Source organism: Phalacrocorax aristotelis, chromosome 3 (genome assembly GCF_949628215.1).
Source record: "Phalacrocorax aristotelis chromosome 3, bGulAri2.1, whole genome shotgun sequence".
NCBI lineage: Eukaryota > Metazoa > Chordata > Aves > Suliformes > Phalacrocoracidae > Phalacrocorax > Phalacrocorax aristotelis.
In genome coordinates this window covers 101,156,622-101,300,800 of record NC_134278.1, presented here as the reverse complement: position 1 = coordinate 101,300,800, position 144,179 = coordinate 101,156,622, and the positions used below count along the sequence as shown (strand labels likewise).

The 144,179-nt window shown below is 39.5% G+C and overlaps 5 protein-coding genes across 7 annotated transcripts; 3 read left to right on the top strand and 2 right to left on the bottom strand.

Moving 5' to 3' along the window:
- The first annotated feature begins 5,545 nt into the window (after window positions 1–5,545).
- On the top strand, window positions 5,546–19,506 carry FBXO28 (F-box protein 28). Of its 2 annotated transcripts, XM_075088778.1 has the most exons (6): window positions 5,546–5,782; window positions 11,630–11,739; window positions 12,701–12,839; window positions 15,378–15,573; window positions 16,753–16,860; window positions 17,357–18,109. In XM_075088778.1, exons 1-6 carry the CDS (start codon window positions 5,570–5,572, stop codon window positions 17,749–17,751), a joined length of 1,161 nt encoding a protein of 386 aa, XP_074944879.1. In that variant the 5' UTR covers window positions 5,546–5,569; the 3' UTR covers window positions 17,752–18,109. The 2 variants fall into 2 exon arrangements, with proteins under 2 accessions (XP_074944879.1, XP_074944880.1); XM_075088779.1 differs by lacking the exon at window positions 16,753–16,860 and having other exon boundaries at window positions 17,357–19,506.
- A 4,273-nt stretch (window positions 19,507–23,779) lies between these two features.
- On the top strand, window positions 23,780–29,850 carry DEGS1 (delta 4-desaturase, sphingolipid 1). Its single transcript, XM_075088780.1, has 3 exons — window positions 23,780–24,150; window positions 25,045–25,787; window positions 28,004–29,850. The coding sequence occupies exons 1-3, from the start codon at window positions 24,069–24,071 to the stop codon at window positions 28,148–28,150; spliced, it is 972 nt and encodes a 323-aa protein (XP_074944881.1). The 5' UTR covers window positions 23,780–24,068; the 3' UTR covers window positions 28,151–29,850.
- A 5,001-nt stretch (window positions 29,851–34,851) lies between these two features.
- On the bottom strand, window positions 34,852–77,558 carry NVL (nuclear VCP like). Of its 2 annotated transcripts, none has more exons than XM_075088775.1 (23): window positions 77,419–77,558; window positions 75,335–75,408; window positions 73,720–73,772; window positions 73,535–73,631; window positions 72,591–72,645; window positions 71,793–72,059; window positions 70,121–70,247; window positions 69,757–69,833; window positions 69,333–69,467; window positions 67,615–67,716; window positions 65,594–65,711; window positions 64,956–65,100; window positions 61,921–62,176; window positions 59,397–59,615; window positions 58,657–58,761; window positions 57,801–57,863; window positions 56,297–56,416; window positions 54,542–54,641; window positions 46,509–46,615; window positions 42,194–42,270; window positions 40,619–40,707; window positions 36,749–36,819; window positions 34,852–35,105 (listed from the first exon to the last, which is right to left on the bottom strand). In XM_075088775.1, exons 1-23 carry the CDS (start codon window positions 77,473–77,475, stop codon window positions 35,061–35,063), a joined length of 2,559 nt encoding a protein of 852 aa, XP_074944876.1. In that variant the 5' UTR covers window positions 77,476–77,558; the 3' UTR covers window positions 34,852–35,060. The 2 variants fall into 2 exon arrangements, with proteins under 2 accessions (XP_074944876.1, XP_074944877.1); XM_075088776.1 differs by having other exon boundaries at window positions 59,397–59,612.
- Window positions 77,559–77,928: 370 nt separating this feature from the next.
- On the top strand, window positions 77,929–86,103 carry CNIH4 (cornichon family member 4). Its single transcript, XM_075088781.1, has 5 exons — window positions 77,929–78,022; window positions 79,388–79,456; window positions 80,509–80,621; window positions 85,172–85,312; window positions 85,902–86,103. The coding sequence occupies exons 1-5, from the start codon at window positions 77,954–77,956 to the stop codon at window positions 85,927–85,929; spliced, it is 420 nt and encodes a 139-aa protein (XP_074944882.1). The 5' UTR covers window positions 77,929–77,953; the 3' UTR covers window positions 85,930–86,103.
- An 8,507-nt stretch (window positions 86,104–94,610) lies between these two features.
- On the bottom strand, window positions 94,611–123,737 carry WDR26 (WD repeat domain 26). Its single transcript, XM_075088774.1, has 14 exons — window positions 122,844–123,737; window positions 121,170–121,269; window positions 120,997–121,053; window positions 114,282–114,418; window positions 113,602–113,699; window positions 112,630–112,786; window positions 107,905–108,043; window positions 103,880–104,020; window positions 102,412–102,531; window positions 101,517–101,662; window positions 100,909–100,987; window positions 100,194–100,323; window positions 97,261–97,446; window positions 94,611–95,731 (listed from the first exon to the last, which is right to left on the bottom strand). The coding sequence occupies exons 1-14, from the start codon at window positions 123,209–123,211 to the stop codon at window positions 95,706–95,708; spliced, it is 1,884 nt and encodes a 627-aa protein (XP_074944875.1). The 5' UTR covers window positions 123,212–123,737; the 3' UTR covers window positions 94,611–95,705.
- Window positions 123,738–144,179: the final 20,442 nt, after the last annotated feature.

Genomic DNA, 144,179 nt, shown 5'->3' with positions numbered 1-144,179 from the left:
CTCTCTAACGTAATCTCCTGGTCAATTTATGTACCTTCTTTGCACATTCTCACACAGAGCTGTAGTCCCATGTGTCACCAAATCAAACTCTGCTTTAGATAACCTTGGCAGACACAGGTACATGGTCTATAAGCAACAACGCACACTTTGGAAGCTGTCTTTTACGTACATCAATGTTTCTGGTGCAGTTTGTTGTGTCAGAAACTGATGAGACACAGAGAGGCATTACTGATGTCTTCACTTAATTATCTTTATCATAGTGCAAGTATGCAGTAAGACACTAAAATCAAAGGAATTCCTTGGTTCTTACACCAAAACTGAGCCCCTCCTAATGGTGGAAAGTGATTCTCTGTCCTAGGGCTTGTGAACATCCTCCAAGAAAATAATACAGAGAAGTAGCAAGAGTCATGTAATCTAATTAAAACCTCCTTTCTGTTTATGTAAGATATTCACTGAGTTTACTTTTGAGTCCAGCTGTGTGAGGACATGCAACCTGACCACGACAACATGCTATCCAGTACCTGATTCTGCAGTCCTCTTTCAGGGAAAGTATTTTGACTACAAGAAAATAGAAAGGTTATTTGTCTGAACACTTTTCCTTTTTATCTCCCAAGTATATCAGTTTACTTAATTAATATATTACACGACTACAAACCCCGACTTTCTTGTGGATTTGAAAATACTTTTACTTTTATCTTTTTCTTGAAATTTAAAACAGAAAAACATACTTAATGAAAGCTTGACTGTGCAACATGCCTAGCCTACAAATACCACTCAAGATTAGTCTGGTCCCCATACTTTTAGCTGGGAAAATTCTACAGAGGTTTTATTTTCTTTCATCCTGTTTTGCACCTGTTTTCCGTTTACTTCTACCTCTCATTTCCTAGGGAGCATCACATTCTTCTGTCTCTTAACTTCAGCTTATGATTACTGTCAGGTACCTAATGCACAGTATTACAAATAAATTACGAGGTAGATGTAGATTTTAGAGGAGGTTTCTCAACCAGCTTTTTATGCAACATGTAGCACAACTGAGCCCAAAACTGGTTAAACTACAAATGATCCATTTAAATATTTATATTGATGTAATTAAACTGGGATTACATTCATATCTGAAGCTATAACTCCATGGGACAATAAATATTGTTATCTATTATTGGATCAAAAGTGTCAGTTGCAAAACATGAATCTGTGTGAATTTACACTCCTGTCTACATTTGTTAAGATCATTTTAAAAGGAAATTATAATACGGCCTTTCCCCACCCCACCCCCCCCAGTTCTTTTGTAATGCCTTTCTAAACAAAACCTTTAAGCAAGCTGGAGGCGATTCACAGGGAGAAGAGTGCAGACTCTCCATGGAACTCTCCGAGCTTGCTCACAGGTCTCTCCTCCTTTTTTGGCTCAAAAGTCATGGTCCCTGGATATACCCAGATGTAACTGTTCTCCTGTATAAGCAAAACCAGGCCATGTGTTTTGCCTGGATCTGGCCTTGCACCAAACTTCTGCACTAGATTTGGCCTTAGACTTTACTCCTCAGTGTCCAGCAGCCTGAATGAAAAGATGGCTGTGTGAATCTACCAGACTTCTTTCAAATTTAGCACCTCTTAAAAAAAACCTTAATATCCATAAAATGAGCAGCAAACTGCCGCCACCCCAGAGAAGAAAACGTGCCATGTGGAAAGGCATTTTCTATTTTTCTATTGATTACACTAACTTAATAAAACAAATCTGTTTTCCTCCCACCCAACTTCTGCTCTTATCCTCATTTCTTCAGCACATTACTCCTCTTTGCTCCTATATTCCTCATTAACATGGCAGTTCTTGACCTAGTTACACACCTTCCAGAGGTTGTGTAATTGTGTAACAAGATTTCTTCCCCCATCCCTATCTTCCCAGAGGTCTGCTTGTCAACTCCTGCTTCTCACTCTCTTTTTCCCCTTCCCTGAATTTCTCCTCCTTTCACACATTTGATATTTCCAACTTTTCTTGTATTTGACCCAGGCTCCTTCCTCTTCACCATGCCCCTTGGCATTGCTCGTCGCCATGCAAACCCCAGATGAAATGTTCTACTTACTTTCAGTAAAATTTCACAGTCCCTGCTGTTCTCAACAGACAACACTTGAACCAGCTGGGAACGCAATATATATATGAACTTATAAGCACATAGTAAGCTGTGAAGAGGCTGAATCTGCTCAGTATGGATACTGACAAATTTTAAGACAAGTAATGAGATTTTACAAAGACTTACAACATCAAAAAAAATTGCAGATTACCACAAAGAAAGCAAAACAGATATCCTGGCCCAAGTGGCCTCCTTTTTAAACCTCATCTTCCTAGTCCAAAGTACAGAGGCATCAAAATTTCACATACACCCCCCAAGAAAATGAAGACTATGAGAAGTTTTGCTTAAAGGGGGCAAAAAAAATACATTTCCCCTAAGATCTTCCTTGTAAGTCATTTAGATGTTCCCAAAAAAATCAGTCCAACTGTACATATCATTCTAACATGGTATAACTACCTAAGGCTGTTTCAAGATTTGTTTTAAATCTTACAAGCGTTGCAGAAATCTAAATGAGTAGTAATCCAAACAAGGCAAATGAGATATGTATCCTGCATAAGCTGTAAAATATTGACAACATAGTTTGCATGTTACTTGACATGCAATAGACTCTACATAACTTTATTTCACCCCTTTCAGGAAGTATTATCAAGTTCTCTAGCTTCACTCTATCCCACAGAAACTGAAAAGTTAAGCCACTAGAGTCTGTGATGGGGATTTTGTGAAAGTGTGTGCGGTCTGTGTTTTTGCAGATTAATGCAGTAATGCATGCTCAGAAATGTGACACAAGATACGTTGGGGAAGGATGTGAACCAGAACCTGGAAGGCAGCAGAATTAGCCTACTTACTGAAGCAGACTTATTAACTGTAAAGCTATTTATATAGTTGTAGTTAATAATATAAAATACATATTGTGCATATTATTAATATATTCTACTTAGCAATATAATAAACATACAGAACTTACAGCTTATATTTATTAAACATAAAGCTGTATCTTAAAACCTCAAATTGTTAAAATTATATGACTTAAAAAAAGCATTTTTGAAACTGTCTTAAATTATATATGCTTAGGTAGGATGAAAAAAAACCCTCTTGCTTTTAAAGCATTAATGGACTGCCAGCCCAAACTTCATGGGCCAAGTCACAAGTTTATAAAGAATTCTCCTGAGTGTGTTTTAAACTGCTGAGTGTGCATGTGAAAGGAGATCAGGTCTTAAAATCATGCTCAAGAATAAAACCCTTGTTCCAAGATAGCCAGATCATTTTATAGTGGCATTGATGAGCTGAGGGGCAAGGGGGAGGAAAACACTTCCAAATTGGTACAAGGCACAGAGTGTTCTGCTCCTGAAAAGGAAATATTAATTTCAGTGCACATTTTTGGAGTGCCATTAGGGTGACATACATAAGGGCTTACCCTTGCATTTTCCCTGCTCCCAAGTTAATTCTTTTCCAGTTGCAACTTTTTTTCTTTTAAGAGAGAGGTTGCAAGTGGGTTTCCAAGGAAAGGGGGAAGTTGCACATGAAAGAAATGGGTTAAGACAAACCTTCATAGAGAAGAAGCATGGCTGAAATATATGTACAGAGATGCTGCAAGCAGCTAATGCTTTACTCCTGTAATATTTTAAGCTGTACTACCTTGGTGCGGGTACTGAAAGAAGTGGTCCCATTCTCCCCAAACATTTTATGGCTTTTTCCCATACGCTTTGCTACCGTCACTTCTGGCATTCACCTAGTGATTTTCTGTGGCAAATCAGTCTTCAGCAGCACCAGTTTCCCAATCAAGCACACAGGCTCAACGCTACTGACATGAAAAAAGCAGCAGCAGCAGCAGATGAAGGCAGAGAGGAGACTGGCACCATACTTTTCAATGGCTGTGCCAAGTCCCATTAGGCTAAAATGGTTTTGAAACTATGGTGTAAGTGCCTGTGACCGTGCGCAGAAACACCAGGAAATGTTCTAGAAACAGTCCTTGGTCCCATCCCTTTGCTGCCCCAGCTATTATATCCAAGAAACCTCCCTAATATACAGGATTAAAGACAAATAAAGGAGCAGAGTTTGTTCTATTCTGGGTGTTTTGCTGCCTCAATAATGCCTGATTCCAGGCAGCTGTAGCTTTTGCCAGCTGACTCTGTTGGCTCAAAGGCCAACAGCAGACCTGCACACCTACTGCTCACTCTGCCTGCTGGGGGTTCCCCTGCACGTCCTGACCAAGGGGGATAGGCCCACAGGTTGGACACAAAAGGGGGGTGCTCACCCACCTGTACATAGGATAGAAAGGCCTGGATGACGTTTGCGGGAAGAATGTAGTTGCTCCTCACTTGCAAGTTACAGGGGTATTTTTCCATTCTCTAGCTGCCCCATTGTAATTCAGCTGTATTTTCCTGGGGGGCCACTGTGCCTGTGCAGGCAGCGCTCTTCCTGCAGTGCAGAGGGAGCACTGCCATACTCCTGAGCAACCGCGATGAAGTTTTTGGAGGTCATTCTCACACAGTTACCTCAGCAGGGGGCATGGAGAGGGATGTTCTGATATCTCCTCTCTGATGTTTGGCCACAGGATGTGAGGGGACGTGTAAAGCTGCATCAGGAGAAGTTCAAGCTGGGTGTTAGGGAAAAGCTCCTCACAGAGGGTCGTCTGGCACGGGAATGGGCTTCCCAAGGATGGGGTCATGGCCCCAAGCCAGCTGGCATTCAAGAAGCATTTGGAGGTATCTATCTATGTGGTTTAACTTTTAGGTTGCCCTGTGTGGAGTGAGGAGCTGGCTTGGATGATTCTCACAGGTCCCTTCAAGCTCAAGGTAGCCTACATCTCAGCTTCTGTAGCCTACTCAACCATCTTACTCCTGCATCTCTACTTCCACAAGAGTGAGAAGAAAAAAGCCCTGTAGCTTTGCAACGACCCACATGAGACCAATGTGCAAAAACCCAGTTGCACGGGGCCAGGCTGCTGGTGTAGGGAGCTCAGGGTGCCATTTCCAACCGCAGCCAGTAGCGGTTGCTTACATACCACGAGGCACGCGGTGGTATTTCCCCATGTACCCCGACACCCTTATCAAAGCTTGCTTGTGTTTTTACCCTCCACCCCGTTTGTCAACTGCGAGTCTCATTGCTTTCATTACACCCACTAGGAAAGATTTCTTTCCAGTCGCTTGTTTTAAACCTGCCCCTGGTGGGTGGGATGCCCAGCACTTGGTGGGAATTTTGATGAGCCTCCACCACACCTCGGGGCCTTCCCTCAGTCGGCAGAAGGGCCTCCCAGGGCGCAGACCCGTGCGGCCGGCCCTGCAGACGCCTGGGTGCCTGAGGGCGCAGCGCGGAGGGTCCCTGCCACGGGCAACTCAGGGCGCTGGGCCGCCGTGGCACAAGCCCCAGCCGCCTCCTCCCCCGCGCTCTGCCGCTCTCAAGCGGCCGGGCGGAGCGGGGCGCCCCTTCCCCTACGAACGGGGGCGGAAGTGTCGTCATAGGAAGGCTCACTCCCCTCCCTCACTGGAGGAAGGACGGGCTGCAAGATGGCGGCGCCGGAGGAGCGGCTCCTGTCGGACGGGGAAGGCGGCGCCCTGGGCTCGGCGCGGCTCTCCCCGCCCCCGGTCTCGGAGCCTCCCGAGGCTCTGGCGCCCTTGGAGCCGCCGCCTCAGAGCAACACGCTCATGGGGCTGCCCATCGTGGCAATCGAGAGCATCCTCAGTTTCCTGTCCTACGACGAGACGAGTCAGCTCCGCCTGGTAGGGGCCGGGGAGGGGGGGGAGGTGGCGGGGCGGGCCAGAGGGGAGCTCTGCTGCGGCCGGGACCCGGGCCCGCCGCCGGCAGAAGCCCGCCTCACTGGCCGGGCGCCGCCGGCCCTGGGGCGGGAGCGGCGCCGGGAGGAGGTGGGGGGATTCGGCGGCCCCCGCCGGGCTGCCGCTGCTGCTCTCGGCGGGGAAGGGGCGGGATGGGGTGTGGTGGGGCTTCCTCCATTCTCCCCAGCCGTCCCCGAGCCTGGGGTACCGGCATGTAGGTGTGCGCCTCCATACGCGCGTTCCTAAAGGTCTCTTATCGTCCCTTACTTCTTTCTTTCCGTTTGTCCTCTGTGAGAAATTGCTGGGCTGCTGGAGGCTTATTTCTTCTAGTGACTGCCTTTCTTGGGGCACTAGTCTATTGTGTCTCACGAGTGTGTTAATTTTTACTTATAGAGCTTAAGCCCACAAATGTAGGAGATGGCGAGCCTGCTGCTCCAAGGACCCTACCCTATCTAGAAATAAACGGGGGATGAAAAAGAAGATGTAGAAAAGCCCTTGTCTGCCTGAAAGGCTGCCTGCTCCTTCCAGTCATAGTAGTAGATCTAATAAAAGATATTACCTCTACCTCTGAACCTTACAATGCCAAAAAAGAAGCACACCTGTCAGTGAGGAGATCAGTGTATATCAATCTTTAACTGTCTGCATAAGGAGCCTGATGTAAACTATGACATAATATGATAAACTGCTATCTTACTGAATTTCTTATGAGGTTGTAAATGGAATAATAGTGAAGGAATTAATGCATAGCTTACGTAACCACCAGTGAACTTGCATGTACTGTTTCTATTTTAAGAACTCTATTAGCCTAAACTGGATAATATTGCAATCATATTTCAGCAGAAGACTAGACTGCATATGTCCTGGATCAGCAACCTGAAGTGTTGCATCCTGACTGTAACTTTAAATTGAAAGCTCTTCAGACAGAAAATCTTTTCTAATTTATACTGTACCAAGTACCCCAGTACCTAAATGTTTCTAGCATGCTGTCAGTCTACTAAAGACTTTTGCTGCTTCTGTGAGAGTAGGTAGTGGATCTGTGAAAAAGATGTAGTACTGCCCTACTGGATTGCAGCCTCTGCTTTTGTATGCTTATAGTTCAAATGAAGGGAAGAGAAGTACATATAGTGTTTGGGTACATTTAGTGTTGTATGGTCTGTATTGCAATGCTGGATGCAGCCCTTTGCTGCAGCTTCCCCACCTGCGGGAGCTATCAGTAGTCAATAGAAGGTTTTTTCTTTCTGTAGGGCTAAGTTAACGTTTGTAAACAATGCTTTGCCTGCAACGAAGTTGAGAATAGGAAAGATGGTGGTGTAAGGACTAAACCAGCTGTTTAACTCTCAGTGCTACTTAAGAAATAAAATGTAACACTTCTGTGTTCTCTTATGTAGCACGTGTAAATTAATTTCTCCAGAAGACTGCCCCTTTCAGAAGTTTCGGAAATATGCAAAAACAGACTGGATAAATGTCAACTTTGACACACATGGAACAAATCTAGACGTAAAATGAAAGAAACTATTAAGCTGGTCTTTCCATGTTTTTAATTTCCAAGTCAGCGACAGCCAAGAAACTTCATCTCCATTAAATTCCTTACTCTTCCCTTAAGCATATGAGAAGGCATTATGAGAATTCTTCTGAGAAGAAAGTACACTTGTCTCTATTAACCAGCAGTAATGTAAAGAACCAAAGCCCTTCTGGCTTGACCTAGTCAGAAGTGTAGCTCATAAGCATGATCAGCTAGGTCTTTTGGGTGGCCATTTAGAACTAAAGGTGTTCTTCTGGCAGTTCACAGAGAGGAAGAGGCTGGATATTTTACATAACTCTAGATGCTGTTGACAGAGAATTAAGTTAGCCTTTAAAAATAACAATGCTTAGGCATAAATTCATAATGAAATTTCATCACTTTGAGATTTTTAAAGGCTACAAATAGCCTTGGGAGACATTTGTACGTTCCTCCTCAAAGATCTGTCTTGCACAAACAGTACATTTTTCTTCTGTATGATAACTGACTTGAGCTGCTTATCAAGATGAATGGGTGTATCTTATAATGAGGAGTATTCTGCTAAAGATATGTTGCAGGAGCACATTAATTGAATGACAGGGATTAAATTGCTTAGGTCTCATGCATAGTAAAAATGTGCCCAAAAGCAGCCTCATTAACATCTTTAGAACATGGCATTCCATGGGATAAAGCACCTTGAGGAAGGTAGGAAGATATGATCCAGGACATCAATGAACCTAAACAAAGTCTGGTCATACATGTGTAGGCCTAAAATACAGATTCCCTAAACTGATCGCTTTGATGCATTCTTGGGATCCCAACATTGAAAGAAATGGATGTCTTAATCTCTTTCTTTCTGGATCATCTTAGCAAACTGATCAAAAAAAAATTCTTTGAGTGCTGGATCTAGAGTGTGCACGAGACAACAGACTAACAAGTTGGCTGGGTGGGAAGACATAGAACATTAGCAAATTTTCAGATTCAAATAGAGATAGGAACCTGTATTGTTTATGCAGAGCACAATGAGGAGCATAATCTAAGGTTTAAGAGCCATAAGTCTCTTTCTGTCACCAAAGGATGAGGTAAAGAACGTTTCCTGCTTATGATGATTGCCATCAGGCAAGGCAAGACCATGGGCCCCTCATTGTGCAAAGGAGCACTTGGTTTCCTGAGCATAATGCTTTCTGCTATTCCTGGTGTTACTGCATTTAAAAGTATAAATGAAGCACCTACTGGTTAGGCAGTGAAGTAGATCTAAAGTAACAGAGACTAAACAATAGGTATTCGGAATGCAATTGTGTCTGAAATTATGCCTCAGTGCAAATCTCAAACTCCTGTTACGATAAAGCAAATGAGAGGAAAAGCTGCAGCATTTTGCTTTCAGCACTTTTGAGTATTTACTTCATCTGCTTCCTCTGATATGTCATCATAAGAGAAAACCCGAAAGATCATTGTGTCTGAAGCTGTAATGTTCTGGACCAGCTGTAGCCTGGTATGCATGCTGATATGGAGGCTGGCGTATCTTCTGGCTTTTGAAGGCTTCTCTTACTGTGATTTTTTTTTTTTAATGACTTACAGCAGCTCTGGAATTTTTACCTGAATGGGATAATAATGAAATTCTTTTCACTCACATGTCTGACCTTGGAAATAGACTTCCATTCAGGCTATTACTACAGCAAGCATGATTAAAAACAATCAATCTGTAACCTCCTTCCCTGAACAGTCTGAGGAGAAGGTTATCTTGGATTCGGACACACGTCAGAAGTGTCTTAGATTCTGCAGCGAACTTGTGCTTGTTTTCACCACAGCACAAATAAGGACTGATAGCCTTTGGGCAGCATGTCTTCAATCTTCCCACAGTTTCAGTAAATCTATATTTTCAAGAATTTCTGTTTTAAAGCTTCTTGAAGTCATCAATGTTTTGTCACTTAAACTTCACCCTAGAAAGGCATTATGAAACATGTAGTCTCTGTAGCCTCTGAGAAAAATAGCATGTATTGAATCTAAATACTTTGGGGTATTTTTATCTCTGATATTGGTGATCTGTTAGTGAAGCTTGGAAGAAACAAGACGTGCTTGAGGAAAGGGGAGCTGGTAGTAGTCCTCTAGCAGATTGTGTCAGTTTAGTTTGTTTGCAAATGAAGTGGAAAAGTAGTTCTTTCACAGAAGCTGTTATTGCATATAAGTTGGCATGCTAAGAAGCAACCACCTTTTCATTCTGCTTTTCACATGGACTCTGAATAACTTTCTAACACTGAAATTTGAACACAGTGTCTGGTTGGACTTGACATTTGAGGAAACTTGGGCTCTTTCAGCTTTATGGATGGAACAAGGAGATATTCACAAAAATTTGCAAATACAAATATGAGCAAATTTAACATTTTACTTATGGTCCCTTGAATAGCTAGTATTGAACTGTCTTGGACTAATAAGACCACTTAAAAGTGTAATAATGCTAGTTTGCATATGACGGCTGACTACGCAGTCTAAAAGAGGTATGTTGTTCGTATAAGTTCAGGTACCTTATGGTTTAAGTGGTGACACCAGGAGCCCGCTGAGAATTAAGAGGCGATCGGTAAAATAAGCTGCAAAAACTTTTGTTCTCTCGTGGTACCTTTTATCTGTTCAGTGTTTGGGTTCTAGACGCATTATTGGCACAATTATGGGTAATGTCCAGAAACTGGAGCAAGTAATTCTTCATGCTGTGCAGCATAAGCAAATGAGTAAGATTAAAAAAAATAATTCAGTGTTTAAGAAATCTAGCGTTACCCATTGCGATCCACTCTTGGATGTGGGAGGGCTCGAGCACACTGAAAGATCCTTGCTGCCACCAGAGGTCAGTGTGCACATGGTTAAAATCCCTCTTTCTGTGCTTCTGAATTTCTAGCTAATGTATCTAGGATTGTTTTTCTCTTTTGCTGAATAATCGCATAGCTAACAAAGCCCTTGTGCAGGTACTAGTTCCTGGTTCAGGGGTTTGGCAGCATTAGAACTACAAGTAAGCTATTAAGTCTTATACTAAAAAATGGTATCAGATCCAGGTGTCCCTTATGCAGCTAGTATCGTAGAAGAAATGTGACAATTTCCTCCTTCCTGTAGTTGAAGGGCCCACATTATGGTTTTTTATATACTAGAAATGTAGTTGGTTCTACTTCTTTGACTGTTAATGAGGAAGATCTAATACAAAGTAGCACAGACAGATCAACAGCAATTACTTAATGGTGTGTTAATACAGATTTGTTTGAAAATGGTCAGTTCTTACTCACAGGACTTAAATTAGCTGTGACTAGAGGAAGACTCCCAGAAAGTAGAACTTCTTTAAGTAGTACCTTTCATATAAACAGAAAATAATTGCAGGCTTTTCTGGGAGAAGTGAGAGTTGTCTCCCTCAAGGTATAAATTTACATGGACTTCAGAGTTATGAAATGAGTAGTGTATGGAGGGAAGGAGTGTTTATTTTTTTAAAAAAAAGAGCAAAGCTAATCCATTGGAAAGTGGGTTCACAGTGGGAGTTGTGCAGTTTAGTAAAAAAACCAGTTTCAAAGGACAGTTGATTCGTTAAGCTCTTGCATTTTCAGAATGAATTGCAACTGCTTTGAACTTTTGTATGAGTTGGCTTTGTCTTGTAACTGGTTACTTTGTGAAGGCTTAAATTTAGCAGTTTATTATGTCTTCTGCAGCTATTAATGTCCTTTCTCCCTAAATCTGTGGAAAAAATTGAGGCTGTCGGTATCCAACATTACAAATAAAGGAATCTGTTAAACAGAAGAAAATACTTTTTTTAATAAGAAAAGGAATCTTGCTTCATGTGCACTGTATTGCATAAGTTCTTAAAATTAATTTTGGCTGTCTTCAGAAACACAAGGCGTAAGTGCTGAAGGAAAACCATAATGATTTCTTGTTTTTTGAAGGTTCTTTTGAGACTACAAAATATTAACTTGACCTACCAGAATCACTCTGGAGGCCAAGTTAAAAGCCAGGCACAGGCATTTGCAACTTCCATTAAAATCAGAGGGAATTGTATCTGCTTATACATAGGTGGAATTCAGCCTACTGTCTCTTGTTAGGCAGTATCAGGAGATTGATATGTGAACTGCGTGGAACATAGCTGCTCCTTTTCGGAGTATAATGATCATTGTTAGGGATGGTGATGCCTCAAGCTCAATTGCAGTTTCTGCTTCTTGAAACGGAGCAAAAACTGATAAGAGAATCTTATCCATACTTGCTGGGTAGTGGAAGATAAGTGACTTGTGACCTTAATTGAGCCTTAAGTTTTTCTTTTTACTTAAATACAGGTTTGTAAGCGAATGGACTTGGTTTGCCAGCGAATGTTAAATCAGGGATTTCTGAAAGTGGAAAGATACCACAACTTGTGTCAAAAGCAAGTTAAAGCTCAGCTTCCAAGGTATGTACCAGTTAAAACTGTAGCTAAACTTCTTTTAAGCAGAATATTGAAAAGGATTTTCTTGCTAGCTAATTCGACTTGTATATCTTAAAACAAATGTGATTAAAATTTTCAGTTTCACTTTTTTTTCCCCAAAAGCACCTCGAACCTAAGATCTAATTACAAAATAATGGTGTGGATGAATGTAAGTTGTATACTAGGAACTGGAATATTGGAAAGTGTCTCTGGTATTTGAAACAGAGAAGAGTGGGTCCTGTATTACTCAAGTCTTCTGGCAAATCAAGCAAGGACTCTTAGGAATGAGTAAATGCCATTCCTTTTCAAGACTGACTGCCTTCACTGATACTTTTTTTTTTACAACAGTCATAAATAAATTAAGACTTTTTCCAATGTCCAGGATTAAACAGGAAAGGGAGGGTGTTTGACATGTGAGCATTACTGGGAGCTAGTTTCTCACTAAAGCAATGTCTTTTCTCCTGTTTCAGTAAGTGCAGCTTTCCCAGTCAGAGTGAAGAAACTAAATGCTACTTACTGTAGAGATCCTATGTCAAAAGAGCGTATGTCTCTAAACTTTGTAGCAAGCACTAAAAATATATTAAATTTATGTCAGTTGCATTGAAGTACTAACTGTAGGAATATGGGGGAATAAAAATAGTCACACTGACTCAGTGTTTATTGCTAGTTAGTACTGAAAGCTTGATTTTAAATAGTCCTAAATTACATGTAGAATGTGTGGATCAGATAAGATGTAGTAATTATTTGGAGAACAAATTTTGTCTGAGAGTGTGGTATGCTATTACTAGCTGGTTCTCAGGCTGACTTTTTCCATGAAGACAGAACTAATGCTGGCGGTTACATTTTCAAACCTCAGAGGGTTTTAAGGGTGAACTTAACTTGAATGATTGTTACAGTTTCATTTTGTTGACTCATTGTTGTTGTCACTTAATGGTCTGTCTTCTAGAAGAGAGTCAGAAAGGAGAAACCATTCATTAGCTCGTCATGCAGACATCCTTGCTGCTGTAGAAACGAGACTCTCTCTGTTAAATATGACTTTCATGAAGTATGTGGATTCCAATCTCTGTTGCTTCATACCTGGAAAGGTAAAACGTCGACTATATTATGTGAATGTATATCTGTGTTTAAAAAATAGGATTGTGTAACTTAAGCTGGGAAAAATTTATAGAATGTGTGTGTATATGTATACACGCACTGAAACTGTTTCAGATGCTTGCAAACAAACGTACAAACCAATACTCTGATATGACAGGCAGTCTGAAATGAATGAACCAGACTGTATCTAAATACTAATTATTTTAAACTTGATTTTCATTTTCCCTTGAGAATCTCTCTTGATTCTGACACTTGACTTGTGGCATAATCATCCTACATAACCTTTTAGAAGAAACACATATGTAGGGTTTAATTCTCAATTTTAATTGTACAAAACAGCTGGAGGCCAGGTCATCAGAAGATGTAGTAATTTAGACTACGATAACACTAAGCACTCAGTCAATCGGGAGGATTTTAGGCACCTTTCTTAAGGGTTTGAGTACTTCAGATTAATTGAATTAAGATATTTAGTATGTGGAAACACTGTTCAGCATTACGGTGGATGGGGAATTTTTGTACAGTGGGTGGCATTAATTTTAAATGTAGATGAAGCATGTTAAATAGTAATACTACTGAACAATTCTGGTGTTTCAGAATACTGCCCCAACATAAAAAAAATTACGCAAGCGTGATCTACATTGGAGATACCACTGTTTTATAAGCAGTGAAGCAGAAGTGCCTGTACAGGGGAATTGACAAAATCATGATCTGAGGAAGACTGATACAGCTCAGGATTGAAACAAGATCTGTGAACATTAGGCTAATTCATTGATCTTTCCATGTGAGGTTTGGATATGTTGGTATTAATTTTTCATGGACATTAACTGAATTAAACTGGGATGAATGAAAAAGCTGTTGAATTCAGGTGCAGCGTGGCAGGCATTTTTACATTCAGTACAGTAGGATAGGCTGTTGGCATGAAATGTATTTTTGCCTTGAAGAGGTAACTTGATTTCTGTATGCTCTTGTTTACTTGATATTTAATTAATTTTAAATTAAGCATAAAAATATTGAACTATAATGATTTATTTGACTTTATATTATATTTTATATATACCATGTATTTTAAAAAATGTAATATAAAGTCAAATAAACTTAAGTCCTTGATACTCACATAGTAAATGGAATACTTAAGAATTGCTGTAGTTTTTTGAAGAGTAGACACAAAGGCAATACTCAGTCTAGACCTGGGGTGTGCAGGAGCTGGGCAAATGAGCTTGCCAGCCATTTCCCTTGTGGTCACTGAGTCATAAGGACCATGTTTGTATTCTGATATTAGAGCTAAAAAGTTTTTTTCTGAATTATTTACTTAGTGTATGAGCTTGCTAGTGCCACTCCTCTCTCAGCACAGTTGCCAGTTCACCAGAAAATCCTATTTTGGTCAGGCAGATTCAAGGCTTAAGTGCTCACTTACAGTCTGTGGTTTCCCCCCCACGTGCCCTGATCCTCTCAGGAAATTTAATTTAAATGTAGCTGGCACAGGACTGTCAGGAAGTGAATTTGTGTTAGAATATGCGAATCCTGATTTGATGTTCAGCATACTGTGTGAGGGTTCCTGGTCATAGCAGAGCACTGCTGCAAGATTTTATATTGAGGATGGCAGGCAAATGCTTTGCTAACAGGATATAATGTGGGTAAAATTAGACAAGTCTTTTGTAAGCTTGTTGCATGATGAGACCCTTTAGTCTTATCTACCTTTTGCAACTTTTTAGCTAAGCTTCCTTTATTAAAACACAAGACGCAACTGTATTGTCTTACCTATGATTTTAAGTCCTTAAGATTTGTGTTCTTCAGGAGACTGTTCAACCATTCTTAATTCTGTGCAAAATACCTGTGTCAGTAGTTTCGGTAATAAGAGACCAGCACTCCTATCTTGACCTGCCTCAGACTGTAATTCGTAGATTAGTGAGACAGCCTTTCATCTCTCTCTCTGTCTCTCCTAACCAAAAGGCTTGTTTGTCAGACCTGTTAAGAGGGTGCTTGTGTTCTGTCAGTAGCGGATTGATGTTTTATAAATTAATATAGTTTGGACTTAATCTGAATTTGTAATATCTTGTGTGTATGCAGGTGGACTCAGGTAAATATTTACAGCTCTTGAGACTGACATAACAATAATTCCTGCTGTTCTGTTCATGTGTTTCATATGCCTTGTAACTGGCTGGGGGAGTGACTGCTCTGCAGTGTAGCTTAAGAGTATTATGCTTCAGGTTCTCCAAAAAGAAATTATTATGCTCCACTATTGATTATATAACTTAGAAGCCAAGTATGGATGTAGTAAAACAAATTTCACGCAGTGAGCATTATTTCATGAGCTTGAAGTGAGTAGTTGTGATAGATCAAGTGAATAGGTTCTCTGATGTATATCACAAGCAGCACTTTATCTTGGAAAGGTGATCTAGAACTAAAGCAGCACACAGAGGTATGCAACAGTTATGTAGTAAAAGCCCCTGAATTTGCCAGCATTTCTAGAATGATCTGAAATAATCTTGCCTTTATCAGAAAATCCTAATTCTTCTTAAATGTTTTAGGTAATAGATGAAATTTATCGTGTGCTAAGGTATGTAAACTCTACAAGAGCTCCTCAGAGAGCTCATGAAGTTCTTCAAGAACTAAGGGACATTTCCTCCATGGCTATGGAATATTTTGATGAGAAGATTGTTCCAATACTGAAAAGAAAGATGCCTGGGTCAGATGTATCGGGACGTCTGATAGGAACTGCCCCAGGTATTAATTCCAACGTATAGTTAAGTTTTATTTAGTTTTTCTGTAAAAATTCACAGCACTGTGTCTTTTTAAAGCTCCCTTCCTTAAATGTGAGCTTTATTACATAAATATTGATGATACTTGTTTCTTAAGAATGCTAACTGAAATTCATTTGCTTTGAAATTTAAGGAGCCTTTGTACTACCAAAAGAACAGTCACTTGAATGTATGGTAGAATTATGCATAGTGTGTATTCATTAAACAAACACTTTTGTGCCACCAATGAATGAGATTCTATCACTGCACTTGGTTGACATTTGGCACATGAGATGACAGCTTGATGCCTTTTAATTTTAGGATGATCGGCAAATGAATTGGCCTAAGCTGTTATAGTACAGAGTTAGAACATACTTGTATGTGGGGTTTTTTTTTCCGATTTCCTGGGGCACTAATGTGTACACTAACAAGCAAAATACTTATGGGTAATAGTGACAAGGTGATTAAAATAACAGTCTATAAATAAACAATTACACTGGTCCATTGTATACTCTGTGAACCAAAGTTTAAGGTACTTACCTCATATAATGGCCAAAAGCAAAAGGTTAATAGAACTGTAGTGTTTTCCCTGTGCTGAACATCTTCACACTTCTTAGGAACTGTGAAATTAACTCTGGAAGGATAACTTAATAAAAATTTTTTTTTAAATTACATCTTAAGCAAAAATGATAGGCCTAACTGTAGGAGCTGCATGGTGTTTCTGGCATGTCCTGTCCATCCTTTAGCCGTAAGTGTGTATGCCACCTCTTAATTATATCCTGTTAATGAAAGTGTCTCAGTTGAGGAAGTATTGCCCAAAACCATAGTTGATGTCAAATGGCTTTTCAAGGCCAAGGCTTTATGTGGCATAAAAACGCGTATCTTGTGTTGAGGGAGGAGCATAACCTATCTAATGGCAACCCTTCAGTGTCACATAACTGTAGCTATGCTGGTGTCTTAAGGGGGGGAGAAAAAACCAGGAGGAGGAGGATGATGACTGTTCTAGGCTGTTCCAGACTGTTCTGTCATTGTAACATTTAAAAGCTGCGCCTTATTTGTACAGCATTGCTAGAAGAGTAAAATGATAGGAAAAGTGATAGATATCTTTTATGATAGAAAAAGTGAAAGAAATTATACAGTAGCTGTTAGTCTCCTTGATTTGCAGGAACTTTATTAAAATCAACATTCCCAAGCTCAAATTCCAGTATGGTTTTAGTACTTAGGAAGAGTGATTCTAAAGAAGCATGGAAAATAAATTCCTTTCTTCTAAAAAGTAAGTTAAACTGAAATATCTTGTTAAGTCCCAAACCACAAAAATTTAGAACTTTAGCTGTCTACAACTAAGACAGCAGGATTGTACTGCTCTATTGAAATATATTTAATACAATTAGTTTCTAATAAGTAATTTATAGACCTGTTGTGGGTTTTTGACTTAACGTCTGTGACACTAAGTCTAGATGACAACATAATATCTACGTAATTTTTGATACAGCAAAAGGAGGGGGGCTTATATACAGAAAATTAACAAGGAGCTGTTTTCTAGACAACTGAAAATCTAAGTATTTTAAATTAAACTAGTTGTGCTCTGAGATACCATATGCTCTTACTAGACACTTAATGACTGTAAATCTGCTTACATGTTCACATAACTTGCAACCAGTATTCAGATTCATGTTTGGGGAGTAGGGATAAGCAAAATATGAAAACTGGGACACAATTTCTACCTTTGTCTTAAAGTTGTAGAGGACTAATCATAGTTTCCTCTGAAGTTCCAGGGCCTTCTGCAGCACTGACAACAATGCAGCTGTTCTCCAAGCAGAACCCTTCAAGACAGGAAGTCACCAAACTCCAGCAACAAGTAAAAGCAAATGGCACGGGCTTGACAGCGCTAAAGCGGGAAATCTCAGAGCTTCGCATCAAAGTGCAAGAGCAACAGAAACAACTCCAAGATCAAGATCAGAAACTGCTAGAGCAAACCCAAATCATAGGTGAACAGAACGCCCGATTGGCTGAGCTTGAACGCAAGCTGCGAGAGGTGATGGAGAGCACCGTAGGAAATTCTTCAGGTTCTGGCTCAAATGAACAATCTCCTAGAAAACGGAGGAAGACGGTTGAATCCACAGACTGTCCTAGGAAATCTAAACGCCTTCGAAACAGAAAATAACTTGGGAGTAAATGACACCTTCAGGAGGATACACTGCTTTAGTAGCCCAAGCAGGTCTGCTTGTTTGGATACTGTGACTAGCTTCATGGTGTCACTTAGGCTGCTGGCTCTTCAAAACACCACTTAGACTTGAACAGTGATTTTTTTTCATTGAGACTTTTCCCCTGCTTTCTGTATGGGTGGGCCTAATGCACAGATCTTTAAGATTTGCAATAGATACCTACTAACCAGACCTGCTCTGTTATGTTTTGAAGGGTTAATCTTTTTTTCTGTGCAGATGTGTTTAAAGTAAACTTATTTGTGTTTATGCATATGTTCACATAAAATCTTAAATAAATTCAGTCTTAACTGAAAAAAAGTTAAGCGTAAAAAGAGATGTCCTGTTCACTTGAAGGAAAGATCAACTTTTAAAATCTTGTTTTGGAGACCTTGACCTTTTTTGTTACAAGTGACCTTGTCTGGAATGTCTGAAAAGTAGTTAATACTTTTTGGGGTTCTCTGTAATGAGTAGAACTGACTTCTTAAGCTACAGTATTGGCTATATATTTTTGTAAACTTACAAGGAAGGGCCTTCTATCCAGTCTTCACATGCACACACCCTGGTTCTAGGTCTTGGGAGCCATATTCTCCATTTGCATGGATAGATGCATGTACAGCTTAGTCAGCCTGCTCAAAGCACTTGCCTGAAATTGTTCTTAATACTCTCTGAGAGAGAGTACAGAGACCTATAAAGCAATTTCTTTGTTCCTCAGCCATAACTTAGCATCTGCTTTCAGCACAACTGCTTTCTTACAAAGCTAGTTGCAGGAGCATTTGAACCTAGGCTATCTGCAACTTTCGCTGCCTGTAAATTGCAGGTATTGTTAGCCAAAGCTGGAGAACCGAGAAGCTGCCTGTGCATCGCTTGATTCACAGGCCAACGTCTAATAAGTATCAGACAAACTGTCCCTACAACAAGCAAGCTCAGGGGACACTGAATGAAATGCTGTATTATGGAAAAAATTCAATTGTTTTGTGTGTATGTGTTGGGGGTGGGGTGGGTGGGTTGGAGATTTCTCTGTAACATTGATGACAATATTCTAAGCTTTCCTTATCCGAAAAGGCAAATCACTTCAGACAAAGCTTTAATTTCTTTTGCACTTCTGTTTTGAGCTTGTAACTGGAAAAGCATGTCTTGCACTGTTCAGTCTCTCTGGTCACTTTAACAACCTCAGAGTTGTGTACAGTGAATTTTTTTTTCCCCACCCTATCTGTATATTTTTGGAACCTTATACAAATTCCATCGTCCCTGGTTTTCTGTTAATGTACTAAACTATGTAGCTTTATCATTTGACTTACATTTTCTTTTTTTAATCAGCTGCTGCTCTGGGTTTAGGTGGTACGGAATTCAACTTGGTATGGCACTGAAAATGCAAATGCTGTGTTTGGAGCGGTTCAAAATCTTGATGTTATTACCATGGATTGAAGTGCAAGTTACTCTTAATGTTTTTGTATGGCTGTCAGCATAACATAGTGGTTGTATTTAAATCACCAAACAAATCAGAAATTGTCTGGTCAAATGTCATGTAATTGTGGGAAAACTGTCAGTAGTAGCTGACACTTCAGCTACAATTTTTACTTCTAAAACGTATTCGCTCGTATGAGAAGTAGTGTTGCAAATGCCTAATTTTTGGCAGACATTTAATTTTCAAATAAACTTGTTGGCTAGTTTGAGTCTTTTTAAAAAAAATAAAAGTTATCAGGGGTAAAGGTTAAGCTTAAAGGAGCATTTGCTATTACTGGTCTTCCATGGCTCAGAATTTTTTTACTGTTAATCTCTTTAAGACAGATAGCTGCTGCTCAGTTTAAAAATAATGGCATATACTTCACCTTTTTAAAAAATAATAATTTTGGATCAAAGGTCAGCACGATAGCCAGAATTACTGTGTATCATTTGATACAAATTCGTGTAATGGTTATTCATGATGATGAATTCATGTAATGGTCTAATTACTAGGTATTTGTGGTTAAATACTTATAAACAAGTATAAACCTCAACTAAATTTACTGAAAAGGTTTATTCATACATCTCTTAATATCTTTCACTTCAGTTTCTTTATTAATTTCTAGAAGATGCAAGCAATTTCCCCCCCTTCACAATATACAAATTGTTTCAGGTTATTCAAGAGTACCATTTATTCATATGCTGGTGAATCTTGAGCTGTGCAAAAACTGAGCTGGAAAGAACAACAATAGCCTATTGTTACATGAAACATTCTCTGTGAATGATGCCAACTTGGAACCTTCAACTCGAGGAAGTATCATGTGCTGCAAGTTTGCAGGTGCATCCTGAACCTCTCTCTGTGTGCTACCAAGTGTAGCCAGATTGAACAAGGCCCACCATGCTTAAGGGGCAGCGGGGACCGTTACAAGCGAGGTCTGAGAAATGCCACCACAAAGGTAGACTACTATTTCATTTTCACTTCCCGGGGAGGGAGGAAGATAGATACCAGGCTGGAATATACACTGGTGGTGTAAACAGATGTAGAAAACAGAAATAATAGTTTAGAGAAAATAGCTGGAACATAAAGTTCTGACACCGTATTGTTCTTCACTAAATAAAAAAAGGCTGCCTTTTGCAATATATCAATGAGCTGATAAATAGCCAGAAGTAAAACTAAATCACTTTTGACTAAAAAATTCTATGCAAGTTTACAGGAGTTAGTGTATCAACCTCAAAGTACAGTGTTAGTAACAATCGGTGATTATGTAATCTTTTCAAGGGAGAACCTCGAGCTAATGAGTCTAAGATGTCATTTACAAAGTTATATGAAAAGTTATTTTATTTGCAGCTAACTATCAGATTGTAGTGTTCAGCTTTGGTGCTTGTAGCAAGGGCTGAAACTGGACAGCTCAGGGTTGAAAGAAAGTGATAGTACCTGTCTTACAGTTTCTTAAAAATGGCTTAGAACTACTGAGGCTGGCTTTCCTTCATTTTGACCTTTACTTTTTTTCTGAGAATAGCAGCTTGCTTTGTAAACTGCTTTTTATTTCATAGTAAGGTTGAGAATTTTTTACAAATTACTATATCTAGTGAACATGGCATCAGAAAGTACCACAATGGTACTTTTTTGAGGGAAAAGCTGTCTGAAGCCAGGTCTTGCCCCCCCAAACTGAACAACTTGTATGTAAATGCAGTATGCAAGCACCTTCTAAACGAGGCCTAATGGATATAATAGGTGGAAGCCCTGAAGGGAGAAAGACTACCTGCTTAACAAGACAAATTTATCAGATTAAAGGACAGACAGAAACAAATGTTAACTTCCTCAGCCCGACACTCTCTCAGTATAGCACATTAAATTAATCACAGTAGTTCATTAATATTATGAGGATGCCTTCACATAATTTCTTAATGTAAAAGGTAAGACCATATTGAGCAGAAACTTAGTTGCTTTTACTGAGATCTTCTAACAGTTAATTGTGGGAAGCGCTAAGATTGCCTAAGGAATTTTCAACATCAAGGGCCTCTTGAAAAGAGGATGACATAGAATGTAGTTAAATGTGTCTCCAGACAGGAAAGGACTACCTGATTTATTGGTGTTCTGGATGGTTTTGAGAAGGTAACTAGCAAATTACAGTGCCGGATTATTATTTCATTCACCAGTAAACTTAGTTTGGAGTATTTCATAGTAATGTGTCTATTAGTTGTAAACTATTCTGATACTTTCCAATTTCATCCCTGTACGACTTTGCACCATACCTGGACCAGCTCACTTGTCTGTGTGCTCTCTGCTCTTGCGGGTTGTGCTTACTGGATCTCACCTTCCTGGTTGAATGGGGATGTGCTGCCAGCTCTGGTTTATATGTAACACCACAGGATTTGTGTTCGCGCCAGCTGAAGATGCGGCTAGGCGCTGAATCTCTTTGTCTTCTGAAGGGAAGGTGTCAGATACAAAAACTGTTAGCTTGCTGAAGACATGAAATGCCTGGATTTGTTATATGGGCTGCTTAAACCAGTAAGACTCAGTGATTAAACAGGAAAAACACTGCACCCCAGGACACTCGGGCAGTTACACTTTTCAAAACCTTCCTATTTAAGATTTTTCTTAGTTGTTTAAGCCTTGTCTGGCTGCTCTGGAATGTTTAGTTTATAAATCTGAGATCTTCTATTTAATTACCCTGCTGCAACTTTTGACCATTTACAAACCTATACACATTTGCAGCGCTGTAAACCTGCCTGTGTGTACTGTCCCCTCCAATGTTCCTGTCAAAAGCTGCAACCTTTCTTTTCAGCAGATGTGTTTGTTCTTTTGGCAGGATCCTTCCCATGGATGAGAAGGTCTTTAGCACAATGATGGATAGCAGTGCTCATATTTGAACTACAAGAAGAAGGGAACATTTTCAGAAACATTATGTACGGCATTTAGAGTGCAGTTGAGTGTAACACTTGTGATCCTGGCAGTTTTGCAGTCAGCTTCTGTGCTGGTAACTCAAAAGCACTTCCTGATTTATTGTGAAACGGTCACTGAGCAAAAAGTAAAACTGAACATCCCTTGCAGGGACAAAATGCCTTGATGAAATCTAAACATCTGTTTTACACTGCTCCAGTCCTCACAAAGTCTGCAAAATTCAGATTGTGTGACTAAGGAGGGAAAAGCTGTGAATAAACTTTTACATCTCTCTACTTGTTCACTTTTTTGCTTCTCATTCACATCCTAATATGCACAGATTAAAAATGCTTGTAAAGAAAAATATTTGCAAAGCTGTTATGTTTTATAGATCCTGTGCTTTGTCTATTTCTTTAGATTGTAAACATTTTCAGGTAGGGATTGTATTTTCCCTACAGTTGCACATGGGGCTTTTAGCAGCTAGTATGTATTAGCCTTTTTATTCATTATTACTAATAACTTCTAAATGATGCATCATAAACCTTGAGATATTCATCTTACATTAACAGATAAGGTATAATTTACTTTGTGCCAGTTTCCTCTGTTGTTTTTACCACTATTATTGATTTATTTTCATTTGAGTGGATTTATGGACAACTAAGCTCCAAGCAAGTAGTCATTCAGATTCTACATAATCTCTGTAACTGAACTGCCTGCAGTCAATATTTTATGAGAAACAGATGTAAGGACAGATGAAATGGCGTTTAGTTCTTACAGAGGAATTTGTCAAGTTCTTAAAATACCTTACCACAAAAAGTGAAGAAAATGGAGACGCCGGCACAGGCGTTTTGAGTTGTAGTTAAATTTCTATAAGTTGCCTTAAAGGTATTTAGATTTTGGACAAATGCTAGCTAGTCCTTACAACCACACATCTCTTACCTTTGGAAAAGTGTTTTTTAAAGAGCCGCTGTAAGGCGCTGTCTCCAGCCTCAAGAAATCGAGTGGGGTGAGGCCGCCCGGCCACCTGCGGTGGCTTCTGGCCAGGTTGTCCCCGCCGCTGAGAGGGGCAGAACTCCCACCGGCAGTTACAGCCGTACAAACGCCACCGAAGGCAGCAAGACGGGGGTGGAGGGGGGCGGGGGCCGCACGCGAAGCCAGGGAGGCTTCTCCCGCCCAGCTTCTCGGAGGGCGCTGGGCCTCGCTCCCACGGACGAGGGCGGAGGAGCTGCGGGTTCCGCAGACGCGCGGCCGCGGGAGAGCTCCCGGAGCCAGGGCCCCGCCTTACAAGGCCAGAATTTTCTCTCCCTCCTTAACCATTAGTTATGCATGCGGCGTTATCAAAGGCAGCGACAACTTCGGTTTGAGTGGCTCGCTGCCCGGCCCCCCGCTCCGCTCCCCTGAGGCAGCAGCGCGGCACGACCCCTCTCGCCCCGCGGGACCCCCGCCGCGGCCCCCAGGGACGCGCAGGGCAGCTGGCACCGGCTGCGAGCCCGCCACGCCACACCACGCCATACCGCGCCGAGGCAGGCGCTGGGGTGAGTCAGTCCCGCCGCCTCCAGCGGGAAGGCGGGGGAGCCGCCGCCGCCCGCCGGGGCGGCCCCGGGGCAGAGCCTCTCCTCTGAAGAGGGACACTAACGTTCGTACCCGCAGGGCCTCCCTCCAGCGGAAGCGCGGGCTGAAGGGCGGCCCGCGACCTCCCGGCCCCGCCCGGCCGCAGCCACCACCCGACCCCTCAGGCAGCGGCTCCACCGGGCGCCTCGCCTCGCCCCGCTCCGCCCGGCCAGGGCCCCGCCCGCCTGTCAGCCCTGACAGACGCCAGGAGCCAATAGGGAGAGAGAACAGGGCGGTACTGAAGCCGCCTCCGCCGCGCTATAAACTGCTGTGCCGTGGGGGGGTGGGAGATTGCCAGCAGGGCGTTGAGGTGCGCAGCGGGCGAGGCTTGCCGCCGCGATGGGCAACACCGTCGCCAGGGAGGATTTCGAGTGGGTCTACACAGACCAGCCTCATGCTGACCGCCGCAAGGAGATCCTGGGTGAGGAGAAGGAGGAGGGGGGGAGGTGGCGGTGGTGCCGCTGGCGGAGGGGGGGACGGGGACGGACCCCACAAAATGGCCGCCAGCCGTTCGAGGCTCCCGGCGTGGGGGAGGCTGGTGGGGGGGTGGGCGGCCTGGGCCAAAGTCGGCGCGGGCCCGCGTGAGTGGAGTGGCGCTGGCCGCGTACGTGGAGGCGGCAGCCGCCGCCTTGGCGGCGCTGGCGGGGGAGGGGAAGGAGCGGGGGGGTGGCGGGGGCGGCTCGCCGCTTGCGGGGCAGAGGCTGAGCCCCGCGGGTTGGGGCCGTTGGCCCGGGCTGCCATTTTGAACCGCGAGGGAGCGGTGGTGGTGGTGGCGGCGGGGCGGTCACCCCTCCCGGCGGGGGCTGCGGGCCGCCCGCTGCCGCAGAGCCCTTCGTGCGGGTCGGAAACGGGCTGAATGATTGATAAGGTGCTTGCTGGTCCGTATAAATAGATCGTGTGCCGTGCGTAGAGGTCATCGCGGCGCCCGGTGTTGCGGTGAATAACCGCATTTTCGAGTAAAACGCCTGAAATGGTCCTTGAGCTTACTGGAGCCCTTCTGAGTGACTGGTAGGCTGTCGGTTCAAAGCCATTTCCTTCCTGGGTAAGCTGGAGGTGGTACTGGTGCTTGCCATATACGTGTCTAGTTGCCGAGCAACAGAGAAATGTTAAAATGTTTTAATTCCAAGGGATTCATTATAGCAATAAATGTCATAAGTGGGAAGGTAGTGCGTTTTCACTACTTTGCAGACAAATCCTAATTGGGAGGAAGGGAAGGAAGAAATGACTACATCTACTTTTCTAATCTAGCTGGGATAGTTGGCCATGAGGAGAGCTCCTAAATAATTCCTTTTGTGTTTCATTCTTTCCTATCTAGCTAAACATCCAGAGATAAAAGCATTGATGAAACCAGACTACAACTTGATCTGGGTGGTTGTGCTGATGGTTCTTGCGCAGTTGACTGCATTTTATCTAGTTAAAGACTTGGACTGGAAATGGGTAATCTTCTGGGCATATGTTTTTGGAAGCTGTATTAGCCACTCCATGACTCTGGCTATTCATGAGATCTCTCACAATAGTGCCTTTGGCAACAGCAAAGCAATGTGGAATCGATGGTTTGGAATATTTGCCAACCTCCCTCTTGGTCTCCCATACTCCATATCCTTCAAGAGATACCACATGGATCATCATCGTTACTTAGGAGGCGATGGAATTGATGTGGACATTCCAACCAACTTTGAAGGCTGGTTTTTCTGCACCCGTTTTAGAAAGTTCATATGGATTGTTCTTCAGCCTTTTTTCTATGCAATTAGACCTCTCTGCATCAATCCCAAACCCATTACTCGACTTGAAATAATCAATTTATTGGCTCAGCTTTCCTTTGATGTTGTGATATATTATTTATGGGGAGTCAAATCCACTTTTTACATGCTTGCTGGCTCAGTACTTGGACTTGGGTTGCACCCAATTTCGGGACACTTCATAGCTGAACATTACATGTTTTTAAAAGGACATGAGACTTACTCCTACTATGGGCCACTTAATTTGCTCACTTTTAATGTTGGCTATCACAATGAACATCATGACTTCCCCAATATTCCTGGCAAGAGCCTTCCACTGGTAAGTTTACTTCCAAGGTTATAACTTTGTCTTAAAATAGGCTTGACTTTAACATGAATATCAGGTAGAACACTGACAGAAGAATGGAAGTTTGGAGGTAAAAAAAAAAAGAGCCCCCCCTGAAAAAAAACCCCCAACAACAGGAAACCCCAAACAAAAAACAGAACAACTAACAACTTCTAAGTTGTGTGATGAAGGGGGTAATTAACTACCTTTTTAGTGGTATCCTGAACACAGTTCCAAAGTGCTGGTTCCTCAAGCCCCTTCCATAAAAGGAGAGGGGAGGAAACGCATGACTTAAGCTTTGTGAAAACTTTGGTTTTCTGTAATTACAACCAGCCGTCTATCTTCTTTGGTTATTAAGTATGCAGAAAACCAGTTAAGAAGTTGAAGATACCTTCAGAGATTTGTTGGCTCTGTCCTTGAAATATTAATAACAATATCATAATGCATGCTTATGCTTCTGTTGCTCTATCACTGACATTCTTTGGTGGGGAAAAGAGATGGTTTGTGGTACTGCTGATGTCTGTACTGTTGATAAATGTTTAATAGCTTTCTATTTTGGGGCAGCTCTGTTTCCTCTAGTGAGAACCTTTGAACTCTGTGTCAGCTGTTCATTGACAGAATTAAGGCTTCAAAGCTAAGACTTAGACCTGTCACATCTGCATAAGTAGCAGATGTGAGTTTTCAGACTGGTTTCTCCCCACTTCAATCTTGCTGGTTTCTTTTTAGCAGGAGCTTAATTCTCATTGTGTATCTGTTTCCCAGTTGGAGCATGGGAACAAAGGCTTCCAGGGTTACACCTAAAACTCACCTTCGGAGAAGCGTTTTTTTGTCAGACACTAAACTTGCAATTTGACAGCAGCTGTGGTGTTGGTCTTGTAGCTTTATTATTGCACTTGGTAATAGTAAGACCTTGTAAGCTGTGGCTTTTGAGTCTAAACTTGATTGTTATTTCTGTTGCCAGTGGTGGAAGTGCAGATGAAATAACTACTCCAGCACTTCTTTAGCAGGGCAGTTAAATTCTGTAGTTGGTTTGAGAGTTTTTGTTTGTCTGTTGGTTTTGGTGTGTGGTTTTTGTTTTCTTTTTTTCACAAAAAAGACAGCTGATGTCTCTTTTTTTCACAGATTTAAAGCAACTTTAGCTGTATTTGAAAGATTAACTCACCTTTGATACCCAGATTTGTGCTGGTGAACCAGCATTTCACTTCTTGCAGCAGTACTTGAATTCTAAGTAGGGAATAATTTTTTTCAAGTATTTAATTGCAGAGGTAAATACCTAGCTTTGCTACAGGATTCTTAATCCACAGCTCTGGTAGGAAAACAAAGCCTTCTTTTAGAACAGTGTAGTTAATTTGATGGGGCTCTGCTATGCTGTGTGCTAAAGATCACTGAAGTACTGTACACTTGATTCCAGCTGGGGTACTGGTGAGCTGAGAATAATTACTGTTGAATAAAAGTATACTGGCTAGATGCACTAGTCTGTAGGTGATGGATCAAAATGATCTTTGGCACTAAACCAGGCATGCAGGTATCTTGGGTTTGTTTGCTGCTTACTCAGATCGGTATTTTTCTTCTGTCTAAACTATGGAATTTAGTGAAAAATTTTGTTCTGTTCAGGTTTTTAAGGCTTTAGGTGGTTGGCCTTAAATATCAGTAAGGATATCTAACTAAAACTCTAGCTTTCTTAGTTCAAAACAGTAGTCTAGTCAGCGTGGACATCTGAGAATAAAGTTGTTGGAAGCAGTTTATATTTGTTCTTTAATGTCTGTCATCAGAAACAAGATGCTCTTTCCTCTGAGTGATGAGGTTTGAAACTACATGTAGAAATAGCTGTGTTGTAAATTCTAGGAAGAGGTATTTAACATCCTTTTTGGTGACAGTTGTATACCTATGAGTCAGCACTGAACTGAATCACCCACTTCCACTGACAACCAAACTGCTTGATTTTCTGAGCTGCATCATTCTGTAGGTAAGACAGTGAACAGACTTTGGAGAGTTAGCAGTTTGTTCTGGTTAGCTTCAATATAAGTTTCACATGAAGTTTACTTAACCAGGGAGTTGCTTTTTCCTTCAAGCAATTTTCATGTTGTGGCACTAGCAGCCTTTCCTGTAGAATCTAACATCTAAAATGAAACTTAGAGCGCTCTACATTAAGTTACAGGTTGAGGATTGTATGGGTACTAATGTAAATAAACCTTGTATGTCCTCTTTAGGTGAAGAAAATAGCAGCTGAATACTATGACAACCTGCCGCAATATAACTCTTGGATAAAAGTACTGTATGACTTCGTGATGGATGACACAATCAGCCCATATTCACGCATGAAAAGGCAATTAAAGGGTGAAGTGAAGCAAGATTAAACTTCTGGCAACCAAAAAACTTTGAAATCTCTGCTTGCTCTAAAGTGGCTGGTATAAGGTCTCTTGCTAAAGATGTTCACCAGTGTCCTGAATTAAGATCTACAGCAACACAGCAATGCATCTTTAAGGATTTTGTAGCAGACTCCTACCAGCTATATATAACATTCCTCGCAGTCCTCAGATTCACTGGTTTAATGTGTACATGTTTGCCTAAAGATCAGTGTTATATGCATAATGCTAAATCACTTTGTTACAGAATTTGCTTTCACAGGTGTTAAATCTATATAAAATATCTGTCTGACTCTTAAAAGTTCTCAATGTAGTACGCTGCCCACAACATGTTATTTGGATGACTGTAGTGTTAAAATACTGTACTTGCCTGTTAATTCTAAACTAACACGATTTCTTCACTTAAACCTTCTGTTGAACCCGCTTCCTAACTTACAGTTGGAAGAACTAAATTTGCACAGAAATGTTAAGTCAGCTTTTGTTTAAATATGTGTCACTTGAAGCACTGCTTTAAAGTTCTCTTCTACTGGAAGTACCTTAAAGGAGCAATTTATCAGAATGAAATTGACATGGAGGTGGCCTTTGTGTCTTCCTGCTCAAAAAGTGGGGAATTGCCAACTTTATGCATCCCTACCTACTGCCAAAGCCGGTTGTTTTAGCGCATAGCTTGAGCAGCTAGCATTTAGAATTGTATTGTGTAAGCCACTAGTAACTTAACGTAGTAACTGATGAGTTTTTTCATATTTGAAAAATCTTGCTACAGTTTGAGGTGTTTTTTTTCTGATCTGCAAAGAAAAACAGGCTTGTCCTGGTGGATTCTGCTGTTCCCATCGTTTTAAATGCTGACTTTAATATTTACACCCATTTGGAAATTTGGCTTATATGGAAAACTGAATGAATTGCAGCAGATACTGTTCTGGCAAACAAGGCTAGCTACAACCCCTGACAAATCTACCTATTAAGCATATTAGTAACTTGTGTACACAGAGGAGTATTGCTAAATTATCTTGATTCTGCCTACCCCCTCAATCTATAGTACCCTACATAGACACTTGTCTTTCGTATTGAAATGGTATGAGAGCACAGGTGATGATACCAAACTTCCTGATTAAGTTTTAAAATTGGCAACAGAATGGATAGACTTGTTGGACCTTGAAGGACAAATCTCTACATACCTCAGTACAGCATATTTGCCTTCTGTCATGTAATGCATTTGATGATGGCTTTAAGCTGTCACAGATGCTACACATCACTCTTAAATGGTGATCCTACAGCATGTTCTTCACTTATCTGAAAGATGGAGTCTGAAGTTGGAAGTCCCAGCTACTGTCCATACTGGTCTGATGTAAGTAACTTTGTTTTTACATGCCTCCAGCTCCTGCATTTTGTGGGCTTTGGGTTTTCTTTGTAATTGGAACAAGCTGAGCGTCTAAGATTGTATTGGTACATCTTAACCCTCACCTGATTGCAGCCCTGTTTCTAATATGTGTTTTGTTTTTTTAAGCGTGGGCCTTTATTTGTGGTTAAGTAATAGAAATGGTATGAAAGCATCCCAACCACTTCCAAAGTGACTTTCTTATGATGCCAATAACACACTAGCTAGCCAGCATATTGCTCAGGGTATCATTTAATGTCAGAATATACTTTATCTGGTATTTTTACATGTAATTAAAAGGTAAAGATTAAAGTAACATTGGGTGATTTTTTTTTTTTTTTACTGGTCCCCTAATGCTGAAGGACTTCAAGCTTTAGAGAAACTGGATATTTTTAAAGCAGATGCAAGATCTGCTTTGCTGAGTGGTGGTATAGATGAACTATAAAGAATCTTTGCCTTGCCTTTCTGCTGGGCATAAATCTGAATTTGGTTGAAAGGCTTGAACAGGCTTAAAAAGTTGCAAACCAGTTTCTTTTTAAACCACTTCTGGAGGACTTTCTCAATTTAAGTAGTAAACAGTGGAATTAAATATCTTTGATAGCTTGCCATAGCTGAATGAAGAACGGAAACTTACTGGAAAGTCCAGAAAGTTTTACAGCTAAAAGGTAAAAGTTGAGAAATTGCTTATCTGAAGTACTCATCTGGGATAAGTCAGAGCTCAGAGTTCAACTTTCATACTTGGGCTTTGTTACGTATTTCACAGGATCACTGATGCCCCTTACTGTCCTCCCAGTGGGGTACTGCAAGCATGAATTCCTGCTTTTAAAGAGGACAAGTTACCATCTCTTGCTTAAAATAGCAAATAATTGCTTTAAGGTGTTCTGACTATGATCTTCCCTTCCAACTCGGATTATAAAAATCCCATTTTTGCTTTAAGAGCTTTAGAATAGTGGGGAATTCTGAGGGAGATACCTATGCTTGCTGTAATCTTTCTGAAACATGCTACTGGCTACCTATTGGACAACAGTTACTGAACTAGGTTAATCCAAGCCAGTGAGACTTTTGTTTGGATCTAAAGCATGGTCTGATTCTCTTGCAAGAGTTTGTAGCTACCATTCTTAGGTATATCATTCCTGTCTAACACACAAGAGGCTTTGGTATTTAACTTCAGTAGTAGGGATTTTGCCAGAAGCAGATCATCTGAAAGTTAACTTATACTGTGGCATAGTTTCATCCCTAAAAAACTAGAACCATTTCTGAACCACTGGTAAAAGGAATTCAGACCAGTGGTACTACTTGGCTTGTTTGATATATTCTAAATGAATAGCTAGTTTTCTCCAGTCTTATAATGTGGTGTTTAGTCCACAGGCATGGCACAGAAAGAAGGAACATGACATTTTTTTAAACACACATGAACCATCTAGTTATTGATTCTAAGGAATTAAATAGCATTCATGAAAACTATTTAAATACCTCTGGCAGAAACAGGTTAGTACAGTTTTTGAAATAATTGATCTAAAAGTTGGAGAGAGCTTTGACTAACCAGTGAAGAACAAATTAAACCTAAAGAGCATTAAGAACCTTGACAGCTAACCTAATTATAATTTTTTTAAATAAATCTACTCAGATGGAATGAGTTAACTTTGTCCTTTTTATGTGCTTGTTAGGGTTTGTTCCTTTCTGTGTAACTAAAGCATTTTACTAGTTTGTCAGTTTGGCAAATATCTCCTTCATGTGAAACCAGCTGAGTTTAATTCTCAAAACATAGTTGACTTTGGGTGAGCAGTGTTAAACATGTCATCCAGGTATTTTAGCTGCAGCTAACTGGTGCAGAGCTCTGAATCCCCTTCAGGTCTTTGAGTAACTTACAGTTTTAAGAATTAACTGCCTTGCATGGCTTGTAATATAGACAGACACACCCACCCACCTCCAATTATTTGAAGCTGTTTAAGTGGAATAAGTAATGCATCCTGGAGTCTGATCATACTAGGCATGAGTTTTCCCACAGGACAGGTGTGGGTGTATTCCTCCTTCAAAACAACTCTTGCCTCTGGCATTCTTGTTTTGCTGTTGAACCTGTCTGTTCCACAAGACGGCCAATTACCATGTGTTAAATGGGTGCATCATTCTGGCTACAGAGCTCCAAACTCTTAGATCCAGGACAAGACTTCCTACCTGGAACCAGAGGCCAGTTAAAACGTAGTTAAGGCTTCTGGTTCTGCATGTCAAAATTTCTCTGGTTAAGTTGTTAAACGTAGCCAGCAAGCACATAACATAGAGCTGAAGTCTACAGATGTTGATAAATTGGTCTGTTCTAGGTAAGCCGGCACTGTTAGAAGATGAGCTCAGTGGGTTCACTGCTGCCTCCTTGGCATTTATTCCTGTATCAGGTCAAACAGCATGCCACAGTAGAACTTCAAGCTGTTCGTTCCTTATTTAATGATGAGGTTCAGCAACCAATAAAGTCAATGCTATAGATTGCAGGCTGCTGTACTAATCCTGTTTGACAAACAGGAGAGAAGTCACTTTCAGGTAGCAATCTTGCATAAGTGGTCTAAGACAGCTTCTGGAAAGCATACTCCTCTAACCTGCAAGAGTCTCAGAAGACTTAAGGCAAAGCAAGTTTTGCTATTTTAGGTTGCACCCTGCGAAGCACAGGACTTGCTTCTGCGAGGTCCCAGAGAACAATCTGACAAATAGGTGTGTCTAAATCATGTAGATGTGTCTTTAGCATAGTGACCTGCCATTCCACATACACAATTTTCTCTATCAAATCCTGTATTTTCACAATCAAGCCTGCAGTGGTATACAAGACTTTAGTGAGGACAAAAATGTTGAAAAAGTTTCCTATTTAGCCAAGAATGAAGACAGCATTTTTGCCTTCCCTGCTGACAGTGCCCTGCACTGCCTCTGCCCCCTATCCATGCTGAAGTCAGCATCTAACATGCTCTGGGACAGAATCATTATTGTGACTTAGATATGCAGCTAGCCTCAGGAAAGGGAGAGAAGAATGGCATGACGAACAATTTCTTGATCTTGTCCCAACAGAAACAAGATAACTCGAGGGGAAAACCTCCCCTAGGCATGTCTGCTAGGAGGGGCAGTAGCTGCATATGCAGAAGAAAGTAGTTGTCTCTTTAAGGAACAAGCCTTTTCATGCAATACAGGGATTCCCATTTTCTATCTACAAGTACAAGGGATCTTGCAATTTCTCTTATCAAGTTTTTTTTCAGTGGTAAGTACTATAAGGAAAATTTCCTGCAAGAAAAGGTAGCAGTGTGGGTGCAGCGCTTTCTTGTGTGAACAGTCAAACCAAAGTTCAGTTGCCTGCCCTTGTCTGCTCCTTAGCCCAGGCAAGGTAAGCAAACAGGATACAGATGCTTGACTGATCTGGCTTTTTCTGCCTTTCAACTTGAGATTTTCTTGTAAATTTAAGCCTTCCTGTGCCCTGCTTCTACTTCCACTATCACGTTAAGGATTATCAGACACTTTGTATATTAAATGTTTTGTGTTAGGACTCTTGAGAAGACTATATTGTTTATTACTACTGCTTGAACAGTATTTCTTCCTTAGTCTTGCCTTGCAAGTCCTACCTTGCTTTCTTGTGCCATATATGCACAGGAATAATACCATCATAACAGGAAAGGAGGATAAAATTCTTTGGTAAATATGCCAGGGTTTGAGAAATTTACTTGTTCATGAGCTCATCAACTGCAGCTATCCTTAAGTATAGTCACGGGATTTTTCTCTATATATCAATAAAGGAGATATCAGTTGTGGTTACTTTCAACTGTAAGGAGTGGCTTGCTTGCCACACCTTTTTCCCAAGAAAGGATGACAAGTATTTCTGAATTGTATTACTGAAGTTGTATCACAGTTCGGTAATGCTTTTTTTATTCTTAAGTTTTTCTATACAGTTTATTTGCTTTGAAACCAATACATGCCAGAGGCATGCAAAAAACAGTGATGGCCTTTAGAATAATATCTAAAGGTAAAATGGTTGACAGTTTCAAAATGGGTATTTGAGGTAGTATATACTGTTTTCAAAGGGCTCCTGCTTGATTCTTTTTTCATTGGTCAACACTCAAACACATACGTGAATTGAGTGTGTCATTGTACTGAAAGGGTTCACAGCTTATTTCGATGCAGTTGTAGCTTCCTATAAACCAAAAGCCTCTTATTTAAGAAAGGTGGTAAAAACCACAAACTATGAAGTTGTAGATGTAGAGCTAAAACAAGAAAAAGTTTATGTAACCTAGGTGGTTCTTGTATAGCTCTGTACATGGCACCTAGTTATGATTTTACATTAAAATTGGTCACTTAGCTGATATTACTGTAAGGCAATGCAATTAGTAGATGAACAGCCACAAGCGAAACTACTCTGAGATAAAAATTATGATCCTTCATCTTGGATTTCTAAAGCTCCAAGCCTGATTTACAATTACATCTTCTGCTTTATATGCAGGGACTTAATTTGTTAGTCATATGGGCCACAACTTGAGTCACTGAGTCTCAGGCTTTCCTGGAAGAGGGAAGGAATATCATACCATGTTGTGCAAAAATCACAGTGATAAGTGCAAGTGCTACGAGTGGTAGTATTTTTAAAACACAAGTCTGTGGTGATCAGTTATTTATAATAGCCTTCCACATTTACTGTTGGGAAAAATGTACCAAATCTTTTGTCAGATTGCAATTCAGAGAAGAACCTAAGTTGTAAGATGCTGTTCCTTCTCAAGGCAAGGTCAGTCTTGACGTTTGATCAGATTGTTCAAGGTCGCACCCTCCCTCTTAAGTGTTGAAGTAAGTAGGGGGTGTGCTTACAGAATAAATGTTGCTTACAAAAACTATTTTACTGTTTTATATGGAAATTTATTAACTTTAAAAATTATTTGAAGTTTGGTGTTATCAAACTTGGCAGACTTTGCAGAAAGTCTTCTAGCAGAAACTATCCATTTCCTGTTCTGACCCTCAACTGATGGTTGCAGTGCTTTTAGGAAGCATAAGACTGATCAAAGATAGGAATGTCATGTGTCGCTGTGTTTGGGAAAGGCATGATTAATGGTTTGATAATGTACAGTGCAGCACTTCTCTATACTACTTTCACAGCTCTGTCCTCCCAGTGATTCTTCTAGAGTCCTTGTTCTTGAAAACAGCTATTTTAAATTATGGCTAAAACCAGCTATTTGAGCAATGCAAGCACAGTGAAGGGTTAGCCTCTGCAGGATTTCTGATTAAGGGCACCAAATATTATATCAGATCAGTATTAGCTCTCTAGGACTAAAAAGCATTCATTTTAAAAATGAAAGTGGTGATATGCTGGGATCATGTATCTTTTATTCTGGAAACAGTTAAATTAAGGATGGTTTAGAGCAGTAGGATATGTTGACTTTTTTCAGGTACAGTTTAAAAACCTGAGAGAGAGTCAGTACGGATTTTTTTCCAACCTTTCTCTTCAAATCAGGCACAGGTATTACAAAACTCTCCACCACTGCAGAGTAAGTCTCTCTTGGGAATTGTCCAAATGTATCACCTGCACAGTGACTGACGCAGTTCTTCATACATTATTTGATCCTAGCAGTGCCAAGATAAGAGGGGAAGAAATTACTTCAGACAATGATAAAATTATGCAATGTTTAAAAGTGACTTTGCATTATTTAACAAGAAAGTGAAATGAACCAGCTCTATGAGCGACTAGCTGTATTTAAATATATTTACAAACAAAAAACTGAAGGAAAAAAACCTATCCTGACTCATAAATGAGGTTCTCCAGTAATAGCCACCAATCCTACGTAATTAACAGATGCCTTTGGCAGAGTTCTTTAACATTGCTATGCTAGGTTCAGATTGCAGCTTCACTAAGAAAATGCTGCCCTCTTTGCTAGGGGAGGTGCTGAATTAACACTTTACTCCCCCATCTACTTCTGCCAAAATAGACAAGATCCTCTTTTGCTAGTCTGACTTACTTAACTGTAACTGTTCCTTAATCCTTTTCACTAGTCACTCATAATGACAGTTTCGAGGAACAGAATACTTGGAGATGTTAACTTCCACTTAAATAACTGGCTTCAGACGGTGATGTCTCTCTGTAGCTTTAAGAACTTATTTTGGTTTGTCTTGAGTCAACCAGTTAAACCAAAAGCAACTTAACTGCACTCAGACATGTGTATGAGAGGGCAAAGAAGAGTTAGAAGCACTAAATTGGTGAGATGCAGCTTTTTGTATTTTCCAGTATTCATAGGAGGGTGTGCAGAGATTGAATTTGTCTAACACATAGGAAGTGGCATCTGGAAATGAGAGATGAGTACCTTGTACCCCAAAACATATTTCTAAACACCTAACTGAAACTTCTTCAAATGGATATAATTGAAATATAGAACTCTGAGACGTGATATTTAAGCTGTCTTTTGTCTTAATACCTACTAGTGATTGATATGTTAAAGAACATAACTAAGTTTTTGTGGCTGTTGCTTCTGAATTGTTGGCTTAGTGATTAGCAATGGAGAAGAAAACAACAACCAATGCCATCTTTAAAGGGTCTTGGAGCAAAGACAATTTTTAAATTTTAGAAAAAGAAACTCACCATACAACAATAATGAAAGAAAATAGTTAACTTCTCTGGCTGGTGTTCCGAGTATATTCATGTATTTTGGCTGCAGTGCACTCTTGGCAACACACAGACCTATACACAAAAGCTCTGCAGCCATCACAATTCCTATATATGTAAAATTCTCAATTATAGTAATTAAGGTGATTGAACAGCTTTCCATTCGGTCAATAAAAAGAACAGGTCATGAGAAAATCTCAAGCAAATAATGTTATTTCTTATCAGTCTTTGCAAAGATGAAGTGTATTTTGTGTCCTATGTCAAAATGTTGTCTTTTGGACATTAACAGAAATGGTTGAGCATCTTTGGGTGTCACATCCATCTAGGGGGGGAAAAAGGACTTTTAACTGAAAATTCCACAGATATAAGAGATTAGGTCCAGGTCAGTAACTAATCTGGGAATGTCAATGAGAACTCCAAGGTGCTGTACTAAGAGAGAACCTTGATTGATAGCATGCTAATCCCCCTCCCTGCAGTGCATCATCTGCAGCATCAGTTTGAGATACATGTGAGTGTACTGCAAACTTAACTATTCCTACCAGTCTCCAGCATAAAGAGAGTATCCTTTTCAGGGGAGTAATCAGTCTTACACACTTGAAGCTTATCTTACCTTTTTAGATACTGAAGATTTCACTTTCCTAAAAGCTTCTTCAAAGTGTTTATGGGAAATCTTGATTTCTCCTTAAAAAACAAAGCACAATAAATTACTAAATTAAATCGCATGCAAGTGACAATCAAGTGATTTTTTTTGCATGTATCTCAAGGCAGCATTCATGAAACCTAAGTAACTGCATAAGCCAGTCAGTTGGATATCTAATTCAGTAGAGTTATGAACACCTGAAATCTTATATTTTATGCAGCTTCCTGTCTATGATCTTAGGTAGGATATTCATCTCTCTATCCCTTGTACCTTAAGCCAAAGAATACTTACTTGTTTCTGAAAGATATTTTAGATCATAATGTTTCCAGCTGCAGATTGAGAATTTCATTCTCAAAGGTGCCAAATTAATGGTAGTTTACCTTAAATCCAGCTAGATGAGTCCCTTAACCCTTCCAGTTCTGGGCTTTATATTCTATACATATTTAGTATTAAGCTTTCCTACAGCATATTATTAAGTACCTAGAAAACATTGTTATCATTGCCATTCTACTACAGGATGCTCAATTCATAAATAATTGACTTCATATCATTGCCTCATCTGGTATTACCCAGAAGTGATGAAAGCTTTCACTTTTTAAACTCCGTCCTTAAGTATATGCAAATCCCCTTTCTGATCTTAATACAGCTATCCACAGTAATTATTCCTAATCATAACCTTTTGAAAAGGCTTTTTTTTAGTATGCTAAAACATAAGCATACCTTAAATATATAGCCTCAGCTATAGGGAGGGAGGGAGTAAAGGGAAAGGAGAAAACAGCATTAATCAGCTAGGAACGTCATTAGCAACATGATTATCAGAAAAAGTCAAGGTGAAAGAGTCTATATACTAATTTAAGAGCTACGGCTAGGTATAAGCATGCTTTTACCTATTACTAGGTAAAGTAGTTTACCTCTCGTTGAAAGTAAGTTAAAGTAAGGCTATTTCACGTTCATTGTGTGGTAGAAGCAGGCACAGTGCTTGATACTGTGGAGAATTTAGCTGTTGGTAATCAATACCTTGGCTGCTTGCATTAACACAGTTTGCCTTGGTTTCTTATAACAAAACCATTTAGTCTGAATAAGTAGGTATGAATGTTTTATTACTTAAAACAATTTATTTTGGTAAATTAATCATAAATTAAAATAATGAAGTATATCAACAAGTATAGTATTTTTAAAATAAGACTAAGTACTTAAAACACCAAATATGAAATTGTTTTTTTCCTGTTTACATAGATGAGTGAAGGATAGCTGGTTCCCTTTTCTCTTTAATTTGAAAGTATCAAACAAGGACCAGATCTTGCTTTTCAAATTCAACCATAAAGATACAAAACTTTGACCTTACTTGTTAAACCACATTTGCTCTTAACCGCTGTAACAAGAAGTCTCATAGACTCTCTGGTTAAGATGATCAGTGTTACAGACTATGCAGGTGATGTGGGGTCACTGGCTATCTTTAAAAAAATATATATACAAAAAGGGGCATTCAGGGATAAAGTCATACTTTAGAAAGTCAATGCATTTGTCTTGGTAGCTGTAAGTGTCAAGAGATTCTCATACCCTATCCATTCTTTGTAACTACATCAATTTGAAATAAATATACAGGAAGTATTAAACTAAAATATGTCAGTTAGGATGTTAACAGTGAGTCATCAGGACCAGATGGTGTTCACTCAGAGGTTCTGAAGGAACTTGTCTATGAAACTGAGAGCTGTGGGCCAAATCTTGTAACCTGTTATAGTCACAGAGGACTGGTAAACTCCAAAGAATTGTAGGAAAGATCCTTTGGCTGATTAAAGGATATGAAATAGCATAAGGCTTTTCAGGACAGGGAACAGGCAGTAGTAGGGTCCCACTCTGGTATCTGTGCTGAGATCGGTTTTATTGAATGTCTTCATTAGTGGTTTGGAAAAGGGAGCCAGAAATGGAAACTTCCGGAAAGTTTGCAAATGATACTGAACTCTTGTGGGCAGTCAAATGCTGGGCCAATGATGAGGAACTCCAGAGGAACCTGATAAAACTGAAAATCGGCTCCATCTTTCACCCAGATATTGCAACTCTGAGACTGCAGTGACCAACATTATCAGCTCTCCTGGGACTGTTAAAAGTTGGAAGCAAAATTTAGGGATTCTTATAAGAAATATCACAAACAGGATACTTTTTATGATATAAAAAGTCCTTTCAAGCAAACCACTACTGAGTGTTTAAAAAAAATAAAACCATACCCCTGAATTGATTCCAGAGGGAAAAAATCAGGTATAAGGAAGAAGTTGCATCAGAGTTTCTACAGAACAGCAAGGAGCAGCCCTCATCTCAGCCAGGGGATTCCCAATGTACTGAGTGATGAGGACGCACAGCATGTACCCCTAGTCACATACAGGGTGTGGGAGTGGAGTCAGTGGTGCATGTCCTGTGGTAACACGGAGGAACTTCTCCAGTCTGCGGTACACAGACTACTTTTTTGAAGGTATAAATGAACAAGGTCTCAGATCAGAAGCCACCTTAGACACCTTCATACCAGCCAGGGCTGACATCTTAGAAATCCAAACCCAAGGACATCCCAAACAAGCAGCTGCTATAAACATGCAGATCAAGCTATGCATATATTATGGACTAGCTGGCTGCCAGCACATCTATGCAGCAAGTGCTCAGGCTGCAATCCTAAATGTGAAGGCTGAATTCAGGTGATTAACGTCTTTGATCAAGCCTGATGTATTGTGGGTAATTATAAAAATGAACAGGAGAAATCCTGAAATTTCCATCTCAAATCAAGAGCTTTTTCAATCTACAGCAGGCAAAATGGGTTACCAAGTCATACAACAGTGAAGGCTTTTATAGTTTGCTTCTTCCCCCTTTCCCCCCCCAAATGAACATGCTAGTTCCCTCAAAACAAGAAATATAGACATTCTGCTCTGTTAACCTACTGTTAAAAACCAGATGAGACTGGATATGTACCAGGTCAAAAAGAATGATTCAAAGCCATTAAAATTCCAACACAGTTCTTAGAGGCATAATGAAAGCCTAATTTTCCAAGGACATAATCTGAAAAGTTGTAATTCCATTTTAGCTTTGCATTTTGACTTAAGGGTAAAATAATAGATTAAATTACTGGGAAAAAAATCTCAATATACACACATATTATATAAAAGAGTTTAAATTTCCAATTACATTTTCCTGTCTGCATAGAAAAAATAATAATTTAAAAACCAAGAAAATACAACTTAAAACAAAAGTGCAGAGAGCTACGGAAAGGGCAGACATTGTACTTAAACAGGGAGTTATAAATTGTTTCAAGTCCTCGCAAGAGCCACTGATGAGTTAAACACCTAAGATAAAAGCTGACACTCAGATTTTCCTAGCACCCTAACTACTAGATGCATGTATTCAGTTACGCAATACAATTGCGTGCCAAAGGTACGTGATCAGTATGTGTGCAGCTACGACTGTACTCAAATCTGCAAATAAGTCAGTATAATTAGCGTTTAATAGTGATGTGGAAATTTGTCAAAGATGTATTCAGCCTAGTATATAAACTGTCAGCTTATGAAACGATTTAACATAAACTTTTCTTTAAGGTACAAGGTTCAATTCTTTTAGAAAAAAAAATTATGGGGAGCCTCCAGCATAACCATTTTTTTCCTGTACTCTCCCCTACACCTACTTCAAAGATGCTTATATGTTCTTGAAACAAATCTGACAGTTTTTGTTGGGCTCAGAAGTCAGCAATCTTTTATGTACAGCATGCATGCATTTATGCTTGTCTTGAACTATCTTAAATACTTTACATTCCATATTATTATTGATCACTGTTCAGTTAAGATTTCTGTAAAGTTTTCTTACCTTTCTTGCTTTTATTATTCTGCAGGGCCATTTCCTGTCTCAAGGCGCAAACTGAAGCCTCCCGCACTAGAGCAGAAAGGTCTGCCCCTCTGCAAACAGAATAGGTTATTTTAGGATAAATTTCTCTCCTCATCTTTTGCTGATGGCATATAGAAAGGCAAGACACTACAGATGATGCTAAGGGACTAGTTGTGCTCCCCTAAAGCTTCATCTTAAGAACACTGGAAAGAGGTCCGAGGACTACCCAGTGCTGCAACCTTTGTTATGGAATGATGTCCTCCAGATTTTAGCCACACATTAAGATCAAATAAATTAGAAGCAAGGGAAGATGCAAAAACGCACCCAGCGTTCTTGAAAATGCCAAAGGATTGATTAATATTGTGTCACTTGGTGGGAACGTGACACATTTTTTTTGTGTCAGTCTTATGGAAGATTCAAATGGAATCACCCATTATTGCCTTGCTCACAGGCAGATCAACACTTAACTTGCTCTTAACATAACAGTATCCAGAAAACATGGTCATATTGGTCTTTCTAAATATTTGTTTCCAGTTCCTAGCTGTTGAACTCTTCACAAGCCTTCAAACTGGTGCAAGTCATTGAACCAAAGAAAATTTTCACAATTAACTCCCCATGCTTAATTTGGGAAAGCTAGGAATACTGCTGTATTTAAAAAACAAAACAAAAAAAACCCAAAAACCCAGAACACCCAAACATAATGAAAACAAACAAAAAAAAACCCAAAGCCACCCCCCACCCCCCCAAAAAAAAGGACAGTGAGTGAAAAAGTCACAGAAAGAAAAAGTACTCATCTTTCCCAAGTATGAAACAATGACAAACTAAAAATCATTACTGGTTAGAAATGCCTCCATTTCTAAGATTCAGAAGCAATATTGTGACAAGCAGCAGGTCATAAACTTTATCTTTTGTGAACTCCAGATAATCATTAACTATTAATAAATCATTTAACAAATTAAAGCTTTTTGAAGTTTTGTAGAACGCAATTGCAAATTATTCGGACGGATATGGCTATTGAGCTTTCCCAAAAGCACAAGTTGAAATAGGTCCTTATTACTTTGTCAAACACGTTGCTTTCAACTGTGTGACCAAACAAGCTGATTATGGCTGTTTAACCCATTTGCTTTCATCATCATTGCATATGGGTCCACAACTTAAAGAGGGCTCTTTTAGCCTCAGATTACACAAGAATTATAAAATAAAACCAAGCAAAGCCAAGAGGCCTCTACTGATCTGTATTTACAACATGAAGAGGGCTATTCCAGATGAAAGAGACTTTAGCATCCATACACTCCTACAAAGTCCTTGGAAAAAAGTGCAAGTGAAAGCAAGAAAAATAGTGTAAGGGAAAAGGCTTAGAAACCCTGAAAGTTGAGAGGGCCTCTTCATAGTAACCGTGTAACACATATTATCAGGCATCAGAGGATGTTGGCACTGAGTGCTCCTAAACACTGCAACTGCAGTTTTTGCTTTTACATTTGCAGTTTGCAAGTGCAAAGTACAATCAGAGTTGGCACTGCACATTAAATATTCAAGTCAAAACTAGAAGTTACTCACGTATAACAATCACAATGTTGACTGTAAGCAATTTCTTCAAGGCTTACATCGATATCTAGTGGAGGCCGGGTACCATCCTAAAGGAGTTGAGATAATAAAAAGAAGATAAGAAAACTTTTTTTTTCTTTTTACATATGCCACCCCCAAAGTGATTGAGTTTCATCAGTCAGGAATCATACAGGGGTATGAGAAATTCCCTGAAATACCCACAAATATTAATGTTGTTTTTATTCTCAAACTGACAAGAAGGACAATCAGCCTTCACAACATTTAATTGCGGAATAATAAGCAATGATACATTTTAACTTCCCACCAAGAGATCAGACTTTCTCTAACAAAACGATGACCAGCCTGTCACAGGGCAGTAACACTGATGCTGTTCCATACGTGGATGTGCCTTAAGTAGCTGTTTACATCAACAGCATTGTTTAGCTCACCCTCTTCTAGTTTTGCCTGTGTTGAAATCAAATAGCTAAGCTACTAGCATGTAGGTTCAGTCTTTTCTCATGACCTTAAAGACAGAATCAATCAGATATCTTTTATGTTCTAGACACACATTTTCAAACTTAGAATTTTCCATTCTGGATTTCATGAAAGTTTACATATACCATAGACATTCCTGTAGACTGTCTGACACTACTCTTCCTTACTATTCCTGCTTCCTCCACAAAGATCCCAGAAGCTGATTCTTTTGTTATTTTTGCATCTCCAACAGCAAAAAATATTGAAGAACATTAAAAATTGTATTTGAAACCAGCCAACAAAACTTTCAAACACTGCAAACATGGAGATCTCCCTATTACCCTTAGACAACAGTAAAGCAGATTCATGGTAGTGCAGAGGTTCTAGGTGCATATCATATCAAACACCACCTGCGTTTAGACATAAAAGGACACTTTTTGATCCAACTGATGTATTTCCCCCAGAAACTCATTTAACAGAAACGCAAATTCATACAATTCTTTTATGACTTCTTCAGGTGAAATAATATACCACATACCTACAATACCTTCAAGATAAAAAAAGAAAAAAAAAAAAAAAGAAGGAAATTTATAGCAACGGGCAAGTTAAAACCCTGTGATACATAACAGACAGTAGAATAATCAAGGACTAGGCAGAGTAAGGGAGCATTCTCGAATGAATACCAGTTAGGGTATTCATAACTGGCAGAATACCAGTTAGGGGAGAAAAAAAAAAAAAAAACAACCAAAAAGATAAAAGAACAGCCTGATTTTGAAACATCTTGAAAGGACAGAATTTAACATGGAAACAAGGAAGCCTCATACAATTTCACGTTGGATACTTCAGCAATTGTTATAGAAGACTGTACGCCAGAGAGACACCTCCTCTGCTAACAAGAAGTGTTTTAGCTACTGCTTTGAGTAGCAACATATGTTGGGCATTTTTAAAGTGGGATGATCTGCCTACTCTGGAGACAAGCTCAGCAGCATGTGCACCAGAGAAGCTGATACAGCTTGCAGAAACGTAAGTACACTACTAACTTCAACATGTGAAGACATGCTTCTCTTGCATAATTAATATGCAATTTGAAAATGACTGATTTGTACAAGTTAACTGAAGTAAGTCTTTCACAACAAAGCTTCAACCTACGCATAGGCTGTCTGTCTTCCTTACAACCTATTCCTCCCCCTAACTCCCTTTTCTACTCCTCATGCTGCCTTTGTAAGCATCCATTATTTTCCTCTGCAGTGACTCTCAGTTTCCACATCCTGTGCATGTATTCCTTGGGGATTTCTGGGAATACATACTGTCACCCAGAAGCCACTCACATCTGCACCAAACATTTTGTTTTATCTAGCCCTGAGCACATGTTTAAGGAAGTGTTTCTGTACAGATTTTTCAAATATCCTTACCTAGAATGCATGGATGAGGTCTGACAAAAAATGAGGTATTTCAATTAACATATTTTCCCCTCTCCAAAGTCCACATTCTTCTTGCAGATAACTTCTGCACATTCTTAAAGAAAACAACCACCTATTTCTTGTTCTTAACACTAGAAATACAAATCTTTGCCTAGCTTTGAGAGCTCTGGTGACTGCAGAAGTAGTAAAGTGAGAACAGCACCAGCCTCCTCATAGAATGAACATGGAAACATGCAAGGAAAAGACTCATTCAGAGAATGTTTGTATCTCATTTCTGCTGGTCTCTTAATTATGAACTGAGAAAAAGAATCCATTAAATACGAACACCTCATTTACTACATGGATTTGTAACCAAAATATTAAGACTAGTATGAATTAAGTATGCATAGAAGTATCTGGCATTCCAAAAATAACATGCCCTCATAACCAAAGACAGGATCCACAGGAACCAAGCTGGTAAAACCCTGTGCAATGCGTTGCTCATATCACAAGAAGGCCCATAATCAGATAAGGCCACAGCAAAGGTGGTTTGTCAGCAGAAAACAAATATGCTCTGATAACAGGATGACAACAAGGTTACCACATCACATGTGCCACTCCTTTGTGTTATCCCAACAGGAAGGCAGACTGTAGCCAGAAAGATTCCCAGGAGGGAGCAAAGATTTTTAAGCAACCTCACCCATGATTTATAGCAGCTGAGGGATGCATGATTCTGAACTGTTTGATTCTTCAAGGGAATCTAGAAAACAGTTCTCTCTAAGAACCAGTTTGTCATCGCCAGTAAAGCAGCAGCCAAGAGATGAAGCCAGGACTCAACACAGACCTCCTTGTCCTTGGTGTTGCACACAAGCGATCCTGGCCCTACCACACGGATGCAGGCATCCTGGTGCCTGTATGTGGCTGTGAGGGTCTGAACAAGCAAAATCTATGAGAGAGTGTGAGAAATCAATTTTGTTTGATACCACCTCCCACTCCCATGAAGTCTTGCACCAAGCTTTGCTTCAGTACTTCCCTACACCGCTAATTACAGTGAAAGAACTTGAGACATTTACAAATCTCCAAAGATTCTCCAGCAAAAACTACAGTGAGCAAGGCTCAACACCTGTATGGTAAAAAACAGAGCAGTCGTAAACTCTGTACCAGAATCCCTCTGCTCAGTTTAGACAGTCTAGTGACTGATCCTTACTACCCACTTCTTCCAGAAGGAAGTGGTTTGTATTAAATCAGAACAATCATATAAGGCCAATTTTTAAAGAACACTTTGAGTTATCTTTAAAAATAAATTGATAAAATACAAAATGTAATTCCTTACAGTATGTTTGAAAAACAATCCACAGGTGTTACAATCAAATTCACTCTAGGTCTTTTAAAAGGCAACCATCTTCAAGAACAGGATTGTAAAAAGCTTTAACTGAAATATTTTTATAAAACTTAGGAACAATAAACTGATCTACTGCTAATAGCAAATGGGGGCACACTTATATCTTTTTTACTCCATGAAGTAACACATAGGACAAATGAAGGAAAGACTAACATCTTGAATTTGTAATGAGAGCCTGACTTTTGAACAACTATTTTGGCATGAAAGGGCATGCTTGAATGAGTCCTCACTTTTCTCTTATGGGATTAACTACTGCCTACACCACAACTTTATGCTCACACAAGTCTGACTTACCTTTTTTACAAATTTCCTAAATAATTTTTGCCATATTTTTCATAATACAGGGCTATCTTTTCTCTATAGTGAAGACTTAGTCTCCTTTGCAGCTCAAAAAAAAAAAAATCTGATAGGACACCTGCTCTTAACAATCAATGCTGATCTACTGGAAAAAGTAAGAAATACCCGACTAATTCATAATGCTTTGTATGTTCTTACATCTTAAGGCCTTGATTACTGCTGTACCATACTTAAGAGAAATACACAAATAGAATTCTATAGTCCAAATCTCTGAAGTGGCAGAATGTGCCATTAACCACAGGAAGGACCCACAGAAGCAGGTATTTAACATTTTCACATTTACTTTGACCTACAACCTCTATCATCACAAGCTTACTTTAATCGTAAAGGCAATTAAGGGTCACAATTACTGTTGAGCAAATACAGCTGGAGCTAGTGAATCATTTTGGTGAACGTGTGGAACCCCCCAAAAAAGCTTACAAAACACTTCTAGGCCCATTACTCACACAGATAGGAATCTTTTCATTAAATCTGTTCGAACTGTGACTATAAAAGGCAGCAGTTTCTAAGTTCAACAGGTTTGCCTTACAAGATTTATCAGTCCCTTGCAGTCTCGGAGCAGATGTGGCCGATGGTTTATTTTTATGATCTTATCCATTTCATGAGACAGGATTCTCCAATTCTTTGTAAAATTTGATTTGTATTAAATAATTCCACCAAGCTTTAAGATAAGGTTTTATTTCCAAATACTCACTTTGGTGATGGTCTTTAAAATAGCAAGTCGATCTTCAGGTGGTGGCAAACCCACATAAAGTGTTTTATCCAGTCTACCAGGACGCAGGATAGCTGGGTCAATTATATCTTAGGGAGAGGAAAAAAAGAAAAAAAGACAAAATTATCTATAAAAGAGATACACCCTCAGGAAAGTGTACATATGAGAAGGAATATATGCATTCTTGTACCTAGATTCAAAGAAGCATTTGTGCCATGATGTGAAGCTCTGACCATTAAAATAGCCGACTAAAACAGCTTCATCTCTGTCAAGCAGGAGCCTAGCACATCTCTGTCAAGTAGGAACCTAGCACAGTTAGGCTGCCTCTGCTCAAAGATGGCTCATAAATACCAGTTTCATCTCTTCACAGATGAAGACGACTCTGTCTTTGGCAACACAGTACTAGAACATTTTTACTGTCATACCTAGCATGGTCAAGTGAGGAATTCCACATTCATTCATGACAAATGAAAAAAATGTTTCCAAGTTTTTTCTGTTGGAAGGAACTCTAACCGTATTAACCGCTGTGAATATGCTTGAACGCACAGTGATAAATTAAGAATAACAAGTACGCAGGGCCAATCATAAGCACCCTTATGTAAACTTAATTTTACTGGTCATTCGCATTTCTACTGCATATTAATTTTCTGAGTGGTAGACATGAAACATGACAACATGTCATGAAAACACAAAATAGAGCTGCAAAGTACAGAACTTGTTTGCCAGGAAGAACTACAGACTCCCAATTTTATTATGTGTGGAGAAATAAGAAACCAAAAATCATCACAAATGTTTCTAGAAAGCCATTCAAAATTTAAACGTAATAGAAATGTCTAGTAGCCTTTTAGCACCACAGGCTTCAGTACTGACCTTCTACAAACAGTTAGTCAGGATACAAACACTAAGGAATACTGGTATAACAACAGATACAAACAGGGCACATAACCTGGGAAAGACCTCAATTCCTCTCCATATTTCAGCATGAACTGTCTGGATGATGTTTCTAAACACTTCTCAATGCCCCATTTCCCCGTCTACCAAAAACAACGATGGTATTACTTGCTCTATTTCACTAAGGGATTCTAATAATCTGTATCCTACATACTACAGTCATGTGAAGAGCAGAGTCACAAAAGCACCCACAGAAGATATGAAGAAAACTGTACTTTTTCTGAAGTCTGTAAGTTCTACAGATGTGTTAGGTAGCTATTGCAAGAACCTTATCCAAAATTAACGGCTGAAAGTTACACCTAAGTCTTAAGCTGGAAACTATCAAGGACTCCAAAGGAAGCTGTCAACACCCTTACAATAATTACATCCTCTTGACAAAACGTAGCTAACAGACAAACTACATGCATTCATGTATATTAAAGGTGAGGAACTGGGAAAAAGTTAAGCTGTTAATCCTTACCATATAGATATTTAGAAGAAACAAAACAAAACAAAAAACCCCAACCCGAACCCCAGAACAGTAGCATGGAAGAACAGCTATCACTTTTTTGCAAATGAAAAATGTTTGCTTAACTCTGTCACGACTCCAGCTACCTGATCCTGCCGCAGTGTAGTCTCGATTCAGTTTTTAAAGATGTGCATAGTTTTGTTCAAGTTACTCTTACCTATGCTTAAAGGACAAAAAGTAGAATGAGAGGCATACATTAAAAATTGCTCCACTACCTTTTTCTTGGACAAAACCAATTTTTTTTCCAAGATACAGCAGTCATGGCCAGTGGCATCTACGTAGGTAAAAATCAGCTATTGTGAATGTGACAAGAATAGTGAGGGAAAAAAGGAAGAGCTTGATGTATTAATTTAATCCAGACCAAATGAAACAAGGGTTAAACAGGATCCCTGCCATAGCAGGCCTAGACAAAAACATCTTTCTTATATATCTGCACATAGTGCTATATGATACCTTATCTTGGTTTGCACAGTGCACTTTCCTGGTTTTTTGTCTCTGCAGATGGAAGTCTTGCCACATTATTAAGATGAGCTGACAAAGTTTGCTCAACAGATCAATTACAAGCATCAAAACAAACACTCTCAATAGCGATTGCAACACCAGGCACTTAATAACTTCCCCATTCTAAAGTTCCAAAAGCTCTTTTAAAATATTAGGCTTGATATGGAAAAAACTGTTTCTATTTTGCATGCTGAGAACATGGCACTTGCCATGCTCTTTGTCCAATGATACAAAGTTAGCGATCTGGTCTAAAGATGCATTCATCCATTTCTATATAAGTGATTACATTGCCCACATTCACAGTTACGACAACTCGTACTAACTCAATAAGCTGCAGTAATGGTGGTTTACAATGAGAAGACCATACTGAAGTTTAACGCGCAGATCTATACTCCCCATCTCCTTACGAGTCAATTCACTTCACTCTGCAGGTTCAGGCCTGGGCCTGAAGTTCCTGAAAATGTCATGCAACACAGAAATTAGTATTTACTCATTGGTCAAACTCACTCATTGGATGCACTTCACATCTGTTTAAAGAATTGAATAATGCTCCCCTTTTAGGAATTTCAGAGCATTCCATCCTGATATTATCTCCATCTCTATTATCTTGAAACTTATCTAAGCAGAAAAGAGTCAACTAATTTTAGATACATTTTAATGAAATTAAGGTAGTTATCACAGACGCCTCTTCAAAAGCCCATTATTATCTCTCAAGTTTGAAAGTGAAACATGGAAACATGATAACACACAACAAGAAGTTGTCCATACAGTTAGTCAACTGTTTTCCAAGCAATTGTCTTACAGAAAGAATATACTTCTATGAAGAGAGATGCCCAGTTAATAATTTTCTGTCTTGGTTTTCTGATGTAGTCAATGGCATTGACTATGTCTTTGGAAGACAGCAGTACCATTTTCCAAGTAATTTGGCAAAACTGCATAAGATTTAGAGTACGTCCATTCCTTGCCTTGTTTTTAAAGGTTAAAACAGGCATTTGCCTCTAGAGAATTATGTAATATTTCAGTTTGCTACACTGCTCTCCAAACTACTGCAAAATGTTATCCTCTTCATTAAATTCTACTGAAAATATCTTTACATGCATCCCTATAATGTGACACTCTATTCTCTGTAATAAAATCTTTTAGTCCCACGCTAATTTCCAGTTGATTATTCATGTATTCTCAACTGTACAAGAGTCAACAATGTTTATGAAAGTTCAGTGCATACCAGCAAAAACAACTACTGTGCTGAGTCCATCTAACCTCTCCTATACTCACTACAGCTTTTAAAATTATATTTAAAGTATAGAAGATCTAGGTCCTCACATTCGTGATGTTCTGGAATGTAGGCTCAGAAGCCCTGAAAGGCTTTCTGAGACTCCAGATGAACACTGCAGATAACAACTTTGCTCCTACACAACAAAATGAACTCCACTAAAGTTACTGTGAAAGACACATAACATCATGGGGCTAGTGAAATGCGGGAATATAATTTGTGTGAATTAGAATTATGACGAAAGATATTGTTCCGTGCCTCACGTATTAGGCGCTTTTCTTAGATCTTATCTTGCCTTTAATTCAGCAACATGTATAAACAGGTATAAACATAACAAACAAAAAACCCAAACCAAAACTGTAACTACTGTCAGGGACTGAAGGAAAGATTATTTTTTTTACTGTGTTTCAAAACATGTGGTTCAGGTGAACAGCTCTACAAAACTAAACTAAACTTGCTGATGAAAAATAGAACTAACTGAAACTGATCATGCTCTAAGATAACAGAGAAGGGGAATTTTTGAAGAATTGATTTTTAAAAGCTAGACAAAAAGATGATGAATAAAAGCAGAGACATCATCACAATTTACGTCAAGCTTAAATCACTATCAGTTCGTAGTGTTTCACTGATTTCTTGTCTATTTTCCCACATTGCATACAGTTCCTTAGATCCCATGGTAAATGCTGCTGATGCCTTGGTCAGCATTTCTCTAAAGAGGTTATAAATGTCTAAAGCTCGGAAAAGTAAGAAAAGAGCAGAAAGCAGCAGTATCCAATACTGAAACTCACATTGGTAACTAGAAAATTGTGGGAAATTACAGACCTCAGTCAGCAGTAGTGCTTAACGGTTTTGTAAGTATTTAGTCTCGAATTTGGGGAAGTGAGTTGACTGAAAAAGAATATAATTATTCTGACCCATAAAGTTTCTAACAGGACATGACATTTCTGCCTCTTTTTTTTCTCTCTCTCTTTTAATGACATTGTGTGCTTTAAAAGTTTAATCCTCTTCAGGCAAAGTTTGACATTGGTTCTGCATTTAGGTGGAAAGAGATTGAGTTGGGAATACTGCATCCCTGCTAATTTAGCAATAGTCAAGAAAGATCTACAGAGGACTTTCAAAGTCACTGAGAAAGTGCAAAAAACTTTCAAATATCCTGCCCTTATGGACAAATCAAAGGCTTATTTCAACACTGCCAGAGTAAGAATTACCACTTGCAGGTTGTATATGATAAACAAAGGAACCAATCTTTTGTGCCTGCCCTTTTGGCAAAACCGGAATTAGAGTGTTCCAGGTCCTTAAAGGCTATTATAAAAAAAAAAAAAGAGAATTTGGCACTCTTCAGACACAGGGTACAAAAACACCACCATTATACAAAAATACCTTGTCACAGCTACTAACACCTCATGGGAACAACTGTACCAGGAACATACCTTGATGCCAAAACTGGCCGAACCAGCACTACCCTACTGCTAGTTACTATTATTCTTCATAATAATAATGATAATATTTTTATGAGAGAAGACGTTTCTTTTGGCACCATGGTCTCTGGGACTACAATGCTGACAACATATACTAATAGTCATGAGCAGTAACAGCAGCCAACTATAAAAGCTAACGTGCATACAACCATTCTAAAAAAGAAGCATCCTGCAATGCCATTTTCTCTCCTATTAAGTTATACTAACATGGATTAAAAAAAAAATGAGATCTCAATTTGATAACACTGGCCCAGTGGAAGATTTCAGGAAGTTCTGGTGGGACACGTATATTATTTAGGTTTATATTACACGACCCCCTAGCACCTCTATTCAACATAACTATAACAAAAAAATCTTTCATACAGATGTCAGACTTATAAGCAAAAGAGCTTTTCAGGGACCAAAACTTTTATTGTTTGCAAGGATTGTTTAAATACATTAGGCAGTATAAGCAATAGCTCTCTTACAGGTCTCTACTTGCTTATTTTGTTCTTAGCGTGGTAAGAGTGCTTTACTAGCCTAGACTTCACTGTTCTCTACCTGCAGTGTGCTCGTATTAAGTACCCAGACCATAGTAGCAAAATCTAATCTGGTGAACACTGCCTATTCCTAAATCCAATAAATGGTGAATAAACTACACAAGAGAAAGATCAGTTTCCCCAATTTAACCTCAACTTCAGTAAAAGTTGTTCTGATAAAAACTGCATCAACTGGAGACTATATTTCTTCACACTGACAAAGGCAGACATCACAGCAAGTTTGTAGTCTAAACCTATACAAAATGTTATTCATACACACAGCTTATATCCTTCTGAAGTAAGAGATCAGTCTATCCAAACTGCATAGATAATTGCCTCCTCTAGCAAAAGTTGGATGTGCCAAGCTTTGCTGTTCAGAAAAAAATATTTTATTGTGCTGGCAAAACCACTCCTTTATCAAGAAACAATTCATTTCCATTGACAGAATTTGAAGATACATTTATACCCTTCAACTTGATATTTGTTATCACTCCTGTCCATTTTGTTGACATTCGGCATTTTTACCTCAAATTGACTTTTTTCATCAATGTCACTGGCTAGTAATACACCACTGAGTTCATGCTGTACAAATTTCCCAGCTTCCCTCAAATATTAGTTCAACCCTCATTAGTCAGGAGAGTTTTGTAACTTTCACTATTCCAGTACAGTAAAAGAGTACATCTACCACTGCAGCTGAACAAGGCAACAGGGACTTTTTAAAACTGGGGGTGGGGGGGAATCCCCAAACCATTACAGAGGTAGCTTATACCATCATAATGGTAAAACTGCATCCAGTAAAAGGCTTATAAAGGGATGGATTAACAATTACACAGATGTCTATTTCACATATGCATGAAAATGAAACCCATAAGCAAGTACTGAATCAGTGTAAACCCAGCAAAGCTGGGAAGTATTCATATCTTGAAATTAACATCTGAGCAACATTTACTCTAAATTGGCTCTTGTAAAGCTACTAACCTACTTGCACTTGGATGCCTCTACTAGAGGAGTCATTAGCTCAGAACAGTGCCACATACATACACACACTGGCCCTACAAGTATTTGCCCCGTGTATACCCGCCATACACCTGAGTGCCACTGCAGGAAGTCAAGCTGGGTGTTCCCTCAACTTCAAAAGTGTTGGAATTCACACCCCAACCTACCAGTCAGAGATAATGACGAGTTTACTGCCATCAGCAATTAGATGTGAAGCCCTTGAGAAACCCTAACAAATAAGGCTGCTTGTTACAAATACTTGCACTAGCATAAGTAATTTAGTGAGAGATCTCTTTCCTAAGGCAACTTGATGACACTATACTAACACCCTTGGTACATCAAACTGTATCTATATATAGATGTGCTACATTGTATAACCTTATTCTCTTTTACACATTGGATTAGATAGGTCAGAATCATCAAGCTCATGCCAGGAAAACTTCCCACTTTAAATCAAAGAATTGCTACAAGCAGATACAGATTTAAGCATCCTCTGCTCGTATTTCACCGTTAGAAAGCCTGATAGTCTGACATGGTGCAAAGAATTCAAGAGACAGGAAACTTTTCCTCAAAATTTTTTACTATTTTGACCATTGGAAAAAACAAAAACCACCTCACAGTTGCCTATTTTAGGTGATTTCAGACCAAATTTTCCTTAATCTATAGGACCCAAGCAATCTGTCAAGTATTTTAACTTTCTCATGTTCCAATTTATATCCAAAGTAGCTATGCTACTATTTTTCCCTGTTAAGCCATTTCTCATCAGAATTCTACATCTTGTCCTTACTTAACACATGCACGTATGAAACAACAATGTAGTTACTAGTAAGTCGCCAAATATGTGCTCTAGGCACAAAGGTCCTTTCCAAAATTCTAGGACCTACCCCAGTATGGTTTTACCAAGATAGAAAAATAACCCCATATTTAATTTCAGTTGCAATATTCAGAAAAATGTTCATAACCCAGGAAGAGCAACATCTTCCTGCGCATGTTTTTTTCTATATTGACAGCAAATTCCTTTACTTCTAACTCTCAGCGTCTAGATGGAGTTCAAAATCAGGAATAGAGAAGTTTATTGCTATGTATAAAACACAGGACTTTTCCATAATACAAAAAAAAGAGGGAGAAAGTTGGTTGTAGAACACACGATGTTTGTAAAGTAGATGTCAGTGTTTAGCTTATTAACTAAGAAGATGCTGCAGGAATTGCAAAAGCTACCAAAAATTGAAGACCCAGCAAGGGAGCACAGACAGCAGTCAATATCAAAGCTTGACAGAACACGAGGTAACAGCGGAGTAAGTTCAGGCTGAGGGAACCAGGTTTGGAACATGAAGCACAGGAAGCAAAAGATAAGGAAATGGAAAAATTATTTAACATGAGACAGATGACTCAAGGGAAAAAATTTAAAATAGCAGAAAACTATAAGGTTGCTTTGATTAGAAAATCAATGCAAGCAACAAAAAAGATACAATTTTTGTTTCAGTTCTCTTTTGTTCTATATTCCAAGGAGATAATCCAAAGTCCAATTCAGTCAAAAGTCTTTCAAAGCATTTTACAGCAATGCTATCAGATGCTAATTAAGATACATTTTAAAGATGTTGCTTCATCTCAAACTGTCACAAGAACGTGGGACAGACTAATTGATCAGAAAAGGTTTGGATTTGAGGAGACACTGTAATTTTAAGTACAGAACAAGGTTAGTTCTACAATTCAAATACATAAGAACGCATCAATTTCAGGAGAAGAGACTAATGATGCTTGATTTCTCTAGTTTGGTTTGGGGTCCTTACCTGGCCTGTTTGTGGCAGCCATAATGAAAACCTGCTGACGATTCTCCAGACCATCCATCTCTGTGAGTAACTGGTTAACTACTCGGACACTGGCTCCTGACTTTAAAAGGAGAAATTTGTCAACAAAATTGAGGAAACAGTGGGAATGTGAATATTTCAAAACAAAAGAAACCTTTTCTTTCCCATTAAAGATGAAGGACTTGCTTAAAGAAGTACATACAGATCTTTATTCTAATCATTCTCCCATCTATCTCAACAAGAAAACCCAGAACTTCTCAATATTCAGGTTTTGGGAAAAAAAATACTCCAAATATTTAAACCTCTGCAAACAATACTTTCAGCAGCTGAGCTACTCATAGTTAAATGCTATCTCCATAGTACTGACATCCAATAAACAAACTCAATAGCTTAATCTGAATTACGTTCTAGAGTTGGAGAGACAGAGGGAGAGAAAGCCCAGATGCTGGAGAACAAAAGTCCAATTATGCAGTAAAATTGTTTGATGATTTTGATGAATGTTGTTCTAAGTGTTAGTGTTTTATTTTAAATGCACAAAAATATAAATCCACCCATGGGTAATTAGAATATGTGGTCTCAAAAAGCCAGTGGAAACACCAAACACCCCTGAGTTTCAATTACGAATCCCAAGGATTGTCACCAGTATTAGAGTCTGAGTAATAAAGTCACCAGTCTCCTGCCCAGAAAGTACCTCTGCATGGTTAAAGGAGGCTGTGAAGAGCAGGAATGGGCTTCTAGGCACGAAGTTGCTGCCTGGTGCTGCTGCCACACAACTGAATTATAGTGAGGTCAAAGCACACTTGTTCCCCCCTCCTTGGCTACCGCCTATGCCTGCTGTGGTGCCAGTACTGGACACCTTCTTTTATGGCTCTGTGGGAACCACCACCTCAGGGTATTCAAGAAGTCAAGTTTGAACTTTTCAGCCTGGCTATCTTTCATAGGAAGTGAAGTATGCAAATTTAGAAGACAAGGTACAATTCAGGAACAGTTGATCAAACTTCTCTCCTATGATGGCAATATCTGAACAGTACTGTCCTCAACTTGTCTGTTGAAAAAAAGCATCTTTTCCTTCAGCCATCAACATACATGCACCAATACAGCACCATAAAACAGCTGCACTTCCTCTGCATAAAGAACAGAGCAGCTTTCCTTCCAACACACTAACACTTTGCGGTACTACCATCCTGCAAAAGCAGAAGTTAATCCTAGGTGTAGGTAGCTGCTATTCCAAAAAAAACAACAACAACAACAACAACAACAACAACAACAACAACAAAAAAAGAGAGAGAAAACCTCACAGGTGGAACAGCTCTTGAGTCTAATGCATTCCACTCAACGCTCCTGCCTCAAATATTTTCATGACCCAGTTCATGTTGTTCAAATAAATGCATACTTCATGCAAGCATTACAGCTGCACACAGGTGTCAGGATTTGGCCATAAATTAAACAAGATATTAAACAGCACTTCTTCATCTTTTCCTACAGCTCTACACAGCCCAGTTGGCAGAGATACACACATTCTCTGGATATTTTTTTCTATATATGCATACCAAAAATGTATTAAGCTTTATAAAATTTGACCAACATATTTTTTCTCAATATATGAGAAAGCCTATTAGATTGTTTTTCTTGGGAGATATGGAACATAGGACCCTTCCCGGTACTTCTGTTGCTAGCAGAGCAATTCTGTTGCAATTTAAATAATTTATTTATGGAGATATTTTAAGACAGACTCACTTCACGGTCAGACCTCCGAGGGCACAAAGCATCAACTTCATCAAAAAATATAACACAAGGGGCTGAATTCCTGGCACGCTGGAATACCTGACGTACAGCCCGTTCACTTTCACCAACATACTAAAACAAGTAACAAATCACAGTGAAACAATGTAAGACATGAAGATTTTGCTTGGGGGGAAAAAAAAAAAAATCACAGCTTTAAACACTATTTGAGGTGCTTTGCAAGGGAGAAGTGCAACCTGCCAACCAGTTTACTCCTGATAACAGTCTGTTATCTCTGTTTCCTTACTGATCAAGATTTACATGGTAACTAGTTGTCACTAGCTCATTTTTGACAGTTTGCAGTACATTCAGAGTTTAACAGAATTCCTACTTTGTGGGGAATAAATCTAACTTGCCATTATTCTGATGATGAGAATTAACAAAAACAATCTTCCTTAAGGATGCTGTTGTTCTTCAGCTGTTCATAAACAAACCCAGTGAGCAATCTGAACACAATGAACACCTGAAGTTCATACAGTAGTTGCCTGAAGACAGGGAGTTGGTGGTAGGAAACTGAAAAGTAAGCCAGAATTTCACTTTGAATGGTGAATTGCAGGGGCAGGGGTTGCCAAGTTGTAAATGCAAACGCTTCATTTTCTCCAAACAAACATGTTTTGATAGGATTTATGTTTTAACACAGCCTCTGAATCACAGCCAGGCATTTTCCCTTTACTACCCAAGGAAGCAGAGCTCCTCCTTAAGAGTTACATTTCCTGCCTGCATCAGTACTTGAAGTACACATAAAAAGATGTTTGGGAAAAGAATAATCATATCCAGCATTTTGGTTTTAGCTTCCACACCACTGACGAACAGGTAGCTGCCATGGTCTTCTGAGATGTGGGCTGCAACCGTCTTGGTCAGTTCAAAATATTCTCTTAATCTAAAATGGACCAAAGTTATACCACAACACTTCTAAGTCCAGTGCTTCAAAAACACAGACTACAGCACTTTTATTTGTTAACATTTAAAATCTTTAAAAATCACTTTGATCAACTAAAAAACCCACATTGCTTTCCAAGGTTTCAAACTTTCATTAAGAAGCTAAAGTGACTGGCAAAACACATTTCTGAACTTGAAAGTTGAAACTTTTAGTTTCCTTAGTGAAAGCTGCTAATTTGCAGTTACTGATCACCAATTTTCTCACTGAAGATTAGAGTTTTTGTTCTTTTTCCTGACCTACATAAAAGCAACGATGCATGTAGTTGATCATTTAGAAATCCTACTTCAGTCAAGATGGCTCCATCTACCAGGTAATTTAAACCAAGATACATACTTAAACTACCCAGACAGCTTTTTCCTTTTCACATGAACAACTTCACTGCTAAAAACTTTAAGCAGAGATTAAATGAGGCAACTTCAGTTGCACCAGTATCAGTTGTGTAACTATCAGGAATTTTGTTTGCCCCACTCTTTGGACAAGAATGCCATAAATAACAAAAGCACAATGATTACTGCATACCATATTTAGCAGTTCAGGACCTTTCACAGATATGAAGTTCAGTCCAGACTCATTTGCCACGGCCTATCAAAAAGGGAAAGACAGATGTATATATAAACCAGATATTTTTCATACTTTCTTTAGTTCTGTCCATAGAGCGATAAACTTAAGGGAAGGAGCATAGTTATCAACTGTTTGTGAAATACAGAAAAGAGTACAAAGTGTAATTACATGCAATTAAGAGTGGGAGGGGGGCAGGGAATTTAGCAAGGTGTTCTCTCTCTCCTTAATAAGGCAGTGATCCAGATTCACACCCCTTCCCCATATTAGCTGAAGAATTCTCAATAATAGGTGGGAGTTAAAGAGATATGCAACTACATAAGAGCATTTGAAGACAAAGATGAGCAACAATCTGGAAACTTGCATGATTATCTCCATTTACATAGGGAGGCCATAAGAACGTAAATGCTTGAGGAGAACAAAACCAGAAATATTTTCAGTAAGGTAAATATAATAAATAAAAATACATAAATATAATAGAGTGTAGGCTACTTCCCAATATATAATTTAGTTCCAGTGAAATATTCCATAGAAGTGGTTATCTAATAGAGCTTCTCCCCATCTTCGCTACTTTCTTCTTAAGCAACTTAATTCCTTCAAGTTTTGCAGTAACTCCCTCTCAACTCAAGCAAAATTTTAACTTTATGACAAGAAAATCAGAATAACTTAGCACAGAGGCCCAAATCTAATTTTCTGATAAGAAGTGGTTCAAAAGCCCAATTTCTGGCAGTATCTTCTAGACTCAGTTATTCCTACAAAAACACCTACTTCAAGAAGATTCTCCAGTATTTTTAAACATGTTTAGAAATTGTCTTACCTTAGCTAACAGTGTTTTGCCACACCCAGGAGGCCCTGCAAGCAGGACACCAGCTGGAGTGGTCAGGCCCAGAGCTTTAAACTGCTCTGGGTTTCGCACAGGTGCCTATAAAAGAAATTACCGTGGTTAACTGTGAGAAAACGCTATCATGAAATTTCCATTTCAGTTACAGTTGGGTGAAAAATCATTCATAAGCAAGTTCTTTATTCTAATTCTTTATAGGCTAAAAGAATAAACAGTTGATCAGCATCTCTTATCTTGCAATGATGAATACCCCAAAATGGGAGAAGTATAATTATTCAGAGGTAGATTTTATTTACCTAAGTTCTCATCTTAAGGTGTTAGTGTTAAGTATCCCTCTGACTGGCAGCAAGACTGCTAACCTTCCAGCTAAGTAGTCTCCAATTCTTTGTGTGGCAGTTGTGTAAGTAAGGTTATCAGTACAAAACTTCTAGAATACTTAAGATTCAGCAATAATGAACATACTGAAAACTTCAAGCACGAATACAGTAAGTGAAATCTTAAATACGTGCTCCAGACTTGGAAAAAATTTAAAATTAAGTTGTAGAAGTCTGACTATTTTAACTGAAGATCTTACAAAATTTCTAGTCTGTAGCATGTTGAAACCAATGGGCAGCACATTACACCTTAAACAAATATTAAAAAACAAACAAGCATAGTTTTATTTCCTGAATAGGGGGAAGTACAAAAAAAATCTTTGAAAGTAAGTTAAGACATACCAATATAGCCATAGTCAGCTCCTCCCGAACATCCTCCAGGGCTCCAATATCTGCCCAAGTCACATCAGGAATTGTGACAAAGCCTTCTCTCTTGGCAGAGGGTTGCACTGATGACAGTGCAACAATAAAATCATTCATCTCAATGCACAGCTTCTGCAGCTGCTCCTCAGGCAAGGGGTCTTGCTTCTTTAGCAAATCCAAGAGTCTCTGCAACTCCTCCTTAGGGTACATGGAAAGGGAGAGAAAAAGATGATGCACTGAATTAGATTTTAAGAACCATTTCTTTAAGGGCTTTTTCAAAACAATGCTTTATTCAACTGTAATATTAAATACTGTAAAACAAATTATTATGTACAAACCACATAAAATTCGTAAAATAACATTAAATATTAACATTAATGATAAAAATGTTCCAAGAAAGCACTGTGTACATTTAACACTTGTGAAAGCACTAAGCTGACAGACTACAATCTTTATTTAGATAGTATAGAAACAAAACTAGTACATGTATTTTGTCTTCAAATTCTTCCTACTGCTTCTCCCACACTGATCAGGAGAAAGTTCTTTCCACACTGAAATTTCCAAAATATGTATTAACTATATGCATTAATCCTGTTTTTAGTAAGAAATTACTCTCAAGAGAAAGTGAACAACTCTGCTGAGCAGCACAATTTCAGCAATTTGTGGAACATTCAGTCATATATAAACCTTTAAAACTATTAACACGTTTTCAGATTATACACTTTTATTTAACATAATCTGATTCCAAGTCATCAACCCATTTCCTCAGGCTGATTAGACCTGGTTTTGTAACCAGGCCCTGATAAAGTTTGGGCAAACAGGATACAGATACAGGGTAATGCTTTTCAGCACTGTCCCATCTTGCAGACTGCAGTGCCCCAGGCAGGCAGGTTCCAATTTCCCCAATCAGTTCCTTATTGGGGAAACTATCTGAGAAAATACTTGATCAAATAACTTCATACCTTCACAACATAAATCCATCCCAGTTCTAATACAGAAAGGCAGTATCAAAGCAAATTGATACTGCATCACAAGTAAAATTATACCAGGATTTTCATTACAAGATAGAGGGAGGGAAAAAAAAAAACCACAGCATGTAAAAACTCTGTTAAGTTTTCACATTTTCTCTACAGCAGTATATGGGAAAAGTATCCCTTCCTATTTGCTGCAACAAAGATAGCACTACGACTGACTGATATTCCTTTCAAGCCGTCCCTCCTCTTCTTAACACAACCATTACGAGAAACTCTGAAATAGCCGAGACCACTGGGTTTGTTTACTTGAATTGTGTGAATGATTTTTAAAGGTTTTGTATGTTTACTTTTCCATTATAAACATAATATAATGGTTTTAATGACAATACCCTGTATTAGACTATGTCAACCTCCTGCCAGCTATCAAAATATGGCTCTGTTAGGATTAGACTTCCTCATCCTCAATAACCCCTTTGATCATGGTGATGTTGATAAAAGCAACTACCCGCCCCTCCCCGCTTTCTTTTGGCTCCGTCAGACCACAGGAAACACTGGGAGGTATACAGCATGATTGTTACTCTAATACAAATGCTTACTACAGCTTTTTACACTGTTTTTTGTTAATTACAATAACGTTTTTCTTTGATAGTCCTAAAATCAGAATCTGAGTAAAATGTGGATTTAAAACCACCTTGGTTTACTTCTCCAGACAAATCTTTAGGAAGCCTATACATAATGAAGGTGCATAAACACTCCAAATTCTGAGAAGTAGGGCAAAGAATTTCTATATAAAGATGTTCTAGTTCACTGACCACAGCATGTTACTTGGGCCACAGAATAATTCTGGCACTGGAAAAGCCATTTTTCTGCAACAGAGTTCCAGCTGTACTGCACATTAACAGATACCTTCTCTGCAGCTCAAGTCACATTGCTAACCCAACTTTTCTACTGGATAGATACCTCTTCCTCAAACTTGCCATAGGTACTAGACACCACATGTGACTTACCCCAAGTAATCACATATCTGGAGGGAAAATATAGACTACAAAAATACTTCTAGACTTTGGCTAACTGTAACTATACCAGGTCAGGGATGAGCCCCAGGCTCATCATTTCTGTGTCACTGAGAACACAGAAAATGCTTGGTAAAAACTCAGTGCAAGTCTAATATTCTGACAATCGTCTTACAGTCAATGCACTTTTGAAGAGAGAAATAGCCACTATTTAACCTCTGGTCAGCTAGAAAACAAAACAACACAATACAAACAACAACAACTCCTCCAAGGAAAAAACCCACACTTTGTATAGAACATTAACATGATTTTTAGAAGGTGTGGGTTTTGGAAGCCACTTATTCAGACGCATTATAGGGGTCATTAGGAGTTAACCTTAGGAGCTGATATTTCTAAATCTAAATTTAATATCACATTGGCTGTGGACGTTTAAAGATTTATGAGCAATGATTTTCACAACTGTAAAATGGCTCAATTCTTAAGATATTAGCGGCACATGCTTCAAGGAACACATACCTTCGGAGGAAGTTCTAGTTGTTTGGTATTCTCTTCCACCGGGATGTCTGTTCCTATTCCCATGCTTTCTCCAGCTGCGTTTCCTCCAGGATGCTGCTTCTCTGATTTTATCAGGACCCTGTTCACTGTGCACATAGCTGCCTCACGACAAAGTGCCATCAGATCAGCACCTACATAACCCGGAGTCAGCCGTGCTAAATGATGAAATTCAAAGGACTCTGGGAGCTTAAGTTTTCGACACAAAGTCCGAAGAATTCTAATCAAGTAGAGAGAAAAAGAGCAACAAAATAAAGCTGTGGCTTTTTTTATTTACATATTAAAACAAACAGCATTGATTTCAGATCTCTTCCAGTCCACATGAACTGAATTAGTACAGTGGGGACAGATTTCACTCAAATAGGAAGTAACCAACACAAACCCACAAAACTATGCTATATATTTCTTTTCAGTCCTTAAATGAAAACCAACAGCATCAACCAGGCCATGTCAATCAGTAGGTAAAAGCCAATTTTGGTGAATCTACATATTACAGATTCTTTAAACCTTAGGTTATGATTCAAAATTGACAGAGGAGATCTCAGAGTGTACCACAGAGACACACACAAGTTACCCATTGAGATATTTAACCTTGTATTCCTAACAACCTTAGTCTGCTTTGCCTGTTCCATCCCACTTCTATTTATTTATTCAATAACATCCACAACAAACTATTCTGCAAGGAGCAAATAAAACCAGACTGTGGGAGGAGCTCTGTCTTTTAATTTTCAGTATCTTTCCCTACTTCCTGCATCCCCAGCAAAATGTCCGACAGGCCACACACAGCTTATGTGTACACCTCGTGTGCTACCTCATCCTCATTCAAAAACTAAAGTTACACGTACCTATGCAGTTCCATCACTAATACAATACAGCTCTATGTGGAACTGACAGTGAAGTGCTATGCTTCACACTTCTTTTTTAATGGGAGTTTTTTCACTCTGTATCAAGGACAAAGCTTTAAAAACCTCCTTCAAGGTCCACCAAGACTTCCTGCTGTTCTTCTAAGACTGAAAACTACATGAATAGTCAAAAAAAAAAAAAAAGACAAAATCCAATGTGACTGCACAAATACTGATGCTGAAGAACTCCAAGCAGAGAGATCAAATCAACTTCTTAAAAACAGCAAAACATCACTTCATTGGGAAAATATTTTTAAAAGGCAGCACAATCCAAAGAAGTGATGATTATTAACATGCTTTCTGGTTCCAGTGAAAACCAGTTTAAATTATTTCCAGATCAAGTAATGTAACTACAGAAAAGTTATTAAAAGAACACGTTATTGAACTGTTCCAAACACTGAAATTATAATATATTTCTTCTGTTTGCCTCCCCCACTAACAAGTTCCATCATCTCTCATTTAAATCTTTATTAGTGATATTAGCGTGGTTCTCAAGAATTATTCAACCTGTCTGACAACAGCTGTAGCTCATCAAGTGACTTGAAGTACAAAAAGGTAAGAACTGTAAATAGCTTATTCCAAATTTCTGTCCTACATATATTATTTTCCTTCATGTATTTCATACATGCACAAGAAAACACTGCAAGTAAAGCAAGATCTCCAGGTACACCTCCTCATCCTACTCCATCCTCCTACGGCTGTAGAACCACAGCTAAGCAGTTCAAATCATGCCTTCAGCAAGATTGATTTATTATGTGGTAAATCAGCACACTATAAGGACTTCTGTTTCCAGAAGACCCTAGTTTGTTTGGGTTTTTTGTAAAAAAGGAACAACACCGCCCCAGCAAAAGCCATCACAAACCCAAAACAAAACAGAAGAGCAGGGGTGGGGAGGGGAAGGGGATAATTTTAAAAAAGAAAATAAAATCAACAGTTCCTGTAAGCATACAACTCCAGGAACACAAACACAAACAATTGCACAAAACAATAATATGAACAAATGTGACTACACATGAGCAATCTCTACACACCGACAGCTTTCCCATTCGCACTCCTGTCCTTTGAAACAGTGCTATTTCTGAGAATATCATGTTTTTAACATGAACCTAAGAAATATCACAGAATCAGAACTCTCATCAGTCAACACTTCAGTTCTACCTCTAACCATCTGCAGTATTTTCCCACAACCAAGAGGAATATAATTACTACGGGGCTGTAGTACTACGGGGCTGTAGATTTGAGGGAAGAAAAAAAAAAAAAAAAAAAAGAAAAGTGGAAGCACGGCCAGAAAGGGAAGGGGGAAAGGGTGAAATAGTGGCCGGTAGTGCTGACAACATAAAGTGAGCAATGCTGCAAACAGAAGAGTTTGCTTTTTCAACCTAGAAATAAGATTAGTTGTGGTAGAAGGACCTTATCCTTTAATTTTTCTTTCCTTCCTGTAACAAGATATGCCACAGCTGTTTTCACACTCCCTTCCTGTGTTTTCTGCTATTGTGGAGATAAGTAGCAGTTCCTTTTTAATTAAAAAAAAAACCAACTTTTTTTTTAAATCTAGTCTGACAGTCACGGATCTCTGGAGTAAAAAGGGCCAGTTACACAAAACAGGATGAACACAGCTCAGCTTAATGCCTGGACTGGTGTTTTTCCACATGGAATGGATTGGAAGAATCTCAGCCTGTTGCTTAAGATATGTGCTTGAGAGGACTAACAAACAGGCTATAGTTAATTTATGTTCCTAATTTAATAGTACACAGGGAACAACAAAGACACAATGTTAACTTCCTGAACAACACATAAGATATATTTAATTCCATCATCTATACTGTTAAGGCACTTGAAAACCCATTAACATAATGTTAAAGGCAGATTTGCACACAAGAAAGGAAACCACCCCAAATGTAGACACAGCTACCAAGGCAAAGAGTAGATGCACACTTAATGTCTTCTGCATTTTCAGTGTGCTGATCCCTAGGTGAGTACAGGCATAAATAGGACTAAACACAATAAAGTACTTTTCCTTAATCTGTATGTTAACTTACACATTATTTTCTTATTTATTAATTAATCAAAAAGCAGCTTAAACTTTATAACACATACTTTTCTCTTGCTGCTTCATCTGGAATCCCTAAACAAATTTCTCGATCAAATCTCCCAGCTCGCCTCAGTGCAGGGTCCAGTGAGTCAGGTCTGTTAGTTGCTCCAATAACAAGGACCTGGGTAGTGGCAGCCACGTTATTCAGGTCTACAGGAAGGAAGGAAGGAAGGAAGGTAGGTAGGTAGTTAGTACTCATACTCACCATCTCAACTTTGTTCCGATATCTATGTGACTGTTTCTGCAGCACACAGAAATACTCGGAACAGCAGAGATAAACTAACCAAGCCATACTAAACTGCTGTTCATCCATATTTCTAGAAGATTCTAGTAAAATTTGTGTTTTGCACAATCAAGCAAAAATAAGCATTTCAAATGACATTTAACACATTCTCCCATTATATCTGTTTATACAACAGACAGGCTTATAGAATGCTGTACAGACTAGACTACTATGAAAATAATGTAGTAACATCCCCTCAAATTTATTAGAAACTTCCCACCATCCCCTGGGTAAACTGTGCCAAAATACAGAAAATTATTACCACTATGTCCACTAAAGTAACCATGAGTCACTACTGAAGGAAAGCAGACAGTGAGCCTGATAATTAGAAAGTTTAGTACAGATGTTCCTGAAACTGACCATCCATACAAGTTAGGAACTGAGCAACAATTCTCCGCTCCATGTCCTTCGATGCAACTTCTCTTTTTGGGGTGATTGCATCAATCTCGTCAATGAAAAGGACACATGGCGCACTGGACTAGGAAGAAGAAGTATTAATGATTTCAAAATTACACTGACATAGTGTATTATGAGAGAGAACATTTTTTCAGATTTTCTGTTCTATAATTATTACTCTAAGTCTGCTGCACAATCAACCTGTTCTTGAACAATTCTGTTGTTCTTATTGACTGTCTGGAGAGCTGCCAGACTATGGAACTGTGCTGAGCTGAGGCTATGGAAAAATTCAGGCATGAGATTCAAAATATCTCTATATATTGTTTAAATTTTAAGTGTACCTCTACGTTGCTTTATGTTTCCCATGAATATTCCATCGTGTCTGCTTACTTGCTTAAGTCCAAAAAAGAAAATCAGACAAGAAAGGTCTGATTTGGTTTTTTGTTTGTTAATGACATTAGAGCTGTGGAATTTCAGGAGCTAGTATTACTGGCACACATAATGAAACAGAAAAAACAGTAGGTGGTCATGAAAAATTATGTGCCAACTTTAAGACACTACAGTGCCTGACCATGTCCAGAGAGCAAAAATGAGCAATGAGCAACCTCTACAAGTGCTCTAAATTTCCATGGACATCATGTTCATAAAAAGCCAACACTGATTTAGAACAATAATTAGTATAACTAATAGAATAGTGTTTAACTGACATAAGATTATTCATTTTCTCAAAAAGCACTAGTAATGCAAACAAATACTTAAGGAAAACACCAGAATCATCTTCAGAAAGTCCCATATAAAAAAACCAAATGTAATATTTTAAAACCCACACATTCTGTGTTATCAGGTAGCAACTGCGCCATCTAGTGGTCATTCACGTGTCCTCTGTCCAGTAAAGGGAAAAAATGCAACTAAGCTGTATTCTCCAGTACATTCATAAGGTACAGTGGAACTATGTATTTTTTTAATCCCCTGCAGAAAAAATTTGGTGCAAAAACTAAGCGGGTGAATGCGAGTGACTATAAGAAAGGCAACAGAAATTTTAAACAGATTTTACACAATACATTTTTTTAAAAATCATTTTTATCGCAACTTCCTGTCAATCACCATGCATGCAAAAGTTATGTTATTTCTGAAAACTCTGTGCAATCGTTAATTTTATTCTAAATAACATCTTAACAGGGCTTTCTAAAAATTAAAATGTAGTATGAACCAGAAACTTAACAATCTAAGAGCTTCACAATCAACCCTTTTGCCATGTTTAACATCCTTTTACACAGGATCATACTCTAAACTCTCTAAATACAGTTGTGGGGGAGAGTACAAGAGAACAATACTGGAAAACCAGAACATTCTCAGAGGTCAGAAACATAAAACTGTCCTCATGAAATAAAACATTAACCACATACTAAAATAAGGAAAAATATGCATTTGTTTAAATTAAAATTACCTCAACCTGTCTGTTTCTCCTTCCTTTTTACTATGTCTGAAAGTTGCACCAAAGCTAGGCTTCAACTGTAACTTGACTCCTGCTCTTACAATATTTGTTCCAAATGTCTGTCTTTACACCTGAAACCCCAAAATCTTAAGTCCCTTGTATTCACTCAAATTCCATGCCATACAAAACCAGCAAAAAACCACCTTGTAACAAAAAAAGCACAGTAAACTGCTCTTGCATCTTTTTAATTTTTATAAACCAAGCCAAGGAGCTCTAAATAGGTAATTAATTTATGTTGCTCCCTTTACATTAATAAGATGAACAATCTTTTGTCAAGATTTCAAAATAGTAATCTTTGTACTCTGTGACAGCATGGCACTTAGTACAATGGAATTCTGGCCACAGAAAGGGAGACACTATGACTTGTGTGCAGCAGTATAAAGATTCACTCACTAATATTCAAGCAAATTAAACACACAGCAACAAACTATGAATCTTTACAAAGAAAAGGACAAATAATTCACAGTGTTTTTTGCAATGGGCATCTCACCACAGCCTGCTCAAACAATTCCCTCAGCTTCTGCTCAGATTCCCCAGACACTCCAGACACCATCTCCGTTGCTGCCACTTTCAGCATCGGGAGCTCAAGTTCCTGAAAGAGACAAGGAATGTTGAATGATACATGCAGAGGTTAGAAATGTTGGCAGTCCTACAGGACAAATATTTTCCAATACAACATCTTTTACACCCAAAGATTACATATTCAAGACTAAATCTTAAAGAGCTTTTAAAAAAGATGAGTAGCATCCTCCAACTTAAAACGGGGTGAGCCATTTAGCCACGTGAAAAGAAATGGCTACAAAAACCAGGTTTCTCTAATTCAGTTAGAGAACGACTGCACTGCCAAATAGCTTTGCACCTTGGTGCCCCAACCCAGTCCTTCACAACACATATATTTCAGTGCATGCTTAGGCTCCCTTCTTGAGAAAATTGTCTATTTTTGTCTGTAACAGAGCATTGCTTAGCAGTGTGGAAAGGATCCCCACCAGGTTTTGTCCCCTTATTCTTGCTCCAGAAATATCTGAGCAGGACTGTACAATAAGATACTTGTAATGCTCACACTCAAGGTTTTCTGCTATTAAAAATAAATATATAACATTGGAACTTTGATAGACCGTAGCACAGTAGTGCTACAAGTAGTTGCAGCCTATTTCAAGCTCTTTGAATTCCATTTAAAAAAAATAAAAATCCTGATTTATACAAATCACAACCACCAGAGGCACTACCTCGACTTGGAGGAGATAATTTGCCTTAAATAGCACTATTGAAGATCTCTTATTTAAGAAAAATTATTTAAGTAGTCGTCATTAAATTTATCTCATCTCTGAAAATTTTTCACTTGCCTTGTGTTTCTTTCCCCAAATTTAGTACCTTGCCAGTACACAAATACACACTGAAGTATTAAATATCACAAATTCATTCAATGGGTATCTTTTTACAGTAAGGCATTAAAAAGAAAAAACCCACATCTTTTCAATATAAACAGTTGAAAGTGTCAGAAGGGTCGAACCAACATATAAGGAACAAACATCAGTATTTTCTTTCACAGATGAAACACACACTGCAAAAGTTCATAAATTACATGTATCTAAATTTAAGGTTATAATCTGTGACATTTAAGGAACAACTGCATTAAAGAAAAAGAAATGTCCATGGTTATTACTGAATAGTCCTAAACAGCCCCTAGATTTATATCCAGAACAGGCCCATAGCAGCACAGCAGCCTCGCCACACACCAAACTATTAAGACCAATAGTGTAATATGCTCTGAAATCGTTAGTTTGACAGAGGCAAGGCAATGTGCAGTTTTGGAATTTAGAAGTAACTGTTTAATGAATGCCACCCAATAGAATCAATGTAATGCCTCCTAAAAGATGGTAAGGTTGAGTCCAGACTTAAAACACTGTGGTAAATTTAACCAGAAGTATGTCCCATTTATAGCTTTCTCAATACCCATGCCTATATTGCTATCCTGGGAATGCCTCAAAACAATTAAGTCAAACATAAGACCCTGTCACTATGTCCCCGCTTCATATGTGAGGTTCTATCAGGTCCAGACTGAGATGGAATTTAAACAAAGGAAGTGAAGATTAACTTAGACTAAGGTGGGAAGGAGAGAAGAGAGGTAAAAAGGAGGAAAAGACTAACCTTTTTCTCTGTAAATATAATTCAGAAAAAAAAGAAACACTAAATTTAAAGCTATCTCACCCCAGCAATTGCCTGTGCAAGTAATGTCTTTCCACATCCTGGTGGTCCATGTAAAAGAAAACCACGAGGTGGAACCACACCTAAGTGGTTATAGACTTCAGGATGACGGATGTGAATGAGCATCTTGCATATTTCCTGTTCAGAACAAGAGCGACCTCCATTTAAATTGCAGAAATTAATATTATAGATTGCTAACATTATAGACAGACCAAAATAAAGCAAGTTCTCTTTATTAATGTAATTTCAGTGACTGCTTTCAGAAAGATTAATCAAAGGAAAAAAAGCCCAAAACTTTGTTGTTGTTGGTATAAGCAGCAATTCTCAGTGCCATGCAGATGAATTCTGCCAGATTTCTTATTTGCCGTTTGTCATGCGACATTTTATTCAGTGCATTCTGTATCCTACATATAAAATTTTAACTAACCTTTAAAGTTTCATCATTGCCTCCAACATCCTCAAACTTCACCAAAGGATGGTAAAGCTCTGGTCCCTTACTTCTAACTGTTAAGGAGGAAAAGTCATGCAAAATTTAGACACAGCATAATAGTAGTTGCTAACACCAAACAAGAAAGTACTGAGCCTAAACAATTAGTTAAGTACATGGAGTACTATTTTTTGGTAGCAGAATAGGACTGGAATATTTTTTTAGTACAACACTAAGGCTAAATTTCTTAACAAAACGCTCAAGGTCACTTCTCTGCACCTCAGAAAACACTTCTCTGGTTACAGATTCCATGGTCAAATACCATCTCTCTGTTTGGAGCAGAACGCCAAAAATAACTTCTTACCTTTCTCTTTAAGTAAGACAGAATTAATTTCTCCATCTACATCTGGAAATTCTTCTTTTTTTCTTTTTGCTCTCTTACCCTTTGTCTTCCTTCTTTCACTCTCCAAGACAGAAAATTCTGTTGATTTCTAGGGCATAAAACCAGAATTATATATACAAAACCTTCCAAGTCAGTGAATTTCTGCAAACATTTAAAAGAACAAAATGTGTAAGTATCTATGATGCTTAACTTACACACTTTATACAGATAAAGGCAAGCAAGGCAGGAATGTAACCCCTTCTTTTTGTAGAAAATCTTTTTTTTTAAACTTAGAATTTGCCTTTTTCAAAGGTTTAATTACACCAGTCACCTTTTTGCTAGAAGTACATACTTGTAAGCAAAAAAACCCCCAAATGAACCCGGTAACAAACCCAAAACCACTAACCAAAATCAGACACCAGTTATTTGCATACTATAGAGCAATCCACTCTGGGGATGAATGCAACCGTATCAATGTACTTACTCCAGTGGAAACAGTTTTTATTACTAGCAAGTCACGACTGGCTGTAAGAAAATACTATTCAATGCTGCCACAAGTTAACTGCATGTAAGAAAAGGATTAATATAGAAGAAATTAAAAAAGCTTCAATGAAAGTTAGTTTTTTGGGTTGTTTTTCTCTTTTCTTAAGAGAGTATTGCAAACATTTTATAATTTTAAGATCTCCCTTTTATTCAATTTCTCTATGTAAGAAGATGCAGTACTACTAGGATAAAGGGATACTTGGTCAAATCTGCCTATTCAGTAAGCATTTTGTGTAATCAGAAAGGTAGATGTAAATGGGGTTCTTCCTTCACATAAAAAAAAGTAGTGTCCTGCCAAAACATCTGGTCAGCCAAATAACATAAATGTTATCTCCCATACATTAATGGAAAGCTTTTAATAGCTAAACAAAGTTGGTATTTCCTAAGTAAGAAAAAAAGACTGGGGAGGAGGATGGCATCACAAAGTGGGCAATATGTGTGGATGGGGAGTATTTTTAACTGCTTTATAAATCAATAAAAGTTTCCTTTCAACTTCCCCAACTCTTGTCCATCCAAAAAACTTCAGCTTTCCCCAGGCTCACTATGACTTAACCACTGGCTAAGGGAGACCACATGCTATGGCTACAGCAAGCCACATGCTTCCTGACTAGTTAGGCTGGTCACTGGCAAATGGAATAAATAACGGCCAAGTTCCACTTATTTTTCTCTCAGTATGGGCACTAAATTTGGGTCTCCCTAATGCTGAGCACTACATTTGCCTCAAAAAATGTGGAGGAAAATCATAATTTTGTGACTTTTTACCTCCCATACAAATATGCTTGGAAGGGGCCAGAAGGTTCAAAAAAAATCACTTCTGACACGGCAGAACAATGGGCTCAATAAGCCCTTCCCTCTTCAGAAACCAAGCTAAAAAGAAGTACTCCAATTCGTCTGGAGCTTAAGCCAATCTTTCCTTTCTGTTTAACATGTTCACTACCTTTAAATACAGCATCTATGTTTGTAATAAAAATAATATATTTTAAAAATCCAGAGAGACAGACAGAGAGTCCTTTTGGTCTTAGTATCACCCTTCAAAAGTCTGTCAAAATAAGACAGGAAATTATGTCCGTACTTGTTACTTAGATCACATTGGGTTTGTAAAACACAATACCTCAGAAAACAGTTTCTTTTCATCTCCCTCTCCATCTTCAGAAAGGTCAATGAAAAAGTCTTTTCCACATGGAGTTTTATCAATGAACCAGCCACCTCCAGAGATGCGTGTTTCAACTCTTGTTCCTGGTGAGAGGGTGCTTGTTTGAGGTGCTGTTCGCACAGGACGGGGGGTTTCCACTGCTTCATTTTTTGGGGTGGTTGGAACAGAATCAGGATTTCCTTTCTTATATAAGCTCAGCAGGGAACTGTTCATGTGATTTGCAGACTGCAGATTCATTGAAGGAAAATATACAGGTTATAACTTGGATTAGTTATACTAAAAGGCCAATGAAAACTATTTCACAAACATCATTTAGCATTATCCCTGCTGGAGAAAGTAGACATGCATCTTCCAACCCATTCCTCTACAAATCAAATGACTGCATATAAAACTACATCTGCTGATTGAAGAGGCAGCAGCCTTTGCAATTTACCCTGAAATGACCCCTGTTAAATGACAACCACTTCTTTTAGTAATAGTCAGATATGTCAGTTCCTTCAATCATTTCATTCATTTGATAGCCAAGTCATTCAGGCCCCCAGTTGCTTTCCTTAAAAGTGATTCCCCACCACAGGTTCTTCCTTTTTCTTCAGAAAATAGCCTCCTTTCAGCTGTATAGATTCTCAGTTGGAATTGCCAACTCTGGCTAAACCTCATCTTCATCTCCATTTTTAAAGTCTCCAAGCACATTGCAATTTCACAACACAGAATCATGAGTTATGCAAATACAAATAATCATAATAAAATACAACTTACTACATCTTCTGGATAATCAGCATAATCAGAGTCATCTGTGGCACTTCTGTCAGTCCTTTACATGGAAGGAAGACAAAAACTATTAATGCGTCAGAGGAGAACTGCGAGACACCCGCAAAACAAAACAAATGCAATTTCCACAATGTGGTTCCCCACAACCTCCACCTAAGACTGAAGAAAAAATCCTGACTCACATGCTCTGAATTTACTACTATAAAGAGTTAAAAAATGCATCGTTTCCAAGTCTGTGATGAGCTGGATCAACCTGGCAACCTGGCTGAAAGACAGTCCTAAAAAAACCCAAGTGATGTGGAATCAGTCTGATTCAGCTCACCAAGAGATCACACAATCACCAATGCTGGCACAAGGGAAGTAATAGCAGATCACTGCTGAACTAGACTAGTCCTTCTGATAACAATGTCCAAATTTCCCATGAGACCCTTAAAATCTATCACAGGTTAGAGAAACCAGAACGGTCTGTGAGACTATGTACAGGGTTAGGAGTCAGGAGATCTCAGTTCCAATCTAATACCCAGTGGCGATTTGCTCTGAATAGCCTGCCTTGTAGTCTCATCTCCTAGATTTTGCTAATATCTCTCACACCCAAGAAAGATTAAGAACAAAAAGGAACGGAATCACATGAGGACTGTGGCCTTACGTGGAAAACGATCAAGGAAGCCCCAAGGATATCCACTAATTCAAGGTTGTATGTTCCCCATACCAGAGAAATCATGATTGGGTCTAGTATCTGCTTGTCTTCAGTGGAAGAAAGTGCTTCCATTAACTACAGGTAACTTCTGATGAAGACAAGCCTATGGGAAATCCAGGATCTGTCTGTAAGCTTGACACTACCAAAATATAATAATATGACGACAGAAAGCTTTGAAGAAATTATAATACTAATGGTGTTATTAAAGTAACCTAATGGTAAAAATTCTTCTTACTCATTTTTCTCTTGTTGTCTTGCTCGTTTTGCCACATGTTCAGCTTCTAGAACTGCTAAATCTTCACGTTCTTTTTCATTACTGATTATTCCAAACACTGAAAGAAGAAGTTCAAACACGTTAAGAAAACAGCCAAAGCGTAATCAAAGAATTTGGCATCTTGGACGTAATCCTGACAGAACTACCTTTTTCAACTTGTATTCTAAAAGCATTTCTTTTTCTTCGTCCGTATTCTGCACTGAAAAAAAAAACCAAAACAAACAGGTTACACCAACTGCTTTTCCCCTCAACATATTGTGATTCTCAGTGGAAAAAATACATTACAAGTTGATACCCAATCTTTTACGCAAGTTCATATTAAAAACCAACTACATGAAAACATGATTGTTTTTTTCTTAAGCCTAGAATAGCTCTAACACCAGTATAAAACAAAACCACTAAACTATACTGGTCTCTAAAGGGATGTTTAGTAAAAATTATCAAGGTCCTTTTTAACTGTAGATTTAGAGAAGCAGCAATGTACAAATGAACACACTGGATTCTATTTCACAACACTACCAATTTTTAGATTTTAATTCAAACAAGAACATACTGACACAGGACTACACTCTAGAAAGGACAGTCCAGCAAGGAATAACTGTGCTAATTAATAATGGTCACTATGAGAAAATCTGATTCAATGAGCATCCTTAAATGTGAACAAAAAACATCAACCTTTTACCTTCAATCACTAAGGGTATCTTTTATTTATTTGCTTTTATACAATAGCTGACAGAAGAAAAACAAAATGAAAACCCAAGACCTGTAAGCATCCTAGGCAAGGGGTTTGGCTCCCTTTCTCTAACAAGGCACAAAGAAACAGAACATGCAAACATGAATTAATATACTACTCCAACCTCATTAACCCCCACACCCACCAATGATCTGCTGAAACACCATCTTGCTCCCCACCCAGAAAAGCCTAACAGCCTAAAAACAATTAGGCAAGACTGACTGTCCTGCTGAGCAACTGAGCAAGAGTTAGTCTCTTACTGAACCCTGTATCTCCCCCATGTGCCTGCACTGAAGTGTTGTTTTCCCTCATATTTTAAGATCACTGGGTTAAGGACCAACATGCTGTAACACATCACTTGGTTTATTCAGCCTGGAGAAGAGGAGGCTGAGGGGAGACCTCATGACAGTCTGCAGATTCCTCACAAGGGGAGGAGGAGGGACAGGGGCTGATCTCTTCTCTCTGGTGACCAATGACAGGACCCAAGGGAATGGCAGGAGGATGTGCCAGGGGAGGTTTAGGTTGGATGTTAGGAAAAGGTTCTTCAACCAGAGGGTGGTGGAGCACTGGAACAGGCTCCCCAGGGAAGCAGTCATGGTGCCAAGCCTGGCAATATTTAAGAAACCCCTGGACAATGCCCTCAGAGACATGGTGTGATTTGGGTTGTCCTGTGCAGGGACAGGAGTTGGGCTTGATGATACTTGTGGGTCCCTTCCAAGTCAGGACATTCTATGATTCTGTGATCTGCAGCTTTTTCATTAGAAAAATCAAAAAAAGCAAACCACAAACCCAAACCATAACTATATCTTGCAATGCCAATGCATTCATAAAATGAGTTACTATATATATCAGCAGAGGAAAACACTGGTGTGGAAATTATCTTATTATTTCAATCAACCTCAACAACCGGTAATGAAGTTAACATAAAGAAAATTAAAATTTTTATTAAAAATATACAAATGCAAAATAACAAGATAATATATTCCATATTTTGAATGTAGAGTATAAGAATCCAAATCTTTGCTCACCTGTAGGTTTTCTGCAAATCAGAGGCTAGAATTCCAATGTCAACGTACTGGCCGCATTTACTGCTTGCAAGATACTGAAATGAAGAATTTTAAGCAGGAAGTAAAATCTTTGTCAAACACTTCACCAGAACAGCTAGATCAAACATGCCTATTTCAAACTCTGCTCTTCTTAGAAGTCAGTAGGAAATCAGAAACAGCTTTGAACTGCCTTGGGACACACTAGACTATTTCCCAAAGAAATGGGAAACACTTATTAAGACACATTTAACTAGCTAGCTACGTTTCCTGAGGAAAAGCAGCAGACTCTATTTTGGTGCTTTGGTGACTTCTGCTGGTGCAACTCCACTGTTTTTTATTTAGTAAGACAGATGACCTTGTAACTCCCACACCATCTTGTTGTCAATCCTTCTAAAGGTCTTGGTTTCTGTCAGTTACCCTCCTTTTGTTTTAGATATCATACCTTAAAAATGAAACAAACTACATGAATTAGTATGGATAATATCATAATAAGAACTTTAATCTTTGCAAGATGTTTCAAAGAATACTACAGAAAAGTACATAAGTGAAAGTGAATTCTATCAAGCCTATTTTTTTTTCTGACAGCAGCCAATCCAACCCGTTTTCAAACCACAATCACAAAAATAGGAGAAAAATTTCAGGTACAACTGTACTCCATTTGCTTTCTTCTCCCACTCTCCAAACTAGGAGCGAGAAGGAATTTTAATACTGTAATAGTGGATTCCTTCTTAGAAAAAGGAGACAGAGAATCTCCCTAAAAGATATGGCATCACAAATATCACAGCAAGGAGAATTTCAAAATATCTTTTAAATTAATACCCCTATTTAAAACAATCAAATTGCTTAAAATTGAATACAGAATTATTTTTTAAAATGATGTTACACTTCATACCACCCATGGACAGCTACTGACCTGCAGAAAATATCAAGCCTACCATAAACCCAGCTGGCGCTTTCATTTCAGAAAAATCAAGATACAGTCACAGGGCTACAACACAAGAGGGCCACAAAAATGATACGAGGGCTGGAGCACCTCTCCTACGAGGACAGGCTGAGAGAGTTGGGGTTGTTCAGCCCGGAGAAGAGAAGGCTGCAGGGAGACCTTATTGTGGCCTTTCAGTGCTTAAAGGGGGACTATAGGAAGGATGTGGACAACCTCTTTAGCAAGGCCTGTTGTGACAGGACAAGGGGTAATGGTTTTAAACTAAAGGAGGGTAGATTTAGAGAGGATATAACGAAGCAATTTTTTACAATGAGGGTTGTGAAACAGTGCAACAGGTTTCCCAGAGAGGTTGTGGCTGCCCCACCCCTGGAAACATTCAAGGTTAGGTTGGATGGGGCTCTGAGCAACCTGATCCAGTAGAAGATGTCCCTGCTCACTGTTGGACTAGATGGCTCTGTAAGTCCCTTCCAACGCAAACCATTCTCTGATTCTGTGATTCTATAGTCACTGTGATCTTGTAAAGGAAAATAAGCAAGCTCCCTCAAGAAACAGCTCACATTTTAAGTGATTAGAAGCAGAGTAGACTTAGACACAGAAAAAATGGTGTTTAATTTGTAAAGTCACCATAAATATTCACCAAATACAACACAGCTCTACGCCACCTGAACGAATTGCTGTTCTTCTGCCTCTTCACACATGTTTTATAGAACTAATCATGTTTTTCCCTTCCTGCGCTAATTCAATATAATCGATGTACGTGTTTCCACATGTAAGCACTTCCAGTTTGTCTCTATCCACGCAGATACCACCCAGAGGGTATATTTTTTTGACTATTGATTTCATGCTTAAAATAGCAGCCAGCTTCAGGATCAGAAGTACCGAAGAGGGCGGAGGAAAGCAACACAACGGAACAAACAGAAATAAAACTTTAAGAAAATGGCCTTTTTAAAGCCTTTTTGAAGCCCTGAGGACATGGCCGAGCCGCGGCCCTGGCTGCTCCCCCCCGCCCCCCGCCCCGCGCCTGAAGGGGCCGGATGCTCGAGGCCCCTTTGAGGCAGAGGGGGAAGTCGAGCGCCGCCGCTCCGCGGGGAGGAGACCGCCCGCCGCCGCTCGCCGCCGGTACCTGCTTAACGCGCTGCTTCAGCCGCAGATCCACGAAGTGCCCCGGTCGACTCCGCATCGCCGCTCGCCGCGCGCCCCGCCTGAGGGCCCCCCCGCGGCACTACGGGCTGTCCCAGCGATTCGCCTGCGCAGGGCGGGCGGGAGAGGACTGGTGTGCAGGTAGAGGCCGGGCGGGAATTGTGCGCAGGCAGCGCTTGGCCTCCTCAGCCGCGCCTCCGCAAGGACCCCCTTCGAACTGCCCGCCTGCATCGGCAGAGCGGCCTGGCGGAGGTGTCCCGGTCCGGGCGCGACCCCTTCTCCCCCCTCTCACCCGCCGCACCGCTTATTAAGTTTCAATATCTCTCCCTCCTCCCTCCGTCAGGGCTACGTGGGATCCCCGACATCGCCCTCACGGAGGGCAGAGACGAGCCACCCGGCTGCCGCGGGAACTCCACTTCCCGGCACGCTGCGCGGCGCCGAGGGGCGTGGTGCGGCCCTGCTCGGGCGGAGGGGGCGTGGCCTACGGCGGCCGGGAGGGCGGCGGCCGCGGCGGCGGGATGGAGTCGGTGGTCTTCATCTTCTCGCTGATTGACTGTTGCGCCCTCATTTTTCTCTCCGTCTACTTCGTATCCTTCTCCTCCGGGACTGCGGTTCCCCCGCCGCCCTGGGGTGGGCCGGCCCCGCTGAGGCGCGAGGCGCCGCTGAGGCGCTGCTGAAGGGGGGGCGGCGGGGCCGGGGTCGGCGGGGCCTGAGGGGCCGGGGCCGGGTAATGGCCGCTGGAGCGGGGCGCCCGGGGCGAGGAGCGCGGGAGCTGGAGGCGGGGAGTGCCTCGCTACGGGGAGGCGGCGGGTGATTCAGCGCCCGAAGCACGTCGGCTGCTGGGAGCGCCGGGGCTCCGGTGGCGGCTGCGGGCTGCCGGGGGCCGGCGCTGCGGGAGGCACATCGCGCCGCGGCGGGAGCTGTGTGTGCTCGGTGTCATGTAGGGGAGAGGGGACTGAGAGTACCTTCACGCCCTCGGGAACGGCGCAGACCTGAAAATACATGGCCGGACGATAGTCTGTTGCTTGTAAGGGTACATTAAGATGACTCTGAGTTCCTCGGCAAACAGAATTTCCTTATTCTTTGTTACAAACTTGCCAGCAGTTTTCGCTGTCTGGTGTTGTTCGCCTGTCAAAACACTAATTTGGCTTTTTTTTTTTTTCCCCCCCTGAATAAAAGAGAATTGTCCCTCATGCTACTTCAGGATCTACCCAGTTCTCCTAACAAAAAAAAAAAAAAGCACAGAAAGAAAATAATCTGAGAAGGATAGGCTCTTTGTTGAAAAATGAAAAGATTACCTGATGTTTAGAGAGAGAAAAAAATCTCATGCTTTTTCATTTTCTTGGAGAAAAGGAGCATGGTACAGGACACAACATGATGATGAACATATGTGCATGCTAAGCCTTCTTTGAGGGGTCTTTTCTGTCTGAAATCTTCCCATTTCAGTTGCTGCTGAAAGTTTGTTTGATAATGATGTTACCTTCTTATTTCCAAGCAAAGTATGAATTAACCCAATGTTGCTGTAAATGTAAAAAGAGTAGATCCCCTTATTAAAGCTGCACTATTTAACTTTATTGTGAGGAGAGTTTAAAACGTGCCTTAACTTTTTCTTCCTTTTAAGTTCTGGTTTCAAGTGTTGTAGTAATAATTCTGATACTAAAAATATTAAGTTTGCCTCCCTAGTCTAAGTGTTAAACTGAACTTTAGCACTTGTGCAACAGTTGCCGTTGGAAAAACATAATAAAATTACTTGGCCTGATGATAAAATGTGGCCTAACTTCCTATCTAAAGTAGGAATGAGTTGTAATTGATTGAAATATGTCTTTGGCAGATCAGCTGTAGAACAAGACAGTCTACTCTGAGAGCAGAGTGCTCTCCCCAACTTATTGGATAAAAATAAAGCTTTGTGTATTCTGAGTTACCTTACCGTTTTTCCTTATCTTGGACTTCAGATAATTACACTATCAGATTTGGAATGTGACTACATTAACGCTAGATCATGCTGCTCAAAACTCAATAAAGTAAAGTATTCTGCTTTGCGTTTAACATGGTTTAAGAAAACAGTCCTTCATCTTACACATTACACCCGTTATCTGTGATGCTATCTGAAGGGCCTTGATGGGCAATATTTTGCGTGCATCCTCTATTTCAGTCTGCTTGTCTTTGTCGGATAACCATTTTTCAGCGAATTCAGTCATGAAAGGCTGTTCTTCTGACCCTCGGTGCTCCGAGATGGGCTGCTACTCTAAATTCGTGGGACTGAGACTCAACTCTTTGCAGAGCTCTTGAGTTCTGTGCTTTTGTTCATGTAGGTGTGCCACACCAAGGGTGTCCACTCATGACTGACCTCTGGGATCTTCATAGCAACTTTCTCTGATGCTTCTGCAAAATTGCTAATCTCTCTTGAACAGTAGAGTGTTTTACTGTGATAAGGAAAAGTACCTTTTTAACCAAATCTGCTTGAAACTGATTTCATTAAATCATTGTGGCCTTCCCGCATGGGTGCTGACTTTGATTTAAAGGTATTTTCTTTCTTAATGTAAGAGAGAATGCTACAGGGTACTATCAAGCCAAAAATGTGTCATTGCCAGGCGCTGACCCAATTTTACTATGCCAGTTTTCATATTGATTAACTTTTTTATCTGTTCCAAGCCTGAGGGTGTTGCATGTCCTGTGTCTGTACAGACTTTAATTATCTGCCTCTCCCATTCCTAAATCCAATGTTCTCTGCAGTGATTTCAAATGAGCACTGTATACTTTCTTAACTCCCTTAAATGCTTGTGTCATACAGTTGTGTTCAAACAGCTGCTGTGCTTCTATCTACTAATTGTTGTAATACTTGGATAAAGTACCTCTGTTATTATATCTTAGGGTCTGATTTCTGGCTTACTCGTGGAATCTGTCTGAAGGTATTAATTTCCCGATATTGGGATGAAATCACATGAATTTTCTTCTTCCCTGAATTTTCTGAGTTTGATATGATTAGAATCAGATGACAACTCCATATGGATCTTTTCCAGAAAGGAATTTATATTTGCGCATGTAACTTTTTTCTTTTCTTCCCTTTTTACAGTGGGTGGTCCCTGAGGTGATTGGCCATGCTGTTGTAACTGTATTAATGCTTATTTCATTGCACTGGTTCATCTTTCTCCTTAATTTGCCAGTAGCAACATGGAATATATATAGGTAAGTGCAAAGGGGTTTGTGTGCTCCCCTCCCCCCCGTTACTAGTTTAGCTTTAAGTGTAGTATGAAAGTAAATAATATGTCATGATGAGAAGTTTCAGTTGTGTTCTTGAGCTGCTAACAGCCTTCATGGATCTAACTAATGTAAAACTCTCCTCTCCTTGCAATTAAAATTACAAGAAACCCAACAGTGTAAAGGTTATGAAGCTTTTGACCTTTCCTTGCGTTCTCTTTAGTGCCCAGGGATCTTCATTTGTGAGTCATTCCCAAGTTCACAGGAAACAATAGCACGTTAATTGGGATTATGAAGTAGTGCTGCAAACGTAGTTGTTAAATTTTTTTTTTCCTGCTGCGCCTTCATGCCTCAGAGATATCAGCATAGAAGTACTTAGGTCAGCATGGCCAATGGCTGTAAAACCATGGGGCTGTGGTGTTATCCCACACACCCTCCTTCATTTACTGTCTTGTCTCTCCCCCTCATTTGCATTGTTTTTGGTCCCCCATCTTGCCTCTTTGTATTTGGAAAGGTTTGCAGACTTCTCACCTTATGACAGCTATCAGAGTTACTGGTCTTTGTATACTGGGCCGTCCATCGCTTTGAAATGGTTTACTCATGCAGGGGTTTCCGTGTGGTAACATTGGGACTATCGGTTCAACAATGTTCTTTTTACTTTATACCATTTGATGTGCAGAGATTTGCACCTTTACAGGTGTTACGCTAATGAAAACTGGGCGTGGGTTTGTCGCAAATTACCTCTAATCACCGTACTACAGGAAGTCCAAAAGACCAAATGTTTAAAACATAGGTATGAAAAGTTGGCTGCAGTTCTTTTTTGCCTGAAGCTGCTAGGGCTAACTGTTTGCAGGGATGGGTTGAGTTGCTGGTAAAATAAAACAAGGTTTCGTAGCTGTCATTAAAAAGAAGTTGAGGATCCCTTTACTGATAACCTCGTTGTTCTTGGGCAAAATAGCCATGCATTTATCGCCCGTTTTCTCAAAACTGCTTGCAAAGCCTTCAAATGTTTCTAAGCTGGAGTAACATGAGGCAGTATAACTTGCGTGCTTAATAAACAAATGTTGCCTAAATGGCAACATAGGGATAGTTTTGTTTGGCCATCCATATGTACAACTGTATTATACACTGTTGCACAAAATGACCGGTGTTCCTGTTGGCATCTGCTGGCAAGTACGGAGTTTGCCTTCGGCTTTCATTTAAGCTGGACTGTTTCTACAGAGACACTAGGGAGAGAATGCATTTTTTGTGAAGGTTTGAAGATTCGTTGTACTGGTTACCATTTTGCTGCTTCCTTTTGCTTACTTATGTTAATGTTTAAAGTAGCCACTTGCTTTTCCTTCTAAACCTGGTCAGAGAGAATTTTAAAAGGTACAATTATTTCTATTTCCACGCTTCAGGCAGTAAGCTTTGATTGCTGTCTTGAATTGATGGCTCTTATTTTGTATTTGTCATACGTGGGGTGGACACTCTGAATATCCTAAAATCCAGGATTGTTTCCTCAATTTTAGATGTGTGGTGTAGGCAATAAATGAATATGAAAATATGATACTTCGCCTGTCCTACCACAAGAGATGAAAATGTTAAGCCTGTGTTGCTAATCCTGCCTTCTTTCTGAGGATTGAGCAGTTTCACCCACATTAATAGCCTGGAATATCCCATCTGTAGTGGAGGAGTTAAAGGTCTGCAAAAGCAAGTGCGTTGTTTAGCAATGTAAAGGAAATCTGATGAATTGGAATAGAACCTGCATTGACCCAGTGTTCAGTGGACAAAAGATATGGTAGTCAGAAAACTGGTGGACTGTAGAGTAGTTTGAATACACTGAAGAGAGGAGAAGATGTCAATTGCTAAACTAGGATTAAGCGGGGATAGACGAAGTGTGAACCCATTATTGTGCAAGCTTCCAGCATCAGCTGAATGCATTTGAATCTTCTTCATATGTTACAGTATTCAGAGAACCAATTTCTGGAGTAAATGTTGCTGCACGTGAATTCAGGAAGGTTTAAGGTTATCATTCTACTCCAAGATGAGTACAGAAATCAAAATAGTTGTGTTGAGGTTGAAGAAGTCTGTGCTTTGTCGTATATCTGAATGATAATAGAGAGAAAGGTAGGATAATAATCCCTTCCTCTTATTCTCTTTCCTTCAAAACCTGCTTAATCTTGATAAGTAAATGGCACAGTTACAGGCAGTATTGGCTTAATTTACTAATATTCTCAGTGATTTCTGTGAACGTAGAGAGGTTTTGTGTGAAAGGGGCATCAGAAACAAATCCCAGGGAAGATAAATTGGTAGAAAACAGCATCAGCGAAGACTTTCAAAGCTGCAGCATGTTTATTGTGACATCCTACTGGCTCTTCTTGTTCAGCATACTCAGATGCTCGTTTAATTTGGTTTACCTTTTGCTGAATTTTGTAGTGTCTTATACAATCTCCAGTGAGACATAGTTTTGTCTTACATTCTTGTTTTAAAACTAGATATTGAAGCAGCTTATTTGAAATCTAATATTTCAAAATAGATATTTTTTAGCTCTTAAATGTTTCTTAGCCCTGCTACTGTATAAAAGCAGAATTATAAAGTAAATGTTGAATGTGACTAGGCAAAAAAGAAAGCAACTCTTAAAGTTGAACACTTCCCTTTCTTCTTTGTTATATAGACATGCTTGAGACAGTAGGTCAAAATAATGTGATTCATGTCATGTCTTTATGTAGATTATACTCCTCTTAAAAATGGAGGAGAAAAAAGAAAAGGTAAGAAACCCTATCTTTAAAATACAGTGAAAATTCTGGCCAGGACTTCCACAGCCCTTATAAAATTGTGTCATCTGGAGGGAAATGTCCTGTTGCTGTGGCAGCCACTTCCACTGAATGGAGATACTGGAGGCACCTACGTGTATCTTCATTAAAGCTGACAGTTTTCTGGTCTGGGTGGTTTTGCTGCAGTTTTTTGTTGTTTGGAGTATGACAACGGGCTTGAGTTTTGTTTGTGAGCATCTAGCATCGTTGTGTCCGTGCCTACAGTTTCTTAGATGTATAATATAAGCTGTACTAGCTTGTGGGTCTCTTGGAAAAACTACCTCCTGAATTCCACAAGCTTTAATTAAGTTGTTTAAGTGTTATCATTCTTCTTAAAAAGCAAAATTAATAAATACTTCCTTTATGGCACTCCTAGAGATATAAGAAAACTATGCACTCTATTTCTAGGATAAATCGGTACAGGAAACCTGTGTTCTTCCTTTTATTCCAATAAAATGCATTACATTTCCAGTAAATGGACAATAATTTGTGTTATAATACTAAAAATAGAACAATTGTGTAAAACTTCAAATTTAGAAAAGACTTTCAAACTTTATTTCACATGAACTATTTGTAATGGCACATAATTGTCTTTGTTATTAATCAAATATGCTGCAGTGCTTTTTAATGCCTCTGTGAAAGAAAGACAAATACTGTGGTCGTTTTAATTTTTTTGGTCTCCTGCTGCTGCGAGAAAACATCCTTGTTTCTTGTTCCCTTTCTTCCCTTCCTATTATTGAAATGAATGTTGCAAGAGATGGGGAATGCCTTTTGGAGTACAAGTGGTGCCATTCTTCAAGTATATAAAGAAAATCAAGAAATGTTCTGTTCTAAGGCCTTACTTTTGCTCAGATGTAAGACCAAGAGGTAGATTCCCATGTAGAAAGGGCATTATTCCGGGAAGGTAGAGCCTGTATGACATTTAAATGAAATAATAATACTGTTATAGGCTGAGCTCAGCTGGAATGAGAGCTTCATGTGCTTGCATTTGCTCTCTTGAGTAATGGTTATGACAAAAGAACATGCTGGTTGTTGAATTTTCACAGGACATAAACATTAGTTTTGTTCATTTTATTCTTCCTTTTGCTTACATTTCACTTTGTTTCTCTCAGGTTTTGTTCTTATGTGGGTTTGGACAGCAGCACTTGAACTACTTCAGTCTGCCCAGTCTCTCATCCTGTCAGCCTCAGTGTCTCTGCTGAGATAACGCAGGATGGTTACAAAGATGGGAATCATACACAGATCCTTTGTTTTGTCTTATGCTAATTCATTTTGACTACTGGAGTTTGTGACTATCTGTGTGGGGTTTTTTTTGTAAATAAATCACTAAAAATTCATAGCTGAATTAATTCTTTTCCAGTCCCTTTCATCTAATGCACCTTTCCACTGTGATTGGACATTTCCTTCGTAACACCAAGTAACTGCAAACAGCAAATAAAATGAACCAGAATCAGCTATTACCTGGAAACTCTCCTATTTATTATATGGGAAGCTGGGCTGATGCTTTTAGCACTTCTTGTTCTCTTCTTTGTTTGTGGGTTGTAGTGACAGAGATACATGCAATATCCTGAAACTGAAATAGAATTAGAAAAGAGCTCCCATATGTTGAATTGTGAAACAGCTCTTCAGATGAAAGTCTCTTCTGTGCAAGCTCTCCCCCTCCCCTTCACCTGACACTCCCTAATGTTTTGATGACTATACTTATGTTGTTTTGTTTTGGTTTTTTTTCTCTTAAACTTTCAGGTACATTATGGTGCCAAGTGGAAACATGGGGGTATTTGATCCCACAGAGATCCATAACCGAGGACAACTGAAATCACACATGAAGGAAGCCATGATTAAACTAGGCTTTCACCTGCTCTGTTTCTTCATGTACCTTTACAGGTTAGTTTCAAAAATTGCTCCCACAGAACAAAGGAATGTCTGCCAGCTATTTTTATCTCCTCTGTTCTACTAGTGTAATTGCTGGTATTTGTGTCTTATCTTTTTGCATCCTGCTAAGCCTCAATAATATATGTTGAGAGCTATCTGCGGGCTCATTATATGCCTTTATTCTTTCTGATCAAACATTGTTTGGAAAGTTGGACTACTCCTTAATCTCAAAGCCACTATAAGTACAATATTAAGAGTTACATGATTTCAGCACCTAGAATAATTAGCCTATTTAGAATGGAAATCATCTTGAGGACCAAGTTTATTTTACAAGTTCTGTTTTAGAAAATAAGGTTGATCTGGCTAAGTCAGAAATGGATGAGTTCTGTGATGGGGCAGCTTACTCCACGATGGAAGAATTACTGTTCTTCTACAGCAGTACTGCTTCTGCAGGCCTTGTCTTTGTAAGCAAAGCACATGGCATAGTTGCCTTGGCTTTCTATTTCAGGATCAAGCACAGTTCTCTTGTGAAAGAAATAGCTGTTCCTACTTGCACATGCTTCAGTAACCCACCGGTATTATGTTTTCTGTTTTGTCACAGTATGATTCTGGCTTTGATAAATGATTGAGAAGTTGAAAAAGAACCATTAGCTGCCAAATTGGGTCATCACTCCAGTGACTGGTTGTGGAGCCACAGACACCTTCCGAACATACCTATATCAGTGTCGTCATGCAGTATATTTTTCCTCTTTGAACAAGAAATATTTTTCTGTATTTTTAACATAAAATATTTTCAAAAGACATTGGATTTGTGTAGCCGTTGTTTTTGTTCCTTTACAACCCAAACTGCTGGGGCTGCTGCTTCTGTAAGGTGAAATCCTTGCTTATAGAACTGGTCTCACAGGAATTAAATGGTGAGAAGGGAAACTCATTTCAGCTTGCATGGGTTGATAATAATGGTAGTTCCAGAACAAATTTAAGTGTAGCTCTGATGTCTGCTTCTTACTGAAAGGTGTCAGGATGTGCCCCTGGCTGTCAAGCTGTCCTTTTAGAGCCTAGTTAGAAGCAGCACTTAGAACATAGGTTTTAAAGTGGGACAGTAGCACAGCTTGCGTCTTTGTGTCAGTGTTTTTTCCCAGCTAAAAAGCAGTAGAATAAAAGTTATGCTTTTCACCCCTTCCTCTGACAACCTGCATGAAGTCTTGTGTTGGGATGGATTAAGGTCCCTTTGGTGAAGTGGTGACGCTTGTGCATAGAGTGAAAAACATAAATAAGAAACATGATGAATACTTGCTTTTTCCCTTTAACTCCTATTTTGTCACTGAAATACATCATAGACCTCCATGCAAAGTAAGCATCACATTGCACCTGGGTTGGGGTTGGTTACAGAGCAAAAGACTCTCTGCAGTCACTATTCCAAGAACCTGCTCTTTCCATATCCAGTCAGTGAATCAAGAGTATGTCTAGCTCAGGCGGGTGGTCTGGTAAACCACAACCCAGTTCTGATGTGACTCTGCTTCAAAGACAACAGCAAAGTAAGTTCTTTTTCTGTGGCTTTTGCATCAGTGATACGTACATAAACCTGAGTTTGTATTCTCACTGTCTTTACATTTCGTATACGTATATGTATATAGAAACAGGTTTTTTGAAACAAACCCATCAAGTGGAACACATCAAAAATACGGTTCTGTGATCAAGTCCTAAAATGTATGAGCTTTTCCTTCTCAAGTACTTGTTCTTTGGCGTATAGCTGTAGTTAGCAGATGGTTTTCATGACCAGCAATGAAAAGACAACATTGAAGCTTGATTTCTCTAGATACCTTCCGTTCAATGTTTGTTCTAGGAAAAGGTTGGCTTTACAGTTATGATGGAGTCCAAGTTCAGCTGATGCAAAGATGAAAAACTGCTGAAAATTACACTCATTAGAAAATAAATAGGGAAATAACTACCACAGCTGCATGCCACTGATGACTTGACACTACAAAAATCAAACTACAGGAAGTACTGCCTTATAAAGCTAAAATACAGACAGGACATAGGTCTGGAAAAAGGAGAGCAAGTAAAACTTCAAAATAGGAATGTCAGTACTTTTGTAGAGCCTACATGGTAGGCAATTAAGTTATCTGAATGTGAAAAAAACGTGCTACACATATCTTGGGTTTCATCTCTTGGGAGAAAGGGCAGCGTTAGTAAGCTGCTTGAGTTAAGTCCTTGCTGTAGTGCTACCGGTAGATAAATTTCATTAATGATGTTTTACACTGAGAAACATTATCATTAATCTGTATGCCCACCACTTAGACTAGCAGTTTTATCTTATTCTAAAGACATGATTTTGAGGTAAGAGCTCTATATTTGATTAAAATGTTTGTAAGATACATGGTCTTCAATGATTTCTTACTAGCAGCACTTCAGAATTACAGTGATGGCATTAGATAGGGTAGATCTGTTCCCTAGTGGAATTGGAAAAATTTATCACTCACTATGAAAAGCTTCTGTTCTCCTTTAGTGAGGGAAGTATTTCTTCAGAGATGGGAGCAGGACAGGAAAGGATAAGGGAAAAGAACAATGTACCTGTAAAAAAGAAATAAAAATGGGGGTCTCAATTTATATCCCTGACCTAGAGGGATGTTATTGTGGATTCCTCCCGTCTTCCTTCCTCAAGAATGAATTATTAACCATGATAGACTACTAAAAAATACAGATGTTTTTAAGTGGTGGCTGTCAAATATTAAACAAGTTATATTTCTATATGAATGCAAACTTCCCACTCTACTCTCTTTATATTAAAAAAATTCTCTGTTCATTCATATCTAACAATGTGTTTTAAAAGTTGTGAAAACCTCAGTAGCAGGCTCCAGAGACTACAATTCTGCTGAGTAATTACACTGGTGATTTTGAAGCTTTCCTTACTGTACAGGGCTATTTCCTGTCTGAACCAAGATCTTCACAGAGCTCGGTGTTAGCAACAGGGAAAATGTGTTTGTAATTGCTAAAAATGTAGTTCATTAGCTGGAAATAAGGATCCTACAGTCATCTATCTCATGGGAGATCCACAGAGCACAGAAATTTTACAGTAGTAAAAATCAAAAGAAACTCCCTACTCTCTGGATCTCCATCAAGGGAGAACAGGGTTATTTAAATCCAAGCTTGCTGTACGGAGTTCAAGACAATGACAAACTTTAGACCAATTTTAAATAAAAATTCACCTAACTTCATCACTATAAATCAGTGTGAGACCAAAATAGAGGTTCCCTCTTATTCACACACCAGAATATATTTCCCTTTGGAACTGAGGTATGCAAGTATAACTTCATGAGGGGACTGTTAGCTTATCCTTCAAATGATTAGCTGTGATTTATAGAAAGCTCTTAATCCATGAAAATAAAGCTGAAGTTGGCCTACAGGGATTCAAACTTTTAACCAAGGTTACTAAGCTCTTTTCCTCACCCACAGTCTAGCACCTAGTGAGCTTGCTAAGATACTAGTCATTCAACAGTTTTCAGAGAGATTAGATAGCTGTTACAGTACTGTGCTTGCGAGGGGGAGGATTAGTTCAAATACACACAATAGCATATTTCCCCCTAATGAATCATTACAGTAACATACTATTAGTTATTTCTCTTGTTTTATTAAAGAATATACTTATATCCTCATTCTACTAAACCACTGTTTTATTCTAAAATAGTTCTGTATTATGGAACGTAGTAAATCAGGGATAAATAGTATTACCAGTAGTCCTAAACACAGTTCTACATGCAGGTTAACAATCAACCTGCAACCCTGATAAGCCCATAAAAGCAAATCTTTCTCTCTTCAGTATTGGCATAGCTTTTATTTAATCCTTTTTCTCACAAGGTGTTCTCTTGGATTTTGTACAAATGGTAAGAAAAAATCCCCAATTTTTTGCCTCTAAGGATATTATGAGAGCGGAGGTAGTGATAGAAAAATTTAGGCTATACTGACCACCGTGCGCTTATCAGCACATTAACTACCTTATCTTTGGTGGCAACCTTAGAGGCGTACAAACTTCGCTGGTTACTCTTCAGAGCATTATAGATCTTTTAAAGTGAGGAGATGACGGGGGCTGCCATCTTTCTGTAGTGAGTAGATAGCCTAAGCATGTGCAACACATGCAGCGTAGCAGAGCGATGCATCAGGCAGCTCAGAAACCGTAAGCTGGGGTATAAAGTGACAGAGTTAAACAGAAACTCCCTCTGGAGAAGTACCCCACCTCAGGCAGTTTAGATTTAATCTAATTATGAAATGCTCATCTACTCTCAGGTTCCTTATGTAATTTCTTTTAAATAATCTGAAGGGTTTAAAAAATATAAAAATTACACTTAATTTAAATCTTACATATGCTGAAATTTCAGAGTTCTGTAGAAATCATATACCTGTTCCTCTTGCAATCTTCTCACCAGTTAAAGGCAGACATAGGACAGCAGATGAAACACAGTAACAAACCCAGCCAAAAAACTAACTTCTTTTGTCTGCCATGTGGATCATTTATGGCTGAAGTGGGTCAGCAATCTAACAACCCTCCTGCAAACGCTAGTACCCAAGGGAAGCAGCACAAAGCAGCACGTGGAAATGGATAAGGCATGCCCGTTCTGTTCACACCTGCATTTAAGCCACGATTATCTAAACACCGCTCAAAGGGTAATAATAATACAGTTAATACAGAGGTGCTCCTAGAGGGAGGAAAGTCTTTATGTAATCAATGTAGAACGTAAAAGAATTTAAAAATTGAATGCATTTCAGCAAAAGGTTTGAGTTTGGAAAACCTACAGGAAGGGGAGGGCAAATTTAGGCACAGCTTTTTATTTAAGAGAACATTAGCTAGAGCTGAATAAAAATGCCTAAAATGCAGGTCAAAGATGAGGTTTGTGTTAAGGCACAGGGGAGAGGGACAAGAACGCAGGGTTAAGTTGGAGGGAACAAAGGCAACAGTTTAGAGGTACCTTCAAGAGCTCTCAGCCACAGAAGCCGCATAGGTCAACTTCATGTAGAAGTCTAGAGGTCTCTGATCTCCCATTTAAGAGAAGTCTAAGCAAGAGATAAGTACTTTAGGAGCACCTGCTTAATATGAACTACCAAAAAAAAAACCAACCACCACAAAACCAACTAATCACCTGAAGCGCCCTGTTTCTGGTATTTAAGCAAGCTCCAGCATTAAGGAATCAAGGTTCTCACTGAGCCTTGAAGAAGCAGCTGTTCAACAAGTTAGATAAGCACAGAACAGGAGACAGGCAAGTCGACTGCTAAATGTAGTAAAAACACAAGCGTGAGGTCAATTAGAGCCAAACATCAAGAACTGGAAAGCCAGCACGCAACACTGAGAGAATTCATCTTCGGCTAAACACCAATTAGATTTCCTAGCGAGGAAGTGAAATGCTACAAATATGGAAGAAATCTATAGTTAACGATCAAGAAATGAACATCCAAGTCATAGTCATGTAAGTGAAGTTAGGGAAACTAAGAACTATTCATTCCAGTTATTTATTCTGTTTATTGAATTGAAAGAAAGGGAATACAAACATTTCTGTTAAGTGCTGTGCACCAACATGGAAAAAGTGTATTTTTTTTTTTAAAAATCCTAATAAAAACAAATCAGAAGTTAATGTAGTTCCAATTGAACAATTTTTAAAGATATGTTTAAAATACTACACATTTATAAAATAAAAAAGTTAAAACGGTGTTCTGTAAATAATTAGTAAAACAAGTGAAAATAAATACGAGACCCAAAGTTCTTATGTTTTTAATGTAATATAGCAAAGAAATTTTTAACTACTTAATATAATCCGAGGAGAGTAACAAAAATCCAGAAAGTTTAAGAACGCAATCCTTTGAAACATTTAATATCAGTCCATAGCAAATAGTCATTACATACCAAAAGCTCTAAGTGTTAACTAGTTCCACCACAACTCCATATAAATCTTGACAATTTAGAAATCTTGAGATCAACAATAAAGTTCTTTTCTTGATCTCTACAGCTTGGTTTGTAAGTACATACATGCTTTGAGGATCCATTTTGTCCCATGTGTTTTCAAGGAGCCAATAACTTTTTCCATCTGTGCCTAAAAATGTTAAGATTCAAATCTAGCACATATACCCTAAGAATGAAAAATGTTTAAGAAAAAAAAAAGATGGGGCACAATGAATTTCAAATTTATAAAAATATATTAACCAAAACCTTCTGGTCAAAGGACACTTCACATACACACGACAAAGTATGCAATAAAACATGACAAGTACCTAGAACATTTGGTTCTCTGTCTGCTTATGGGACACACGCACACGCACATTCATACCAGATGGGAGGAACACTCTCACAGACGTTTTATTGAATCCAGATTATCTGGATTAATAGACAGAAAACTTGTCTACAGTTTATTTCAACAACTAGAGGCAGCTACTGCAGCAGTAGTTCAACACTGCACACTTCAATTAAGTCCACCCTGTTTAAAAAGGTATCAGAGTTAATGCATTTTTTTCTTTCTAAACATTGTTAAATGTAGCAGTTTTCAAAATTAAGTGTGGGAGCTGAAAATGGAGTCAAGCCAATGTGAAAAAGACCGGAGGTCAAAAGGAGGATTAGCCATTTATGGGATGGGTTAATAGTCATCTCAAAAAAAAAATTAGATATGAATGTATTTTGCAGCTAAAAATATGGACAAACTATTGAAAGTGCATTTTTCCTCCTCCCCCTTCAGTTACAGTAGTTCATCTATTGGTCAGTAAATCCTGCTTTTTATGTCCGTTCCTCTTTCCCTACCTCCCTCCCCATTTGGGTCTGCAACAGCTCCTCTCAAGCTACGGCTAATTGTACGAGTCCTGGTTTCCTGCTAAGGAAGCCTTCGAAACTGATTTTGGGTGGGAGTACAACTTAGCAGTGTAAAGATATACAACTAGACACAAACTCCCAAGAACATACTGAGTTTTATTAAACATTACCTGTTTGAAGCCAAGTTGAGAAGTAACTGGCAAGATCTGGATAGATTTCTAGCTTGCACCTTTGCTCTAATCATAAAAAGAAGTTAACTTTAGGAAAATTTTAGAAAAGACAGAGGGAATTTAAAAACAGAGGTGTCATTTCCCCCCACTCCCCTCCCCTCCAAAACAAGGACAGATCTAGCATTTTCCCTTTTGTGCTCCATTGTGCCTTGAACATTACTTACCTGAACAGCTAAAGAACATTCAGATAATAAAATGCTTCAGCATGGTTTGTTTTTTTTTAAATCCTCCTTGACAATAACCTGGGGCTACTGTGAATATTTTAAGCCTACAGCTGACCAGAGAAAGATACAAAAGGCGTACACGCTTACAGTACTTTCTAACACCATGGGTCTGTTAGCTAGAAATAGAGTAATTTATTGCAGGTGTGTACTCATTCCAGCCTTAGAGTCCAGCCTATGAACATTTTTAAGCACATGGAAATCAACATGTTGCAAATGAGCAAACTTATTTGTTCCACCCCGTCCAGTCTCATTTTACAGTCTGTGCACAAAAAGTATTGGTACTTTTCAATTCACATATCATGAATACGTGACATGTTAGAAATAGTTTAGGTTCCTCTTTAATCTACACGTTGGGAGTGGTAGTTGTTGCCACTAGATCTATAATGTCAGCGTACTGTGGGACCAAGTAGTGTGGCAAAGTGAAGATTACGCTCACCGTTCTCTCATCTCTGCTCTTCACCTGCGAGAAGCAGACAGCTGCACAACGTATTGTTATTGAGACACTCGGGAAACGGTGCCATCTATACGGAGCTTTCCTCTACATTGCATAGCTGCACCACAAAACTAAAGTAGAGATACTGGAACATGTCCTTCACCCTAACTCTGCTTCTAAATACCCGAAGTGTATTTTAGAGGTACAAACCAAGTCCAGAAGAGAAACCCCAGAACACAGGGGCAGTGTTTTTGCAGAAGTACTAAGTTTAAATTTTTCATTACAATGCACTGCAGTGGAAAGTAGGCATCAGCCCATACACGCCCCCACACAGCTTGTACCAGGTAAGGAGTCTCACTTTGTTTAGCGGTGGCCACCACATTAAAAGTGCCTGTTGAAGTGCATATGAGACTTTAAATCTAAACTTGAGATTTGATCCAGCCTTCAGCCCCTGCCTCAAGTCCCCATTGAAGTCCCATGAGTATGAGGTAAGCAAGTAGTGCCAGACCATTGTATGAAACATCAAAACCAGGATTATTCTCCTTACTCTTGCTAAATAATGTTTTGTTTGAAACAGAAGTTCCAGAGCAAGACAATACTAAGGTAACTTCCCAAGATTTACATACTGGCATTGGTTATGAATTATACCATGTTTTGAACATATAAAACACTGTTTACAATTTAGCTATTCAATTTTTATTTAGAACCCAAAGGTTTAGCTTACTCAAATTTGACCTTAGGAAGTTTTCTGTTTCCCTGCATCACTGATGCCACAGGAACAAGACTGACTCACTGTCTTAACTAGGAAAAGAAACAAACAGCTTCCTCTAGAACTAGCTAGTGGAAGGTCGACTGAGTTGTAGTCTTAAGTTTACACATGTATTACCAGTACTGTGGAACAGTAACTGCTATTGAAGAAATTCACCTTAATTTTGAGACAAATGTACTAGATGGAAGATAAGAACATTAAGTTCCTACTTCATTTTGGAGGTACTAAGAGGAGTATGTCAGATTCAGGGCTGGTTTCAACCAAACTACCAGCATCTTAAACATGATTTCAGTTTACACGCAAGGCAAGAAAAAACCACCACCACCTGATGGCTACAATCTTAGAAGAAAAAAAAAATCTAACCCGCTAAGCTTTGCTTTGTTTTTCTGGGAAAGAAAAAAGGGACTGCTTATGTTAAACACCACATTCCCACTCAAAGTGGCTACACATCTCTTCCCAGAATTCCAGCAAACCTTCCCCCACCCTTCTTCCACACATGACTAATCAGGACACTAGATTATTCTCTCATTAAAGGATGAAGTCCACACTTCTGTTCACACCAATTGTTGGTGGCATGCCTTTCCCTGCTTTCCACCCAGGGTGGCAAAAGGGAATCCAGTGCCATCCCATAACAAATTTGTGTGTAGTGCAGAAGCACAGGCCATCTGTTTATGTCAAAAAGAATGAATACTTAAATTATGTCTTCCTCTTTTCTTAACGCGGGATATTAGTGGAACTATCGCTAGATGTGTCAAGATGTTCACAGCACCAGCTTGCAACAAGGTCTGGGAAAGGCATTTAAATCTGCAAAGTTAAAGTACAGTCTCAAAAAGAAAATCTATACACCTTTGTTGATCAAACAAAGAAAAATTTCCATCATAAGCGTTTAATTATGATTTGTATGTTAATTACTTTTACAAAATGTTGACTTTGTGAAGAAAGGATTCAACACATTCTCCCCTCGAGGTGTAGTCTACCTTTTATGAGCATTGTTGCATATATTTATGTAATCAAAAAAACCAAAAGACTGTCTTGTTTAAACTCTTAGTCTGGTGGTACACTCCGAATGCTTCCCCACCCCCCCAAAATATCTGTGAAGATGGACAGTGAGTTTCTCCTTCTAAAACAAGCTTCACTGCCTACATAAAGCTCCTTCCAGACACTGCTTTTGATTGGGTCTCCAGACACTCCGGAAAAGCATCAGTGATACCGTGTTTCACAACACTTCTTGTATTGTTTTAATTCCAAATGTATACAAATGAAGTCATTTTAATCCTATAAATAATTTATTTTTAAAAAATTGTGCTGTTAACCCCTTTGCAGGGCAACGAGCTATGTGAAAAGTACAAAACTTTTTGTCAAATGTGATACTGAGAGTGCTTTTGACATAGTTCATTGGTTTATCATCTCAATTGATATATATACTGCGCAACGGGCAAGGCTAGAATCCATGAACCAAGCTGCAAAGATCTCAAGCTAAGTAAGGCAGAGAGACTTGAGAAACAAGAGAAGGAAATACTTTCCTATCCAATGTATACTCTTCAGACTAAAGCACTCTTTCTATCAAGCCTTCTAAACTGTTAAATAAAGTGTTCCAAACAAGCATTTAAACTTCATTACACAGAAGAGCAACAAGAACAGTAGCCTGCCAGACAAAAAGGCAGGAGGGAAAAATATATATACTGAGTTCAATGGTTAGCCTGAATGTAGCACAGTTCTTCACAACCGATGGGGGGGGTAATTTCAACACGGTGTCCAACAACGTTCTAACGACGTGCTTCATCTTGACTGGTTACTATGAAGCAAGGTGGTAAATGTTTGGCCCCAACTGGGCTTCAGAAATGGTTCTTTTTCATGACGAGCATGTCTGTCCAGCTATCAATCATGTTTGTTTGCACCAAATCCCAAGCCATTTAAAATACGACTAATTAAGTTAAACTGAAGTCGTCTGCTCCAAATTCGCCATCAACTATCCATGCTACTGCATTCCTCTGAGCAAAAACAAAAACATAAAAGAAAGAAAATCACACCTTGAAGATCTTACCAACAGTTAATATTTCTAAGGCCATCAATAGTGTATTTACATAAGTTTTACTGAACATGCAGCAGTTAATGGATCTTATACTGTAACTACATCCCATGCTAATAATTTCTTATTTAGCTGTCATTATTCATATTAATTTAGAGATTAATTTAGCATGTTAGCTGTTCGTACACAAAAAGCATCTCTTCCAAAAAGAAGTAACACACATTTGCATTCAAGTTCCAGGGGAGTGTGCTAATTACAAAGCTGTCTGTCATCCATTTAAGATTCCCAAGTTGTTAGGTATTATTCCGTGCACCTACACCTCTTATGGAAAGCACTGCTGTGAGAAATCCTGTTTTATTGTATTGATTTTTATGGCATTTACTAGCTTGCTTTATGGAGGAGCTAAGAAACAGTGAGCAAGCAGCTAACTGGAAAAAACCAAACAAACAAAACGAGTAAAACCAACTGAAGGATAGGCTCTGAGTCCTTATGGGTGCATTCAAGGTGTTACAAACAGGAGATTGGCCAGGCTGGTCCACCTAGTCCAAGACCAGAAGCAGATGTGTCAGAAAGCATAGGAGCAGGGAGAGGAAGTAATTCTTCCTCCTAATATCCTTCCAACTTTCAGCCATTTTCACTTAAGGGTCATTCTGAACTAGAAGTGTTTGCTTCTCTAGTAGCACCCAAGGAATTTCTCTTCGGCTTTGTCTGGGCTCCCCTTGAACTCACTGTCCACACCTAGTGCCCACGAGGTGCTGTGGCTATGGGATATACTGTATTTCATTTTAAAGTCTACTGTATATTTTTACTGCACGGTTGAATGTGTAATGACAGAAGCCCATAAACTGCAGAACAACCCCTGGTTGTCATCTCGTTAACAGTTCTGGCGGGGGAGGTAAGAAGAGTTGGGAACGAGTGTGCATTTTGGCAGTGAAAAAAGTTGCATTGTGTTTCTCTCCCGGACACATGTGATTGCTGATGGTTAGGAAAGAATCAGCTGCGTGCAGATTTTACAGTGGGAAACTTCACTCTCCCCAGACTTTGGAGATTCCTTTTATAAGCACTGTAATGCCATTATTCAATTTGCAGTGTGGTCAGAATGAATTATTTAAATTTTAATAACACTATGTTATTAAGCCTCAAGCACTGGAGACAAGATTTTCAAGAAGTCTACATAAATAAATTGATATAATCCTGAGGTCTTAGTGACACCACACTTTTCTATAGGGCCATGTCAGAGATTTGAGTATCATTTTGGAAATACCCATTGTTTCCTTTTTATTCCACAAACATTAAAAAAACTTAAAAATCAACAGCCATACATAAAAAAATCAGTAACTTTTTTAGTAAAAGTAATTATTCTAACCCAAGAGTTAAAGCCTTTTTCCATCCTATTTATGGTAAAGAACATCCACTGAACCAGCTGCCCTTGATGTCAGCCTTTAGTGATCAGAGAACACACACACACACACACACACTCTCACTGTTTACCTTCAATATCCTGGTTGTCTACAAAAGGTGCTGGTCCCCATATTCTAACAGTGCCATCATCAGAGGCGCTGGCCATCATGGATGGAATCTGCGGGTTCCAGCTCACACAATTAACAGTACGTGTGTGCCCTGTCAGCTCCGCAATTGGCAGCTCGCTACGCTTGTGCCAAATATATACTTTGTGATCTAAATAAAATATGCATTTAAAAAACATAATGAGAAACATTGTTTTGCACAGACAGATTTGTTGTATCAAACAGCACTTCCACACAAGTACTCAGCAACTAAAAACCCATTGATGTTGTAAAACTCACGTCTGGTGAACGTGCGATAGCACTAACAAAGTTTTTCTTCTAAAAGTGACCAAAAGAATATGGGTAAAGCTCTTCCACTAAGAGACACGTTCCCTTTTAACACTTGCAAGTCTACTATGCTTCGTATTTGAAGAAAAACGTGTCACTACAATGCAAATAAGCCAACACATGGCTAAAAAAAAAAAAGAGAGGAACCAAGCTCTCTTAAATTAAAGACATGGAGTTATAGTCTATTTCAAAAGGAAGTCTTGCAGACTTATTTTTTCCTTAAACAATCATATTTACAGGTTAGTGCATGCATTATAAAGTTGTGAGTACCAAGGCAGAATATTTACAGCCACCACCTGCTGATGAGTACTAGATAAGATCACAGCTCTATGGTTTATGAAATACATCTTGATACTGAAGATCTAAAACATTCCAGTGAAAGTGCAAACAGAGCAAATGAGGGAGGGCAAAGCTTAATGTCTCAAATTGTGAACCATTACTGTCTTAAACAATTAATTCTTGCATGCTATTTAAAACTATGGATGTGTACATATTAAAAGTAGATGCAATAAACAACCCTACAGATCTCGTTTTGTGATAGGAAGCTTTTAATTACTTCTAGTATGTTGCTAGAAATAGAATAGTGAACTAGTCAGACACGCCACTGCAATTTTTAGAGAAGTGTTACTGCTTTATAACCAACCATATTTAAGAATAAATGACTAAAGGTGGTTTCTACCCTTCCCCCCCCCGCCCCACTGTAGACTAGCAGCCTTTAACAAGTCTGTGGGTTGACCTCTAAGAATGTCTTTGGAATATTCCAAACAGAGCTATACAAACCCAACAAGTATGTATTACAAGTATTACACAAAAGCCTAGTGTTTAGGTCTAGCATATCAAAAGAAAAGTATTTTAATCCATTTGAAAGGTTTTAACATAGATGTCATTCTGAAGGCTTAGTGATCTTCCTTTACTCCTCCTCCCAACCCCTAACAAAAACTTGCTCTCTGACCTACCTGCTAGAATAGCATCATGGAACCATGTGATAACTCAACTGTCTTCTGCTGAATCGGATCATTTGAGTACAACACCTTTATATATACTTGTACTGATGCAAATGTTCCGGTTGTGTTTACATTCCATTTACAATTTCAAGAGACTACAAATCCATGCTATTCAACAACCCAATTCACTCTCTGCTTAAACGCTGGACACACAAGCCTCTGTTGCCTGGGAGAATTAAAGCCTAAACACAAACCAGTATTTTGGTGCTTGTCAGAATGTCTGCATTTTGTTTTGGGGAAAAAACAAGTTAGGGAAATTGGCTGCTGTGTTAATCTAGCTATCAGAAAGAGGCCTCCCTTTTCTTCCTGTGGGCACAAGTGTTGGAAAAAAGCCCACCCAGCTGACAGCATACCTTAAGTTTAAGAGGTTATGACAATGTAATCAATTACTTTTTTTAAAAAGGCTATGACAATGTGATCAAAAATAATTTTCTGGGTTTTTAAGACTCACTGACTTTCTCAGTAGCCACATTTACAACAATTCAGTGCAAAGAGGCCACAGCTTCAGACAGTCCAAATCTAAATAGAGTGGCATCAGTTTCAAGTACTGCTTGGTAGTTTAAGACAATGAAGATAATAAAGAATAAATAAATGGGGGGGAAGACTGATGGACCATAGTGTCTACACCTACACATGCTCATCAGTATGGCTCAACATAAATCCTGCTTTGGGGTAGTCGGGTCCCAAACCAAAATCCCTGGTCAACCATGAAGATTTTCACACTGGATTAGAGGTGCTGTCCTTCAGTCATTGTATTCCACTGGGTCTGGTCAAAGGGTGACATTTAGTTTTATTTTAGACTGACTCAGTATTTTCCAGAAAAGGATAGTAGTGATGTCCTGGCCAACCTTATTTCATAACAGCTGTGAGTTACTTCATACTAACAGTGATTTCTTACATATTCCAAGTGTAATTCTTAGCCCTGCATAGGCTTGAATCTTAAGTGACCTCCATGGGAGGTGATGGCACTACATCAGTGACAGAACTGAATCAATTCAACATATAAACCATTAACTAATTTCTACTCTTGCCAGACAGTTGAATAAAAACATACCACAAAGCCTTTGATCACCAAGAAACCCTACCAGACTATGTCAACAACTGCTTAATTTGAAACTACGCTTAATTTGAGACTGCTCCTTCTGTAATTAAGCTGACAACTCTATTGAAATTAAAATCACCTCACCACACCTGTATCTTAAAACAGGCAAATGAAACTACTACTCCCCAGAAGTATTTTTGATTCAAACCATAAGCCTAAGTATCATACCACAAAAAGAAAAAGCGTCAAGAATACCCCACCCACTTCTAATTAAAACTGTGTAGATGCTTTTGCTTTAGAGGAGCAACACAGAAGATTCATTAATGTTTTCTACTACTACCATCCTCTCAAAAGACTCTTTCTGCTAGCACACAATTATTTCTTGAAGTATGCCACACTCAGTGCTCCTCAAACTTACTTACTGAATCAGTTGCTTGCTTTTATAGATAACACCTAACATTATAGAAGTACAGTATGGAAAGGATACACTGCTCCAGTTTTCTGCACAAAAGGGAATGATGTTACCTTCACTGCCACTTGCGATGAAATCTTCATTATGACCTCCAAAACATGAGTGAATTGTGTAAAATCCTTGTGTAACACCTTGATACTTTCTCACTAAAACTCTGTCTTGTAAGTCCCATAAGTGAACTCCCTGGGAATAAGTATAAAGCATATTATTTTATCATTAAACATTATTTGTTATGTTCTTTCCAAACACTAAAAAAAAAGACAGACATCAAACATGGCGAAAGTACATTACTTCAGCCAACTTCAGTACTGTTACTAGATCAAGAGAGTAAAGATATACCAAATTACTAGATTAAACTTCCAGTCCGTGATCCCTTCTATTCTGAAAGCTCCTATTCTTGACCAAGGTTCCAAAAGTAGAAATAAATAAATAAAATCTAATTCTTACCCCCCCAAAACATATCAACCTTCCACAACTCTTGCTGTATCTGGCTTCCCAATACAATAGACAGATATTAACATTTAGTAGTACATATTTTGTAGTATGAAACTCAACTATAAATCAGTCAAAAGAAATTAGTGTCAAGAATAAGATTGCCTTCTTGTCAGAGAATGCCATGCTGTATTTATGAATATTAAGGCCTTCATATTACATGAAATACAACTGGTTAATATCAAACATTCCTTCTAATTCATATCAAAATGTTTAAAAACAGCTAAGAGTTGCAAGCAGATTTATTTGCATTTCCATTTATCATCACCAACTTACCTGAGTTGCTACATTTAACAAAGCTAAACGGCCATTTTTTGAAATAGTAAACGACATAATAGGGTGATCTTCTTGTACTCTGAAATGATAAGACACATCAGTATTAAGAGTACACTTAACCAAACAATGATGCAATACCAAAACAAAAGGCATGTCCTGCCTCTGCAATATTATCAGGGAAAGACAGTTCTGAATTTGCAATTAGGTATGCCTCTATGTCAGTACAAGACAGCTCTGCAATAGTTTGCTCATACTTATGACAAATCCCAAGACCAAAAGGCACTTCAGACCTCAAACCCAACTCCTGACTTCAAGACAGGAGCTACTAAAATATGTCAGGAATTGATAAGATGACAACTCTTGATGACAGAAATGTCAAAACACCCACAAGAAACCTACTCCAGTGCTTATGAAGTGATTTCTAATACTTGATCTAATGCTTCTTGCTGCAACTGGAACTCACTAATTCTTGTCCCATGTTATTCTCATCCTCTTTTAATACTGAGAGCATTCTAATAACTTATTTCCCATCCTGCCCCACAAATCCTTCCTCAACCTTCTTCTGACACTAAAACCAGGAATTCAAAACCAAAGAAAGAGGTAGTTACATGTTCCTGTCTGTAAGATCCTCAAAGTTATAACCCCGAATTCGCTGGTGCGTGTCCGATGCTAGAACAGTTTTCCCATCACTCAAGCACCAAAGGCATTGTACTCTCACCCCTTCCCAGGAGTCAAGGAGATTACCATCTAAATCCTGAACAGGAAAAAAAAAAAAAAATGAACTGTTAGTCTCAAGATTTCTGAGGAGTTGTGACACAAGCATGTTTTTCACTTTCTGTTCAGACAATTGCTACAGAAAGCAATCCTACCCTGTAAAAAAAGAGGACTTAATGAATTAGGACTTGGTTGTTTTAAAGCAAGTGCTTTTGAGGTATCTGTCCCAGAGAGCTGAGAATAGCTTTTGTCACTTTTCTGATACGTGACACATGTCACGTCACAGAGCTCACCTTTGCAGTGAGAGAAGTTTGCATACTGCACTATTATTCTGGGCACCAATTCAGATGACAAATAATCAAGGGTAGGACGAGACTGTGGACCTCCACTCAAAAAATCAACACTAGTCAAGTAATGAGAGTTTCAAATTTCTGTTCACGCTAAGCCAAGACAGTATGCAAAACCTAAGACATACTCAAAATTCTGTGGAATAAACAACGTTTGTGGACAAAGGTAGTACTTTTTATTACTGTATTTTCCAGAGCAGCTAAGAAAAGAATTCCCAGCCCACAAATCCTCCTTTAGGCAGACGAAGGATGCTTGAACCCTTCTAACTGCTACATATAAAAGTGCTAGTGAAATACTGGCATTAATGTATTGCTTCTTGGAATTACAAAGGATCAGAAGTTTGTGTACACACACACAAAAAACCCATGAACCTCAGACTTGACTGTGACTAAACTTTCATTTCTTGCTTTGTTTTCAATGAGACAGATGCAGAGAACTTACACACTGATAGAACTGTCCACGCTGACCTCCCGTTACAAAACGCTTCCCATCAGGATTCCAGGCCACGCTTGTTAAACTGTCTTCATGAGATTGGCTCATCTTTGTCCTCAGCTCCCCCGTCTGGAAAATAAACAAAGGCAGCAAGGCCTTTTACCAGAACCCTTTCCCAAAAATGCATTGGTAGTTTTATCTGACATGCATGTTTGGAAGTACATGTGTTCCAACACGTTTACTAAAAAGCGACACAAACCTATGAATAATACAATAAAAAAAGGTAGAACAGCATCTTCAGTGACCCTAGACTTGATCTGGGACAATTTAGCCCTCAAGAGGGATGGACTAGTCAGTCAGTGTGTCAGACAACTGGAAGATTATGAGTAAACACAGGAATTAAAAGAAGTTGGAAGAACATGTAAGAGAGAAAGAAGCAATATGAAATAAAAAAACCCAAATCTGGAAAGCAAGGAGACAGGAGGAGACTAAAAGGAAACAGAGATGACAAAATACATTTTAGTAAAAAGCTTCGAGTATCAGAGTATTTAGAACATTTTCCTCCCTGAGCTAGAGCTCTCCATGCCAAAATTTAGCTTTCATCTGTAGCTTATAATGCTCCTGTTTCACAAGACAGTGTGCCAATGAATGGCTTACCATTGTCAGAACAGCAAGGGCTTCTCTTTATTCCCTTGTGCCAGCTCTAGTGCTCTTCACTGAGCCAATTTAGTCAATTAAACAGAAAAGTATTCCAAGGGTGAAAAAAGGGAACATTTTTGTTTTAGGAAACTAAATTAGTTCAGAGTCCAAGGCAGCACAAGAAAGACTATATAGCCCACAACAGAGGCAGGGGAAGCTTTTATATCAACTCAAGTGCCCATAAAAATCAACAGCAGAAAAGGATTTTCAAATTCATGGAGGAAATGGCAAAATGCCCTAGTGTCTGCCTGAAAGATAAAGTTCTGAAATCATAAATTTAAGCCTCTGTGGATCTTCCACTAACATCACTGGGAGGATTACACAAAGTAAAAACAGCTTGCATGTTTTACTTTTGCTACTTGTTAAAATCTTCAATGAGCAATTGCTCCCCTTAGGTTATAATTCTGCCCTGTTTCTCTTGAGTAATTTACTGTTCTTCTGTCAGTAGCTCTCTACGGTCGTATGGATTTATGCCATCCCTTCTCAGAAATCATTGGTAAGCAGATACACTAGAATTGCTGCACAGTCCCAGGCACTTAGGCTTGAACTCTAATTTCAGTTCTGTACAAACCGTACAGAATTTGTAGGCTGCCACAGTCATTTTTTTCAAATGGGGTGGGGGGTTGGGGGGGTGAAGAAGTCAGTGGCTCTTTACACTCACACCTCTGCACAACAAGTTTGTAGAAATTACTTCTCTCACGCTTAACTATTTAGATATGGAAACAAAAGCAGCAGGCTGACCACAATGTTTTATTTTTCACTCTTAGTCACCACTTACTTGTACATTCCAGAGCCAAAGCTCAGAACAATCATCTGGGCCACAGGCAACAAGATAGTTGTCATCGGGACTCCAAGCAATATAGGAGACACCATATGCATGACCTTCTAATGTCTTAAGTAGTTTTAGCTGGTGAGTATCCTGAAACAGAGATTGTGTTGAGACAATGCAAATGAACTCCTACTAGATTTCACATATACAGTGTGTCCAAGTACAGCATGGCAAGTTTGCTTTATGCAACTTTGCACCTGCACTTTAGAAGACATATGAATAGGTTCTTACTGGAAAAGCAGTTGCTAGTTTACAGAGTAGGACCATAAAATGAAAGCTTCCAAGTTTCAATGTGCAAAACAAGAACACTTGTAGGTATTTTTGTTCTCATTTTCCATGATTTTGAATGTGGAACTCAATATACAACTGTGTACACAGTTGTACATTAAATTACACTTGCTTTAGTATAGAAGATTTCTGTAGTGTCAAGACTGACTGTATCTACTGGAAAACAAAAGTACTATTATCTATGTTCTACAGAATTAAGTTACTTTCTCAGAAGTAAAGACATGCTGGAAGCCTGTTATGGTTAAACAGAGAACCAAAACCTTCACTTACACTGAGAAAGGAAAACCTCCAAGTGCCAATGTTTTTATAAACTTGAGCGTATCTTGTGTGTGCTGCTCAAGAAAGGAGTTTTACAGAAAGATATTTTTAAAAGCTTCATTGAAAGGTGTTCTTATTTCAGAAGTGTTGCCTAGAGCAAGCTGTTGCATCTTTTCTGCCAGATTTAGTGAATGAAGCATACTTCGCTCACGCAGAATATCTTGTATCACCTTTATACTACAACTGTTCTACTGTTGCCTTGTCAGAGGGACTCAACTTTCAAGCAGCTTATTAAAATAAATAGTACAGCTAGATACTGTGAAACAACCATACACTGGCTTCCTAAATACAGAAACATGCTTCAATACAGTATTAGCACTGACTCTTGACAACAACATGCATATACAGAAAGTAGAACTGAGCTTGTTACACTGTCGACAATTCTTGTGAAGCATTTTAGAAAAGAGCTTCAACAGAGGAACACATTGACATGAAGGACTGTTTCCTGGGATCAGCTGTGGGCAATTTGATGACTCTCAGCCCACCGGCAGCTTTGATGGTTCTGCTGGCTAGAAAAACTGAATTCCTCAAAAGATTGTGAGTTCAGAATAACCTTCAAGGCACAGAGGGCCAAACAAAAGGGACCTCCTCAAAGCCCCCTTTCCATTCTAATTATTACTCCTGGCCTGCATCAGACACTGCTGTGTCTGTAGCTAAGCTGATCTACAAGGAAAACTGAGTCACGTCTGACATCATATCACAACCCAGAACTTGCCTACAATTGATGTACTCTTTTTACATCAGGGTTAAAGTAGCCTGCCACTTCTGCATCACATTTGAGACTCATGAGGAGAAAGATACCCAAGATATTCCTCTTCTAATGACAGGACTTTGTGGCTGTTACTATTTCTTATGCTGCTCTCATACTTCTCTCCAAATACAGCAAAATTGCTGTACCATGTTTTGCTCTAAAACAGCAGTCAATGATATTTCAGGAAAACATCCCCAAATATAGTCAGTCTGCTTCCCACCCACAACCAAAAGAGATCTTGGCACTTTCATCCCTTACATATAGGTTCCCAGATTTCTTTCTTTAATGTAGAAGAAACAGCTATTCAGGTATCAACTTAAGTCTGCAGTAGTTGAGCTCCTTGGCTGAAAAGCCAAAAACCTGTAAATGGTTTTTAGAGTGTGCAGGAAAAAAAAAGGTTTCTGTAAGGACCACGTTAAAGGAGAGCTCTACCAAAGAAGATACATGCCAGACAAGGTGATGCGCCTATTGTGCTTACCCTTTGTGCTCTAGAGATTCTGCCACACTTAGTAATGGTCAAATAATGCATTCCACACACAAACCTAGTTCACTCAAGACGTTATTTAATGCTGCTGAGTCTGCATAAGAACTTTGAAATGAACAAATGAAAACAGAAGCATGGGTTAAGACAGCTTGGACATGTAGCTGGGTCTTAGAAAAGAAATTAATGGTGTGAAATGAAGAAAATACATGAAAGCAGCATCATTACACTTAGAGATGATGAAGAAAAGAAAGGGAGAAATGAAGGATTCTCACACACGAAATGTGTGGGGGAAAATAATACTGTTTATTTAAAACAGTGTTCTCCCATCACTTGCCCAAGCAGAGTTGAACGGATGCTTCCTGTAGTTTATATGTATGTATTAGAATAATTCTATCTAAAGCCTTGAAAACCTGATTAAAGTTATGGTTCAAAAGACACTGCCAACTGCTACAGGAAATGTGATAAGCACACTCTGGCAAATATGAAATTGAACCATTTGAGTTATGTCGCCTAATGTTATTTAAGCATCCACCTCCTTGAAAGGGTTTCAAAATTTTCTTTTTAAGTACTCCAATACAGAAGATAAAACTCTGCAAAGCTGCTTTCCCATTAACTATTTATTAGAAATTTTATTCCTTTAGACTAACCCTTTTGGCCAAGGTTGCTAAAACACTCAAAACATTTATTTCGTTTGATTAACCACATATTAGCTAACAATTCACTATAAAACGTGCTAATCAAGATGTTGGGTGTTAAAACCCATCAATATAAAAGGAAGATGTGCCTCTACAATCATGTGTCAAGTCAACAGCAGAAATATTTGACCCTTAATTTACTTAGAATTACTCTGCTAAAAAAAAATTACAGATCATTTCCTAAATAACAAAGTCAGCTTATGCTGCTATGCACCTCTTGGTCCAGAGCACCCTGGCTCCAGTAACAAACCACAATGGTTCTATGCCTGAAAAATCCATAGCACTTGCTGTTAGCTGAGGGGCTATGTAACAGCTATGCACATGGAACAGGGTTTTAAGTTCTCCCATCTTCTTAAGAGCAAAAAGGTCTCAAATTACATAGCTTCCTAACCTGTAGAGAAAGAAAAGGATTAAGTTCAGCTCTCAAATCCTACTGGACATAAATATGGAACTGCAAAAACCTTTCATCTTCCATTTGGCATACCAGTTTGCAGCTGTGTCATTAAAAAACTGTAAGAATCTTATTTCTGATAGCATTTTACAAGCATTAACAACTTCAAATGCCACATGCATTTGTTCAAGTTATTCAATTTTCAGTTGTTATGAAATATATGGACATACTTTCATATTACTTCTACAAGTCCATTAAAACAGTCTTAGATGCAGCACTCCATCTTGTTATTTACATAGGAATAGATATGGGTAGGGAAGATAAATGAAATATCCTACAGCTACAAGATTTAAGAGAAACGGTGCCACATATTAGTATCAAAACCTGAAAGTGCAGTCTGTAAGACAATGGATGCGTATACTTCCGTGTGTCAGTGGATTCTGACAAGTGTTTAGATCTTCATCTCAATCCAAGGCAAATCTTGCAACAACTAGCATGAAGTGGTATACTGATACAACTTCAGTTTAGCACATACCATTTTATTATTCAGAAGAAGTATCAAGTGATGAAATGGATGGAGTATTTAAATCCAAGTGTACTAGTAGTAACAAGATAATAAAAAGGGGTTCTTCACATACATAGATCAGAAGTACTTTTTACTAAGAGTGATTTAGAAGAAAGGTTCCTCACTGCCATGCTCCTTCCACTCTCACCCAACGCTTCTAAGGGCCTTCAAGATGAGAAGCTCCCCTGGAAGGCACCAGCTGGCTCTACCCCATGGTACTGGTTAGGGCTGTGCAAAATTCATGCCCCTATGCAGCCCACAGTTCAAATCTTACACTCAGGCATCAGGTTTTCAAGCATCCTCCTTCACTAACTTACACTGACCATAATCTTCAATCTTTTACAGCCCAGAGAAAGACCCTAGTCACTAGGCCACAGCACATGTTAGCCTGCCCTACAAAAATCAAACCATCCTAGCAGAAGAAAGTGAAGAGGGAAAGGAAAGACAAGGCATATGCATTTTAAGACGTGTTGCACACTTACTGGATCAACCTGCCATATAATAACAGTTGTGTCCTTAGATCCTGTTGCTAGTTTAGTGCCATCATTGGAGAATTTACAGAACCACACTTCATTACAGTGCTCCGTTAGTATCTGCTGTGTGTAGCATGGGAACTGTTTCCTGGGAAAAGAAAGGGATGTATTTGCAGATTAATAAGAAAGCAGTAAGAGATTTAAGTCAAACTAGTAAAACTAAAACAAAAATTTAAATGCAACACCAGACAACTTAGAAAAATTCATCTATTAACAGCTGTTTCAAATAAATGCATAATGAAGTGTCTTATCTAGTAGAAAGCACACACCACCACATAATCATAACTAATTGTAAGAACTCAGAACTATTCTTATTCCACTCACGTAATTTGTTATGCTTGTGTAACTTGGAATAAAACTGACCTCATTAGGAGTGTAACAGCTTATTATTATACACTTATGTGATGTATAGAAAATATGAGTCCAAACTTCTTTGAAGCCTACATGCAATGTTATTACACGTGAGGTTTTTAGAAGTACCTAACTCAGCTATATCTTGTCGAATCTTTAGAAATGTTTCTTACATAAAAGTTTGAGTAAAAAGAATAGTCTTGTTTTTCTTGAATGTGACCTTGCAATAGGTGTTTCTTTGCAAAGAAAGTGAAGAATGGCACAAAGTGAAGGCAGAATACCACATACAATAGCTAAGCATAACTAACATGATACCATTATGAGCTTTCAACTTGACCTGTTTCCCCTCTAAAATCTATAGTTTTTGTAGAACATTGTTTATCAAACAAAATTTTATATGATAAACTCCTGAAGAGAAATAAAACATTTCTTTAGAGCTAATATTTAATATGCTGGTTACACACTGAGGAAAAGCTAACAAGTTTTATTTTATTTACAGCTTGCCCACTGTATAAGAATTTGAGAGCTAGGCTAAAATAAATGTAGGCTTTTGCAGCAGATGACTGCTTTTGTAAGTAATACTGCAGTTAACTGCAAGTTCATTGTTCACATACACTAAAAGGCAGTCTCTAACCATGGACATTTTTTCTTGAACTGCAGGGATCCTGAAGTGGTTTAGTCTTACGTTGAGTTTTTATGGTGCTCAGGGCAACAGAACTGTAATGGTACACAACAGTACTAATATAACAACAACAGTCTCTGAATATACGGTTGTACTTATCACTGGAGATAAACCAGCCTAAAAACACACAAACAAAACCCTATTTCCTTTAAATTTGTATTTAAAAATAGTTTGGTGGTAGCCAGGCTGACAAGACACCTGAAAAACTACTTCTTACCAGAAGCTAGAAAAAGGTCTGCTTAACACAGTGTCTATATCCCCTCAATCCATTTTCTTTTACTAGAAGTTGCTTCCTAGTCCATGTTTGAAGTCTATCAAACAGCACTAAACCATACATCCCTCATTCTCCATTTTATGGTAGAGGAAAGTAATAAAAACGTACATTTACGTATCTGTAGCTGGCTTCCTTGGGTACGTCTACTTACTCATTTATAGAGAAACAGAAGTCTGTTCTGCTCCTGCTTTAAGCTGACCAGAAGCTGTCTAGTTGCCACTGGAACAACACTGAGCCCAAGGTAAAAAGCCCCACCCATGAAAGAAGACTTTGTTTTCCTTCAAGTTTAGAGGGAGGTAGGCAAGCCCTTACACACATGTGTGTACCTACAGGAAGAGCATTTCATTATTATTTAGCCATATTGTAATAACTTAATGTTTTTTCCGCAGAGCAGCAATTTGCTCTAGAAGGTGAAAGAGTCTTTATCTATAACTTGTAAAAGTACAAGGGGCACACTGTGTCCCTGGAAAGCCTTTTCAGCATATTTCATTAAAAAAAACTTTATAGAACAATAGTGCTTGTATTTTAGTGCTTAAGAAAAGCAGCCAAGGGTTTATAGACATGAAAAGCAAGCAGTATAATGCTGGTGTACACGATTTTCTTAGTAAGGTGCCTTTAGGTTCCTAAAAAAGGTAACGCACACAGTTGATAGAGCTGCTACAGACACATCCCAACGCTGAACTATGCTATTCACAACCCAGTCAGATCAGAGCGCTCTCACAAAAAGTTCTCTTCGCTTAACTAACGAAACATACAATCCAGCAAGTCTGACTTCACAGGTAGCAAAGTGTACATTAAATAAACTTTCTGGAGAAGGAAATAGCAGTCTCGGAACAAGAAACCAAAACTAGTTGTCTAACAATTTCTGGTTTTGGTAATTAGATATTATTGTAGCTCAAAGGTTTTGCTTTTTTTGAAGTGTTTCATTACAAATTGTTCTGTTTAGCACAATATATTTAAATCATGTTGTTCACACATTGAAGTAAAGTAGTTACCTGTTATATTTACAGAAGTTGAAAATTCTAAATAAAACACCAAACTTCTGCTTTTTTATTCCCTGTACATGTAACAGAAGACTTATTCCTCAACTTTCCACCATGGTTCTTTTTCAAAAATGCTACATTAAACCAGTACCTAGAAAGCAGCAGCATTCACCTCTTATTCGGGCTTCACTCTTGGTAAATTCAGACTACAGTTTATTTATATGAAAGCAAGACAAAAGAATTCTGGGGGGTGGGGTGTGGAGGGGAAGACAGGACACCTCAATCCACAAACATCCACAAACCCAACTAGGCTGAAGGCTCTCAAAACCAAAAATGACCACCCCCCCGAGTATCAATTCTCCATTATCACGATCTCAGGCACAGTAAGATGAAATCCCTCACCTTCACTCCAAGTAGTTTCTCCCTCTTATCTCCCACTCTTATAAAGTGATTAAGTTTTAGTTAAACATTTTACCTATTAGTGCAATTCAAGCATGCTTGATCAAAATATTGCCAGAAGTCCAAAACAGATTAGTTCCAACTAAAAAAGGGAAAGTTGTCAGTGTTCTATCATTTAAGTAGTACAGAACTTAAATTGTCTAAGCTATTAGACTACTGTTACTTCTGTCAGTTTAATCAAAATTTGGCTTCCACTGTCTTTAACTCACCTCATTATGCCCAAGCATGGCAGCACGTACAGCGCACCACATACTGATCTCAGACCCCTGCAATAGGTAGGTACAATAGGTTGAGTTGAGGACAGAATGGAAGCCTTTATTTTGACGTGGTTTTTTAATGGAATTAGAGTATCATGAGTATGTATGTTTGTATACATACCAAATATGCAAGCTTAGGAAGTACCACATTAGGTGAAAAAAACCCAAAAACCTATGGTCAAGCTTATGTCAGCAAATAGATTCAGATGGGTGAAATTCAAGTCCAGATTTGTTGCATGTAGTATGTTTTATATTCAGCTCTAGCCAGTCTGACTTCAGTAAACCATGCTCTTACAGTTGGCTTGAATGCTCTTTGGGGTCTGAGTAATCACAAACCCCTATAGAATATCCAATGTTATTTATGGACTTGTAGAAAGACTAAAATTAAATCTCTTTCCATTAGTCTGATTTTAAGACTCACTTCTGAAGTAGGGAAGCCACAATTCCAGTACCTGATCATTTCCAACAACTCTTAAAATGGGCAACAGTCAAATGGCAGTGCATACACACAAAACTACTGCAACAATGTGATGTAGCAAAATTGCAAGGTAGACAATAGTCTAAAAGAGTTACTTGAATTCATGAAGTGCCAAGGATATTAATTTCAAAAGCTAAGACAGCTACAGTGAAGTACTATGGAAGTCTGCATCATTAGAAATAGATTTCAAGTAATCCAAGAACACCGAGTCAAAGCAGCTGAGTTCAGAAAGTCTCCACAAGCAAATTTATCAGTACTTAACTTCCTCAGATGAGCTAACCTTAACATGAAAAACAAAATTCCCTGTAAGCCCAAGCATTGGCCTGTTACATGAACATACATATAAGGGTATCATATACAGCCCTTATTTTCTAGGTGTCCTAGCCCTCATTCCCTTATTACACCATGCACAGCAGTTTTCCATAAAAGCTACACTGAGTTTTTAGGTCCTTGGCCAAGTTCTGCTGGATGAGGAAAAACCACTCAAGTCAGCCATCTTCCTGCTTCATGTTTTCTAGAAAATGGCATTTTGAAGATTCAGAAGCAACACCAATTTTGTTAAAAAAAAAAAGTTACCCATTGTCCTAAGAGCTAATAAATAGGTATAAGAGACACTGACTACCTTACAAATCTGAGAAAATATATGAATGATATAAAGAACTATGTATATATAAACAGAAACGTCTATTGCACATTTCTACTGTTTTAACCTTTGTATCTAAAAGAACCTCAACATCCACTACTAAAAGTTGAAGCTGAAAGTTGACTTAAGTATGCTTCAGTAGGCTTTCTGCATTCCAGCAAGCTTGAAGACAGAGTCTTGGTAAGTAACATACTAGTGATTCTTCAGTGAAAAAACACAGCAACCACGTGTTCATAAGTAAATAGACTGGCTGTCCAAAATTACAAGAAACAAGTGGCTAAGGATTAGCCTAGTAATATATTCTAGTCATACCCATCTGATTAAAATTTTAAAGCTTCAGTCTGACCCCATATCCAGCAACCAAAGTCTCCTACACACACCTTCTCTACTCCCCCACCACTACTCATTTAATAAGAATTGTCTTTTCCCAGTCAACTCCTGTTAAACCAACTCAGAATAGTTTTCATGTTTAACAGTAGGTACAATTCTTTTAAAAGACAAAGAAAAGATATTGTTGTCAACCTTTAAAGTAGCAAGGGTTTCTTACCTACTACAAACATGATCTATTAGCAGCGAGACAGAATCTAGGTTACTATCTAGTTTGGTATTATGATATAGGCACCGGTCCCGTTGTAGTTCCACAGCCTGACGTAGCAGGTTCTGTAAACGCCTTGGAGGAAGCATCACTGATGGGGGTAGGTACGCTTTAAAAGAGATATTAAGAAAAAAAAAGTCAAAACCAAGTTACAAGTAAGAGCATAATTTGATTTGAGTATTTTTGAGATACCTTAGTAAATAAAGCTTAAAAGCTACAGGAAAAGCATGCATACAGCTTGTCATATTACAGCTATACATCTGGAATTAGAAGCATGAACTTCTGGAAAGCAGAGCTGTATGCAAGGTATTTGTAGTTATAGTGTATGTTGTCCTAGCCACCAAGCACCATTTACACATGCTAACTCAAAATCTAGCATTTAACAAAATCTGTAAAATTATGAAACAGTATCAGCTGTGTTCATTTAAGGAATTCTCTGTTAAGACTATCAAAATAAAGAATACCACAGGTTTTACAACTCTGATACATACTATTACACCAGCCACAAGAAAGAGAAAGGAGAAACTATAATTCATAGCAAAGTCTGAGACCACTATAAACCAGTAGTAGTATTACCAGTGATTATAGGCCACATTTAGGTTCAGCCTCTTAGTATAGCTGGCATTTACAAAACATTTCCCCCCCCACCCCTCCAAACCACATATTTAATCACCAAGTTATACTATTACTGCATGCAGCAGACCTAAGAAATAAGAGCTCCTATTACAAACAGTATCAGAGACAGCAAAAGGTTAGATACGGAAGACCAAAAGGTAGAGGCACCTAAAGGCATCCCCATTAGCCAAGAAATACAGAAACAAACACTGGCAAATGCAGTTAAAGTCAATTCCCTGGGATACGTCATTATAAGGTGTACTAGATTTACAAAGGTGGGAATAAGTTATAAACACTAGAACATCTTACTCTGGAGTTTGTCCAAAAGTTTAGATCTGGAAGCTGTTCCTTTCCCTTCCCACTCTGCTTTTGCACGCAAGTCTTCTGCATGGCTACACATCAGATACCTGTTTAAAAAAGGCACATATACACCAACAGACCAACTCTTTCTGAAATCATTCTTTTCACTTTTAAGCATGATCTATATCATAACATTCTCAATGAACTGTAAATAGGCAACTTAAGCTTCAGGCTGACAGGAAAAAAGGCAGGGAACTATTCCATACAAACTTTGCATCTTAAGAACAAATGTCTACAATTTGGCAATAGAAAAAATCATGAACAGATTTTAGGGAATGTAGAAATGTCTTATTTTCGTCTAAGAAAAAAAACCAGACCATATTCACCTAATTATTCAATTATAACAGGCTAGTAATTTTCAAGATCAAATGAACATACATATTTACATATTGATTTGGGTTCTAGTACTATAAAAGTATAACATAATCAGGTCTTTTTCAAGTATCTGAAATAGCACATTTTCTACTGAATAGCCTTCTTTACTCACCATTTTAGCATATCTCACTACAGCTTATTAGTCAATAGGATAGTTGCTTTAATACAGCTTGAGTTTTTACAATGTCAGCTAAAAAAAGCTACAGAATTCCTTAGAAAATTCCACCGAAAGATCTCAAAGTCTGAACACTTACCCACTGAGGACATGAATGCGTTCTGTATTATATTTCAGAGGTGTCAGTTCACAGCGTAGAACTTGAAGTGCCTCCAGGACCTTGCCATCCTCCAGGTATTCCAGGTACTTCTGCTGCAGCAGCAAAAACTTCATCCTCTGACATGACAGAAAGCAGCAGTCAGGGGAAAAAGGTTGACTGAAGTTTCAGAAAACGTTTGAGCCTAAACAGAACAGTAGAAACCATTCTACTATGCCCTTCAGAAATACAGCTATAGGTAATGCTTCATTACTCAATTTCTTTTTTGCTGGGTTTTCAACAACATTGCAGTGATTAAATTATCCATTAATTTCCTTCCTGTCTTAGGGGGCTCCAAGGATCTTCCTACCTCATTTCTCAGATCCCCGCTTCAACTTGTCTCATGTTCATACTCACTCCCTTTTCAGTCATCATTCTTTAAACCCTGAAATAGATAGGCTTCCCAATCCTACATTCTATCAAGAAAAGCACCCAAAAGCAGCTAACCACATATTTAAGACCGCATGACAGCACAGAACACAACAGGCCAATTCAACAAGTTCTCATACTGCTTAAATAGGAGCTGACATGGATTGTTTGCATAGCTGCATAACATATAGCAATAACAAATTGACACTGCCTGAGGTTTTGTTTTGTAGTTCCATGTTAAGTTGTTTTCCTTGGGTGTTGTTTCATTTTTCAGGACTACAGGAAAAAAAAAACCAGTTCCCTATATTTAGGAATCGCTTCAGTTGTCAGAAGTAATCACTGCTATTTCACAGCGTTCCTTTCATCTTGGAACAGTTTTTGGTTGTTTTCTTTTAGAATAATCAAGCCTGCTATTCTAACAACAAATGTCTGTGGATAAAAAAAGAAAATCAGGCATTTATTTACTATATTAAAAACCTGAACTCCTAGAAGTTTCTAGTACCAATTTATTAGAAACACTGTTTCTGGATGTGTAAACACAGAATAGTTGGTTTCAACTTCTTTACTGCTAGCTGTTATCAGAGAGAAGAGACATTTCTGGTGCACAAGATTCACCAGGTTAAAGAGGAAAATGTACATTCTTAGACATATCAGTGAGAAACAGAAGGAAGATTAAGTGTAGCAAACTACATTTGCTTTTCTAATGAATACACCACCAGCTCAATCACTGGTTTCCTTCGCTTTGTCAGACCTCAGGCACCTCACTATTTTCATGCTCATATTTGGTCAATGTTTACTCAGTTTCAAACACACTGCTAGCCTCCTTAAGCAGAGGAATAATCGGGAACTTTAAGTTGCTCCTGACCTATTAAAGCATTCATGAAAGTTTAAGGCTTTCTATATGTGAAATCCAAAGTTAAAAAACACAAAGCAGTTTTAGCTTCCAGAAATGTTCAGTTCTTCAAAAGAATAAAGTTTCCACATACAGTGTTATTAACTTACCACACAGCTTTGTGAAGCATAAAACATTATTAGTAAAGATGATTTATGTTCAAACATGTCTGCAGTACTCTATTGTCCTGTACATGACAGGCAAACCATAATACATTCCCTACCCAGCTCTTCAGTTTATTTGTATTTGGGCTTGTTAGAGCATCACTACAGTTTTTCCAGGTGAGACAACATTTTTTAGTGTTCCAACATATAGAAAACCAAAATAAAGATATCCCAATTATTTACAACCTCGGTGGTTGGCTCCATGCAGTAGGCCAGCAGACCTCACGCTGCTTGCTTATATACTAGCAGCAGGATGGATAAGAGCTTCCTCTCACAGCTATGCGCATGGCTCACAAGGATGCATGGAGGTGCTCAGGTAGTAGTCGCATACCATGTTTCACAACTCTTGGCCACCTTGCACCAATAAAAAATAGCCTGGTATTTCCAGTTTATAATGAAAACTATAATCCCTCCAACTCCTCCTTCTCCATTCACTGCATATATTTATTAAATTTACATCATCTTTCTCTTAAGTGTGCTACCCATATCTGTATCTAATTACTCTTTCTCCTTCTGTATTTTTAGGGCTCAGCATGTTCATTTCATTTCTTTAGGAGAAAAAGTAAGAAGAGCAGAAATCCCTAATAAGCAGTATTTGTAACGCCAGTCCCAACAGTTCCATGGAAGCATTACAGTAACCCTACCATGCAGGATGCTGTTGCCAAGTTATCCAAAGAGGTATAACTTCAGCTTTGGGTTAGAAAGTATGATTTCCAAAAAAAGTCAGTGCCACGTGTGACTTTGGCATCCTAGAAATATAAAAGCCTCTAGTACAACACAGTACTGTACACTTCATGCAGGAGTCCATTAACATAATTGAGAATTAGAATAAAAGATAAACAGTTTTAAATTGTAACTTATCTATAGAAAAAGGCAGGGACCAAAGTTTTGATAGGGAAATTGATTTTCTAAGCTATTTTGATAACTGCTCCAAAACTTGCCCTACAGCAGACTCAATGGCATGAAAGTAGCCTCCTTAAGGCAAAAGTCCCACGCCAGTGACGTCATATTTCAAGTAATTTTTATATATACGAGGACACTCACAGCCTCCTACTACTTTTTTTAAGCAATTATTGACTTTGCTGACAAATGTATTTCACTGAAGAGCTGAATTTTGTCTTGATTTTCCCTTAACTACTTATATGCCCTACTAATAGTATTAATTACTTCCAATATCACCTTCTCATGACAAAGACCATTCTGAGTACATCATCTCTTCTAGAGCTCAAAAAACATCTTCTAGAAGGAAAAAGAACTGTTTATATTATTGGCAACTGTAAAGTAAAGGAACAAACCCTACCATTTAAGTAGAATAGAACAAATATAAAACTAATCTTACGCAATGCACCCATAAGAACGGCTTACTCACCCTCCATATTCTTTAGCCTTCCAAAGAAGGGACGTGAAAATTATCACAATCCAAATTATACCGTGTACAACATAATAGAAGTGCCTGGGATTTGTTGTTATCTCAGCATTTGTAATGGACATTCAACATCATTACACTCTCTACTGTTGAACGGTTTAAATCCAGACACCACCACCGCAGAGTTTATAGCAAAGATTCTTCACCCCTTAGGACCCATGGAAGAGTCCAATACAACAGTTTCAGCACTACAGCCTGGCTGGTTTTGTACAGGTATCACTGCCTCATCCTATCTTTCCTCTCTATAGAGAGGATAAGGGTAAAGACCATTACATTGTTGTTTCTAGAAGCTACTATTTAAGCGTAAGTTGAACCTATAATCACCCTGAGGCAAAACAAAGAGTTAATAGATTTACACTGTTTTTGTTTTAATGTATGTACTATTAGCATTTTGCTTTCTTCAAACTACAGCCTTCAATTATTAAAATGAATATTTAGTACTTAACTCCTTCATTCTCCTAATTGTTAGCAGGAAAGCCCCTTGAAGAATCTTAAATTCTACGAAGTTTTGCATGCACCATGATTCACCAGGACTAAGTAAATGAAGGTGAAAGCCTCAGCAACACAACTGTTAAAATAATAGGACAAGCATCCTACCAGAGTCAAGAAATTGGACTATTTTGATCACTGGTTACAGTAGCAAATCTTCAGAAGTTTAAAGAGTAAAATGCGTAACAACATAATTTTAGGATAATATTTTGGTGTTATTTTTGACCTGCGTATCTTAACAAGCTCCACAACAGTTTTATTACTATACTGAGAGTTCAAAAATAAGTAAACACTGCTGAAACAACTCGTCCTTGAAATGAAGGTAACTAAGAGAGATGCTGAAACTATCAGCTGATGTTTCAAGACTAACAATGCAGTAGCTATCTGCTTATAGCCTGCAGAACTAAGACCCCAATTTTCATTACTTTCTAAGTCTTTATTACTTTGATAGCCTTGTAAAACACTGACAAAAGCACTTAAAAACCATCCAAACCTTAAGTGTAAGATTTGGTATGTAAAAAGCAGAAAATATTCCAGCCTATAAAATTTAACAAGGTTTCAACTATACCAAATCCTGTAACTCAAGGAGTAATTCATTCCAATAGGGAACTGCCCTTAGTACTGGTAGCACACAGGATACCATACAGGTAGGTGGAGCACTTCGCTCAAACAACAAGATATAAATCACATTTATTGTTGTATTGCCTGCTGCAATATACCATTTAAGTAAATGAAAATGAAAAGTTAAAAGGACAATTTCAAAGTATATTCTAGATGACTATAGAGGAATGATCTTGAGATTTCTTCCTGGGTTCAATTAGTAACCCAAGATAGATGTCATAATACGTTTGAGTAGCCCTAAAGTAAGCAAAACCTCAGGCTGGCTTGAAGCTGATATTTTTTAAGTGTTACTCCAGGAAGAATAACATGCTTGAATCAGCTATAAAGTTTTTCTACAGTTTGTCTCAAGACAGCTGTATCTTATAAGCTGGAAAAGTAAACATGACTAATCACACACCATATAGAAGTCAGTTGTGTTGACACAAATAGAAATAGCAGACTGTGGTCCCCACCCCCAACATATCAACACACAGCATCAAAGGTTTACAAACTGAGATCAGCCATTTCATGTTTAGCATTTTCACCTGTAGAACTCATACCACTTTGCAGGAATAAGAAAATTAAAACAGGAGTAGAATTTTCCAAATACATATGTATCCCCTTCACTGATCAGACATTTCAAAAGCAGCTACATATCCTGGGTATTTTGTCCAGGTCATATGAACTCTAAGGAAAAAACCCACAAACAAAACACACACACACACACACACACCAAAAACAAACCACCAAACACACACCCACCCCCTACTTTGTTAAATACTCTGTGTCATCTAAACTTTTAGGTACCCATTCTTCTTGTATGCACACATTTTTGAAACATCTAGTCATACAGCATGAGTCACAAGTCAGGAAACCCAAAACATAATTTTCTGTTTTTAAAGTTACCTGCAGCAGCCTCTTGTTTGGACTTTCCCTAATCAAGATATTTATCATCTTCATTAGCTCTGACTGTTGCAGTCAGGATTACCTACAGAGCATAAAGCATCCCCCCTTACCTGTAGTGATCTTTCACTAGTTTCCTGGGTGCTAGCTATACTAATACCCACCCATAACCTCAACCATGTACAAAAAAGCCAGGCAGGGAAAGAGGTGGGGACAGTGTGCACATGATGGAGCACACATGAACTCAACTTATCCTTGCAAGTCAGTGTGGTCTTACTAACACACACTTAAGACATTTAATGCTGTTAGCTGTTTTAAATTATATTAAGTTTATATAAAGGAGAACAGCTTTAAAAAGAAAATAGTCAATATTTGGTTCAGGTAAAGTTCAGTCTAAACTAAGTATTCTTATTGCACCAAGTTTTGTTCAAGCAGTCATACATCGACATTAAAGAGCACGCTTTCAGAGCCCTCCAAAACTACAGGAGGAAAATGTCCCCCTTTCCCTCAAGTTAAGTTCTCCAAAAAGTACAATGCTGATACTTGGTTAAACCTCTTGACTCCCAGACATGTAGAACACTTCAATACTCCAGAGAAACTTGATAACTTCAGAAGTTAGAAACATGAGAAAATCTGCGTCAGATGACCATTCATATTCACACACAGTGGTTTCATATTTTCAGTCTCCACAAACTACTGAAAGCTACATGTAATACTCTAAACTATTTGAACAGTAAATCTTACATTTATCATCTCTGAGAAAAGAGAAAGTGAACTACTAGTCTAATTAAGAGGTGCTGAGCTTTGACCAAATTAATAGAACAGAATGTAAACTTCTCTCAAGTACCCTCTGATGTTCTGTTAAACATCTGTTTTTCCTACTTCACTTCCTGTTCTCTTTTTCTCTCCCTCCCCCAACAGACAGGAAATCGTCTTGACAACAAATGAATCAGCTAGAAGTGGAGCTAAGCAGCCATCAGCTGATTCTTCATTGTCAGACACTTCAAAAAGCCTTGCTACTGTTTTCTTCCTAAGTGACCATCGTTAAAAGAAATGTTTAAACACAAGAGAACAGGGTGTTTGAAGAATTAAGTAATGATTTCCATCTCAAGATAGAAAAAAATCAAATCAACAAACACCTTCCTCAAAGTAACTGAAGTCATAGCAACACATATTGTAATTGTCAAGTCACAAGATCTACCAACCTTTTATTTCTAGGTTCATCTTTAAAAAAAAAAGCCAACCAAAGAGAAAAAGCTCTAAATAAAATCCCAAACAGCAATACAAATGCATTTGCTCTTTAGAAGCCATCTGGAAAAGCAACAGTATTGTTCATGGTCTATAGCAGCCTCTCTATTCTTGCAATGTGCTATTACAATGCCAACTCCACATTAGTATTATTGCATTTTATTTCTAAACTTCTTTTCCCTCAAGAAAACCTAACTCCCATAAACACAGAGATTGCGAGAAGCATTTTGAGTTTGAAATTACTATTCAACATAGGTAGTTTCTACAGAAGCTAGCCTATTTTGGGACTGTTACAGACTTACATTTCATCAGTTAAGTATGTTTGACAAAGTTTAAACATTCAGTACACCACCAAATATTAGCCTCAATACTTTTGGACTTCCTATCTCACATTCTAAAAAAATATAAAAGTTCAGATTAGTATGACATTTGAGATAGCATGCAAGCCACTGAAAGTAAACAAAAAAGAAAACAAGAACTGTGGACAACCAACTCCATAGTGGAAGATTACACCACTACAATTAGTCCAACTATACAGGTCTGAAAGAGTTCAAGCGTGCCTCTTACCACAATTGCATGCGGAGAATGCACTAAGGCCTTAAGTTCATTCAGGTCGTTCTCAGCCTGCAGAAATTGGCATAAGAAAAAAAAAAGTACGTAAGGAGGGTGGATTTTGAATTCTCTCACAGATACTATGAATTTAAACAGTGGTTAATACAGTCCTATAAGCCCTACGTTACCTTATCCCATTCTCCTTCCATGACATGATTGCGGAATTTGGTAGCAGAAGGATGTTCTAAACGACATCCTGACTCTTGCATGAGGAGATCAACAGTCTGGCTGCAGGAGAGATACAGTGTAAAAAAACCCGACCAGTTTTACCCTCACAAATATACCGCCTGCTATGATAACAGTTAACCATATTTAAAAGTAACTTTAATAAAGTAAGAATACTATGACCAGATTCAGATGCTTGTCCAAAAAGACTCTCAGTTGCCTGAGACATGTAAACTAGCTACCTATATCTAAAGCAAGTTGTCAATGAGCTGGAAAACTCCGCTGAAGTACCATAAAGTATGTGACTTACCAGCCACCACAAAGAGCCATCCCTGCACAGAAGATAAACTTCATGAAGGAAGATACAGGCTAGAAAGCTGTTAGCTACTGGCTACTGTCCCCTGCTCCCTCCCTCCCTCCTCCCCACCATAAAGGATCACAGAGAGCTATTACACCTGCAACAGGCCTAACTTTTTCTTCTTCATCAAGTATTAAAAGACTGGCTCCTTAAAATAAAATAAACACACACATGAACCTATAGCCCTCCCCCTTTTGCACTAAAAATAGCTTATTTACTGTGGTGTCGTCTATGAACAGTCACGAGTTGTCTGCTGCTGTAAACTTGCCTCTTGTGTCAGAGGCAATTTATTTTATGTGTTAAGTTCTTTGTAATTGACCCATTCCACAGTGTTTTGAAGACTTCTTTTGTGGTAGCTACATGAAGACTTTACAGGACTTCTCTAGCCTCCTTCCAAAATTATGACGTGTTGGCTTTAGCTTTACTCGTGCAGTGAGCGTTGTGATTGACTTCTTAGACTTCCCCTGCTTCACTGGGAAATTATTTTCCCCTATTCTGATTTTAAGAAAGAGCCAACATACTCGTTTCTAGTCTAGAGATAAGATCATTATCAAAAACATGTGTCCAGCGCAGATCTACAAAGGCCTTCACCATTTACAGGGATGAAGGTTTTCAGAGTGAAACCGAACAGCCTATTTAAGTGGCAGTTTAGTCCGTGCTCACTTCCTCCGAGGGCTGACAAGCCAAATCTTGGAGCTCATCTGCAAAAAGCCGCCCCCCCCTCCACGCCCAGCTGCGGGCTCCATTATGTTTACCAGATAACTTCTCCTCCACTAACACATTTGTATTGATCTACCCTTATCGGTGTGCAACTCGACTTCCATATTGCCATCCCTGGCAGAGGAAGCTCCCGGCCTGTCCCTTCGCAGACACCGAGCTGACCGGCACAGCCTTGGAAAACACAGCTGCGGCTCCATTTTTTTTCGTGAGCGGGCCTGCCCCACTGCTCTGCCTCGCACCCAGGCGCTGGTCTCTCTCCTCCTTGGGGACTACTAAGGCTGCGACAGGACAGTTTTTGCCACTGACACCACCCCCCCCCGCCGTCTCCGGAGGTCCCTTCCTCTCCCCCCGCCCCGGCTCCCCACTTCAGGCTGCCCACCCTCCGCCGGGGACCACCGGCCTCCCACGACCCCGCGCCGGGCCCTGCCGCCCCCCCTCCGCGGGCGGAGAGTGGGACAGTGGGACGGTGGGGCGGGCGTGGGGGGCCTCCTTCAGACCGCGGGGAGGGAAGGAGCCCCCCGCCCCGGCCTCCCCCGCCGCCGCGGCCGCTGCCACTTACTTGAGGCCCAGGCCGTGGAGGTGCTGCCCGATCAGCCGGATCACGTCCTCGTCGGACTGCGAGAGCCGCTTCTTCTTCTTCAGGGCGCTACCACCGCCGCCGCTGCCGCCCCCCAGCTCCGCGGCGGCCGGGCCAGGCCCCCCGGCGGCGGACACCCCGTTGTTGACGCTGAGGCCGCCGGGGCTGCCGCCGCCGCTGTTGGCCGAGGGCAGCAGCCCGTTGGCGTGGGCCAGCTGGTCGCCGGCGGCCGTGCCCGCTGAGGCCTCGCCGTTCTGGGCACCCAGGCAGCCCAGCTCCGGGCCCGCCGGCCCCTGCGGCGGCGGCTGCTGCTGCTGCTGTTGGCCCCCTCCTGCCCCGTTGGCCTGCATGGCGCTGCCGCCGCTGCTGCTGCTGCTGCTGCTGCCTCTGAGCGGGGCGGCGGCGGGGGCGAGCCCGGCGGGGAGCGAGGGGGACTGGGACGAGGTGAGGCCTGCTCTGCCCGCGGAAGCCCCGGGCTCTCCTGCTCCCTCCACCGCCGCCGCCGGGGAGGCCCGGGCTTTCTTCCGCGGGGGCGGGGAGGCTCCGCCGGTGTCCGAGTCGGAGGAGGAGGAAGCGGAGGCCAGAGTTTCCTCGCCGAGAGCGGCCGTGGTGGGAAGCCGGGGGGGGCGAGGAAGGGGAGGAGGGGGGCGGCGGGGGTGAGGGGAGGCGGAGCGGGGCCCTGTGCCCCCCGGGGGTCCCGGAGGCAGCGCCGCCGCCCGCTCGGGGCTCCCTCTGGCGATGGCGGCCGCCGCTGCCCTGAGCCCCCGCCCGGCAGCCCCAGGCGCCCGGCCCGCTCTGCTCGCTGCCCGCTGGGTTTGTCTCCTCTCAGCCCAGCTGCAGCCTAATGGAGTCCGGACCGGGACGTCACAGGAAATTCCTATACTGCCCCCTACACACACTTCCGCCGCCCGAGGCTGGGGGTGGGGTATGGGCCCTATAGGTGCCGGGGGGCGGCGGCGGGGCAGGGCCCCGGGTCGCCGCTGACGACCCGCCGGGGCCTCCTGGGTTGCTGCCGGTCACCCCGCGCCCCGCCTGCCCGCCCTCCGGGACGGGGGTCCACTGACAGCTGTGGGGCCATAAAGGCGTCCTGCTCGGGGGGACCCTGTGGGTCCCGTGGCTTCGTCTCTTAGTCCTGGGGCAAGAGCTCAATGGTGGAGGCGTGTGAAGGCGTGCAGTGAGCACGTGCGACATGTGGCGAGTGCCCACTGCCCGGATGCATGGTGACGGGTCTCATCGTTCCCGTAAGGCAGTGGAGGTGACCGGGCAGAGGATGGTTATGGTAATTTCCTGAAGCAATCTGTGTCTTTTTTTTTTCTTTCTTCAAAAAAAAGAAGAAATGATCAATGAAGTTGCATTCTGTCATTCCCCCAGGTGGTTACTGGAAGGGTTCACACTTGCTGCTGGTCTTACCTTTTGTAGTCACTGCGTGTGTTGGCCCAGAAGTGGGGGGAAAATGGCAGGTTTGCCATAGATCTTCCAGGAATGTTGCGAGTTGGGGTGCATTTGTCAGGACAGGCTGTCAGAAGCCACTGGGGATTTTTGGGGTGCCAGTCTCTGAGGTGCCTCCCTCCCGTCTCCTCCTGTTGGATGGAGGGGAAACTCAAATCCTCAGCCAAGTCTCTGGTCAAAAGTCATGAGACAAGTGAAATTTCAGTCTTTAAAAATAGTGTCTTGAAATAATACGTTGTGTGTTATTTGGTTTGGAGCCTGGAATTTTCATTTTTTTATATTCTCAAGCTTTTCTCAAAAGCATAAAAGGAAATAAAACTTTTTTTTTTCTTAATGAAAGATGAGATTAACACCATCTTCGCCTTCAGAAGCTGAGGTTTCAGGAGGACTGAATGTCACCAACTTACACTAAAATGATAACTGTGGACAATAGTGCTTGCTCCCAAGTGCAGCTTTGAAGATGACTGAGGGAAACCATGGGCCCAAGACCAGCAGAGAAGTCTGTGAAGAGACAAAATCCATGAAAGGAAGGAAACCAGAGGAGATGAGACCGCATGGAGGCCTGGCGATTGAAGTAGATACCGTGTGTTGGCCTTGTTCAGAGGCCTCAGAGTTATTTGACTGATAGCAGCTGAACCACTCTTACAACAAAGGCAGCAGTTGGAGTGTTGTCATTGAGTGCTGCCCAGGACTGGCTGTAGGGTTAAATTCGACATTGGTCTTCCACTGAGATTTTGTGTTCCTTAGCTCACCAGCCATTGCCAGAGAACCTGTTGCTTGTGTTTTAGCCACTTCACTGCTGCCGTATCTTCTCTCATCTCCATCGCTCTGTCTTTTCATTGTTCTTGAGTTCTTCTTCCTTAGTCCTCCCCCTTCCCAGGTGCCATCACTGAATCTGTAATTCAAAGATTTGGGTAAAGATGACAGGAATAGTACAGAGAGCAGCAGAGAGCCTGTGGAGGCACCTTACAAAAGCAAGCTCTAAAGAGCAAGACTGGGTTTTCAAGAAGGTAATGCTGCCCATCATTCTATCCTGACCTGTGCCTCAGTGTCTTGGGGGTGGGGTTAAAAACAGTCCCTCCAGCTGCTTGCCCTGCCGTGCTGCCCTCCCACTGCCTGGAGAGCCTGGAGTTCCCTAGTCAGTCACTGCTTTGAGTACCTGTGTGTAGCCTGCTGCTCCCATGCACCAGCTCCTGTGTTGGTGACTCTGTGAAGAGTGTATGTACAATGAAAGAAATGCCAAATGCCTTTCCTGTAGCTGGACGATATCAGATGGGCAAGTGGCTCTATATACCCTTCTGTGGTAGAAAAGGGTCTTACAGAGTTGCGGTATGCCCTGTTCATTTCAGTTAAATATTCTTGGAGTAAGAGTAGCGTTTGGAGCTGAACAGAACCTAAAAGGTCACCTTTAAGAGGTACAATCTGCTGCATTAATTGCAGTGAAAGTCCTTCCCACCCCTACCTCATTTCCTCCTTGAAGGGAGGAAACAGAAGCAGAAGCACAGACCTGGAAGAAGCAATTTGGTGTTGCTGGGATGGCACTGGCCCCAGCTGCTGTTCCCAGGAGGAACTGGGACACGACATATGAAAGTTTCTCAGGATCCCAGCTGATGTGAAGTTGTAGGAGAATGGTGCAGAGTCCCAGGTGTGAAGAGCATGCCTCAGCCAGATCCTAGCCCACATGTGGAAAGTTCCTGGGGAGGTTCCTGCTCCTTTCCTCCTTTGTCACCTATGGTTTTCCTAGTCATAGGAAAGGCTTTTCCTTCACCTAGGCTTTTCCTAGTCACCAGGAGCAGGTCCCGAGGACAGGTCTGTGGCTAGCAGACCTTCCTCCCTGTGCTGGAGCAAGGTAAAAGAGAATCAGGAAAGGGGCAGTGGCACTGTGCTTTGGCAGTCTTTCATGAGCTTATCCCTGATTTGGATCCTAATTCTATTCCACACCCTTACAAGAGAGAGCAGATTTAATGATGATCCAAATAAGCATGCAGCTTTTTGAGCAATTGGGCGAATCAACTGTTAAATACAAAACATCTCATTTGTAACAGAGGACTTTATTATAACAACAGAAGTATGCATTCATCATATTCAGACATCTTCAAAGTTTCCCAAAAGTAGAGAATAAATGCAACAGTTCAGCAATAAAAATTGGCAAACTTATAAACACCCAGAAGAGGAATTTTAAAGACAAATTTTGGCAACTTTAAATATAGCTGTCATCAACCATTTTACTGAAGTACAGAAAACTATGCAGAAAATGTACAATTCTGACTATACTGTAATTCAAACAACATCCTATTGCATAAAGCCATATCTTTAATAGAAAATGTTTCAGAAACACTTCTTAGTTATTGTGAAAGTTTGGAAGACTGAAGAGACCAATCACTCCATATGAAAAACAACTAATGAAATGACCAAGTGTAGAATATGTTGAACAAGTGGTATCTTTATGTGTAAGAAAACTCTCTTGGGATACTCTAGACTAAATACGAGTGCTTGAAAAGCAAGAAGCACCTCCCTTTTCTAGATCTGGAAAGTTAAAAAAGAAAAAAAAAAACACCCTTGAATTTAATTTCTCTCTCTTTTTTTTTTTTTGCATTTTGCTTCAGAGGAGGATGGGGCAGGAAGTCCAGATCTGAATAATAGGAAGGAACTCTTTCATTAAGGGGCAGTGTTTTTTAATTATAATCATGTGAAGTTGCCTAGGCAGAACTGAAATATTACAAAATATTAGAGAAAATCTTGGAGAGATGGATCAGCAGTCAAGTCTGTATGATGAAGGTAATGAATCGTCTGATTCCTTCCTATCACGTGTATGTGTATACACTTTTCCTTTTCTTCTGCACTGAATTTGAGGTTACTGGAAACAAACCAACTAATAACAAAGAACAAAGGAAGAAATAATTTAGAACAGTGGCATTTTCTGCAGTACCAGCTAAATAAATGCTTGAACAGGCACCTGCATATGCTTGCAACGTTCGAAAGATGAGATATGGATGAAAAACAGTCACATTCCTTAAATAGCATTTCTGGAAGGCATTCAACAGATAGAGGATTTGTAAGCAAACTACAGTTTATAGGCTGCAGTTCCAACCCTTCATGCAGAGAATGATCAGTATTTTAGTAAAGGAGTGGAATCTGGAATGCCAAAGCTTGTCTGGAGTTTCAACTGAAAGAGAATGTGAAGGACAACAAAAAGGCTCCTCCAGGCACACCAGCAGCAAAAGGAAGACATGGGAAAATGTGGGCCTGCTGCAGAATTGGGTGGTTGACCTAGTGATAAAGGTCAAGGAAAAGGCTGAGATACTTAAGGCCTCCTTCACCTTGGCATTTACTGGGAAAAAAACCCACATGTCCCAAGGTTCCATAGCTAGTAGCAGAGTCCGGAGGGGAGAGAGGAACTACCCACAGTAGATAAAGTTGAAGTCCACTGAATCAAACTGAGCATATACAAGTCCACTGGACCAGCTGGCGTGCATCTGAGCATTGAGGAAGCTGGCCAGTGTTATTGTGTGCTCACTCCCTGTGACATTTGAAAGGGTTGTGGTGGTTTGGAGAAGACTGTGGGTGACTGAAAAAAGGTGACTGTTATGCCTTTAAGTTCAGTTATGTCTGACCCAACCTCACTGACTTCTGGCTTAGTGAGAAAGGGGAAAGCAGAGGATGCCATTTAAGCTTGACTTTATTAGGGTTTTTGATAGGGTGTCCCTCTGTAACCTTATACTTGGGGAGGTGTGGATGGAGTGGGCAGACTGAGTGTGGAAAACTGGCTGTACCACCAGGCTTGAAGTGTAGCACCTCACTGGTTTGAAGTCTGATGCCCAGTTAGGAGGGATCAGGGATCAATACTGGAGCAAGCCCTGTTTGATATGTTCATCACTGACTCAGGGGACAGGACAGAATGTACCCTCAGCAAGTTTTCAGCTGATCTCCATGCCAGACTCGGGAGATTAGTTGACATACTGAAGGCCACAGCTGCCATTCAGAGTGGCCTTGGCAAGCTGCAGGAATGGGCCAGCAAGAACCTTGTGATGGTCAACAGAGGCAAGTGCAAAGTCCTGCACGTGGGATAGACTATCCTCATACAATGTTACAGGCTGAGAGCCAACTGGCTTGGGAGTAGCCCAGCACAGAAGGGCCTGGCCATCCTGGTGGACAAAAGAAGTTCATCATGGGAGCTCAACACCTACAGAGGTGCATTATCAATATAGCCAGCAGGTACATGCTCGCTGTCTGGTGAAGTCACATTGAATGTGACTGGTGAAGTCACATTGAATAGCCACCGTCCAGTTTTGGGTTCTCCAGCAGCAGCCTAGAGTGAGTTGAATGGAGGTTGCTAAGGTGGTAGGGGCTGGAGCATGTAATGTATGAAGAGAAGCTGAGGAAGTGGATTTGGCTACAGCAGGGGGAATTATAGAGAAGATGGTACAAGGCTTCCCTCTGAGATGTGTACCAACAGGACAAGAGACAAAAGTGAGAAGTTGCACCCAGAGAAATTCCAGCTGTGTATAAGAATACAAAAGTTCAAAGTGAGAGTGGTCAAGTACTGGAACACGTTACCAGAGTATGGCTGTGGACTTCCTATCCATGGAAATACAGCTAGACTGGACAAGGCTTTGAGCAACCTAGTTTAGCTTTGAAGATAGCCTGTTTGGAGCAGGAGGTTGAACCAGTGCCCTGCAAATGATCTTGCCCAACTTTAATTTTGCTGCGATTATAAATACACTTCCTAGAAGAATCCCTGTGGTATGGGGGGAACAATATTTGTGACTCAGTAATTGTCGTGTCTCAGGGGTTACTGATACTATGTCCCAAAGCTTCAGTAGGGACATTGTGTTGTCTTGTAGATGAGCTCGTGTGGCAAGGATAAGGGCATTAGTGCTATTCTTGTAACCTAATTAAATATTAAGTAATCACACTGTGTCTTCTGTCCACCAAAGTCGTGTACATACACTGATGTTGACCTCTGCACTCTCCTGGGCAATCACAGTATGGCATGGTAACAAAAATAAATGTCAGAAAGTGCTGAGGACCCCATGTAGTATAGAATATCCTGTTTAAATACAGGGTATATCATATTATTATATGGTCAAAACAATTTCTTACAGGAAGAGCATACATGGCATGGCTTTCCCTGTATTTCTGTTGCCTTAGGTGTCTTTCTGGATGTGCAGGACGCCATGTATTGGGAGAAGTCAGATTTATCCATATGGGCAGATAATGCGTGCGTGTGCAAGAGGTCTGATGCCAGACTTGTACTTACTGTGCAACTTCTCTGAGCATGTACAGCAAGACAATATTGCATATGCTGTCAATCTGCCATGTCAGACTTGCTTTGCATGCATGATTTATCCATCTAGGACTATCCTAGATATCAGCCTGCAAAATCTGGCTCTGTATACCATGGTATATCCGTCATTTTGAGATATATTAGAAAGTTACGTATAGCCAGGATTTAGAAATATGGTAAGCCACCATGTCTGTACTTCAAAGAGATATTTCCACACTTGCAACTGACCGAATAACAGCATGCTTGGACTTTTTTTTTCCCCCACATCTTGATAGGCATAAATGTTCGCTCTAACACTTACTAAATCCCCTTCTGACCACTGTGTGCAGCAGGAGCTGGCAGGCATTCCACTGAAAAGTCTAGCACTGATTTTGTCCCATGGGGCTCTCCAAGCCCGTCTCTTAGAGTGTCTCCTGTAGTCTGCGTTCCTTAACATCAGCGTGTCAATTTCAAGTCCAGGGCTCAGATGGGTTATCAGTGGTTTTGTGCGAGATTAGATTTATCCTTCTATTGTTGCAGTTATTTTACTTTTCCTACTGGAGGGCTGCTCCCCTGCCTTTTACTTCTTGCTGGCTCTCAAGGCAATTGTTATTTCAGGCTTGTTAATTGTGTCTGCCAACTCCCACATAGCTCCTAGGACCTGACCCTGAGTGGGGTAGCACACCACTTTATATTGCCTTGCCATTGAATTAGGCCCTGCCTCTCCCAGAATGACACGTACACTAGTCCCTTCTCTCTGCTTTTTCTGTTTTCTCTAGAGGGTTACATTGCAATGAGCTCTTACACCTGGAACTAAAAATTCAAGATCGGGCATGTAGGCTGTAGTGTCTCATATCCACTCTGGAATGGGCAGAGAGGGGAAATTGTTACATAATCACCAGCAGATTATATCTTAACATTAAGCTTGTGAATAACTCCTTGGAGCCCTGGAATTACTTAGTAATTTTTTTTCCTTCTTAATCAGGAATATATGGTTTTCCCAAGTCCATATTAAAAAAAAGCAAGTGAACCGCCAGACCTTCCTTAATTGCTTTGGACAAGGGGTTAAAGGTTAGTGTCATAAGAATCTCATCACACTTATTACTATTTAAGTGTCCCTTATTTTAAGGGAAATCACTAATAATTGTTGCAACTGTATCTTTGCTTAAAATCCAACTTTCTGCACAAGCTTCTCCATCCTTGTTGGTGTATAGTATTTACATCAGAAATAAAGAGCCACAAAATTAGAGAAAAGATTCCTTCATGTGACTCCATACATTTACATCGTAAAAAATCTTCACCATTTCATCTCATTTGTCACTGTTTTCCAGTACATCAGCTCTCGCACTACTTCTCATACTTAAGACCTCATAAAATTTCAAATAGCTACTGTAATAAAGAACACAAGACACCACCAATAACCCAGCACAAAAATACTTCTGCATGCTTGAAAAAGAATGCTGTTCCAGAACTGTACTGGCCTGAGATGCAGGAGGGGGAAACAGACTCATGGCACAACAGTATTGCACAGTATTGAAGGCTGATCACTTAAGCTCTCGGGACACTCATGCAAGGCAGAAGTTCCTTCTGTAGCTAACAGCAAGCAATAAGATGTTAAACCCATGTGATCTGATGTCCTTTAAACGTTATAGTATGATTTCCAGAAAAGTTTATTTAAATTCTTTTCTAAAGGCTCCTAGTATCTTACCATTTAATTTTTTGTCTTTGACTAATATATTTGGGTCTTTGGTACTAAACCAACCTGATTTCTTAAATAGAAAACTTAACGTTCCCCAAATTTTCTAAAATACTTTTCTTTTTTTTGAAGAGGTCATAATCTGTGGAATATAGGCGGAGATAATTTTTACTGACAGCTGTTTGGGGTGACTAATATACCTTATTTGAATCTTTGCCTCACAAATAGTATAGTCATTTCAAACACATGCAGATTAAATCTTTACGCTCTTGTGGCTTCTCTCGTAAAGAAGAGTGCCGAGAGGGTTTCTGAAGCATGGCGCGGTAGGTAGGCTTTACTGACATTCATTTGGATGCATTACTCATTACCAATTTGAGTAATGGGACGGGCATCCTATGTATTGTCATTCCTATTTTTATCCATCAGCACAAGATGATACAATATACTCAATTACATCTGTAGAATTTTCAAATTAGTTCCCAGTTTTCTATAAATACTAACACCTTTTTAAGTATCTCCTATTTAATAGCACTTCTTCAGAACACTATATCTGAGAGAGGAGCGTGTCCTCCTGGATACACTCAGAGCTGGGAGGCATGGTGGGAAGTAGTTCCAGCTGGCAGGAGGAAACGGAAGTTTTTTAAAATCAAGATCAAAGGCTTGGTCTTTTAAATATTTCAGTGCACGTGTAGACATACTCCTGTGGGTAGTACTATTTGCTGCATTTTCACAGTTGGAACCTGGTATTATGAATGATAATAAATCTGTCACCTTGAAGTAGCTAACTATATCTCACGCTGTGGCCACTCAAAACCTCACAGTGTATTCTGAAATGAGCTCAGGCTTTCTTTCCTAAAAATAAAGGCTCCTGTCCCTGAAGCTAAAAGAATCCCCGTGTTGTTAGAAGTCCAGTGCCAAAGACATGTAGTGCCAAAGACGCAGCTGAAGAGGACGAATTCCATTTTGCCAGAAGCATCGGCACAAATATAAAGTAGGTAGCTTGATAAATCTGCTTTGCTGTTACTGTTGTAACGGTATTAGCAGGAAAACCTTGATAGAACTTTGTTTTTAAAAAATATGTTTCATGATATTAATCTAGCCTGACTTTATAACTCTCTAAGTTAAGCACATAGCCCAAGCTACTTGTCTAGGCCTCTAGAGAGATGAAGGCACCTACAAAGGTGATTCATTCCAGATACTAATCTTAGGATGGGATGAATCACTTTCTGGTGTCTTTCCCCATTGACATGAGGGGAAGCCTAGCCCAACTACATTAGACTATGTCATTAACTTATAGGTGAGTTAAAAGAGGTAAATTCTGGCCTAAATTATACCATTTTAATGGTATATAATGGTATTTGAAAATGCAAACAGCATTGTCATGGGTGAAGGATGCCGGTATGCCATTGCCAGTCACATGACAGTTGAACATCTACACCAGTATTACTGTGAAGCCAAGCTGTAGCCCATGAATTGCATGCAGCTTACAAGCCAAGTTAGAGCCACACTGTCACATCACTTCTTGGTGATCTGTCATCATCTGTCTTCATAACGGTTTCTAATACTCATCTGTGGGAGATTACTAGCCAGGAAGGGATGCTGAGGCCATTATTGACAGACACCTGAAGAAGCAGCAGGTCTCTAAGGAGATCCTCTGGTAAAATCCTAGGATGGCCTTTAGGGATCTCTGAGGATCTAGACCTACTACCTCTAACCTGGAAGCTGCTCCAAGAGCTCGCCATCCTCTTGGTTCTGCAGGGTATGTGTCTTGTGGCTCTTGGGCCTAGCTAGAGTCATAGTAAAAAGTGATCACTGCTGCTCAGTTAGTTGTGTTGCTTTACAAATATGCAAATTATTAAACTTCTTATAGAAATATATCAGTATTTTCACAGGAGCAAAAAACCAGGTGAAAGCTTAATAACCTCTACTGATCAAATGCAGTAAGCTTTCTGAATATACAGAACTGCCAGCAGTTTCTCATTATTTCCACACTATCTTTTCCTTGGTATAACAAGAAAAATTACAGATATCAGGTACCCCATCTTGGAAATAAAGCTTTCTCAACAGAACTCTTAAAATATGCCCTTTTGTTCCCTAAGCACGTTCATTTTTCATATTAATTTTAAAATTTTATAAGGTCACCTAGCCCATAACAGATACGTGCAATGCCTTCTTCGACAATGTTTTGGTAGCATTATTTTAACAGAGAAGAAAGTTAGGATCATCTACTCCATTGTTAAAAAAGCTTGACCATGTAGGTACCTTAAAATGTCTGGTGTCAACACATTAGGACTTCACGGAAGTCTTATGAGATATTTGATACAAAAACATCCTTAATCTGTCTTCTACACAGTACTAATACATTACTGTACTACTTTGATCATTGATTAATTAATGTTTTTTATCAGTATTGTTTAAAAATATTAATAATGTTAACAAAATAAATGCCCACTATTATGTGAAAAATAAGACTAAGCTGCTTTACATATGTTCTAGTTTGTCATAGGAATGACAATTTTAGCTATGCCTTTCAAAATCTTTAATGGGTTTTATCATTTTACCTACATAGCATATATACCTATAAACATTATTTTAAATTGTAAATAATTTAATGTATGTAACAAATCCTATCAGTATTTGGTCTGAATTTTTTCAGCTACAGATATTCTGAATACAGTAAGTTGAGGCAGACTCAGATTGTCAACAGAACTGCTTCCATGACTGCTTTTGAAACAAGTCTTCTTGAATAATATTGCATAGTTATTGCACTATCAGGCAATTTGCAAACATAATTAAAATATTTAATTTTTTAATGAAGCCTTCTAGCAGGATCAACCTGCTGAGTTTTACGTTGGGCCTTTGTAATCCTCAGGGAACAGCGCTGCTCCATGTTTCAGAAGGGAGCATTTTCAGGGGCAAGGCAATATAAAGCCTCTGAGATAGGGGAAGTTTTGGTGCTTGGATAAATGTAATCAAAATAAGATGTAGAAATCATGTCTTCAGTGGTATTCAGCCTCTGCTGATTTATGCTTTTCTTGGTCACTGGACATATTTCAGTCTTTTCATTTCTAATGATATTTTCATCAAGGGTTGTCGAGTTAAACCATCATTTTTATTTGTCATTACACTGGATTTCTGCTCGTACAGATCAGGCTGCAAGTTTTTCTTTCTTTTTTTTTTAGAGATTTTCATAGGCATGAAAGAATACGTATTGTTCTGAGTGACACTGACATGAAAATAAATAACACTGAAACTTGGAACAGTGTTAATTAGAAATTATTATAACCTGACTGACCTGACTTGGCATTATGGTATCTTGCCAAACTGGCTTTATTTTCTTACGCGTGTCTGATTTGTGTTTGTGGCAGGAAGCTAATGATTTCATGGAATTGTTTGGCTTAATCCTTCCTTTTTGACATTGCAGAAGTTTTATGTGAGGAAGAGTAAGTAAAACCAGAATGACGTTCACTGGATACAACCTGTAGTGATTACCCCAAATAATATTTGGTACAGATTTCTATTTTAGTAAGTTCAGGCAGGTGATATATTGGGCCTGTTATTTGTTTACTTAAATTAGATTTACATTGGTTTAAGACTGGCTTACACCTGTGTAATTCTACTGACTTCAGTGCACTGTTTTTGTAATTCCTATTGGTGTGAGGTCACAGTAGGGTCCATTGAAACAAATTAGCATTTATTGAATGATGTAATTAATCAACAACAACATAAGACCCAGCTTTTTGTAACTTCTGATTAAGTTGCCATCCTTGTAGCTCTGCAGGTGGCTATGAACAAGAAGGACCGCTGTGTCTAGCTGGACTGGAATCTCACTTCAGAGGTCCCTCAGTTAAAAGAGAAGCAGATCTTATCTTTACATCCATATGTTCTACATAGGCATCAAAAGACTGTTTCTTAAAGTCTTTGAAGTGAGATGGGTCTAACACTTGGCCTACTCCTCATTCCAGTTCCCATGGGGACACTGGGCTTTGGACTGGGGCTGTGGAAGCCACAGGTCTCCCACCTTAGCCCTCCTTCCCAGCTGCTTGCCGTGCTAATTAGCCGAGTTGGAGCACCCTGATGACACACCTATACAGCATCTTGTTTTGGAGTTGCTCTGGTAGGAGTGCTGAGCTGAGCTGTGCAGTCATATCCTACATTTAACTATAGGTTTATATGAATAATAAGTCAGGTAGCTAAACCAAAGTCATTCAGAATATGTAGTACAGGTGATTCAAATACCAAACAAACACTGTGGGACCCTGCTCTGTGGCCAGTGCTGTATTCAGTAATTGTCAGTGTGGCTCAGCATGTGGGCTTGTAAGCAGCATGGGAGCGTTCTCAATATGATGTATCATACTGTCCTTTTTGCATCTCCTGTTTTTCATAATTTTATGTAGTATTTCAGGAAGAATTCCTGGAGGTTATTTTTTCTGTTTCCTTAGGAAGGTATGTGGTAGTAGCCACAATCCAACATTACATTACATTGCATTACTTACAGTACATAAACACAATATTTTTAACATCCATGTGCCAGTAATCCCTATAGGGCCAAGCAAGGTGAACCCTATTTTTGTAGATATTAAGTACAAGCATAAAATGAATGTCTGTCCATGACCCAGTAAGTTTACACTTTAGAAAGAGGAGTCAACATGGGAAGGTACCATAAACAGAACAGTTTGAATAGGGGGGATTCTGCTGTAGGTTTTTTCATAATGTTGGCATCAGTCCTTCAAGCTATTGGAAAGGAAGTTATTACTGAGAAGCGATGGGAAGGGAAAAGGGAAGACAAATACTGGCATAGCAGTGTGAAGGGAAAGGGTAAAAGAAAAAATTTGAATCAGGGAAGCTTTTGGTAACAGACTCCGTAGAAATAATACAGTAGCAATGGGAGGAAAAGTCCATCGTCCACATGAGGAGTCAGTCCAAAATTTCCGAATAGGTTGCTGATGCTTGCTGGAAGCTTTTAACTTCAGCTGGAAGAAAAGGGCCTCTTTTATCCACAAACCAGAATTAATCTGTAACACTTTTGTCCTCCAACTCAAGTGACTTGTGTTAAGGGAGCAGCTTTCAGACAAGGACCCTGGACCAAGTCCTGTTTGAGCACAGTGGAAGGTTTCCAGCCATATTTTAAAGCACCATTTCCCTCTTGTATCTGAACTGTTAATTTGCAGTGGGGTCACTCCCAACTTACACTGCTGCTGGGACATTAATGGTCTAAATAACTGCACCTGCTATGTTAATGAAAGTGTGCATAATAGGTCCAGTAATTTAGAAAATTAGGTATTGTTTTGGGGTGGGGACTAGAAGAGAAGGGTATAAGGGGTGAGAACTTTGTCAAAAGAAATATAGATTTCAGATAGCTTGCTGTATTATCGACACATTGTTATCAGTACTGCAAGTATAAGGCTTTCAGTATTTTACTGGCTGTATTCAGCTTTGCAGCTGAATGTGTTGAAGAGTGGGAGGGCTTTCTGAGTAAGGAGAGAGGGAATTGGAATAACGTTAATTAAAAAAAATCCTTCCTATTTTATTGCTGGCAATGTTTTAAGGTGGTGGGATTTGTTTAAGACTGATCCTTAGCAGAAGATAGGCCATTAGACATCTTTGAATCATAAAATCACAGGAAAACCTGACTGGAAGGGACTTTGAACAAGCTATTCCTTGCTCCAGTCTGCGAACATGTATACCAACATGATTCCTGATAAATGTTTGTCTAGCCTGTTTTTGAAATCCTTCACAGCCTCCACAAGCAATCTATTCAAGTCCTTAACTATGCCTTCTGGTAAAAAACCATTTCTAATGTCTAATCTAAACCTCCCACCTGCAGTTTACACCCATTACTTCTTATCGTGCCATGCTGGGCATGAAGAACAGCTTAATTCTCTTCCTCTGTGCATCCATTTTTTATGTATTAGATAATGCTTACATTCTTCTGAGTGTGGCTTTTTGTGTACATCTGGACTTGGATGAAAATAGGTTAAAGGAAAAAAATAAGAAAAAAATACAGTTCTGGCTGAGACAGTCATTTTAGTCAATCAGGCAGCAAGTGTCTAAGATGGAGGAGTTGGAAAACGCTGGGCAGGGCAATTTGCTTAAGGCAATCTGGGGCCCTAAACATAGCACATAAGAGAGAGGCTGATGCCTGCCATGTGTTACACATCTCTTATGACAGTGCCTGTTTAGCATTTCTGTCTCACCTGCCCATGTCTCAGCCTGTATCTCTCACCCATCAACCTGAACTGTGGCCAGGAACCGTAGGTGCTTCTGTCGAGCCTGATTTTCAGGGATTAAGTTAGTTCTCTGCTTCCATTTTTAGTTCTCTCAGTCAGAGATGAGTAAGAAAAAAGTAGGGAATGAGAACCCTTGAAATGTGGCAGCAGCTACAGGTTTCCCAGCTGGTGGGGATAGAGTTAGAATTAGGCCCACACTCCTTCATTCAGCTCTCAGATGTCGAACTCCAATATATGCCAGGAAATACCTTCCTCCTTCTTTCTTCACATCTTACAGGTCCTGGCAAAGATCCCAAAACCACTGTTGTCCAGGATGATCCCAAACATGAGGCCCTGACTGATCTCAGCACCTGCTCCAGATGAGTATCCCTTAGCACAGGCACTGCAGGAGCTTCCTGAGCATCCTGCAGACTTCATGGTGGCCCTAGGCACTTAGAAGCACCAGCCTGCTTGTCCTGACGCACTTTGGCTGTCCACTGTGTCCTCTCCCAGGTGTCAACAGCCGTGCCAGTCCTTCCAGACTATACTTGCTCAGAGTGTATGGAGTCTAAACTGAAGCTTTATGGTTACATGGTTTAAATTATGTAGTATGGTAGCCTGTATAATTGCAAATAATTTCCTTGGTGCTGCCTACGCTTTGGATGCATGGAGCAGATCTCCAGTACTCCAGGTGTGAGGTATACATGTGGGTGGGTGAAACCAGCAGACCAGATACATTCCTCATCTCATGGGGTCCTTTTTGGGGTTAACACTGGCTTGTGTCTTTGGAGCTGACAGCTGAGCAAAGATATGAAGCAGTTCACATGATTTAAAGCTGTTGTCTGCAGGCTTAAATAGGCACCAATTATACTGAGGCCACATTTTCTTTTCTGTAATGAAGACTGCAAACTTACTTTTAAATTAAAAACCATGAAAACTCACATTCTTCTGCTATTTGTGTGATTCTGAGAGCTGGGACCTGAAGCATAAGGCAGTAGTGTAATGTGTACTAACAAAATGTTTAGTCTTTCTTCGACTGAATGGGTTTCTTAAAAAATGGAAATAATTTATTTTCTTACCATATAATTTTTGAAAGAGAAGGCCTATAGAAATAATTCATCAATTCCATGAAGTCTAGAATTGCCTCATTCCACTCTAGCAGTGAAAACACTTCACAAATGTGCAGTATGACAGAATCTTACCTGTAGACTAAATTTGAAAGGCAAATCTCCATTTTGCTGTAGTTTCTAGAAGAACAGAGTTCGTATTAACTCTGGCTGATTTTTATTTTTACTGGGGAAATGATTTCCTCATCTTGGAATGGGGGTAACTGTTAATAGGGTATAGGAATTGGTATTATCTCTGAATAATTTGAGTCTGAATTTGAAATTAACCTGGAAAAGTCCTCCAAGCGTAGGGTTTACTGCTGCTAACTGTGACACCCAGTGGTCGTTTAAAGAACCATAAAAATGTAGTGCAGAGTGACTGCAGTGAACGTAAAGGCCACACAAAATACTGAGGTTTACACAATAAATGTGTGCTTTTAAGAGTAGTAGTCTTTTACTCAGTAATGTGTACAGATAGTAAAAATAAGCTGTTTTAGGAGTTGTAAGACTTTCATTCATTTAGTGTATATTTTACCATATTTAACAAATATATATATTTATATTTACTCATACAAGGCTTTTTAATATCTTGTGAGGCTGAGGTTACAACTCTGATAAAACACACTGGATCACGGACAAAAAGTTTCTTTATCGCTATGAAGTATGAAATGGCTTTTCATTCTTGTTGGCGAGAAGCTTGCTCAGAAGTAGTCTGGGAGATAAAGGGACCTTGTTTTCCCTCCTTTGTTTGCCACTGACTCATTGTGTGGCTTAGAGCAAATTGCTTGTGTGCATGGCTGATAAGTACTTCAGTCAGTACGTTCATAAAGGTGCAAGGTGTAATTAGTATTAGTCTAGGCAGCATTCACCTCCAACCATTTATGCCATAGTCAAGAATGATTAAATTATATGTTGTCTATAATGCATCATATTTATATTCCAAAGCATAGTATTACTTTATGAGCTGTGTTTTATTACAGAGCACTGGATTCAGATTTAATCCCATATACCTGGTAAATAAGAAATTCAATCCTATTTTTTAAGGATCACTGACCATAAAATATTTACTGTTAGTGGCATGTTTTAAATATGGGAATACCATCAAAATTCATAATATCTAACTGCAGTGGACCAAGGATCACATGCCTGTTATATATATATTGTTATATCTATTGTTGGGGAATGTCTCATGGAACTACCAAAGCTTTTTCTTACAGGTAGGAAGAGCTACACAGCAAAAGGAGCAACGTCACAAGGCACCAGTTATAAAACTGGAGATTAGACAGAGCTGCAAAGTCAGTTATTGCCTAAGGCCCTCTTCTTGTCTGCATTAGCTGTGGCTATGCTGTGTGCCTCTGGAGTGCTCTTCAGCTCCCTGAGTGCGTGTGACCTGTCTACATCCAGAACTGGGATGACATCTGAATTCCCACCATTTATTGATCTCTACCCTCCCTACACGGTTTCCATGCAGGGAAACTGCAGCCAGAAAGGGAGCAATGAGACTTTTAAGACACACACACAAACACACACTGAAAAACTGTGTTACAGCATTGCTTTCCAAGAACATCAATATTACATTTTTCACACTTTTTTTTTTATGACTGTCAATGTTTCACATTTAATAGGATCACGTGAAAGGAAATATTTCATTGTCATAACCAAAATGCTTAAAAAGTGAACTGAACATAAAAATACCTTACAACAGCTGTACATGTCGGAGCTAAATTGGTTTATCATAAAAAAATACAGAATTTTTATACATAATTACTTGGATTCCTGTAACACTTAGTAGTCCTTGTTTCAGACCCTGCTGTCCTGATCTTTACAAGGACACAAAGAAAAAGTCAGTCCCTACTCTCAAAATCTTACAGTCTAAAGATACCACAGGTAACAATAGATGGAAACAGAAGAGTGCACTCGAAGAAAATTAAATAATGCTTCATAAAATGCTTTGTTGACTATGTAGACTAATAGATTTTCACCTGGTGTTCTTAACTGCAGGACAAAGAGTGGTTTTGTCTTCCAGCTTCTGATAAGAACAAAGGTATGTGATGTAATGTTGTTCTAACATAAGAATATATACTGGTGCTTACTGATACACTAACACATGTATGCACTTGGTGCAATTCTAGTTTAGTCTCTGGAAAGATACCGTGAACAGATCTTTTGCTCTTTAAACTAACCCTGAAATATGGATATTTGCTACAGAAATTTGGTTTTGCCTAATGTCCCTCCACTGTTTGTTCCATATTTGAATGACTTGCCTTCTGACTCTGGGTCGTAGAAGTCTGTTCTTGGGGGTTTTTATATTACATGTAGCTCATTTCAATCCTCCCATTAGTTTTGTTGTTGTTGTTGTTACTTTTTAGCCTTAAAAAGCTTTATTTTAGCCCTCACAGGCTGGACAAATAATGTTAGAAACCAGTTTGTCTTCTACTTTGTTTATAGCATTTCTTTGCTAGCCAGCATAAACAAAGCCTCGGGCAATTTGCCATCCTATTCTAGACAGGATGTCTAACAAGTGTAGTAAGTGCAAGATCTTTTGCTTACATTGTGAACTGAATTTGGGTTTTTTGCTGCCCAGTTCTGTATTTGTTCTAAAAGTGCTTTCTTATCCTATGAGGAGAAAGCTACAACTCACAACATGCAAATCCGCATTTTTAGACAAAAGAAGATCCAGATATGTGTTAGCTGAAAGAAATGTGTTCCAATACTTGAATTATATGAAAAAGAGTATGCTGAGAGAAGAAAGCCTGACATGTATATTGATATTTACCTTAGTTTATGTGTTGGGAAGAGCATGCTTGGAAGAGCATGAGTAGTGATGTGTTTTATCCCTTTCTGCACACTGGGGCCTGGCATGTACTGGAAGGGAATCTGGTAATTGTAATTAATTGCTATGATGTAGCACGCCAATGGCTAGTGAAGTGTCTCTGATGTCTCACTGAAACCAAATGTTTCAGATATAGACATAAATATAGTAATATACACTTTTCCCAATAAAGCTACACCCCTACTGATTAGCTGGTGCCCTGAGGTCTGGCTATAATAAGACCTTCTGAGTTAAACCTCCACGCTCATCCCTCTTCACACCACCGTTCTGTGACAATCCAGCACTCAAGTTCATTTCAATAGTTAAAAATTAGCTCCTTGCTCTCAAGAGCATTGAGGCCTGGGTCTTTACAAGTGGTGGCTGCTAGATATGCACATTAATTTATTTACTTCAGGGAGTTAAAAAAAGGGGGGGAGGAAGAGGAGAGCTTAGGACTGAAAAAAGAGCAAGAAGGTGGCTGCAGGAGCAGCCCCAGAGCCTGGAAGCAGGGTGAGTCATGGTGCTCTGTCAGGAGATCAAAACAAGTGGATCCACCCTCATAATCTTCTTGCACAGCCCCTGACATGGCTGTGTGTGGATGTGTTTCACCCTGAGAAGAGGTGAAAAGAGGGCACACTGCTGACTTGCACAACGGTTGGAGGTGATTGAAGTGAATTGTTAGACTCAGCCCCAGCAACGAGTACACTTGAGTAAAATAACAAGTATAAAGGATGTAGTAAGCAAGTTGATTTTGTATCAGGGTGCAACATTTAAAAATTACCAGGCCAAACTTGTGCCTTCTGGTGTTTTGAAACCTGAAGTATAAAAAGTAAAATGTGTGGAATACAAATTAGGATTTCTGGATGGTGGGAGTGAGCAATATTTTATAAAGGATATTTGTTTAAATACTGCTAGAGAAGATGTAATGCAGATCATACCATCTCACTAAGTCACAGGAGTTCAAGAGTTGAAAATGACTGTTTAGGACTTATGTGTATAAATAAGTGTCAGAGAAGCTGGATAAATTATTTTCTCTTGAAGTTGAAAAACCTTCTCAGACCCTACATATGACAGAAATTTAATCTTGTTCACCAGAAGGCCTTTCCAGAACAGTCGGTGACTCGCAGTTTCAATGCCAATCCTAAAAGCCTTCCAACACAAAGAGAATATGAAATGATGAAGCATCCTCTGCTGCACATCTGTTTGAACTACAGCACAACCTTCTCTTAGCACTAGTGTTTTCAGGAATACAGGCTCCGGTCTCAGTCACTAAACACCCCAGTTGCAGCAAGACAGGACTGTCCCTTCTCTGTGGAGTTTTTATGTTTTTTTTTTCATCTTCAAGCACAGATAGCCAAGGGAGGAAGTAACTGGCTGATTCATTGCTGTGACTACTGAACAAAGGCCCCTTTAAAGAAATGTCTTTGAGAATAAACAGACAAAATTATCAGTTGTTAGCCTCGTGTTTCTTTACAGTAGAAAATCACTTAAACAGATACTTATCCTCAAGAAGTCCTATCTGCTGCTCTGCAGAGGCTCAGATGGGGCACTGTACCTTTGCTTCATCATCACTTATATTATGTAGTATTCCAGAAGTACAGGGAAGGGGCAAGAAACCAATGGAGAAATTTTAAAAGTTAAGGATATAAAATCTTGGACATGGATTATATCAGAATCTCAGCCCAGCTGTGCTAGAAATGCACTCTATTGCTTTAGACAAGCCATTGCACCTGTTGGCACCTCACACCCTTATTTGATTTAGGCCAGTTTCATGATTAGCTTAAGCCAATCTAAGACTGTACTGCTGCCAAAAGGACATTCTTCCCCCTTCTTACATCAGAGCAGGCACTCACATGACCATACAGAAACTGATCCAAACAAAAAACAACCCTGGGAAAAAAAAAAGGAGATATTAGTTTTTAATTGAGTCTGGAAGTTAAGTGAGCCCTGTGTGCTGCCAGTTGGTTGCTGGTGCTAACGAAACGGATGGACTGGGAACGAGCAGCTAGAGAGAGGAAGAGGTTAGATGATTGCCCTCAGCAGCAGAGATTCAGCAGGTGAGTCTCATTTTAAGTGGGCACATCTATTTGAGCATGCAGTGTGGCCTAAGACCGTGTGGCAAATTGCTCTGTAGAGAGAAACAGGTTGTGTTGCTGTCCCAACAGCTGTGCTGTGTGCATCGGAGGGGTTTTACTTTGGGTTAGCTCTAGGCTCCTTGTGGGAACTTGTTTTATTGGGTAGGCTCCTGGAGCACATCATCCGGTTTAGTTGATACAAAAGCTTATGTAGATGCACCCAGCATGTACCTGGGGGTACCAATGGTACTAATATTTCTTGAGACCTCTAGGCGCTACCATAATACAAAAGTATTCAGAGTCTGTTTAAACTCTGCTTGGGGGTGGGGGGTGGGAACGTAGCAGGCCAAGTCTTGAGCAAGGAAACAGGGACCACAAAGATTTCATGTGGTTTTATCCCCACAAAAGACTGAAACATTTCTGCTTTCAAGTAATGGAGGTGTGCCAAGACTGAAGCTCAGGTCTCCATGCATTTCCCTTTGGTGATGATGCACTCGATGCTTTTCCCGTTTGTGACAGTTTTTCTACCAATGTATGGCTCTGCTATTCTCAGCACCTGGATGCTTCTCCAAAACAGTCTGTGGACTCACACTCTAGATAAAATGTGCCTTTTTGAGCAGAGTCCTTAATTTGCCCTTTGGGGGTGTTTTGTGCAGTTTGGTGCATTTAGCACTTTTTTTCATGTGTATTTTTCATCGGTCACTC

Bases quoted from the DNA above. Each gene is read 5' to 3' on its own strand.
- CNIH4 (XM_075088781.1), top strand. From the start codon at position 77,954: ATGGAGTCGGTGGTCTTCATCTTCTCGCTGATTGACTGTTGCGCCCTC. The intron at 79,457-80,508 runs GTAAAGTATTCT...CCCTTTTTACAG, and splicing joins GCTGCTCAAAACTCAATAAA to TGGGTGGTCCCTGAGGTGAT. The intron at 80,622-85,171 runs GTAAGTGCAAAG...TTAAACTTTCAG, and splicing joins GCAACATGGAATATATATAG to GTACATTATGGTGCCAAGTG.
- FBXO28 (XM_075088778.1), top strand. From the start codon at position 5,570: ATGGCGGCGCCGGAGGAGCGGCTCCTGTCGGACGGGGAAGGCGGCGCC. The intron at 12,840-15,377 runs GTAAAACGTCGA...TAAATGTTTTAG, and splicing joins GTTGCTTCATACCTGGAAAG to GTAATAGATGAAATTTATCG. The intron at 15,574-16,752 runs GTATTAATTCCA...CTTGATTTGCAG, and splicing joins TCTGATAGGAACTGCCCCAG to GAACTTTATTAAAATCAACA.
- NVL (XM_075088775.1), bottom strand. From the start codon at position 77,475: ATGCGGAGTCGACCGGGGCACTTCGTGGATCTGCGGCTGAAGCAGCGC. The intron at 73,632-73,719 runs GTAGTTCTGTCA...TTCTTCTTTCAG, and splicing joins TAGAATACAAGTTGAAAAAG to TGTTTGGAATAATCAGTAAT. The intron at 72,646-73,534 runs GTAAGAAGAATT...TTCCATGTAAAG, and splicing joins AGACAACAAGAGAAAAATGA to GACTGACAGAAGTGCCACAG.
- WDR26 (XM_075088774.1), bottom strand. From the start codon at position 123,211: ATGCAGGCCAACGGGGCAGGAGGGGGCCAACAGCAGCAGCAGCAGCCG. The intron at 112,787-113,601 runs GTAAGATGTTCT...TCTCTTTTAAAG, and splicing joins ACTTTTGGACAAACTCCAGA to CGTACCTACCCCCATCAGTG. The intron at 101,663-102,411 runs GTAAGTTCTCTG...TTTCCTGTTCAG, and splicing joins GTGGACAGTTCTATCAGTGT to GATTTAGATGGTAATCTCCT.
- DEGS1 (XM_075088780.1), top strand. From the start codon at position 24,069: ATGGGCAACACCGTCGCCAGGGAGGATTTCGAGTGGGTCTACACAGAC. The intron at 24,151-25,044 runs GTGAGGAGAAGG...TTTCCTATCTAG, and splicing joins CCGCCGCAAGGAGATCCTGG to CTAAACATCCAGAGATAAAA. The intron at 25,788-28,003 runs GTAAGTTTACTT...TGTCCTCTTTAG, and splicing joins CTGGCAAGAGCCTTCCACTG to GTGAAGAAAATAGCAGCTGA.